The sequence below is a fragment of the Bubalus bubalis genome, chromosome 18, assembly GCF_019923935.1.
Source record: "Bubalus bubalis isolate 160015118507 breed Murrah chromosome 18, NDDB_SH_1, whole genome shotgun sequence".
In the NCBI taxonomy this organism is placed as follows: Eukaryota; Metazoa; Chordata; class Mammalia; order Artiodactyla; family Bovidae; genus Bubalus; species Bubalus bubalis.
Genome location: NC_059174.1, coordinates 60913940 through 61055347, shown reverse-complemented (window position 1 = coordinate 61055347; position 141408 = coordinate 60913940). Strand labels below are relative to the sequence as shown.

Below are 141408 nucleotides of genomic sequence, written 5' to 3'. Positions count from 1 at the left end.
ATGGAGGGATCCAATCAGGTCTCTTGCATTGCTGGCCGATTCTTTGCTGTTAGGTAGCTAGAATAGGAAAAAGAAGTCCAGAATGGCGCTGGCTAAAAGACCAAGGACGGAAAAGCCCACAAAAATAGAACAAAGTAAGGTCCAAGGACTGGAAGGAGAACCTCTGGTAAAACAAACAGCCCTCCTGGCTAGCCCAGTTTACAAAGGGCAGGCTCAGAGGAGAGGAGACAAATGTATAAAAAGAGGAGTCAAAATTGAGCCAGGGGCTTCTCTTCTCTTCATGTCTTTTGGGTCGGTCTGCCCTCATGCCCCGAAGATGTATTTCCCTTTGTTTTCTAAATAAAACTGAGCTGTAACAAGGAGCTATAACACTGGTCCGCCGAATAAATTATGTGGTGCTAAAACACTGGTCTGTCTGAGGAAATTTACACAGGGCTGTAACACTCGTCTGTCCGTTGCTTCAAATTTTTGTCACAACGAGACAGAACCGAGGAAATTAAAAACTCCCTTGACGTATATGGTGCCATGACTCAGGTTTAACCTGGCTGAAACAACCCCAGCTCGGGCCCTTGGAGCCGAGGCCAACACAGCAGAAGCCCAACTTGGCGAAAGCTCCTGCGTGAAAGCTGACCGGGAAGAAAACCCAGCACAGGGGAAATGAAAAGAAGCCAAGCATTGTGGAAACCAGGACAGCAAAAATAAACGCAGCAGAAAGCTCACGTGGCTCAGTCTCAGATTCCAGAAGACCTCCGGTTAAGGTAAGAGTTCCTTGGTCCTATGACTGGAAGGACATACGGCTAACAAAATCTTGATTCTTTTACAGTCACTTGTTTCTTGTTTCCTCAAACCCCCGATGAACAGGCAAGCGGCAGTGGGTGCAAATGAGGTACTCTGGCAGGGGCTCCTCCTCAGTGTGTCCCAAAGGCTCCACTATCTGCTGGGCCCCAGTAGCGGTTACCCAAGAGAGGGGGATTCTTCTGTCCTTAATCTTCTTTTTGCCAAGGATCAGGCCAATGAAAACTGAGTACAGGTCAGGTATTTAGCAGATTTTCAGGCAATTTATGAAATGGATTCCTCAGCACATTTTTTCCCACTGATTTTTCCTCCCTTCCTTCAGCTCCTCTCTCTGTTGATGCCACTGCTTATAAAGTATTGGGCAGGGCATCATCTTTCCATTTCTGAAAGTTGTGCTTGAAACCATTTACCTAAGATTGGGGCTCAAACCCACATAGCAGGGACTCTGTGCCATGCATGTCACTCAGTTGTATCTGACTGGGACTTGAGCCTCGCCAAAACCCATGGTGCCTGGCTTCAGGACCTAATGAAGCTCAGGCTCTTGATGTCTCATTGCAAAAAAATTCAGTGAGGGACACGGTGATAGGTAAGAGGTGGATTTGTCCGGATTCAGAGAGAAGCACACTCCACAGCGTGTGGGCCATCACAGAGGGTGAGGGCAGCCATGGAATGTGGTGTGGTTAGTTTTTGCCAGCGGGTTGATTTCATATGCTAATAAGTGGGAGTAACAGGCAAATTTGGTCTTGGAGCACAGAACGAAGCAGAGCAAAGGCTAATAGTGTTCTGCCAAGAAACCGTGCTGGTCATAGCAAACACCCTCTTCCAACAATACAAGAGAAGATTCTACACATGGCTATCACCAGATAGTCAACACCAAAATCAGATTGATTATATTCTTTGCAGCCAAAGATGGAGAAGCTCTATACAGTCAGCAAAAGCAAGACTGGGAGTTGACTGTGGCTCAGATCATGAACTCTTTATTGCCAAATTCAGACTTAAATTGAAGAAAGTAGGGAAAACCACTAGACCATTCAGGTATGACCTAAATTAAATCCCTTACAATTATACAGTGGCAGTGAGAAATAGATTCAAGGGATTAGATCTGATAGACAGACTGCCCAATGAACTATCGATGGAGGTTCATGACATTGTACAGGAGACAGGGATCGAGACCTTCCCCAAGAAAAGAAATGCAAAAAGGCAAAATGGCTGTCTGAGGAGGCCTTATGAATAGCTATGAAAAGAAGAGAAGTGAAAAGCAAAGGAGAAAAGGAAAGATATACCCATTTCAATGCAGAGTTCCAAAGGATAGCAAAGAGAGATAAGAAAACCTTCCTCAGTGATTAGTGCAAAGAAATAGAGGAAAAAAATAGAATGGGAAAGATAGAGATCTCTTCAAGAAAATTAGAGATACAAAGGGAATATTTCATGCAAAGATAGGCACAAGAAAGGACAGAAATGCTATGGACCTAACAAAAGCAGAAGAAATTAAGAATGGATGGTAAGAATACACAGGAGAACTGTACCAAAAAAGACCTTCATGACCGAGATAATCACGATGGTATGATCACTCACCTAGAGCCAGACATCCTGGAATGTGAAGCCAAGTGGGCCTTAGGAATCATCACTACAAACAAAGCTAGTGGAGGTGATGAAATTCCAGTTAAGCTATTTCAAAACCTAAAAGATGATGCTGTGAAAGTGCTGCACTCAATATGCCAGCAAATTTGGAAAACTCAGCAGTGGCCGCAGGACTGGAAAAGGTCAGATTTTATTCCAATCCCAAAGAAAGGCAATGCCATAGAATGTCAAACTGTCTCACAATTGCACTCATCTCACACGCTACTAAAGTAATGCTCAAAATTCCCCAAGCCAGGCTTCAAAAATATGTGAATTGTGAACTTCCAGATGTTACAGTTGGATATAGAAAAGGCAGAGGCACCGGAGATCAAATTGCCAAAATCCAATGGATCGTTGATAAAGGAGGAGAATTCCAGAAAATCATCTATTTCTGCTTTATTGATTATGCCAAAACCTTTGACTGTGTGGATCCCAACAAACTGTGGAAAATTCTTAAAGAGGTTGGAATACCAGAGCACCTGACCTGCCTCTTGAGAAATCTGTATGCAGGTCAGGAAGCAACAGTTCGAACTGGAGATGGAACAACAAACTGGTTCCAAATCGGGAAAGGAGTACGTCAAGGCTTTATATTGTCACCCTGCTTATTTTACTTATATGCAGAGTACATCACGAGAAATGCTGGGCTGGATGAAGCTGAAGCTGAAATCAAGATTGCTGGGAGAAATATCAATAACCTCAGATATGCAGATGACACTACCCTTATGGCAGAAAGCGAAGAACTAAAGAGCCTCTTGATGAAAATGAAAGAGAATAATTAAAAAGTTGGTTTAAAACTCAACATTCAGAAAACTAAATCATGGCATCTGGTCCCATCATTTCATGGCAAATAGATGGGAAAACAGTGGAAACAGTGGCAGACTATTTTTTTGGGCCTCCAAAATCACTGCAGATGGTGACTGCAGCCATGAAATTAAAAGATGCTTGATCCTTGGAAGAAAAGCATATTAAAAACAGAGACATTACTTTGACACCAAAGGTCCTTCTTGTCTAAGCTATGGTTTCTCCAGTGATCATGTATGAATGTTAGAGTTGGACTATAAAGAAAGCTGAGTGTTGAAGAATTGATGCTTTTGAACTGTGGTGTTGGAGAAGACTCTTGAGAGTCCTTGGACTTCAAGGAGATCCAACCAGTCCATCCTAAAGGAAATCAGTCCTGAATATTCGTTGGAAGGACTGATGTTGAAGCTGAAACTCCAATGCTTTGGCCACGTGATGGGAAGAGCTGACTCATTTGAATAAACCCTGATGCTTGGAAAGATTGAAGGAAGGAAAAGGGGATGACAGAGGATGAGATGGTTGGATGGCATCACCGACTCAATGGACATGAGTTTGAGTAAACTCCGGGAGTTGGTAATGAACAGGAAGGCCTGGAATGCTGCAGTCCATGGGGTCGCAAAGAGTCAGACATGACTAAGTGACTGAACTGAACTGAACTGGCCTATGTCATTCTTTCAAAGTTGTGCCCTGCCCCCTTCCCTCCTGTTTCTTGCTCTTTTCCTGAGCCCTGACTGGGTCCACAATATTAGCTCTACAACCTTCTGGAGGGACAACTAGAAAATAGCTGGCCCTTGGGAGGGAAATACTGTATAATATCCAATCCCTCTAGATGTTCAGGCCTTCATCTTCCATGTTTCCTACAACATATGCAACCAGAGCATCTTTCAGGGAAGCTGCTAGGGCAGGTGACAGGCACACAATGCCTGTTAGAAGTCCATCTGTTGGTGGCATCCCTTCAAGAGCAACTGGGCTTCCAGGGATAATGTTTGCCTCTTTGGGAGTTAGCGCTGCAGGCCCTTTTGGCCAAACCCTTGCCACCCTTCTCCTTACAAACATACCCCGGATCAAATCTCCACTCTGTTTTATGGAACATGTGGTCTATTGCCTCTTATCAATTTGTTCTTAAGCTACTTACTAACTCCTACAACCAGGACTCTACCCTCTAAAATACTCTTAATGCCCCTAACAAGACCAGATAACCCACTCCTTTGTCATTACTTCTGGTATTACCTAAAGCAGGTCTATGACAATGAAATGTTTACCACTGCAAACACTCTAATCTGCTCTTAGGGAGGACCCTAAGATCTGCCTAGGGATCTGGTCCCCGGGAGGTTGTCACACCTCAACCTGTTCAGAGACCTGCCAGTCCAGGGGTCTCAGGAGTCGACATTCCTCGACCTGCCTTGGGACCAAATTCTTTGGGGGCTGTCATGCCTCAGCCTGCCTGGATCTGCACCCTGACCTAGGGATGCCCGGCTCTCAGATTACAACAGTACTGGGTAGGATAAGCTTCAGAAAGACTCACCCCTAAGGAAGTCCACCTGTAAAAACAAAAGGAAGCCTTATAGATGTGGGATTGTGCCTGGTCTCAGCAATAACTCAGAAGTGCAATGAAAACCCCATTGCCTTTCTGGAAAGGCTAAAGGAGGCCCTCCAAAAGTTTACCAACCTGGACTTAGACTCTTATGAGCGACAGGTGATTTTAAAGGACAAATTCCTGTCCCAATGTGCATCAGGCATCAGGATAAAGTTACAACAGCTCCAGCAGCAGGACTCTGTTGCCTCTTTAGATGAGATGTCCAGACAGCTACCGATACCTTTTATAAAAGAGAACAGGAGAGGGAGGCCCAGGCCCAGGAAAGGGAGAAAAGAAAAGAGACAAGGCATGTCCAGATGCTAGCTGCCCTCTAGGGAAGCCCTATGGCAAAGCCTGAGTCCTTGAAGGACAAGGCATGAGGCAAATGCTTAATCTGTAGACAGTGGGGCTTTGGGCCAAAGAGTGTTCAAACTGTGACAAGTCTCCTAAAAGGGCTTGCTAAAAATCCCATCAATTGGGACATTGGGTGACACTCTACCCTGGGAACCCAAGAGCCTCAAGGTCAAACGCCAAGCCTTTACTCATGATGGCTCAACAGAACTGAAACAGTCTACTCCAGCCAGCCTGCCTGTCACAGATAACCACCATGGGGATGGAGCCAAGGGATGTGGCAGATAGGTCTGAGAATTTCTTGGTTGACACAGGGGCTGCCTACTCTGTCCTGACCTCCTTCCTATTCTGGAGCCTTCTCCTCCCAAACTTGTACTATTTTGGGTGCTCCAGGAAAAACAATTACAAAAAGATTCACCTGAGCACTTCTTTGTTGCTGGGATGGACACATATTTTCTCACCAGTTTCTGGTGGTCCCTGTGTGTCCTACTCCCTTATTGGGGAGAGACCTTTCCCTGCCTTTGAAATCTTAGCGCTATGGCAGTCCTGATAGAAGACACTTTGAAACTCTCTCTTGGGGGCAAACTAACTATTTTGAAACATGGTGGATGAAGCACAAGCTGGGTTCAAGATTGCTGGGAGAAATATCAATAACCTCAGATATGCAGATGACACCACCCTTATGGCAGAAAATGAAGAAGAACTAAAGGGCCTCTTGATGAAAGTGAAAGAGGAGAGTGAAAAAGTTGGCTTAAAACTCAACATTCAGAAAACTAAGATCATGACATCCAGTCCCATCACTTCATGGCAAATAGATGGGGAAACAGTGGCAGACTTTATTTTTTGGGTCTCCAAAATCACTGCAGATGGTGACTTCAGCCATGAAATTAAAAGATGCTTACTCCTTGGAAGGAAAGTTATGACCAACCTAGATAGCATATTCAAAATCAGAGACATTACTTTGCCAACAAAGGTCCGTCTAGTCAAGGCTATGGTTTTTCCAGTAGTCATGTATGGACGTGAGAGTTGGACTATAAAGAAAGCTGAGCGGTGAAGAATTGATGCTTTTATAACTGTAGTGTTGGAGAAGACTCTTGAGGGTCCCTTGGACAGCAAGGAGATCCAACCAGTCCATCCTAAAGGAAACCAGTCCTGAATATTCATTGGAAGGACTGATGTTGAAGCTGAAACTCCAATCCTTTGGCGACCTGATGTGAAGAGCTGACTCATTTGAAAAGACCCTGATGCTGGGAAAGATTGAAGGCGGGAGGAGAAGGGGAGGAAAGAAGATGAGATGGTTGCATGGCATCACCAACTCAATGGACATGAGTTTGAGTAAGCTTCAGGAGTTGGTGATGGAGAGGGAAGCCTGGCATGCTGCAGTCCATGGGGTCACATAGAATTGGACACGACTGAGCGACTGAACTTACTGACTAAGTGAAACAACTCCTGAATGGGAGAGGCCATTTATGGATGTCTGATCAAAGGATCCTCAGATATCAAGTAGTGCTGATGTTCTCCTGTCTACTCCCGTGGGCTCTCTCCCTTTTCACTCTTGCCTAGAAACCTTGGACCACTGGACAAAACCATGAGAGAGATTGTAAGAAGATCCTCTGATCAATCTTGAGGTAATCTGGTACACTGATGGAAGCAGCTTTGTCTTGGATGGAAAAAGAAGAGTGAGATATGCAGTAGTCTCCAATTCTGAGACCTTAGTGGCTAAACCTTTGCCACCAGGTACTTCAGCCCAATTAGCTGAGCTCATAGCCTGATTCGAGCTTTAGAGCTGGGAAAAGGAAAAAGAGCAGCCATTTACACTGACTCCAAGTATGTGTTTCTGGTGCTACATGCACAAGCTGTTATTTGGAAAGAAAGAGGCCACTTGACCACCTGAGGGTCCCCAGTCAAATATGGTGATCAAATCCTTAGGCTTTTTGAGGCAGCTCATCTGCCTGTTAATGTTTCAGTCTCCCCTGTAAAGGACACCAAAATAGGGAGCATGGAAGTGGTACGAGGGAACCAAGCAGCTTACCAGAAAGCTAAGAGAGCGGCATTACAGAACAATGACCTAATAGGGGTTGCCACCTTAGTTCCACAGACAAATTTTCCAGAAACTCCTTCATATACTGAAGGTGAGACTCTTAAAGCTAAGAGTGAGGGCTTTCAAGAAGATCGTATGGGGTGGTTCCACAAGGAAGGACTCCTTTTTCTGCCTGGGAACCTCCAATGGAAGTTGGTTAACTCCTTACATGCTACCACTTATTTAGGTGAAAAGGTCATCCAAAAATTAATAGAAAGGTCCTTCAGAGGAACAGGCCTCCAAATGACTATAAGGCAAGTGGTCTCCTTTTGTCCCACTTGCCAATTAAACAACTCCCAAGGAGCTCAAAGACCCCAGCTGGCTCAGCCCATCCAAAGACGTGGGACCTACCCAGGAGGGGACTGGCAGATGGACTTCACCCAGATGCCAGTTTCTCAAGGGTATAAATACCTATTAGTCATGATAGATACATTCACAGGATGGATTGAAGGCTTTCCCATCGGGACTGAGAAGGCTGAGGAGGTGGTAAAAGCACTGCTCCATGAAATCATTCTGAGATTTGGTCTGCCTAGTTCAGTCGCAGCACGCCAGGCCTCCCTGTCCATCACCAACTCCCGGAGTTCACTCAGACTCACGTCTATCGAGTCAGTGATGCCATCCAGCCATCTCATCCTCTGTCGTTCCCTTCTCCTCTTGTCTCCAATCCCTCCCAGCATCAGAGTCTTTTCCAATGAGTCAACTCTTCGCATGAGGTGACCAAAGTACTGGAGTTTCAGCCTTAGCATCATTCCTTCCAAAGAAATCCCAGGGCTGATCTCCTTCAGAATGGACTGGTTGGATCTCCTTGCAGTCCAAGGAACTCTCAAGAGTCTTCCCCAACACCACAGTTCAAAAGCATCAATTCTTGGCCGCTCAGCCTTCTTCACAGTCCAACTCTCACATCCATACATGACCACAGGAAAAACCATAGCCTTGACTAGATGGACCTTTGTTGGCAAAGTAATGTCTCTGCTTTTGAATATGCTATCTAGGTTGGACATAACTTTCCTTCCAAGGAGTAAGCGTCTTTTAATTTCATGGCTGCAGTGGTCTGATATTCCCATCTCTTTCAGAATTTTCCACAGTTTATTGTGATCCACACAGTCAAAGGCTTTGGCATAGTCAATAAAGCAGAAATAGATGTGTTTCTGGAACTCTCTTGGTTTTTTGATGATCCAGCGGATGTTGGCAATTTGATCTCTGGTTCCTCTGCCTTTTCTAAAACCAGCTTGAACATCAGGAAGTTCACGGCTCACGTATTGCTGAAGCCTGGCTTGGAGAACTTTAAGCATTACTTTACTAGTGTGTGAGATGAGTGCAATTGTGCGGTAGTTTGAGCATTCTTTGGCATTGCCTTTCTTTGGGATTGGAATGAAAACTGACCTTTTCCAGTCCTGTGACCACTGCTGAATTTTCCAAATTTGCTGGTATATTAAGTGCAGCACTTTCAGAGCATCAGCTTTCAGGATTTGAAGTAGCTCAGCTGGAATTCCATCACCTCCACTAGCTTTGTTCGTAGTGATGCTTTCTAAGGCCCACTTGACTTCACATTCCAGAATTCCTGGCTCTAGGTGAGTCATCACACCATCATGATTATCTGGGTCGTGAAGATCTTTTTTGTACAGTTCTTCTGTGTATTCTTGCCACCTCTTCTTAATATCTTCTGCTTCTGTTAGTTCCATACCATTTCTGTCCTTTATTGAGCCCATCTTTGCATGAAATGTTCCCTTAGTATCTCTAATTTTCGTGAAGAGATCTCTAGTCTTTCCCATTCTGTTGTTTTCCTCTATTTCTTTGCATGGATCGCTGAGGAAGGCTTTCTTATAGCTCCTTGCTATTCTTTGGAACTCTGCATTCAGATCCTTATATCTTTCCTTTTCTCCTTTGCTTTTCGCTTCTCTTCTTTTCACAGCTATTTGTATGGCCTCCCCAGACAGCAATTTTGCTTTTTTGCATTTCTTTTCCATAGGGATGGTCTTGATCTCTGTCTCTTATACACGAACCTCAGTCCATAGTTCATCAGGCACTCTATCAGATCTAGTTCCTTAAATCTATTTCTCACTTCCACTGTATAACCATAAGGGATTTGATTTAGGTCATACCTGAATGGTCTAGTGGTTTTCCCTACTTTCTTCAATTTAAGTCTGAATTTGGCAATAAGGAGCTAATGATCGGAGCCACAGTCAGCTCCCGGTCTTGTTTTTACTGACTGTATAGAGCTTCTCCATCCTTGGCTGCAAAGAATATAATCAATCTGATTTCAGTATTGACCATCTGGTGATGTCCATGTGTAGAGTCTTCTCTTGTGTTGTTGGAAGAGGGTGTTTGCTATGATCAGTGCGTTCTCTTGGCAAAACTCTATTAGCCTTTGCCCTGCTTCATTCTGTATTCCCAAGGCCAAATTTGCCTGCTACTCCAGGTGTTTCTTGACTTCCTACTTTTGCATTCCAGTCCCCTATAATGAAAAGGACATCTTTTTTTGGGTGTTATTTCTAAAAGGTCTTGTAGGTCTTCAGAGAACCATTCAACTTCAGCTTCTTCAGCATTACTGGTCAGGGCATAGACTTGGATTACTGTGATATTGAATGGTTTGCCTTGGAAATGAACAGAGATCATTCTGTCGTTTTCGAGACTGCATCCAAGTACTGCATTTTGGACTGTTTTGTTGACTGTGGTAGCTACTCCATTTCTTCTAAGGGATTCCTGCTCACAGTAGTATATATAATGGTCATCTGAGTTAAATTCACCCATTCCAGTCCATTTTAGTTTGCTGATTCCTAGAATGTCAATGTTCACTCTTGCCATCTCCTGTTTGACCACTTCCAATTTGCCTTGATTCATGGACCTGACATTCCAGGTTCCTATGCAATATTGCTCTTTACAGCATCGGACCTTGCGTCTATCACCAGTCACATCCACAGCTGGGTGTTGTTTTTGCTTTGGCTCCATCCCTTCATTCTTTCTGGAGTTATTTCTCCACTGATCTCCAGTAGCATATTGGGCACCTACTGACCTGGGGAGTTCCTCTTTCAGTATCCTATCATTTTGCCTTTTCATACTGTTCATGGGGTTCTCAAGGCAAGAATACTGAAGTGGTTTGCCATTCCCTTCTCCAGTGGACCACATTCTGTCAGACTTCTCCACCATGACCCATCTGAATTGGGTGGCCCCATAGGGCATGGGTTAGTTTCATTGAGTTAGACAAGGCTGTGGTCCTAGTGTGATTAGATTGACTAGTTTTCTGTGAGTATGGTTTCAGTGTGTCTGCCCTCTGATGCCCTCTTGCAACACCTACCATCTTACTTGGGTTTCTCTTGCCTTGGACGTGGGGTATCTCTTCACGGCTGCTCCAGCAAAACACAGCCACTGCTCCTTACCTTGGACGAGCGTATCTCCTCACCGCCGCCCCTCCTGACCTTGAACGTGGAGTAGCTCCTCTAGGCCGTCCTGTGCCCGCGCAGCCACCGCTCCTTGAACGTGAGGTTGCTCCTCTCAGCCACCACCCCTGACCTCGGGCATGGGGTAGCCCAGTTGATTACAAAGTGACAATGGGACGTCATTTACTTCTAAGGTCACCCAAGAGGTCTCTAAAGCATTCAGATCAGATTGGATCAGATCAGTCGCTCAGTCGTGTCCAACTCTGCAACATTACTTATTATCTCTTTTGTGCCTGGAGGCCTCAGTCTTCAGGAAAAGTAGAAAGAGCCAACCAATTCTTAAAATCAACGATAAAAAAGAAAAGCCAGGAGACCTCCCTGGGATGGAAAGAGGCTTTACAAAGAGCTCTCCTCTGCATCCGTATTGCCCCTAAGGAGCAGGTTGGTCTTAATCCTTATGAAATGCTATGTGGGAGACATTTTGTTTATGTCAATCACCTCTTCTTTGATCCAGAGGCTCAGACTCTCTGGTCTGATACCATGGCCACTAGGCAATTCCAACAGGATATACACTTGTGGGGTGTCAACCAGGACCCAAAAGATTCTAAAGAGTCACTACTATCTGCTCCAGGGACTCAAGTCCTAATTAGTCTGGAAAGATGGGTCCCCAAAGGCTCAACTCCAGCCCACATGGAAGGGCCCCCACCCTGTAATACTTTCTACCCCCACAGCAGTCAAGGTACCAGGACACGACTCCTGGATTCACTACTCACAAGTCAAGCTGTGGAAGAAAACAGAAGAGGATACTCAATACACCTGTGACCCTGTGGGAAATCTCAGATACCTATTCAGAACTACAAATGAGTGCCATTCCAATGAACGCCCCCAAAATTAAGTTTCTGGGGATAAGATTTCTCAGGATATCTCTAAAGAGCCAACACAGCTTGGCAGAGGTTGTACTCCAAAACAGACAAGAGATAGATTTCCTAATCCCTGAGCAAGGAGGGACTTGAGCCATCTTAAATGAGACGTGTTGTTTCTGGGTAAATACCTCCAGCTAAGTTAAAGACAGTTTCACAGTCCTCAGGAAAATCATTCAGATCTAACAGGATCTCAAAGAACAATCTGGAGAGTTCTCAGGGTGGCTACAACCTCTCTTTGGGGGATCCTCCTGGCGATGGGAAATTTGGAGTTGGCTAATGCTCCTACCAATCCCTGTTATCATATGTAAGCACCATATTGATGCTGCTTATGATTGCTCCATGTATTATCAATTGTCTAACCCATTTTGTCTCTGCCCAGGTCAACAAGCTGCAACAGGCAGTGCCAGTTCAAAAAGGATATATAAAACTAGAGCCAACCATGGAAAATATCACTCACCCATAGGTGGACACCACTATAAGGACTCTGAGGCTTGAGACTAGCAAGAGAGGGAGGCCCAATGCCCCCTTGCTGTCTCGGTTTAGCAGGAAGTATCCACAGAGATCTCGATGCCCCTATTCCCAAAGAATTGGGCATCCCATCTCTTGAGGAGGGGATGTTAGATAGTTAGAATAAGAAAAAGGAGTCCAGAATGATGCTGGCTAAAAGACAAGGAAGGGAAAAGCCCGCAAAAATAGAACAAAGGAAGGTCCGAGGACTGGAGTAAGAACCTCAAGTAGAACAAACAGCACTCCTGGCTAGGCCAATTTACATAGGGTAGGCCCAAGGGGAGGAGATAAATGTGTAAAAAGAGGAGCCAAAATTGAGCCAGGGGCTTCTCTTCTCTTCACGTCTTTTGGGTCAGTCTGCCCTCACGCCTTGAGGATGTATTTTCCTTTGCTTTCTAAATAAAACTGAGCTGTAACACGGAGCTGTAATACTGATCTGCAGGAAGAAATTACATGGTGCTGTAACACTGGTCTGTCAGTTGTTTCAAATTTTTGTCCACGACGAGACAGAACTGAGGAAATTACAAACTCCCCCGACATTACCATCTGAGCCATCAGGGAAGCCCATACTTCTTATACCAAGAGGATCTTAGATTAAATTATAAGACAATTAGATACACTGTATTTAGATCAACAATGAACCTTAACACATATTATAATACATATATCATATGTATATATTTTATGCATATTAATTATAAACTTACACATTTAAATATATATACATACATACACATGTACAAGCATATGTTATTTTATTGTGCTTCACAGATGTTGCACTTTTTTCCAGTTGAAGATTCATGGCAATCCTTGGTTATCAGATGATTCACATTTTTTAGCAATAAAGTTCTTTTAAATTAAAGTATATACATTTATTTACAACAGAATGCTATATAGCACACTGAATACATTGCAGTGTAGTGTGAACATTAGTTTTACATGCACTGGGAAACCAAAAAATTGCATGTCTCTCCTTAATGCCAATTCTCTTTACTGCGGTGGTCTGAAATCAAACTAGTAATGTCTCTGAGGCCTGCCTGTAGGGTCGTATCATTTAATTATTACAGAAAATGCACAATTTTTCTTTCCTGGAGAATGGCCCACATTCTGGGTTTGGCTGATTGTGTTTTCAGTTGAAATTGGAAGCTATCCCTTATGTCTGATATGATCTGGTATTTGATCTGGAGATTGATTATATTCTGATACAACTTTTCATCAAGACTATGGGTGGTGTTCTGTTTTGCCATTACAGCACAGTGGGAAGCACATTATATCTGGCTGTTCCACAATAAGGGAAGAAAAAGAGTCAGATGATGTCAACCTCTTCCATCAAAGTTTCACCTGACAGTTTCAGCCTCCATTGTTTCCTAAACTGATAATTTCAGTAGAACTTGCAAGATAGTGATTTTTTCCAGTTCTGTTAGTCCTCCTCCATAATAATTTTGCTATACATTTTCTTGACCACCATACCCCCTTCACTCAACTGCTGTTGTTCATTCTCACAAACCATACTTCATTATTACCAACATCTTCAGTGTCCATAATCTCCATTTAAATCATTCTGTTCTGCATCAATAACTTTTTTAAAAATTTATTTATTATAATTGGAGGCTAATTACTTTACAATATTGTAGTGGTTTTTGCCATACATTGACATGAATCAGCCATGGGTGTATATGTGTTCCCCATCCTGAATCCCCCTCCCACCTCCCTCCCCATCCCATCCCTCTGGATAATCCCAGTGCACCATCCCTGAGCACCCTGTGTCATGCAATAACTTTTAAATCTTGTCTCTGCAATTTAACTTTGTTTTAGTTCCACTCAACTGTAACCATTTATCAATCAACCATTACTTCCCATATTATTGCCCTTCCTCTAGCAATGCAGGAGAAGGCAATGGCAACCCACTCCAGTACTCTTGCCTTGCAAATCCCATGGACGGAGCAGCATGGTAGGCTGCAGCCCATGAGGTCGCTAGGAGTTGGACACGACTGAGTGACTTCACTTTCACTTTTCACTTTCATGCGTTGGAGAAGGAAATGGCAACCCACTCCAGTGTTCTTGCCTGGAGAATCCAGGGATGGGGGAGCCTGGTGGGCTGCGGTCTCTGGGGTCGCACAGAGTCAGATACAACTGAAGCAACTTAGCAGCAAGGGTCTTTGACAGAAAAGTAATCATTTATACCTTCTTACATGATATCTCAATAAAGTTGGAAAAAAGAATTAAAATGATCATTTCTCTTTACCATTATGAATGATCCACTTCATCTGTTATTATTTCTCTTTTTCTCAAAATCTACTTTGATATTACCATATCTCCCCTAGCTTTCTTCTGTTACTGTTTGCACAATTCATCTGTTTCCTTCCTTTTATGTCCAACATTGCTATGTCCTAATATTTAAAGTGCAACTCTCAACACAATATACAGTTATGTGTATTTTCTTCCAGAAGCGGCAAACTTCTGGCACAAGAACTTGTTTCTCATGTGCCAGGTTAATATTTTATTTCTTCCTCTGGTTGCTGGTAATATTTTTGTACTTTGTGAAAATTCATCTTGGTGCACACTTATGAAGCATGTGCTTTTCTGTATGTATATCATGCTTTGAAAAGTTTACTTAAGAATTTTACAACATAAAAGTCATTTTGTCTGCTGGCAATAAATTCAGGCTTTCAATGCCTATCACCTTTAAATTCCATAGAGACTCACAGTGTCCCTTGAACCAGCAGATCCTCCAGTGCCTGGAAGGATTTCACACAGCATTTACTTCCTCTGGTTAAGATGACTCAGTACCAGGGATGTTTTCATCAAGAGTCTGGAAAGTGGAGGCTGGTGGCTGTTGCCCATTGTTCTCCTCCAGGCTGTGTTGGATTCCATATCCAAAGTATATGGCAAAGCCTAGGGGGGAAATGAGACAGTGAGAAGGGAAAGTAGGCTCTCTCCTCACTTACAAATGCCCAATGGGTTTCCTGTTATGGCACCTGACACAATGTGGGGCGAGGGATATTAGGAAGAGGACTGGGTTCAGTCACTCAACAGTGCTCTTTAGGGCATTCCCTGGTGGTTCCATGGTTAAGAATATGCCCACCAATACAGAAGCTTCGAGTCCAATTCCTGGCCTGGGAACTAAGATCCCACCTGCCTTGGAGCAACTAAGCCTGCACTGAGACCACATGCCAAAACTCAGCAGTTACCTGTGACTACGGAGCCCACATGCTCTGGAGTTTGTGTGTCAGAACTAGAGAGAAGCCCATCGGCCACAACAAAGAGCCTTCGAGCTGCAACTGAGACCCAATGTGACCAAATAAATAAATATTAACAAAGAGCCCTCTTTTTAGTAGGAAACCACTCACCAATCACATTCCAGATGCCAAGTTGGACCCAGATCCCAGAGGTCATCTGCATCATTAAGTAAACATTCACAAAGATGCTCACCAGTGGGAGGACAGGCAGAAGAGGGACCTGTGGATCGAGTCAGTTCATCCCTGAGCACACCCCGGACGTCTGAAAGGGAAACCCTACTGGGGTGGGAAGACTCCAGTCCAATTGCAGCTGTGTGTTCAGTGTCTACTTAGGTTGGGTGTATAAAGGACTAAGTGTGGATCAGGGAAAGGTCCATTGGTTTTAGCAACTCCCTTTCTTCCCTGGTCCAGCAAAGGATATTTAGACCTAAAGCACACAGATCTCCTTCACTCAAGGTGGACACTTTGGGCACATAAGGTCACCTACCCTGAATGTAAGAGGAGAGGGGTTCTGGGGCTGCCTCCAGATGATGACCGTGATCCCAATGATGAGCAGCAGCAGCAGCACAGCCACTGTTGTGTACACGGGGTCTCCAGAGAACACATATCTTGACCCCTGAGCCAGTATTATAGTCAGGATCATCAGCAGGAGAACTGCAAGGGTCAAGGAGGAGGAGAACAGGCTGGACTCCAGAAGACCAAGATGTCAGGACCTTGGGCCACACCCCTCCCCAGGCTGCCCATATCAGGAAGGGCCATCATATCTCCAAGACACCTCAACAGCCAGAGACACAGGCTCTCACTCTATCTTGCCAATTTCAGAATACGATCAAAGAGAAATTCCACTGCTCACCAAGCAGTAAGGCACATCCATAGACAATTTGGCCAGATTTCCTGGTGGGGTTGGTGCTAATAGGGTCACACAGACTCTTTAGAATCCTTGAGATTCCTGCTTCAGGTACAGATTCCAAAGGACTTGCTTCACGTTCAGAAATCTCAATTTCATTTTCTGTTTTCTCCTTCTTGCTTAAATTCTGGTCTGGTTGGTACCTGAATTAGAGGTATTAAAGCTATATTATCAGATTGGAACAAAAGTAATTGTGGTTTTTACACTGTTGAAATTTACCATTTGATATTAGAATACATTCTAAATAAATGTGGCTATATTATACAACATTTTAACGTGCATTGTTTTTTTTTATTTGCTGTTTATTTTATATGTATTTTAGACTATGGCATTGATGTTAGACAAAAAGCAAATTTGAGTGATTTTTCTATTTGAGTTCAAAATAGGTCATAAAGCAGCAGAGACAACTTGCAACATTAACAATACATTTGGCCCAGGAACTGCTATTGAATGTACAGTGCAGTGGTGGTTCAAGAAATTTTGCAAAGGAGATGAGAGACCTGAAGAAGAGGAGCACAGTGGCCGGCCATTGGAAATTGACAACGACCAATTGAGAGCCCCTTGGACTGCAAGGAGATCCAGCCAGTCCATCCTAAAGGAAATCAGTCCTGGGTGTTCATTGGAAGGACTGATGTTGAAGCTGAAAGTCCAATACTTTGGCCACCTGATGCGAAGAGCTGACTCATTTGAAAAGACCCTGATGCTGGGAAAGATTGAGGGCAGGAGGAGAAGGGGATGACAGAGGATGAGATGGTTGGATGGCATCACCGACTCAATGGACATGGGTTTGGGTGAACTCTGGGAGTTGGTGATGGACAGGGAGGCCTGGCGTGCTGCAGTTCATGCAGTCGGTAAGAGTCGGTGACAACTGAGCCACTGAACTGAACTGAATTGAACTGAGAGCCATCATCAAAGCTGATCCTCTTCCAACTACATGAGAAGTTTCTGAAGAACTCAACACTGACTCTTCTATGGTCATTCAGCATTTGAAGAAAATTGGAAAGTTGAAAAAGCTTGATAAGTGGGTGCCTCATGAGCTGACTGAAAAGTTTTTTAAAATTGTCATTTTGAAGTTTCACCTTCTCTATCTATGCAACAACAACAATGAACCATTTCTTGATCGGATTGTGACATGTGATGAAAAGTGGATTTTATATGACAACTGGTGATGACCAGCTCAGTGGTTGGACAGAGAAGAAGTTCTAAAGCACTTGCATCAGAAGAAAGATCATGGTCACTGTTTGGTGGTCTGATGCTGGTCTGATCCACTACAGCTTTCTGAATCCTGGTGAAACCATTACATCTGAGAAGTGTGCTCAAATAATCAATGAGATGCACTGAAATCTACAATGCCTGCAGCCGGCATTGGTTAACAGAAAGGGCCCAATTCTTCTCCATGACAATTTTAAATTCCATTTAAAATTCATGGTCCAAAACTGTAATTACATTTGCACCAACCTAAAAACATCAGCCCATAGTCTCCCAACATAGATGTCCCCATCAACCTTTTTCCTGCCTTAAGCCTAGTGCAGCACTTAGAAAATGGCATGGATATAGAAGACGATCACCTCCCCCATCAATCCCTACCAGGTCAAGACCCCCAGTCAAGGTGTATCAAAGTCTCACCTGAGGACGAGAACAGAAATCACCACGAAGGAGTAAGCAAGCAGGGTCCCAATTGCCATGAGGTCCACAAGGTTACTGAACTCTAAGAATAATGCTGTGACCCCTAGGATGAGGGTACAAACAAGGTGTGAGGAGAGAATGAGAAACCACTGGAAACATACAAGTTAAGGACATTGATCAAAGAAGGAGCGAGTTTTGTTCACTCACCTGCAAGAGTTCCAGAAGCCAAGATGGCCATGATGGGAGTGCGTGTGCGGGGATGGATCTGGGCAAGTCCTTGGAAAAGGAGCCTGTCATCTGCCATTGCATACGTCACTCGAGACATGGAGAACATGGTACCTAGGAGGCTGGAAGAGAAGATGGAAGCATAGGTGAGAACATGGAGAAGTAGGACAGACTGAAGGTTCTCCTCCCTAGTCTACCTGAGCTGGAGTAAGATGTCTCTTCATCTTATCTCTCAAATAACAAGGGATGGGTTACCTGAACATCTGACGGTAAATGGAGAGAAAACTTTGACACTCACCTGGATGAAAGAGCACAGAAGGTGCCAACAATCACGACATATCTGGCAGGGCCCCACCCAATATGGAGAAAAGCTTGCGGCAAGGGGCTCTCAGGATGAATCTGGTAGTAGGGCACCATGAGGGTGAGTGCTGCTGAGACACCAAAATACGCCAAAAAGCAGATAAAGAGTGAGACCACGATGCTGAAGGGGATGGACCACTGGGGATCCTGGGCTTCTCCCCCTGCAAGATGGGAGGAAATACTGGGTCAGTAAACATGCCGGGGTGAAAGCACAAAATCAAATTCCCTCCTCCATGTTCAAAAGCAGGCTAACCTTCTCCCAATCCCTATGCCTGAGGATGGCCCAACCTGTGCCCAAACCCCTGATGGGAAGCACAATGACCATGTTACCTGTAGTGGCAATGGCATCAAACCCAACAAACCCGAAGAAGCACGTTGCCGCTCCCTGGAAAATCCCATCAAAACCAAAAGGTGCAAACCCTCCAGAACCTGGAGGGCCCAAGCTATGATGAGAGAAGGAATGAGGAAGAACATGGGTGAGGTGAGTTCATCCATCCCTACTGGACTCCTCCCTTCACACCACAAGTCCTGGCCCTAGGACCCCCATCACTTAGACCCATCAGCCCAGATCTCTTTAGTCCCCACCTTATTCTCAGCTCCAAACAATCTGACATGCATTACTGTGGACAAGGGTACCCTCCTAACCTAGAGGAGTCATTGGATCCAGCTGCAGCCAATGTGTAGTCCTGTTCCGTGAGCTTCCAGTTGTGCAGGTCTCCCTTAATTAAGCCAGAGAGGACGACGAAGCTGAGAACCAAAATGTTAATGCCCGTGAACCATTTGTTAACCAGTGCTGACTCACGGGCTCCCAGAACCAGTATTCCTGTGGGAGAGATGGAATACGAGACATTCAAGATAACCAAATCCATAGACACAGAAAGCAGACTAGTGGTTGCTGGGGGTTGAAGGTTGTGGAGGGTGGGAGTGGACAGATGGATAGTGAGTGATCAGTTTCCTTTAGGGGTGATGTACCTGTTTGGAACTAGATGGAGGTGATGGTTGTACAACATTATGAATGTACTAAGTGCCACTGAATTATACACTTTAAGATGGTTAATTTCTTATTGTGGCCAGTGTCACATGATACACACAATGATCAAATCACCATAGTGTCCACCTTAAACTCATACAATGTTGTCTGTCAGTTATGTCTCAATAAAGCTGGGAACAATTGGTTAATTTGAGGCTAGATGAATGTCCTCTCAATTAAAAAGAAAAAAGAAATTTGATCTTGGTACAGAGGAAGAAAGTTGCCATTTGAAATCAATGATTCTGAGCTGGGGAAATTTTATCTCCCAAGGGAATTTTGGGGATGTCTAGAGACATTCCAGTGGTCACGATTTTGGATATGAGCTTCACAATTGTCTCATAAATAAAGGACACTCAATCATCAGACAGTGATTAAAAAAAACAAACAAACAAACTACAAGGCACAAGACAGTCCCTCAGACTAAAGAATGTTCCTACTGAGACTATGGTCTATGTCTTGCTTTCCTGTCTGTCACATCACAAATCCTTTCCAGTACTAATTCCCTCACCATTCTGTGGACAAGGGTTCCCTCCTAACCTAGAGGAGTCATTGGATCCAGCTGCAGCCAATGTGTAGTCACCTCCATCTAGTTCCAAGCCTTTCCCACCCCAGATCCCCTCCCGCTCTCCTCTCTTCCCATCCTATCTTTGACCCCATCTCACCCATCATCACCAGCACCACACTCAGGGCAAGAAAGTCAGGATACTTGGCCAGGAAAGAGGGCATGTGCAGTGGGAAAATTCCTCTTAACGCCTGAGACATGTGGTTCCCAATCAGGCTGTCGAAGGTGGAGCTCCAGGCTCTGGCTACACTTGCAATGGCTGCAGGTGCAGAAGAAGAAAGATTCAGGAACAAGCTTTAATTGAACCCCTACCATGTGCCATGGGATGTATGTCATGGAGGTCAGCAGACAAAGTAATTGATCTCAAAGAGTTTCATTTCACGGGTTAGGGAGAGAAGATACAGCTGATTCACAAAACAGGTCATCCTCTCAGAGTGTAAGGAGGAGATCGGTGTTTTGCAAGAAAAGATAACAGGAAATTGGGACCAGGAGGGCTGGAAGGTAAGAATTGAAATTTTAAGCTGATGTGTAAAGAAAACTTCCATGAAGCCAACAGCTGAGCAAAGGCTTCAATATGATGAAGGGATGAGCCTGTGGGTCATGCGTCCCTCTCACCCACTCACTCCCTACAGTTCCTTTTACTCTGGGTTCCCAGTCCATCATTGAAGGAAAAATAGATCTAGGTACAATGCAATTGTGCCTTTTTCCTGCCACTATTACCCACTTTGCCCGCAAAGTGGATAATGAAGTTCTCGTGAATGAGTTGAAGACCCTAATCCACCCTCCTTGTTTCCTCATCTCAACTCCCACACCTTTCCCCTCCCCATCATCTCACTGATGGCGTAGGACAGTAAGAGGTTCCAGCCAGTGACGAAGGCGCACAGTTCTCCCATGGTGACGTAGCTGTAGAGATATGCAGAACCGGACCCAGGGGCCCGGGCCCCAAACTCTGCATAGCAGAGCCCGGATAGCACAGAAGACAGGGCAGCCACCAGGAAGGAGATGACGATCGCTGGTCCAGCTTTGTTCCTGGTCACTTCTCCAGGCAGGATGTACACGCCAGCTCCCAGGGTGATGCCCACACCCAAGGCCACCAGGTCGAGGGTGTTCAGACAACGGGACATGCGGCCCTCAGACCCCTCCCTGGGCTTGAGCGGCCGCCTGCGGACCAGCTTCTGACCACATTGACGGAGGTCCTGACATCGCATCCTAGATGGAGTTGTGGATCTGTGATCTGCTGAGAAAACAAGACACCAAACCATCAAGAATGTCCATCCAGCACTGGTCCTGGCACACAGTAACTGCTTAATTGTTATGACTTGGGTGGGTAAGAATCATGAGAGTTTTTTCCCTTTCTTTCTTTTTGTTTGCCAGGCTCATGGCTTGCAGGATTTTAGTTCCCTGACCAGGGATTGAACCTGGGTCATGGCAGTGAAAGCCTGGAATTCTAACCAAAAGGCCACCAGGGAACACCCTGGTAGGTTTTTTAAATTTTTATTTTAATTGAGGTATAGTTAACATACAATATTTTTAAATTTCAGATGCAACACATAGGGATTCATAACTTTAAAGGTCTTATGCCATTTATATTATTATAAAATATTGGGAAAGATTGAAGGCAAAAGGAGAAGGAGGTGGCAGAGGATGAGATGGTTAGATAACATCACCAACTCAATGAACATGAATTTAAGCAAATTCTGGGAGATAGTGGAGGACAGGGGAGCCTGGTGTGCTGCGGTCCTTGGAGCTGCAAAGAGTCAGAAATGAGTTATTGACTGAATAACAACAATATAAAACCATGGCTGTATGGCACCGAATGTTCATAGTCACAGAGTTTATAATACCCAAGGCATGGAAGCAACCTAAGTATCCATCAACAGACGAATGGATGAATAAAATGTGATAGGCATATATGAATATGTATGTATGTGGACACATCTATATATATATATATGTGAGGTGATTATACTAAGTGAAGTCAGACAGAGAAAGACTAATATTATATGATATCACTTCTATGTGGAATTTGAAAAATAATATGAATGAACTTGTTTGCCGAACAGAAACATAAGAAAAAAGCTTGTGGTTACCAAAGGGGAAAGGTAGGGGGGAGGAATAAATTAGGAGATTGGGGTTAACATATATACACTTATATATGTATAAAATATATAATCAACAAGGACCTGCTGTATAGCATAGGGAACTCTACTCAATATGATAACCTAGATGGGAAAAGAATCTGATGAGGAATGGATATATGTATAATTGAATCACTTTCTGTACACCTGAAACTAACACAACATTGTAAATCAACTAAATTCTGATATAAAAATAATAAGAGAAAGAGAAGTGTCCAGGAAACATGAAATATTTGAGAGCAATTGAATAAAAGCACATATTTATTCAGAGGGGAAAGAAGCAAAAATAAGTGACAGGACTCTGTATCCCCTCCTTTGGGGCATGGAATGTCTCCTCACTACCCGGCTCTGCAGGGCGAGGCTGACCCAGTGACCATGAGTTACTATCTGCAGGCTTCTCTCTGTGATATTCCAAAGTCCAAGTTTAGCATTTTGGATTAAGAGTGTAACTGAGCAGGACCCTGTGAGGTTTTCCCAAAGTAGACCCCTATTCATGTCCTCCACCTGCCTTTTATCTGTAGAAAAACCTCAAAGAATAAATTTAATCAGAGAAGTGAGAAAATGCGGAATGAAAACAGTCAGGCAAGACAAAATAATAATACTCTAGCTGTTAAAGTCAAAGTTCTTCCTCAGGGATTACAATAATACTCTGAGTCATGTCCTTTGAGGTGTTTTGCAGATACTAAAACCCTCACCAGGTGGAAGATGTTGGCTGTATGCTACCCACAAGCACAGAGACCCCAGACTGTTTGGAAGCAGAAGGTTGATGATGCTGACTTCCAATTTCCTCACCACCAACCAATCAGAAGAGTGTCCACGAGCTGATCACAGCCAGCTCCTTGAACACTCTGAGTCGTCACTACCTGGGCCAGGGCAAGACACACAGTACTGAGGGCACTAGACCACTGTGGCTCCCTTTGCCCAGCAAAGCAATAAACTCTTCTCTTTTCTACTTCACCCAGAACTCTGTCTCCAAGCATCTATTGGGCGTCAGTGAAGAGAGGCCGCGTTTTGGCTACAAGAACAAGCATTCAAACAGCCAGAAAACTCTGATGAGAATCTTGGCTTCACCATCATCTCTGTGTCTTTGGAGAAGTCATTTACTTCTCTGGACCTCTGTTTCCTCTTGTTCAAATATGATGAATATAAAACAATTTTAGTTTTATAAGATTAGAAGAGTCCTGATGGCTGATTGCATGATAATGTAAATATAGTTAACATTACTGAACTGTACACTTAGAAATGGTTAAGATGGCAAATTTTATAACATATGTAATTTACCACCATATTTAAAAATTACTGCCAATAATAAATAATAGAGCCAGCTTCACATTGGGTTAACAAACCCAATGGTGACTTAATTTAATATAAATCACCATACAGCCCTCCTCTCAGATACCAAAAATCCATGGATGCTCAAGTCCCTTACAGCCACCTGGGCATCCATAGAGGAGAAACCTGCAGATACAGTGATCAACACTACACAGGGGACTGACGTCAGTGGTCCACACACCATAAACCCTATACAAGGGGAATCTTTGATATTGTTTGAGCACCAGTCAGAAAAGTGAGTCTTAGTTCATTTAAACTGAGGTGGATGAAAGTAGAGCCTGTTATGCGGAGTGAAGTAAGTCAGGAAGAGAAAACAAATGTCACATATTAACACACATATATATGGAATCTAGAAAAATGGTACTAATGAATGTATTTGCAGGGCAGGAATAGAGGCACAGACATAGAGAACAGATTTGTGGACACAGCAGAGGAAGGAGAGAGTGGAACAGGTTGAGAGAGTAGTGTAGACATATATACACACCATATGTAAGACAGGTAGCCAGTGGGAACCTGCTATACAGCACAGGGGGCTCAACCTGGTGCTGTGATGACCTAGAGGGGTGGGAGGGAGGTTCAAGAGGGAGGGGATATATGTATACTCATGATTGATTCATGTTTTTAGATGGCAGAAACTGACACAACATAGTAAAGAAATTATCCTCTAGTTAAAAATAAATTAAAAAAAAAATAAGTCTTAGAATCTCTAGGAACTGATTAAATCCCAACCGATTCTCACACAAACACAACAGCTCCCAGCTTTCATCTAGAAAATGGGTCTCCCCACCCTCAGTCAGGAGCTGGCCTGACCCCCTGCAATCTGGGGTTGCAGAGGTCTCTTTAGGAAGATGGGAACTCAGAGCCCAGTCTCCTACAGGAGAGGGTGACCTGAGACTTACTGGATCCTTGGAGCAGAGTCTGGAGCACTGGGTCAGTCTGGGAGGCTGAGTTTAAGCCATGTGGGGCTGGAGCTGAGACATCTCCAAGAACTGAAGCGGGGAGTCCTGAGCACAGAAGACAGTCCTCACCCCTGGGATGTGGGGTGCGGATGGGGTTGAGTGGGTGGGGAAGAATGTTGCTATCAGCTCTTGACACTTATGTGGTTACCCTTAGGAGGTGGTTCTGAGAGGTTTTTTTTTTTTTAATTGTGGTTAAGTACCCATAAAGTATTATTTACCATTTTAATTATTTTAAGAGTACAGTTCAGTTACGTTAAGTACATTCACATTTTGTATAACCAAACTCCAGAGCTTTTTTCATCTGGCAAAACTGAAACTCCATTTCCATTAAACAATTCCCCCTTTCTCCTCTCCCAGTTCCTGGCAATTAGGGTTAGCCACACCATTCCTCTTTCTGCCTCTATGAATCTGACCACTATAGGTACTTCATTTAAGTGGAATCATTCAATATCTGTTTTTTTTCCTGTCAGGCTTATTTTATTTAGTACAATGTCTACTAGATTTCTGCATATTTATACCATTAAAAAAATAATTGATTTTTTTGGGGGGTTGTTAGGTCTTGCTCTGCATGTGGGCTTTCTCTAGTTGCCGTAAGTGGATCTACTCTCTAGTTGCAGTCATGGACTTTTTAATTCAGCAGCTTCTCTTGTTGTGGTGCATGGGTTTCAGTGGTTGCAGCTCATGGCCTGAGATTGCCCCACAGCATGAAGAATTTTCCTGGACCAGGGATCAGACCTGTGTCCCCTGCACTGGCAGGAGGATTCTTATCCATTGTGCCACTAGGGAAGTTCTTGTGTGTTTGTGTGTGTGTTAGTCACTCAGTCATGTCCATCTCTTTGAAACCCCATAGTCTGTCCATGGGATTCTCTGGGTAAGAATACTGGAGTGGGTTGCCATTCCCTTCTCCAGGGAGATCTTCCATACCCAGGGATCAAACCCAGGTCTCCTGCATTGGCAGGTGGATTCTTTACCATCTGAGCTAAATGCTGAATAACACTCCATTATGGGTACCTACCACATTGGCTCATCCATTTAATGGTCAATGGACACTTGGGTTACTTTCATGTTTTAGCTATCGTGAATAATGCTGTTATGAATATGAGTGTAAAAATATCTCTTCCAGAGTATGCTTTCAACTCTTCTGGGTATAGATTCAGAGGTGGAATTGCTGAATCATATGGTTTTAAGATGTTTTTCCACTTGTGATAGAGAAGATGTTCACATATTGAGGAATGGAGAAGTCATTTTGGCTTATCCATGGTTCAGCCTGACCTGTGTGTGAATTAAGACTGCCTTTCCAACCCTCACAGCTCAGCTGCTTTAACCATTGAGGTAAAGAGCGTCTGTTTTGAAGATAAGGATGAATAACTCCCTTCTCATGGCCTCCATGTTAACACTCCCTGTGAGATAAAGTTCCCTTACCAGACACCAGGGAACTGTTGTCTCACTGTCTCTGTACTAAGCCTGTCTCTTTTGAAACCTTGAAGGAATACACCCTGTCATGTTGATGTATGTGCTTTGTTTGGATGAGGTATAAGACTGTGCTGGAAACCATGCTTCAACAGAGCATGTGCCTGTTGGCCATCTGCATTTCCTCCCTGAAAAAAGGTCTAATCATTTCTTCTGGCCAGAAGAAATGTTGATTTGTAAGAGCGTTTTATGTACATGGGATTTCTTTTTGTTGATCTGGAAAAGGTCAGTTTTCATTCCAATCCCAAAGAAAGGCAATGCCAAACAATGCTCAAACTACTGCACAATTGCACTCATCTCACATGCTAGAAAAGTAATACTCAAAATTCTCCAAGCCAGGCTTCAGCAATATGTGAACCATGAACTTCCAGATGTTCAAGCTGGTTTTAGAAAAGGCAGAGGAACCAGAGATCAAATTGCCAACATCCACTGGATCATCAAAAAAGCAAGAGAGTTCCAGAAAAACATCTATTTCTGTTTTATTGACTATGTCAAAGCCTTTGACTGTGTGGATCACAATAAACTGTGGAAAATTCTGAAATAGATGGGAATACCAGAGCACCTGACCTGCCTCTTGAGAAAACTATATGCAGGTCCTGAGAAACCTATAAGCAACAGTTAGAACTGGATATGGAACAACAGACTGGTTCCAAATAGGAAAAGGAGTATGTCAAGGCTGTATATTGTCACCCTGCTTATTTAACTTATATGCAGAGTACATCATGAGAAACGCTGGGTTGGAAGAAGCACAAGCTGGAATCAAGATTGCTGGGAGAAATATCAATAACCTCAGATATGCAGATGACACCACCCTTATGGCAGAAAGTGAAGAGGAACTAAAAGGCCTCTTGATGAAAGTGAAAGTGGAGAGTGAAAAAGTTGGCTTAAAGCTCAACATTCAGAAAATTAAGATCATGGCATCTGGTCCCATCACTTTATGGGAAATAGATGGGGAAACAGTGGAAACAGTGTCAGACTTTGTTTTTGGGGGCTCCAAAATCACTGCGGATGGTAATTTCAGCCATGAAATTAAAAGACGCTTACTCCTTGGAAGGAAAGTTATGACCAACTTAGATAGCATATTCAAAAGCAGAGACATTACTTTGCCAACAAAGGTCCGTCTAGTCAAGGCTATGGTTTTTCCAGTGGTCATGTATGGATGTGAAAGTTGGACTGTGAGGAAAGCTGAGGGCCGAAGAACTGTTGCTTTTGAACTGTGGTGTTGGAGAAGACTCTTGAGAGTCCCTTGGACTGCAAGGAGATCCAATCAGTCCATTCTAAAGGTGATCAGCCCTGGGTGTTTTTTGGAAGGAATGATGCTACAGCTGAAACTCCAGTACTTTGGCCACCTGGCTGGAGTCCAACTCCAGCAACCAGGGATTCAACCTGAAGAGATGGACGGTGTCGGCCAATGAGACAGCCTCTCAGTTTTCTATGGACTGCCTCTTTATTCCAAGTTTAAGATTCTCTTTTATACTTTCACAAAAGCATTAGGCCAGAGGTTTGACATTTTCAGTTCCCCCTCTCCCAGATTTATTATCTCCATAAATCACTGTTGCTCTTCAAACAGAGTTCCTGCTTCAGTGATTCTCTCGGAATCATCCTTATCATCTATTATCTACCTCCTCTAATGTGTCCTATAGCTAACTTGTGATTACATTGTAACTCATGCTACATTCCTCAGTTTACTACTTATCTTCCTAAATCCTGTTTGCCCCTAACGTCCTGAGCTCGCTATCTCTTAAAAAGGCTTCTAGCTATAGTGTCTCTAAAAATTCCTAACTTCTATAAGCTATAGTAAAATATGCTAACTTTACAATATTCCTTAAATCTTTAACTTCTAACTATTTTAATTATTTCTAAGCCCTAAATTCAGTAAACTCCTTTGCCATAAACTTTCTCCTCACAAATAGGCTTCAGATATCAATCCCTCCCATGGCCTCAAGCTATGGCCTATGTGCTCATCCTGGAACACTCTTTTGTAAAAGTCCTTGATCAAATGTCAATGATTAACTTTATGAATTATTTTCTGAGCAATGCTGCAGAAGGCTTTGTGCCTTCTCATGCTCCTCTCAAGACCAATAAGCACCTTAATATTCCTTTTCAGTCAACTCAGCTGAGGAGAGGAAAAGACAAGTCAGAATTACAAGGCCTAACTCCTTCATCCTGGGATCCGTGCCTGCGGAATGAGGAGACGGGGCTGGGGACCGTGCCTCCATTTTGTCAGTAATGCCTAACATGGCTCCCAACACCACCTCATGCGAAGAGTTGACTCATTGGAAAAGACTCTGATGCTGAGAGGGATTGGGGGCAGGAGGATAAGGGGATGACAGGGGATGAAATAGCTGGATGGCATCACTGACTCGAGGGACGTGAGTTTGAGTGAACTCCAGGAGTTGGTGATGGACAGGGAGGCCTGGCGTGCTGCAATTCATGCGGTCGCAAAGAGTCAGACACGACTGAGTGACTGAACAGAACTGAACTGAACAGAGGAACTTTTTAATGTTGATCTGTAAGATCAACATTTTCTTTTGATCTGTTGATCTGTAAGAGCTTTTTATGTACATGGGATTCTTTCATTATGTGTTGTGTTACATGCATGCTCAGTTGTGTCTGACTCTTTGCGACCCTATGGACTGCAGCACGCCAGACTTCCCTGTCCTTCACCATCTCCTGGAGCTTGCTAAAACTCAAGCCCATCGAGTCAGTGATGCCATCCAACCATCTCATCCTCTGTCATCCCCTTCTCCTCCTGTCTTCAACCTTTCCCAGCATCAGGGTCTTTTCCAAGGATTCAGTTCTTTGCATCAAGTGGCCAGAGTATTGGAGTTTCAGCTTCAGCACCAGTCCTTCCAATGAGTATTCAGAACTGATTTCCTTTAGGATGAACTGGTTTGATCTCCTTGCAGTTCAAAGGACTCTCAAGAGTCTTCTCCAGCACCACAATTCGAAAGCATCAATTCTTTGGTGCTCAGCCTTCTTTAATGGTCCAACTCTCACATTCGTACATGATTTACTGGAAAGACCATAGCTCATAGATTAGACCTAGCTTTAAACTCTCATTTTCCTTTTCAATTAGTTTCACAAATATTTTTTTCCCAAACGAATATTATGCATTCCCCTTGATAACAACTTCTAAATAAAATTTTCTCTGTTGGGGGGCACATAAAATATATGTACATGTGATTCTTTTATCACATATTTCATCAAATATAGTTGAACACTTTCTGTATTCCAGACACTATTTTGGCTGCTGGGAAGAAAACAGTATCAAAAGTGTGATGGGCTGAATCCATATCCCTGCTCTCAAATTCATATGTTGAAGTCCTAATCTCCAGGAAGCACAGAATGTGACTGTATTAGTCATTGGGCCTGAAAGACGTCATTAAACTTAAACGAGGTCACTAGAGTGGATCCTAACTCAGTATGACTGATGTCTTCATAAGAAGAGGATTAGAATGCAGGGAGTATACACAGAAACCAAGAGGTGAGAGATTTAGCAAATATAAATACAAGATACCTACATGTAGTGAATTTCATAGAAATAGAGAACAATAAAAAATATATATTTAATACATATATCCTAGATGCTGCTAAGTCTCTTCAGTCGTGTTCGACTCTGTGCGACCCCATAGATGGCAGCCCATGAGGCTCCCGTCTCTGGGATTCTCCAGGCAAGAACACTGGAGTGGGTTGCCATTTCCTTCTCCAATGCATGAAAGTGAAAAGTGAAAGTGAAGTCACTCAGTCGTGCCGACTCTTAGCCACCCCATGGACTGCAGCCTACCAGGCTCATCTGCCCATGGGATTTTCCAGGCAAGAGTACTGGAGTGGGTTGCCAGTGCCTTCTCCATATCTTAGATAGATGCATATTTTATGCATGTTGATTTTACATATATACATATCTTACTATGTACAGATACAATCACAAGTACAGACATAACTTGTTTTTTTTTTTTTTTTTGGTGCTTTCCAGATAATGGTTCTTTTTTTTCTTTCTTTCTTTCTTTTTTTTTTTTTTTTTTTGACAAATTGAAGATTTGTGGCCACTGAAGTTAATGTTTACCACATTTAAAAAAATATTTTAAAATCAAGGTACGTACATTATTTTTTTACAGAATGCTCTTGCACACTGAGTAAAGTGTAGTATGACATAACTTTTACACGTACAGGGAAACTAAAAAATTTGTATATGACTCCGTTTATTGCCAGTTCTTTTTATTGGGTTGTCTGGACTCAACCAGAGATATTTCCAAAGTACGCCTGTGTGGGTAATAGTATTTGATTAATGAATGAATCTCCAGTTTGGGTCATATCACTTACTTTATTTTGTTTGTTGCACTGTGCAGCTTGTGGGATCTTAGTTCACCCATAAGGGACAGAACCCACAATCCCTGCAGTGGAAGCATGGAGCCCTAATAACCAGACCACCAGGGAATTCCCCATACCATTCAATAGTTATGAAAATGCACCATTTTATTTCCTGTAGAATTACCCACATTCTGGTTTCAGTTAATGGCACTTTCAGTTGAAATGTGAATCTATCTGTCCTGTCCACTACGAGCTGGTGGTTGATCTGGAGGCTTGACTACATTGTGATTCAACTTTTCATCGAGTCTTGCCTATCACAGCACATGGAGTAGCACAGGATATCCGGTTGTCCCGGAAGTAAGGGAAGGATGATAATCAGGTGAGGTCAACCTCTTGCATCAAAGTTTTACCAACAGTTTCAGTCTCCGTTACTTGGATCCTATGCCTTTAATTTCATCACGGCTCTCAATTTGGTGACTTTCCTACTTCTGTTCAACCTCCTCCATCTATTTTAAAACTATACTTACTATTTTTCTTATTTGGCTGCTCCAGGTCTCAGCTGTGGCACCTGGGGTCCTTCATTGTGGCGTGAAGACTCTCCCTGCGGCAGTCAGGCTTCTCTCTAGCTGGGGTGGGCAGACTCAGTCACCCCCTGACATATGGGGTCTTAGTTCCCTGACCAGGAATCAAACTCATGTCTTCTGTATTGGAGGGTGGATTCTTAACCACTGGACCACTGGGGAAGTCCCCTGTTCCATCTAGTTTTAATTCATCTAATAACTTGCTACTCAGTTTCTTTTTTAAAATTATTATTTTATTTATTTATTATTGGCTGTTCTGGGTCTTTGTTGCTGTGTGGGCTTTTCTGTAGTTGTGATGAGCAGGGGCTCCTCTCTAGTTGTGGTGCACAGGCTCCTCATTGCAGTGGTTTCTTCTGCTGCAGAACATGGGCTCCAGGGAATGCAGGCTTCAGGAGTTACGGCTCCCAGGTTCTAGAATGCAGGCTCTGTAGCTGTGGCACAGGCTTACTTGCCCCATGGCAAGTGGGATGTTCCTGGACCAGGGATCGAATCTGTGTCTCCTGCATTGACAGGTAGATTCTTAACTGCTGGACCACTGGCGAGGTCCCATCTTCCATCTAGTTTTATATCATCTCATGAGTTTTCTACTCCATTTCTTTTTTTAAAAAATAATTTTATTTATTTGTTTATTTATGACTGTTCTGGGCCTTTTCTGTAGCTGCAGTGCACAGGCTTCTCATTGTGGTGGTGTTTCTTGTTTCAGAGCTCAGGTTCTAGGGCATGCAGGCTTCAGTAGTTGCAACTCATGGGCAGTAGAGCACAAGCTCAGTAGTTGTGGCCCAGGGGCTTAGTTGCTCCATGGCATGTGGGATCTTGCCAGATTGGGGATCAAACCTGTGTCTCCTGCATTGGCAGGCAGATTCTTTACCACTGAGCTACCAGGGAAGCCTGCTACTCACTTTCCTGACTTTCATCCCTCCTTCTCTCTATTTCAGTTGCTCAATCCCACAACCAAACCTCTACTTCATTATAACCGCTGTCTTCATTGTTCATAATCTCCATTTCAAGCATTCTGTCCTGCAACAGCTTACACTTGTCTTTTCAGTTTCACTTCCTATTTTTCAGTTCCACCCAACATTTATCAACAAACCCCTGACCCACCTCTGTCAGTGCCGATTTTTTCCCCAGTTAAGAATTTTTCCTAATTAACTCTACTGTGCAGCTCTAAGAGTCTGAGACAGAAAAGTCAAGAAAAATGATTATTTTCACTATTGACACTCTATCTCAATAACGCCAGAGGAAAGGCATGAATGAGCATATCCCTTTGTCATTATGAAAGGATCCACTTTATCTGTTATTACTCTCTTTTCCTTAAGGTCAGCTCTGTCTGATATTGATGCAGCCCTGCTAGCTTTCTCATGTTACTGTTTGCACAATGTATCTGTTCTTTTCATTTTACTTCCAATATATTTGTGTCCTAATATTTCAAGTGCAATACTGGACACATATAGTGTTACCTGAATTTCCTTCCCATATGGGAGTCCCTGGTGTTTTTACCAGAAAGAGGCAGGAGGGGGAGCTTCTTGCGTTCAGGTGAGTATTTTATTTCTTCTTCTGGTTGCTGCTTACATTGTAGTTTTTTGTGAAAATTCATCTTGCTGCACTTGACAAAATTTTTAAAAATTTATTTAAAATTTATGCAATGTTACAGTTACTGTGTCCAAGAACAATAAAATACAGGACTCTAAGTGCATCTGCCTTCACAGTCCATAGAGGCTCATGGTGCCCCTTGAAACAGAAGATCCTCCAGTGCATGGAGGGCTTCCACACAGCATCTACTTCCTGTGGTTAAGATGGCTCAGCATCAGGGATGTTTTTGTCAAGAGTCTGGGAGGTGGAGGCTGGTGGCTGTTGATGATTGTTCCCTGCCAGGCTGTGTCGGATCCCATATCCAAAGTATATGAGAAATCCTAGTAGAGAAACGAGACAATGAGAAGGAAAATTAGGCCTTCTCCTCACTTACAAATGCAAGATGGGCTCCTGTTATGGTGTCTGACACAATATAGGGAAGAAATGGTAGGAACATGGGTGGGTTCAGCCACTCAAGAGGTCTCTTTATCCCAGAAAGTCACTTACCAACTGCATTCCAGACACCAAACTGGGTCCAAGTCCTATGGGTTATCAGCATCATCAGGTAAATGTTCACAAAGATGCTCACAAGTGTGAGGACAGGCAGAGCAGGGACCTGTAGGGAAAGTCAGCTCATGCTGAACACACCCAACACACCCCAGATTTGAAAGGGAGACCCTACTCCACATGGGTGAGATGATTCTAGTCCTTTTCAGGCTGTATGTTCAGTGCCTACTGAGATTGTATGTAAAGCACTGAGTGTGGATCAGGGAAGTGTCTGTTTGTTTTAGCAACTTCTCTTCTCTGGGCCAGCAGTGGATGTTTAGATCTCAAAGCATGCAGACTTTATTTATTCAATATGGATGCTTCTGGTATGTAAGGTCACCTACCTTGAAGTAAAGAGCAGTGGGGTCCTGGGGCTGCCTCCAGATGATGACCGTGACCCCAGTGATGAGCAGCAGCAGCAGCACAGCCACTGTTGTGAGCACGGGGTCTCCAGAGAACACCTGGCTGGGCCACTGGGCCATGATCAGGCCCAGGATGGTCAGCAGGAGAACTGCAAGGGTCACGGAGGAGGAGAACAGGCTGGACTCCAGAAGACAAAGATGTCAGGACCTCGGGTCACACCCCTCCCCAGGCTGCCCACATCAGGAAGGGCCAATATATCTCCAAGATGTCTCAATAGGCAAAGACACAGAATTCCCCTCTATCTTGCCAATTTCAGAATATGACCTAAGAGAAATCCCACAGCTCACCAAGCAGTAAGGTGCATCCATAGATAATCTGGCCAGACTCCTGGGTGGGGAAGGTGTTGATAGGATACCACACAGTCTTCAGGATGTTTGAGGTTCCTGCTTCAGGTACAGTTTCTAAAGGACTTGCTTCACATTCTGAAATATCAATTTCTTCCTTCCTGCTTAAATTCTGTTCTGGTTGGTACCTGAATTGGAGGTATTATGCTAAGAGTGGCCCATACTCATCCAACATCACACAGACTATTCCACATCTGTCCTACCTTAAGCACAGAAGGACATATAGAAAGCAGTATGAATGCACAAGATGGTTACTGCCCCATCAGTCCCCACAAGTCCAAGACCCCAGTCAAGGTGTAGTGGATTCTCACCTGAGAACAAGTACAGAGAAAGCCACCAGGGAATAAACAAGCAGATTCTCAATTGACATGAGGTTCAGAAGGTCACTGAACTTGAACAGCAATGCCAAGAGCCCTAGAATGAAGGCAAAACAAGTTTGTGGAGGGGGGAGATGGTGGAGGTGGTGAGAAACTGGAGGAAGTACTCAAGCTAAAGAAATTGATCAAAGAAGGAGTGGGTTTGATATTCACCTGCAAGATTTCCAGAAGACATGATGGCCATGATGGGGGTTCTTGTGCGAGCAAAGACACTGGCAAGTCCTTGGAAAAGGAGCCCATCATGTGCCATATCCTTGATCACCTCAGGTATGGGGAAGAAGATGTTCTGGAGTCTGGAAGGGAAAACAGGAACATGAGGACAGACCAGGGCATCTGCTCTCTGGTCTACAAGGTGTAAGGTGTCTTTATCTCTTGTCTCTCAATCCTAAGTGCTGGGAACCTGACCATCTGACAGTAGGCAGGAAGAAAAACATGATACTGACCTGGATGTAAGAGCACAGAGGGTGGTAACAGCCACAACATATCTGGCAACGTCCCAGCCAATGTAGAGAAAAGCCTGCGGCAAGGGGCTCTCAGGGTGAATCAGGTAGTAGGGCACCATGAGGGTGAGTGCGGCTGAGACTCCAGAGTACGCCAGAAAGCAGATGAAGATTGTGATCAAGATGCTCCAGGGGATGGAATGACGAGGGTTTAGGCCACAATAAGAAATTAACCACCTTAAAGTATACAATTCCGTGACACTTAGTACATTCACAACATTACACAACCATCACCTCCATGTAGTTCCAAATATGTTCATCACAACTAAGGAAACCCTGCACCCACTGAACAGTCCCTGCAACAGTGATGGAGGTACCATGTCAGGAAAGCATACTGGGATGAAAGCACAAAATCCCTCTCCTTCTTGTACCATAAAAATAAGCCTAAGCTTCTACCCACCCCTGTGCCCAAGGGGAAGCCCAATCTGTCCCAAACCCCTGATGGGACACACAATGACCATGTTACCTTTAGTGACAATGGCGTCAAAACCAACAAGTGCATAGAAACATATCGCTGCTCCCTGGAGAATTCCATCAAGGCCAAATGGCACAAATCCTCCGAAACCCAGAGGACCCAAGCTATGGTGAGAGAAGGAACGAGGAAGAACATGGGTGAGGTGTGTTCAGCCATTTCTACTGGAATCCTCAGTTAATACCACAAGTCCTGGGCTCCAGACTCCCAACATTTGGATCCATCAGCCCTGGTCTCTTAGTCCCAGCTCTGCACCCTCAGCCCATACATTACTAAGGTCAAGGGTACCACCCTAACCTAGAAATGCCACCCGATCCAGGTGTGATGGATGTGTAGTTCTGTTCTGTGAGCTTCCAGTTGTGCAGGTCTCCCTTAATGAAGCCAGAGAGCATGATGAAGATGAGAACCAAGACATTGATGCCTGTGAACACTTTGGTAATCAGGGCTGACTGGCGAGCTCCCAGAGCAAGGGCCCCTGTAAGAAAGATGGAACATGAGACATCCAAAATAACTAAATCTATAGAGACAGAACACAGACTGGTGGTTAACAGGGGCTGGGAGTTGTGGGACTGGGGCAGATAGATGGACAGTGACTGTTCAGTGGGTGCAGGGTTTCCTTTGTTGTGATGAACATATTTGGAACTACATGGAGGTGATGGTTGTGTAATGTTGTGAATGTACTAAGTGTCATGGAATTGTATACTTTAAGGTGGTTAATTTCTTATTGTGGCCGTCATCTCACAATATACACATTGAACACCTTAATCTTATATAATGTTGTATGTCAATTATATCTCAATAAAATTGAGGGAAAATAGTAAAATTGTTAGTTTTATGCTATGTGAGCTATCTCCCATCTAAAATTACATCTTTAGTTTTAAAACAGCAGAAGGAATTTGTCCAAGTAAATGATTCCAAGCTGGGGTTGATTTTGTGCCCCAAGGGACATTTACCAATGTCTGGAGACAAATATTGGATTGTCACAGTTTGGGACACAGACATAACTGGTGTCTAGTGAGGAAAGCCTGGAATGATACTTATCTGACAATGATAAAAATTAAGAAAATCCTACAGTTCAAAGAGCCAACTCTTTGAAAAAGACCCTGATGCTGGGAAAGATTGAAGGCAAAAGGAGAAGAGAGTGGCAGAGGATGAGATGGTTAGATAGCATCACTGACTCAATGGACATGAGTTTGAGCAAAACTCCAGGAGACAGTGGAGGACAGAAGAGCCTGGCTTGTTGCAGTCCATGGGGTTGCCAAGACTCGAACATTACTTAGGGACTGAACAACAATAACAATGGACAACACAGCCCCCAATACCAAAGGATATTCCAGCCTAGGCGGTCAGTACTGCCAAGGATGGGAAACAATAGTCTATGTCTTGCCTTCCTCTCTCTCATATCCAGACCTTTCTTGGAGGATGGGTTGTGCGTGTGTGCTCAGTTGCTGAGTTGTGTCCAACTCTTTGTGATCCCATGGACCATAGATGACCAGGTTTCTCTGTCCATGGGGTTTTCCAGGCAAGAATACTGGAGTGGGTTGCCATTTCCTCCTCCAGAGGATCTTCCCCACCTAGGGATCGAGCATGCAGCTCCTGTATAGACAGACAGTTTCTTTACCACTGAGTCACCAGGGAAGCCATACCCGAGACCCTTCTTCTCAGTCCTAATCCCCCACTATTCTGCCACCCCAAGCCTTTCCCACCCCAGTCCTCCCTCCACACCCCACTCTTCTCACCCTAACTCTGTCTCACCTGTGAACAGCAGCACCACAGCCAGGGCAACAAAGTCTGGGTACGTGGCTAGGTAGTCAGGCATGTACTGAAAAAAAGTTTTCTGTAATGCCTGAGAGATGTGGTTCCCAATCAGGCTGTCAAAGGTGGAGCTCCAGGCCTTGGCCACACTTGCACTGGCTGAAGGAGCAGAAGAAGGAACAGTCATTGGTCACATGAATTGAATCACTTCATGCACCATGGTATGTATTTTGGGGAGGAAAAATACAAAACACCAAATCTCAAAGTGTTTCTTTTCATGAGGTGGGGAGAGTAGACCCAGGTGATTCCAAAATAGGTCAACAATTTAATATTATAGTGAGACATCAATGTTATGCAAGAAAACAGGGAAGAGGGAACAAGAGGTCTGGGAGATAAAGGACTAAAAATTTAAATCTAGTGCTAACGGAAACTCCGTGAAGTCAACAGCTGAGCAGAGACTTCAATATGGTGAGGAGATGAGCCTATGGAACATGTCTCCTTCTCACCCACTCCCCACAGTTTCCTTTCCTCTGGAGGAGGGAAGGGAGAGAGAGAGAGCTGAGTAGAATGAAGTTGTGGAGTTTTCCTGACACTATTACTCTCCTTGCCTCACTAAGTGGATGATAGAGTGCTCATGAATGACTGAAGACCAAATCCCCACTCCAAATTTCTGGTCTCAACCCCCACATCCTGTCCAGCCATCATCTCACCAACGATATAGGACAGTATGAGGTTCCAGCCAGAGATGAAGGCCCACAGTTCTCCCACACTGATGTAGCTGTAGCGATACACAGAACCGGTCCACAATATCCGTGTCCCAATCTCAGCATAGCAGAGTCCAGACAACACAGAAGACAGGGCAGCCACCAAGAAGGAGATGATGATCGCTGGTCCAGCAACAAATAGGGCCACTACACCAACCACAAGGTACACGCCAACACCCAGGGTGCTGCCCACACCCAAGACCACCAGGTGGATGATGTTCAGATGACGGGTCACAGGAATCTCAGACCCCTGTCTGGGCTTCAGTGGCTGTCTGCGGACCAGCTTCTGACCACACTGGCAGGGATCCTGACACCGCATCCTAGGTGGAATTGAGGAGCTGTGATCTGCTGAGAAAGGAAGATGCCAAGCCATGAAGAATGTCCATTCACTCTTGGCCCCAGGAGTCCAATTCCATGGAGCAATGGAGTGATGGGGGGCAGGTGGTGGAAGGACACTTGGGGCAAGTTCTCCATCTCTGAGCATTGGTTTCTTCAGACATAAAGAAGCCTTTTAACAAGTTTCAAAGTTACTGGAAGGGACTTCCCTGGTGGCACAGTGTTTAAGAATCTACCTGCCAACTCAGGGGACACAGGTTCAATCCGTGGTCCAGGAAGATTCCACATGCTGAGGGGCAATTAAACCGGGGCACCACGACTACTGAGCCTGTGCTCTAGAGCCTGTGCTCCTCAACTAGAGGAGCCACTGGGATGAGAAGCCCATGCACCAGAACTAAAGAGTAGCCCCTGTTCGCCACAAGTGGAGAAAGCCTGCTCACAAAAATAAAGACCCAGTGCAGCCATTAATTAATTAATTTGTCTTTTTAAGTTACTGGAAAGGTTGTTTAAAGAGAAGTGAGGTAGAGTGGATTATGTCTCCCCCGCAATTGTGCGCCTTTGTAAGATGGGTAGTTTTGAGCTGAAGGCAATAAAGACCCAGCAAACTCAGAAGCTTCTTGCCCCTCCCTCCCAACCCTTAACTGCTCAAAATAATGTAGTTTAGGAGGAGAGTTATTACCAGAGATAAATTTTTATCTCAGAAAGACTTGTCTGCATTGCACAGCAAACTTTTGTTCACCAAGCATTTGCTCTTCCCATCTTTCCTGTAGGTTCTCTTCCCCTTGAAGCCCCAGATCCCTACTCCCTTCTCTTTAGCTCAGGGGAGTGTATAAGCCTTAACTGCCTGACTGTCACCATGGCTTAGAGTTTTTATTGGACTCCAATACATAGCAAATTAAACTTGTTCATCTGACTTTTGCTGACTTAATTATTAGACTGGGCAAAGAACCTGGAAAGAAAAGCTTCCTGCCCCACAGAAGCAAAAGTTTCCAACATAGAACCTGGCACAGCAACTGCTTAATTGGCATGAGTCGAATGGATGAAGAGGCTGATCTTTGGATTGAAATCAACCATCCCTGTTGGTTCAAATCCAGCTATACTACATACTAGCTTGTCTTATTTTGCACAAACTATGTACAATCTTTGTCTTCTTTTCCTGTATAAAACAGTGAATAATATTGTCATTGTTTACTCCCTTCCTTGATCTGAGTGAGGTGACTCTTTTAGGAACTTGCTGATCAGAGTGCTCAGACTCCATACATTTCTTCACCAAGGATTCTGAAACCTGGTAGATTTCTGTTCCATTACTTGCAGAGGGAAATGGAATAGGATCTCTGCTCTGAGGCAGAAGGAGATGGAATCTATAGGAGGCACAGACTCTAGCCCAGCTCAGTTAAAGCACCAAACCTGAGTGGTCTCCCAAGTGCCTGCAGGGAGTGGGGGACTAACCTTCATTCTGAATCAGAAATGACAGGACTCTGTTTCCTGCTCCTTTGGGGCATGAAATGTCTCTTTACTATATGGCTCTGCAGGACTTCCACCCCTGACACTCCGAAGTCCAAGTTTATCATTTTCGTTAAGAGCAAGCATTCAAAGAGCTAGGTAACTGATCAGAATTTTGGCTCCATGATCATACTTATGCCTTTGAACAAATCATATATTTCTCCAGACCTATGTTTCTTTCTGTTCAAATGCTCTCTACTGAAACCTTGTGCACTGTGAGTAGGAATGTAAAATGCTGCAGTTGCTGTAGATAAAATATGGTGGTTCCTCAGAAAATTAAAAGTGGAATTACCATATGATCCAGCTAATTTCACTTATGGGTATACACCTAAAGGAACTGAAAATAAGGTCTCAAAGAGAAATTTGTACACCCACATTCACAGCAACATTATTTACAAAAGCTGAAAGATGGAAGTAGCCCCAATGTCCATTCATGAAGAAATATATATATGCAATGTAGTCTGTACTACCAGTGGAATAGTATTCAGCCTTAAAAAATCAAGAAATTCTGACACAAGCTGCAACATGGAGAACCTTGAGGACGCTATGCTAAGTAACACAAGCCAGTAACAAGAAGACAAATATTATATGATTTCACTTCAATGAATTACATGGAGTTGTCAAATTCTAGAGATAAAAAGTTCTGAATCATGGTTCTCCAGGGGCTGGAATGAAGGGGGAAATGGGGTGTTAAATAGGGGCACAGTTTCAGTTTTACAGGATAAAAGAGCTATGGAAATTGGTTGCATAACAATGTAAATAAAAAATGGATGAGAATCCTACAGCCCTTCTCCCCCCTACCCCTTATTCCTCTACCTGCCTTTTGTCTGTAGAACAATTTTAGCCACAGAATAACAGAGAAGTGAGAAAATGCAGAAACCAAGGAAAGTAAACAAAGAGGACAAAATAATAATTGTTTAGTCACTAAGCAAAGTCAAGGACCTTTATTTCCTTCTCATGGTCAATAGATCATATTCTGAGCCATATTCTGTGAGCTATCTTATAGGTACTGAAACCCCAGGGTGGAGACGTTAACTACAGGATGACCAGACTGTAGCCATGACATAACCTGCCAAAATTCTGAGATCTGTTCTCAAAAAATGGGAACAAATCAACCCTGGAACTAAAGATTAACTGTACTCAAAACAATCAGGATGATGCTGGTCGGGCCACCCCATAACCAATTTCAGGATGTTGGTCAGAGTTGACTGTGTTGTTTCTGTACGTATCCCCCTTCCTCCATCTATACACCCTTCAGTTCAGTTCACTTCAGCTGCTCAGTCGTGTCCGACTCTTTGCGACCCCATGAATCGCAGCACGCCAGGCCTCCCTGTCCATCACCAACTCCCGGAATCCACCCAAATCCATGTCCATCGAGTCGGTGATACCATCCAGCCATCTCATCCTCTGTCGTCCCCTTCTCCTCCTGCCCTCAATCCTTCCTAGCATCAGGGTCTTTTCCAATGAGTCAACTCTTCACATGAGGTGGCCAAAGTACTGGAGTTTCAGCTTTAGCATCATTCCTTCCAAAGAAATCCCAGGGCTGATCTCCTTCAGAATGGACTGGTTGGATCTTCTTGCAGTCTAAGGGACTCTCAAGAGTCTTCTCCAACACCAGTTCAAAAGCATCAATTCTTTGGCGCTCAGCTTTCTTCACAGTTCAACTCTCACGTCCATACATGACCACTGGAAAAACCATAGCCTTGACTAAACGGACCTTTGTTGGCAAAGTAATGTCTCTGCTTTTGAATATGCTGTCTAGGCTGGTCATAACTTTCCTTCCAAGGAGTAACTGTCTTTTCATTTCATGGCTGCAGTCACCATCTGCAGTGATTTTGGAGCCCCCCCAAAATAAAGTCTGACACTGTTTCCACTGTTTCCCCATCTATTTCCCATGAAGTGATGGGACCAGATGCCATGATCTTCGTTTTCTGAATGTTGAGCTTTAAGCCAACTTTTTCACTCTCCTCCTTCACTTTCATCAAAAGGCTTTTTAGTTCCTTTTAGCTTTCTGCCATATACCCTTACTTGCCTTTAAAACCCTTACCCACTGATGGTCAGTTGGGGAGTCAGCCTTTGGACCTTCTTTCCTCCCTGTCCCCCTACTCCAGTTGCCAGCTGCCAGAATAAAGCAAACTCTCCTTTCTACCAACTTATCCTCTTGACTATTAACTATTGGCTTTTGAGTGGCAAGCAGTTTTGACAGCCAATAGACTTAATAGCATGGAACTGTACACTTAAAGAAGGTTGGAATAGCAAGTTTTATGTTATGTGTATTTTACCACCATTTTAAAAAATTGCTGCCCAATGATAAATAATAGAGCTGGCTTCATAGGCTTGCTGGGTGTAATAAACCCCAAGTGATTTAGTATAAATCACCATAGTCTTCCCAAGGAATCTGCAAATATTCAAGTCCCAGATGGAGAATCAGAAAACACAGAGATCCCACAGTATAGAGGAGACTGAATCCAGGGGTCCACATATCATAAACTCTACGTAAGTGCAATCTTTATTGTTTGAACACCACTCAACAAACACATCTAGAAACTCCAGACACTAATGCAGTCTCCCCCACACCACCTCTTCACACACACACACACACAAACACACACACACACACACACACACACAAACTGAGTTCTCATTTCCTTCTGCTTTCATCTATAAAATGGGTCTCTCTGCCCTCAGGCTGGAGCCGGACTGACCCTCTGCACTCTGGGGTTGCAGAGGTCTCTTTGGGAGGATGTGGACTCAGCACCCAGTCTGCCACAGAAGAGGGTGACCCAAGACTTACTGGATCCTTGGAGCAGAGCCTGGAGCACTGGGTCAGCCAGGGAGGCTGAGGTTAAGGCGTGCGGGCCTGGAGCGGAGACATCTCCAAGAACCGAAGCGAGGAGTCCTGAGCACACAAGACAGTCCTTACCCCTGGATTGTTGGGGTGGAGATGGGGCTGGGTGGGCGGGTAGCATCTGTGTGTTGTTATCAGCTCTTGACTCTTCTGTGGTTACCATCGGGGGAAGTTCTGAGAGGTTTTTTTTAAAAAATAATATTATTTTATGGTAAAATACGTATAACATAAACTTTACCATTTTAACTGTTTTTAAGTGTTCAGTTCAGTTGTGTTAAGTGCATTTCACATTTTGTGCAACCAAACGCTAAGACTGTTTTCATCTTGCGAGACTTCAACTCTGTACCCATTCAACAATTCCCCTTTCTCCTCCACCAGTTCATGTCAATCACCATTCTACTTTCTGTTTCTATCTGTTAATCTGACAACACTAAGTCCTTTATCTAAGTGGGATCATAAAATACTTGCCGTTTCCTGTCAGGCTTATTTCACGTAATAAAATGTCCACAAGTTTCCTTCATGTTGTAGCATGTGTTGGAATTTTCTTCCTTTTCGATGTTTAAGAATACTCTACTGTTTGTGTCTACCACATTGGCTTATCCATTTGTTGGTCAGTGGGCACCTGGGTTGCTTTCATGTTCTAGTTTTGTGAATAATGCTGCTATGAAAATGAGTGTACAAATACTTCTTCCAGAATGTGCTTTCAGTTCTTTTGGGTATAGCCTCAGAAGTAGAATAGCTGGATCATATGGTTCTAAGATTTTTATCTGTTCCTGATGGAGAAAACATTCACATACTGAGGAATGGGGAAGTCATTTTGGCTTATACATGGTTCAGCCTAAACTTTGTGTGAACTAAACCCTCACAGCTCATCTGCTTTAACCATTGAGGTAAAGAGTGTCTGTTTTGAAGATAAGGATGGGTAACTCCCTTCTCATGGCATCTATACTAACATCCCCTCCAAGATAAAATTCCCTTCCCAGGCACCAGAGAGCAGAGAGCTGCTGTCTAACTGTTTATGTACTAAGTCTGTTTCTCTTGAGACCTTGAAGGAGTACACCCTGCCGTGTTGATGTGTATTCTTTGTTTGGATGAGGTGTAAGATGATGCTGGAAACCATGCTTCAGCAGAGCATTTTCTCAGAGCTCTCTGAGAGGCTGCCTTTCCAACTATAGTCCTCAGTTTGGTTCAAATTAAACTTTTTTCTGTCCCTATTGATTGTTTCTGTGGGCACAAATTTATTTGATTATCAAGAACCCTGAAAAGTTGGGGCTATAAAACCAGGGACTGAACTCTCAATTTTCCTCACTCCCAGTTTTATTTACACTACTTGGCTTTCCACAGTCTGCATGTGACTTGAGATACTCAATTGTGGGGAACTCTTAAACCCAGCCTGGCACCAATCAGGAGTTTGTTGTTGTTGCATTCAGTTGCTAAGTGTGTCAGACTCTTTGCAACCCAATAGACTGCAGGGCATCAGGCTCCTCTGTCCTCCATTATCTCCCTGAGTTTGCTCAAATTCATGTTCATTGAGTCGGTGATGTTATCTAACCATCTCATCCTCTGTCGTCCCCTTCTCCTTTTGCCTTCAATCTGTTCCAGCATCAGGGTCTTTTCCAGTGAGTCAGTTCTTCTCATCAGGTGGCCAAAATATTGGAGCTTCAGCTTCAGCATAAGTCCTTCCAATAAGTATTCAGGGTTGATTTCCTTGAGGATGGACTGGTTTGATCTCATTGCAGTCCAAATGACTCTCAAGAGTCTTCTCCAGCACCACAATATGAAAGCATCAATTCTTTGGTGCTCAGCCTTCTTTATGGTCCAACTCTCACATTCGTACATGACTACTGGAAAAACCATAGCTCATAGATTAGACCTAGCTTTAAACTCTCCTTTTCCTTTTCAATTAGTTTCACGAATATTTTTTTTCCCCAAATGAATACTGTGCATTTCCCTCGATAACAACTGCTAAATAAAATTTTCTCTGTTTGGGAGCACATAAAATATTATATGTACACGTGACTCTTTTATCACATATCTCATCAAATATAGTTGAACGCTTTCTGTATTCCAGACACTATTTTGGCTGCTGGGAAGAAAACAGTATCAAAAGTGTGATGGGCTGAATGCATCTCCCTGCTCTCAAATTCATATGTTGAAGTCCTAATCCCCAGCAACCACCGAATGTGACTGTATTGGTCATTGGGCCTTAAAGAGGTAATTAAACTTAAATAAGGTCACTAGAGTGGGTCCTAACTCAGTGTGACTGATGTCTTCATAAGAAGAGGATTAGAATGCAAGGAGTATACACAGAAACCAAGAGGTGAGAGATTTAGCAAATACAAATACAAGATGCCTACATGTAGTGAATTTCATAGAAACAGAGAACATTTTAAAATGTACATTTAATACATATATCTTAGATAGATACATAGTTTATGCATGTTGATTATACATATCTTACTATGTACAGATACAATCACAAGTACAGCCATAACTTGGTTTTTTGTGCTTTCCAGATAATGGTTCTTTTCTTTCTTTCTTTCTTTCTTTTTTTTTTTTTTTACAAATTGAAGATTTGTGGCCACTGAAGTTAATATTTACCACATTTAAAAAAATATTTTAAAATCAAGGTACGTACATTATTTTTTTACAGAATGCTCTTGCACACTGAATAGAGTGTAGTATGACATAACTTTTACATGCACAGGGAAACTAAAAAAATTGTATATGACTCCGTTTAGTGCCAGTTCTTTTTATTGGGTTGTCTGGACTCAACCAGAAATATTTCTGAAGTATGCCTGTGTGGGTGATAGTATTTGATTAATGAGTGAAACTCCAGTTTGGGTCATATCACTTATTTTATTTTGTTGGTTGTGCTGTGCTGCTTGTGGGATCTTAGTTCACCCATAAGGGACAGAACCTGCAGTCCCTGCAGTGGAAGCACGGATCCCTAATGACCAGACCACCAGGGAATTCCCCATACCATTCAATAGTTATGAAAATGCACCATTTTATTTCCTGTAGAATTACCCACATTCTGGTTTCAGTTAATGGCACTTTCAGTTGAAATGTGAATCTATCTGTCCTGTCCACTATGAGTTAGTGGTTGATCTGGAGGCTTGACTACATTGTGATTCAATTTTTTTTCGAGTCTTGCCTATCACAGCACATGGAGTAGCACAGGATATCCGGTTGTCCCGGAAGTAAGGGAAGGATGATAATCAGGTGAGGTCAACCTCTTGCATCAAAGTTTTACCAACAGTTTCAGTCTCCGTTACTTGGATCCTACACCTTTAATTTCATCACGGCTCTCAATTTGGTGATTTTCCTACTTCTGTTCAACCTCCTCCATCTATTTTAAAACTATACTTACTATTTTTCTTATTTGGCTGCTCCAGGTCTCAGCTGTGGCGCCTGGGGTCCTTAATTGTGGAGTGAAGACTCTCCCTGTGGCAGTCAGGCTTCTCTCTAGCTGGGGTGGGCAGGCTCAGTCACCCCCTGGCATATGGGATCTTAGTTCCCTGACCAGAAATCAAACTCATGTCTTCTGTATTGGAGGGTGGATTCTTAACCACTGGACCACTGGGGAAGTCCCCTGTTCCATCTAGTTTTAATCCATCTAATAACTTGCTACTCAGTTTCTTTTTTTTAATTATTATTTTATTTATTTATTATTGGCTGTTCTGGGTCTTTGTGGCTGCGTGGGCTTTTCTGTAGTTGTGATGAGCAGGGGCTCCTCTCTAGTTGTGGTGCACAGGCTCCTCATTGCAGTGGTTTCTCTTGTTGCAGAGCATAGACTCCAGGGCATGCAGGCTTCAGGAGTTCGGGCTCCCAGGTTCTAGAGTGCAGGCTCAGTAGCTGTGGCCCATGGGCATAGTTGCCCCATGGCAAGTGGGATCTTGTGCCCCAAGGAGACACAACACAAGTGTCTCATGCATTGACGGGTGGATTCTTAACCACTGGACCACTGGCGAGGTCCAGTCTTCCATCTAGTTTTATATCATCTCATGAGTTTTCTACTCCATTTCTTTTTTAAAAAGTAATTTCATTTATTTGTTTATTTATGACTGTTCTGGGTCTAGGTTGATGAACAGGCTTTTCTGTAGCTGCAGTGCACAGGCTTCTCATTGTGGTGGTGTTTCTTGTTTCAGAGCTCAGGTTCTAGGGCATGCAGGCTTCAGTAGTTGCAACTCATGGGCAGTAGAGCACAGGCTCAGTAGTTGTGGCCCAGGGGCTTAGTTGCTCCATGGCATGTGGGATCTTGCCAGATCGGGGATCAAGCCTGTGTCTCCTGCATTGGCAGGCAGATTCTTTACCACTGTGCTGCCAGGGAAGCTTGCTATTCAGTTTCTTGACTTTCATCCCTCCTTCTCTCTATTTCAGTTGCTCAATCCCACAACCAATCCTCTACTTCATTATAACCGCTGTCTTCATTGTTCATAATCTCCATTTCAAGCATTCTGTCCTGCAACAGCTTAAACTTGTCTTTTCAGCTTCACTTCCTATTTTTCAGTTCCACTCAACATTTATCAACAAACCCTTGACCCACCTCTGTCAGTGCCGATTTTTTCCCCAGTTAAGAATTTTTCCTAATTAACTCTACTGTGCAGCTCTAAGAGTCTGAGACAGAAAAGTCAAGAAAAATGATTATTTTCACTATTGACACTATATCTCAATAACACCAGAGGAAAGGCATGAATGAGCATATCCCTTTGTCATTATGAAAGGATCCACTTTATCTGTTATCACTCTCTTCTCCTTAAGGTCAGCTTTGTACGATATTGATGCAGCCCTGCTAGCTTTCTCGTGTTACTGTTTGCACAATGTATCTGTTCTTTTCGTTTTACTTCCAATATATTTGTGTCCTAATATTTCAAGTGCAATACTGGACACATATAGTGTTACCTGAATTTCCTTCCCATATGGGAGTCCCTGGTGTTTTTACCGGAAAGAGGCAGGAGGGGGAGCTTCTTGCGTGCAGGTGAGTATTTTATTTCTTCTTCTGGTTGCTGCTTACATTGTAGTTTTTTGTGAAAATTCATCTTGCTGCACTTGACAAAATTTTTAAAAGTTTATTTAAAATTTATGCAAATTTACAGTCACTGTGTCCAAGAACAATAAAATACAGGGCTCTAAGTGCATCTGCCTTCACAGTCCATAGAGGCTCACGGTGCCCCTTGAAACAGAAGATCCTCCAGTGCATGGAGGGAGTCCATAGAGCATCTACTTCCTGTGGTTAAGATGGCTCAGCATCAGGGATGTTTTTGTCAAGTCTGGGAGGTGGAGGCTGGTGGCTGTTGATGATTTTTCCCTGCCAGGCTGTGTCGGATCCTGTATCCAAAGTATATGAGAAATCCTAGTAGAGAAATGAGACAATGAGAAGGGAATGTATGGCTTCTTCTCACTTACAAATGCAAAATGGGCTCCTATCATGGCATCTGACACAGTTTAGGGGAGAGGTGGTAGGAACAGGATTGGGTTCAGTCACCCAAGAGGCCTCTTTATCCCAGAAAGCCACTTACCAATGGCATTCCAGATGCCAAATTGGGTCCAAGTCCTCGGGGTCATCAGCATCATCAAGTAAACGTTCACAAAGATGCTCACCAGTGGGAGGACAGGCAGAGCAGGGACCTGTGGGCAGAGTCAGTTAATTTCTGAACACACCCCAGACGTCTGAAAGGGAGATCCTACCCTACATGGGTGGGAAGACTCCAGTCCTTTTCAGGCTGTGCATTCAGTGCCTAGGGAGATTGTGTATGTAAAGCACTGAGTGTGGATCAGGGAAGGGTCCCTTTGTTTTAGCAACTTACATTGTTTGGGCCAGCAAAGGATATTTAGACTTCAAAGCCTGCAGACTTCATTCATTCAAGGTGAAGAGTTTAGGCACATAAGGTCACCTACCTTGAAGTACTCAGGAGCTGGGTCCTTGGGCTGCCTCCAGATGATGACTGTGACCCCAGTGATGAGCAGCAGCAGCAGCACAGCCACTGTTGTGAGCCCGGGGTCTCCAGAGAACATCTGGCTGGGCCACTGGGCCAGGATCACACTCAGGATGGTCAGCAGGAGAACTGCAAGGGTCAAGGTGGAGGAGAACAGGCTGGACTCCAGAAGCCAAAGACGTCAGGACCTTGGGTCATCCCACCACCCCCAGGCTGCCCACCTCACAAAGGGCCATCGTATCTCCAAGACTCCTCAACTGACAAGATGCACAATCCCACCACCTCCTGTCAGTCTCAGAATATGACCAAAGAAAAATTCCACTGCTCACCAATCAGGGAGGTACATCCATAGACAATCTGACCAGATTTCAGAGTGGGGATGGTGCTGGTAGGGAACCACAGAGTCTTCAGAATCCTTGAGGGTCTTGCTTCAGGTACAGGTTCTGAAGGACTTGCTTCATGTTTTGAAATATCAATTTCCTCCTTCTTGCTTAAAGTCTGTTCTGGTTGGTACCTGAATTAGAGATATTAAGGCAGTGTTAATAGCAGCCCCTACTCATCCAACATTAGGCAGCCTGTTCCACCTCTCTCTTGCCTTAAGCATAGAAGGATATTTAGAAGGTGGCATGAAGACAGATCTAGAAGAAGACATTTAAAAGGTGTTTTCAATGTTGGAGGTCTGGGTTTGATTCCTGGGTTGGGAAGACCCCTGGAGAAGGGAAAAGCTCTCCAGTATTCTGGCCTGGAGAATTCCATGGGCTGTATAGTCCTCGGGGTCGCAAAAAGTCAGACACGACTGAGTGACTTTCATTCACTTTGATTTATGAAGGCAGAAGATGATGACCTCCCCATCAATCCCCATGAGTCCAAGACCCCAGTCAAGGTGCAGTGGAGTCTCACCTGAGGACAAGCACAGAGAAAGACACCAGGGAGTAAACAAGCAGATTCCCAATTGACATGAGGTCCACAAGGTCACTGAACTTGAAGAGCAATGCCAAGAGCCCTAGAATGAAGGCAAAACAAGATGGTGGAGGGAGGGAGAAACTGGAGGAAATACTCAAGCTAAGGAAGTTGATCAAAGAAGGAGTGGGTTTTGTTATCCACCTGCAATATTTCCAGAAGTCATGATGGCCATGATGGGGGTTCTCGTATGAGCAAAGACAATGGCAAGTCCCCGGAAAAGGAGTCCATCATGTGCCATATCCCTGATCACCTGGGGTATGGGGAAGAAGATGCTCTGGAGCCTGGAAGGGAAAATAGGAACATGAGGACAGACTGGGGCATCTGCTCCCTGGTCTACAAGGTGTAAGGTTTCTTTATCTCTTGTCTCTCAATCTCAAAATACTGGCAACCTGAGCATCTGACCGTAGACAGGGAGAAAACCATGATACTGACCTGGATGTAAGAGCACAGAGGGTGGTAACAGCCACAACATATCTGGCAACGTCCCAGCCAATGTAGAGAAAAGCCTGCGGCAAGGGGCTCTCAGGGTGAATCAGGTAGTAGGGCACCATGAGGGTGAGTGCGGCTGAGACTCCAGAGTACACCAGAAAGCAGATGAAGATCGTGATCAAGATGCTCCAGGGGATGGAACGACGAGGGTTTAGGGCTTCTTCCTCTGCAACAGTGATGGAGGTACCATGTCAGGAAAGCATACTGGGGTGAAAGCACAAAATCCCTCTCCTTCTTGTACCATGAAAATAAGCCTAACCTTCTACCCACCCCTGTGCCCAAGGGGAAGCCCAATCTGTCCCAAACCCCTGATGGGACACACAATGACCATGTTACCTTTAGTGACAATGGCATCAAAACCAACAAGTGCATAGAAACATATCGCTGCTCCCCGGAGAATTCCATCAAGGCCAAATGGCACAAATCCTCCAAAACCCAGAGGACCCAAGCTATGGTGAGAGAAGGAACGAGGAAGAACATGGGTGAGGTGTGTTCAGCCATTTCTACTGGAATCCTCAGTTAATACCACAAGTCCTGGGCTCCAGACTCCCAACATTTGGATCCATCAGCCCTGGTCTCTTAGTCCCAACTTTGCACCCTTCAGCCCATGCATTATTAAGGTCAAGGGTACCACCCTAACCTAGAAATGCCACCCGATCCAGGTGTGATGGATGTGTAGTTCTGTTCTGTGAGCTTCCAGTTGTGCAGGTCTCCCTTGAAGAAGCCAGAGAGGATGATGAAAATGAGAACCAAGACGTTGATGCCTGTGAACACTCTGGTAACCAGAAGTGACTCACGAGCTCCCAGAACAAGTGCCCCTGTGGGGAAAATGGAATATGAGATGTCCAAAATAACAAAATCCATAGAGACAGAAAACAGACCGGTGTTTACCAGGGGCTGGGGGTTGTGGGATTGGGACACATGGATGGACAGTGACTGCTCAGTGGGTGCAGGGTCTCCTTTGTTGTGATGGACACGTTTGGAACTACGTGGAGGTGATGGTTGTACAATGTTTTGAATGTGCTTAGTTCCACGGTATTGTATACTTTCAGAAGGTTAATTTTTTTTTTTATTGTGGCAACCATCTCATAATATATACACCTAACACCTTAAACTTATACAATGTTGCATGTCAATTACATCTCAATAAAACTGAAGAAAGATACTAAAATGGTTAATTTTGTGCTATGTGAATTATTTCCCAATTAAAAACACATCTTTGGTCTCAATACAGAGGAAGAAACACATCAAAGTGAATGATTCTCAATGGGGGTTGATTTTGTGCCCTAGGGATGTTTGCCAATGTCAGGAGACATTCTGATTGTCATTGTCACTACTTGGGAGGTAGGCATAGTGTCTAGATAGGCATGGTATCTAGTGAGGAAAGTTCAGGAATGCTATATATCTGGCAATGATAAAATTAAGAAAATACAACAATGTGAAGAGCCTACTCATTGGAAAAGACTCTGAAGCTGGGAAAGATTGAGGGCAAAAGGAGAAGAGGGCAACAGAGGATGAGATGGTTGGATGGCATCACTGACTCAATGGACATGAGTTTGAGTAAACTTTGGGAGATAGTGAAGGACAGGGAAGCCTGTAGTCCATGGAATCATAAAGAGTTGGACCTGACTTATAAATTGACAAAAACAACAATAATGGACAGGACAGCCCCCAATACTGAAGGCTGTTCCAGTCTAGAAGGTCAGTAGTGCCAAGAGTGGGAAACAACAGACTATGTCTTGCCTTCCTGTCTCTCATACCCCAGACCCTTCTTGGTGGATGGATTATGCATATGTGCTCAGTTGCTCAGTTGTGTTCAACCCTTTGCAACCCCATGGACTGCAGTCCAGCAGGCTTCTCTGTCCATGGATTTTACCAGCAAGAATACTGGAGTGGATTGCCATTTCCTCCTCCAGGGGATCCTCCTGACCAGGGGTTGAAACTACATCACCTATATTGGCAAGTAGGTTCTTTAGCACTGAGCCACCAAGGAAGCCATAACCCAGACCTTTATTCCAAGTCCTAATCTAGCATATTAAAAAGCAGAGACATTACTTTGCCAACAAAGGTCCGTCTAGTCAAGGCTATGGTTTTTCCAGTGGTCATGTATGGATGTGAGAATTGGACTGTGAATAAAGCTGAGCGCCGAAGAATTGATGCTTTTGAACTGTGGTGTTGGAGAAGACTCTTGAGAGTCCCTTGGACTGCAGAAGACATCCAACCAGTCCATTGTAAAGGAGATCAGTCCTGGGTGTTCATTGGAAGGACTGATGCTGAAGCTGAAACTCCAATACTTTGGTCACCTCATGTGAAGAGTTGACTCATTGGAAAAGACTCTGATGCTGGGAGGGATTGGGGGCAGGAGGAGAAGGGGACGACAGAGGATGAGATGGCTGGATGGCATCACCGACTCATTGGACATGGGTTTGGGTGGACTCCGGGAGTTGGTGATGGACAGGGAGGCCTGGTGTGCAGCGATTCATGGGGTCGCAAAGAGTCAGACACGACTGAGTGGCTGAACTGAACTGAATCCCCCACGATTCCGCCACTCCAAGCCTTTCAGCTCCTCCACCACACCCCTCTCTTCCCATCCTAATTCTGACCCCTGTCTCACCTGTGAGCAGCAGCACCACGGCCAGGGCAATAAAGTCTGGGTACCGGGCCAGGTAGTCAGGCATGTACTGAGAGAAGGCTCTCTGTAATGCCTGAGAGATGTGGTTCCCGATCAGGCCATCAAAGGTGTAGCTCCAGGCCTTGGACACACTTGCAGTAGCTGCAGCAGGAGGAGAAACATTCATTGACAAACATGAATTAAATCCTCTTTGCACCATGGGATGTATTTGGGGAGGAAAATTACAAAATGTCAAATGTCAAACAATTTCTTTTCATGAAGTGGGGAGGGTCGCCCAGATGATTCACAAAATAGGTCAATTATTAATTCTTTTAGTGGGAGATCAATGTTATGCAAGAAAACAGGGAAGAGGGAACAAGAGGTCTGGGAGATAAGGATTAAAATTTTAAATCCAGTACTAATGGAAACTCCATGAAGGCAAAAGCAGAGCAGAGATTTCAGTATGGTGAGGGGATGAGCCTGTGGGCCATGCCTCCCTCTCACCCACTCCCCATGGTTCCCTTTCCTCTGGGTTCTTGGTCCATCATTTAAGGAAGGCAGGGGAGAGCTGAGTAGAATGAAGCTGTGGAGTTTTCCTGACACTATTACTCTCCTTGCCTCACAAAGTGGATGACAAAATGCTCATGAATGACTGAAGACCAAATCCCACACCTAGTTTCCCGATCTTCAACCCCACACCCTCTTCATCCATCATCTCACCAAAGACATAGGACTGTATGAGGTTCCAGCCAGCGATGAAAGCCCACAGTTCTCCCAAGCTGATGTAGCTATAATGATATGCAGAACTGGTCCACTTTATCCGTGTCCCAAACTCAGCATAGCAGAGCCCAGACAACACAGAAGACAGGGCGGCCACCAAGAAGGAGACAATGATCGCTGGTCCAGCGACGAACAGGGCCACCTCTCCAACCACAATGTACACGCCAACCCCCAGGGTGCTGCCCACACCCAAGACCACCAGGTGGAAGATGTTCAGATGACGAGACAGAAAAATCACAGGCTCTTTCCTGGGCTTCAGTGGCTGCCTGCGGATCAGCTTCTGACCACACTGACGGGGATCCTGACACCGCATCCTAGATGGAGTTGAGGAGCTGTGATCTGCTGAGAAAGGAAGACACCAAGCCATGAAGAATGTCCATTGGCCCTTGGCCCCGGGAGTCCAATTCCATGGAGCAATGGAGTGATGGGGGGCAGATGGTGAAAGGACATTTGGGGTAAGTTCTCCGTTTCTGAGCGTTGGTTTCTTCAAACATAAAGAAGCCTTTTAACATGTTTCAAAGTTACTGGAAGGGACTTCCCTGGTGGCACAGTGTTTAAGAATCTACCTGCCAACGCAGGGGACATGGGTTCAATCCCTGGCCCAGGAAGATTCCACATGCGGAGGGGCAACTAAACCGGGACACCACGACTACTGAGCCTGTGCTCTGGACCCTGTGAGCCTCAACTACTGAGCCTCTGTGCCTTGAGCCCATCCTCTGCAACAGGAGAAGTCACCACAATGAGAAGCCTGCGCGCACCAAAACTAGAGAGCAGTTCTGCTCGCCACAATTAGAGAAAGCCTACACGCAGCAACAAGGGTGCCACACAGTCACTAATTTTTAATTACTTTTTAAAAGTTAGTGGAAAGGTGGAGTGGATTGCATCTACCCCAAATTGTGCCCCTTTGGAATATGGATAGTTTTGAGCTGAAGGCAATGAAGACCCAGCAGACCCAAACTCCTTGCCACTCCCCTTAACTGCTCAACATAACGTAGTTTAGAGGCCTATGCCTAGAGGAGAGCTATTACCAGAGATACATTTTTATCTCAGAAAGACTTGCCTGCATGGAATAGCAAACATTTGTTCACCAAGTGTTGGTTCTTCCCTTCTTTCCTGTGGGTTCTCTTCCTCTTGTTTGAAGCCCTGGGTTCCTGCCTATACTTCTTCCTTCACTCAGTGGAGTGTATAAGTCTCAACTGCCTGACTGTCTTTGTGCCTTAGAGTTTTTATTGGGTTCCAATACATAGCAAATTAAACTTGTTCATCTGACTTATGTCAACTTGATTATTACACTGGGCAAAGAGCCTGGAAAGAAAAGGTTTCTGCCCCACAGAAGCAAAAGCCACCAACACAGAACTTGGCTCAGTAGATGCTTACTTGGTATGATTTGAATGGAGGAAGATAGTGATTTTTGTATTGAATTCAACCAGCTCTCCTGGTTCAAATCCACCTATAGTACTACTTGCTAGCTTATGGGCTCCCCTGGTAGCTCAGCTGATAAAGAATCTGCCTGCAATGCAGGAGATCCCAGTTCAACTCCTGGGTCAGGAAGATCCCCTGGCAGAGGGATAGGCTACCCACTCCAGTATTCTTGGTCTTCTCTAGTGGCTCAGACAGTAAAGAATTTGCCTGCAGTGCGGGAGACCTGGGTTTAATCCCTGGGTTGGGAAGATCCCCTGGAGGATGAAATGGCAACCCACTCCAATATTCTGGCCTGAAGAATCCCCATGGACAGAGTAGCCTGGCAGGCTACAGTGCATGGGGTTGCAAAGAGCTGGAGACGACTGAGTGACTAAGCACACACACACACACATTAGCTCGTCTGATTTAATATAACTCACCACAGTCTTCCCAAGGAAACTGCGAATGTTCAAGTCCCTGATGAAGGACCAGAAAACACAGAGATCCCACAGTATAGAGGAGACTGAATCCAGGGGTCCACATATCATAAACTGTATGTGAGTGTAATGTTTATTGTTTGAACACCACTCAACAAACACATCTGGAGACTCCAGACACTAATACAATCTCCCCCACACCACCTCTTCACACACACACACACACACACACACACACACACAAACTGAGTTCTCATTTCCTTCTGCTTTCATCCAGAAAACTGGTCTCTCCACCCTCAGGCTGAAGCCAGGCTGACTCCCCTGCACTCTGGGATTGCAGGGGTCTCTTTGGGAGGATGTGAACTCAGCGCACAGTCTCCTACAGAAGAGGCTGACCCGAGACTTACTGGATCCTTGGAGCAGAGCCTGGAGCACTGGGTCAGTCAGGGAGGCTGAGGGTAAGTCATGCAGGGCTGGAGCTGAGACATTTCCAAGAACCGAATCGGGGAGTCCTGAGCACAGAAGACAGTCCTCACCTCTGGGTTGTTGGGGTGGGGGTGGGCCGGGCAGGCGGGGAGCAGTGTTGCTATCAGCTCTTGACACTTATGTGGTTACCCTCAGGAGGAGGTTCTGAGAGGTCTTTTTTTATTGTGGCAAAATACCTATAACATAAAATTGACCATTTTAACCATTTTTAAGTGTCTAGTCGTGTTAAATATATTTGCATTTTGTGTCGTGTTAAGTACATTCGCATTTGGTGCAACCAAACTCCAGGGCTCTTGCAAAAGTTCAACTCTATTCCCATTCAACAACAATTTCCCCTTTCTCCTTTCCCAATTCCTGGCAATTACCTTCCTCCTCTCTGTGTCTATGAACAGACACTCCAGATACTTCATTTAAGTTGAATCAGAATATTTGTCATTTCCTGTCAGGTTAATTTAGCTTAGTAAAATGTCCACCAAGTTTTTTCATGTTGTAGCATGTGTTGGAATTCCCTCCCTTTTTAATGATAAATAACACTCTATTATTTGTACCTACCACACTGTCTTATTCATATGTTGGTCAGTGGGCACTTAGGTCGCTTTCATGTTTTGGTTTTGTGAATAATGCTGCTATGAAAATGAGTGTTCAAATATCTCTTCTAGAGTGTGCTTTCAATTCTTTTGGTATAGCCTTGGAAGTAGAGTGAGCTTCCCTGGTGCTCAAACAGTAAAGAATCTGCCTGCAATGTGGGAATACCCAGGTTCGATCCCAGGGTCAGGAAGATCCCCCAGAGAAGGGAATGGCTACCTTCTCTAGTATTCTTGCCTGGAGAATTCCAGGGACAGAGGAGCCTGGTGGGCTATAGTCTATGGGGTTGCAAAGAGTCAGACACGAGTGAGTGACTAACACTTTCTCTTTCAGAAGAAGAATGGCTGGATCATATAGATTTTTGTCTGCTTGAATATGGAGAAATATTCACATACTGAAGTATGAAGTCCTTTTTTCTTATAGTTCATCTTGAACTGTGTGTGAGCTAAGACAGCCTGTCCAGCTCTCACAGCTCATCTGCTTTAACCATTGCGGTAAAAAGAGTCTGTTTGAAAGATAAGAATGAGTAACTCCCTTTTCATGGCATCCATGTTAACACTCCCTCCAAGATAAGGTTCCCTTCCCAGACACCAGGGTCCTGCTGTCTCGCTGTCTATGTACCAAGTTTGTCTCTCTTGAAATCTTGAAGGAATTCACCCTGTCATGCTGATGCTTGAGCTTTGTTTGGATGAGGTGTAAAAGGATGCTGGAAACCATGATTCAGCAGAGCAGTTCCTCAGAGCTCTCTGAGAGGCTGCCTTCCCAACTATAGCCCTCAGTTTGGTTCAAATTAAATTTTTTTTCTATCCCTATGGTAGGTTCTTTATTGATTGCTTCTGTGGACACAGATTCTTTTGATCATTAAGAACCCTGAAAAGGAGGGGCTGTAAAACCGGGGACCCAACTCTCAATCCTCCTCCCTCCCAGTTTTATTTACACGACTTCGCCTTGCACAATCTGCTTGTGACCTGAGACACTCAATTGTGGGGAATCCTTAAGCCCAGCTCAGCACCAATTAGGAGTTGTTGTTACATTCATTCATGAAGTCGTATCCAACTCTTTGCAACTCCATGGACTGCAGCATGCCAGGCATCCCTGTCCTTCACTGTCTCCTGGAGTTTGCTCAAAATCCTGTCCATTGAGTTGGTGATGCTGCCTAACCATTTCATCCTCTGCCACCCCTTCCTACTCCTGCCCCCAATCTTTCCCAGCATCAGGGTCTTTTCCAATGAGTCAGTTCTTCGCATCGGGTGGCCAAAGTATTGTAGCTTCAGCTTCAGCATCAGCCCTTCCAATGAATATTCCAATGAATGATTTTCTTTAGGATTGACTGGCTTGAATTTCTTGCTGTCCAAGGGTCTCTCAAGAGTCTTCTCCAGCAACACAGTTCAAAATCACCAAAGTTCAATTCTTTGGTGCTCAGCCTTCTTTATGGTCCAGGTCTCACATTCACACATGACTACCAGAAAAACCAAAACTCATAGATTAGACATAGCTTTAAACTCTTATTTTCCATTTCAATTAGCTTCACAAAATATTTTTTTTCAAGTGAATACTGTTCATTCCCCTTGATATCATCTGAAAAATAAAATTTCTCTGTTTTGGGGCACATAAAATATTACATGTACATGTGATTCTTTTATTAGATATCTCATCAAATATAATTGAACATTTTCTGCATTTCAGACACTGTTTCAGCTGCTGGGGAGAAAATGGTGGTCAAAAGTGTTGTGAGTTGAATGCATTTCCTTTTTCTCAAATTCCTCTGTTGAAACCCTAACCCCCAGGACCACAGAATGTGACTGTATTTGGTGAGAGGGCCTTAAAGAGGTAACTAAATTTAAATGAAGTCATTAGAGTTGGCCCTAACCCAATATGACTGATATCCTCATAAGAAGAGGTGATTAGAACACAGCATACAAAGAGACAAAGAGGCAGAGAGATTTAGCAAATAAAAATACAAGACACCTAAATGCAGTGAATTTCATAGAAACCGTGAACATTTAAAAATATATTTTAATACATATATCTTATATAGATACATATTTTATGCATTTAATTATACATATCTTACTATGTGCAGATATATTCACATGTATATACATGCTTCACTTTTTACAAATACTGCATGTTTTACAAATTGATTTGTGACCACTGTATTATCAGTTGATGTTTACCATATTTTAGAAAAAATATTTTTAAATCAAGGTATGTACTTTTTTTTTTTAACAAAATGCTATTGCACACTGAGTAGAGTATAGCATAACATAACTTTTTTAAACATGACTTTTACATGCATGGGGAAACTAAAAATTTGTGTATGACTTCTTTTATTGCCAATTTTTTTTATTGGGTCATCTGGACCCAACAAGCAATATTCCCAGTGTATACCTGTATGGGTAATCATATTTGATTAATGAATGAATCTCCAATTTGGGTCACATCACTTATTTCATTGGTTGCACTGTGCAGCTTGTGGGATCTTAGTTCCCCCATTTGGGACAGAACCCACACACCCTGCAGGGGAAAAATGGAGCCCTAATGACTAGACCACCAGGGAATTCCCCATACCATTTAATAGTTATGAAAATGCACCATTTTCCTTCCTGGAGAATTACCCACATTCTGGTTTTGGCTGATTGCATTTTCAGTTGAAATGTGAATCTACCCTTTATATCTGCTGTGAGCTGAGAGCTGCTCTAGAGGCTTGATTGTATTCTGATGCAGTTTGGCATCAAGGCTCTGTTCCCGGAAGTATTCTGTACTGCTTATCACAGCTCACCGACTAGCACAATACCCGGGTGTCCCACATCAGTGAGGGAAGACTGACAACCGGGTGATGTCAACCTCTTCCATCGAAGCTTCACCTGACAGTTTCAGTCCCCATTAATTTCTAATCCAGTAATTTCATTAGAACTCGCAAGATAGTGGTATCTCTAATTCTGTTAATCTCCATTTATTCTTTAATCCATCTGATAATTTTGCTGTTTAGTTTCTTGACTTCCATCCCCCTTTTACTCTACTTCAGTTGTTCATTCCCACAAACAACCCTCTATATCATTATCATTGACATCATTAAAGTCCATGACCTCAGTTTCAAGCATTCTGTTCTGCAGCAACCACTTCTCATCTTGTTTCTCTAGGTTCATTTTCTAGCTTTTAGTTTCACCCAACTGTAAGCATTCATCAACCAGTTATTCCTCCCCATCCCGTTCCCCTTCCTCTAGCAATGCAGGTGTCCTGGTTGTTTTTTCAATTAAGAACTTTTTCTCATAAACTCTGTGGTGCAACTCTAACATTCTACCGCAGAAGAGTAAAGAGAAATGATCATTTGGACGATGTTACACTACCTCTCAATAAGCTGGGGGAAGAGATTAAAACGAGCATTTCCCTTTATCATTACTCAATGATCCACTTCATCTGTTATTCTCTTTTTGCTAAACTCTACTTAGTTCTGTAATAAGATAGCTGCCCTAGCATTCTTGTGTTACTGTTTGTACAATGTGTTTGTTCCCTTCCTTTTACTTCCAACCTATTTATGTCCTGATGTTTAAAGTATAACCCTGGACAGAAAATACACTTACCTACATTTCCTTCCCAGGTCACAATCTCTGTGTTTTCAGTGGAAATAGACACAAGAAGGTGCTTCTTATACACCCATTAACATTTTAGTATTTTCTCTGGTTGATGGTTATTTTGTTGTACTTTCTTTGTGGAAATTCACCTTTGAGGCTCACTTATGAAGCATGTGCTTTTTTGAATATATATTTTGCTTTGAAAAGTTTACTTCAAAATTATTCAACAGTAAAGTCGTTTTATCTGCTGGCAATAAGCACATGGTTGTAAATGCATTTCAACTTTAGGCTCCATAGGGGCTCAAAATGCCACTTGAACTGGAAGATACTTCTGAGTCTGGAGGGATTCCACACAGCATCTATGTCCTGTGGTTAAGACGATTCATCACCAGGGATATTTCCATCAAGCATTTTGGGATTGGAGGCCGGCGGCTGTTGATCATTGCTCTCCCCCAGGTTGTGTCGGATCCCATATCCAAAGTATACAACAGATCCTAGTAGGGAGATGAGACAGTGAGAAGGGAAAGTAGGTGCTTTCCTCACTTACGAAAGCCCAGCAGGTGTCCTACGCCTTCTGTCGCGTCTGACAGTTTAGGGGAGAGGTAGTAGGAAGACACTTGGGTTCAGTCACTCAAGGGGCCTCAGTTTCCAAGAAACTCACTCACCAATCCCCATCCAGAAGCCAAACTGGACCCAGGTCCTAGTGTTCATCTGCATCATCAAATAAACGTTGACAAAGATGCTCACCAGTGGGAGGATGGGCCAACAAAGGACCTGTGGACAAAGTTAATTCATCCCTGAACACATCCCAGACATCTGAAAGGGAGACCCTGCTCCATGTGGGCAGGAAGAGTCCAGTTCAACTGTTCAGTGCCTACTGAGATTGTGTGTGTAAAGCACTGAGTGTGGATCAGGAAAGGGTCCATTGGTTTTAGCAACTTCCCTTCTGGGAGCAACTCCTGATCCAGCCTACAGCATTTAGATGTCAGAGCAGGCAGCCTTCATTCCTCACCATGGAGAGCTTGGACACATAAGGTCACTCACCTTATAGTGAAGAGGAGAGGGGTTCTGGGGCTGCCTGCAGATGACGGCCGTGACCCCAATGATGAGCAGCAGCAGCACAGCCACTGTCGTGTACACTGAGAGTCCAGAGAATACACGGCTGGTCAACAGGGCCAGGATCAGGCTCAGGACCATCAGCAGGAGAACTGCAAGGGTCAAGGTGGAGGAGAACAGGCTGGACCCAGAAGACAAAGACATCAGGACCTTGGGTCACACCCATTTCAAAACTATCCACCTCAGGAAGGGCCATTATCTTTCCAAGATTCTTCCTCAACTGCCCAAAACACACTGCCCTCCCCATACTGTCAAATTTAGAATACAGCCAAAGAGAAATCCCACTGCTCACCAAGCAGGAAGGCACATCCATAGACAATCTGCCCAGATTTCCGAGTGGGGATGGTGCTGGAAGGGAACCATAGAGTCTTCAGAATCCTTGAATTTTCTGCTTCAGGTACAGATTGTAAAGGTCTTGCTTCCAACTGAGAAATATCTATTTCCTCTTCTGCTGTCTCATTCTGGCTTAAATTCTGTTCTGGTTGATACCTGAATTAGAAATATTAAGGCAGTATTAATAGTATCCCCTACTCATCCAACATCACCCAGATGATTCCATCTCTTTCCCAAATTAACGATCGTTGGTCATTTTGAAGGCAGTGTGAAGGCAGAAGAGGATCATCTTCACATCAATCCCCACCAGTCAAAGACCCCCAGTCAGCGTGTTGTGGGGTCTCACCTGAGGACAAGCACAGAAAAGGCCACCAAGGAGTAAGCGAGCAGGGTCCCAATTGACATGAGGTCCACAAGATCAGTGAGCTCAAAGAGTAGTGCCATGACCGCTAAAATCAGGGCACAAACAAGGTGGGGTGAGAGAGTGAGATAGTGGAAATATGCAAGTTAAGAAAACTGGTCAAAGAAGTTTTGTTTATTCACCTGCAAGACTTCCAGAAGCCAAGATAGTCCAGATGGCAGTTCGTGTGCGGGCATGGATTTGGGCAAGTCTCCTGAAAAGGAGTCCATCCTCTGCCATTGTGTAGATCACACGAAGCATAGGGAACATGGTGCCCAGGAGGCTGGGAGAGAAAGTGGGCACGTGGGAAGAAGGGGAGAAGCATGAGAGACTGGGGTTTCTGCTCCCTAGTCTACATGGGGTAAGCTGTCTTTCCCTTTTGTTTCTCAATCTGAAGCTATGATGTCTGATAATCTGACAGAGGGTGGAGAAAAAGCTTTGACACTGACCTGGATGAAAGAGCACAGATGGTGATAGCAGCCAGGACACATCTTAGAGGGCCCCACCCAACACTGAGGAAAGCCTGTGGCAGGAGGCTCTCAGGATGAATCTGGTAGTAGGGCATCATGAGGGTGAGTGCTGCTGAGCCACCAACATACACCAAAAAGCAGATCAAGATCGTGATCACGATGCTAATGGGGATGGAATGCTGAGGATTTCTGGCTTCTACTCCTGCGAGATGGGTGGAGTATTAGGTCAGTAAACACATGGGAATGAAAACACAAAATCCAGTTACCTTGCACCTCCAAACACAGTCTAAACTTCTTCCAACCCCTATGCCCAAGGGCAGCCCAACCTGCCCAGACCCTTGATAAGAAACACAGTGACTACAGTTACCTGTAGTAGCAATGACATCAAAGCCATCAAAGGCATAGACACATGTTGCTATTCCATGGAGAATCCCTTCAATGCCAAAAGGTGTAAACCCTCCAGCACCCAGAGGACCCAAGCTGTGATGAGAGAATGAATGAGGAAGAACATGGGTGAGGTGAGTTCAGCCATCCCTACTTGTATCCTCAGTTAATATCACAACTCCTGGACTCCATGACTCCACCATTGGATTCATCAGCCCCAATATCTTTGGTCCCCACCACGTTCCCAGCTGTGCACATCACACACATAGATATTATTCAGCCAAGAGTACTCTCCTAACCTAGAGGTGTCAGTGGATTCAGATGTGTTCAACGTGTAGTCCTGTTCTGTGAGCTTCCAGTTGTGCAGGTCTCCCTTAATGAAGCCAGAGATGATGATGAAGATGAGAATAGAAAGGTTCAAGCCTGCGAACACTTTGTTAAGCATGACTGATTCATGAAGTCCCAGAACCAGTAGTCCTGTGGAAAGATGGAATATGAAGCATCCAAAATAACTAAATCCGTAGACATACAAAGAAAACTAGTGGTTGTCATAGGCTGGGGTTTATGGGTGGGTGAGAGGTAGACAGTGACTGCTCAGTGGGTACAGGGTTTCCTTCTGTAGTGATGAAGATGTTTGGAGCTGCATGGAGGAGATGGTTGCACAACACTGTGAATGTACTAAGTGCCACTGAATGGTACACTTTCACATGGCTAATTTCTTACTGTGGCAATCATCTCACAATAAACACATTGACCAACATCACTTTATACATCTTAAAATTATGTAATATTGTATCTCAATTAAGACAAGCTATGACAAACCTAGACAGCACCTTAAAAAGCAGAGACATCACTTTGCCACCAAAGGTCTGTATAGTCAAAGTTTTGGTTTTTCCAGTAGTTATGTATAAAAGTGAGAGTTGAACCATAAAGAAGCCTAAGCACCAAAGAATTGATGCTTTCAAACTGTGCTGCTGGAGAAGACTCTTGAGAGCTCCCTGGACAGCAATGAGATCAAGCCAGTCAGTCCTAAAGGAAATCAACCCTGAATATTCATTGGAAGGACAGATGTTGAAGCTAAAGCTCCAATAGTTTGGCCACCTGATATGAAGAACCAACTCATTGGAAAAGATGCTAATGCTGGGAAAGACTGAAGGCAGGAGGAGAAGGGGATGACAGAGAATAAGATGGTTGGATGGCATCATCAACTCAATGGACATGAGTTTCAGCAAACTCGGGGAGATAGTAAAGGACAGGGAAGCCTGGTGTACTGCAGTTCATGGGGTCGCAAAGAGTTGGATTCGACAGCGACAGAACAACAATAACAATCTCAATTATATCGCAAAAAATCTGGGGGGATATGGTAAAATGGTTAATTTTATTTTATGTGAATTTCCACTCAAATAAACAAATATCTTCAGTCTCAGTACAGGGAAGAAACTTGTAGGCCTAAAGTAAATGATTATCAGGTGGGGATGATTTTGTCTCTGAAGAGACTCCTGGCAATATCTTGAGGCATTCTGATTGTAATAATTTGGCTGGTGGGCATTGCTGTTATCTAGTAAGTAAAGATTGAGGGTGCTAATTAACAGCTGACAATGATTGAAAAAAAATTCACAATGAATAAGACAGCTCCCTGACATCGAAGAATGATTCCACCCAGAATGTCAGTAGTGCCAAGGGTGAAAAACAATGGTTTGTATCTTGGCTTCTTGTCTCTCTTATCTCAGACGGTTCATTCCAGTCCTACCTGATGTGAAGAGCTAACTTATTTGAAAAGACCGTGATGATGGGAAAGATTGAGGGCAGGAGGAGAAGGGGACGACAGAGGATGAGATGGTTGGATGGCATCACCGACTCAATGGACATGAGTTTGGGTGCACTCCAGGAGTTGGTGATGGACAGGGAGGCCTGGTGTGCTGTGCTTCATGGGGTCGCAAAGAGTCAGACATGACTGAGTGACTGAACTGAATTATTCCACCAGTCTGGAAGCGTTCTTTACTCCAACTCCCCCTCCACACCCCACTCTTCCCGTTCTATCTCTGAGCCCTGTCTCACCTGTGAGCAGCAGCACCAGGACCAGGGCAAAAAAGTCTGGATGCCTGGCCAGGAAGTAGGGCATATATGGAGAGAGAGTTCCCTGGAACACCTGAGAGATGTGGTTCCCAATGAGACTGTCAAAGGCGATGCTCCAGGCCCTGGCCTCACTGGCGGTGCCTGCAGCAGCAAGAGAACACTCACTGACAAAGAGAAGTTAAATCTCCATCATGTACCACAGGATGTTCTGAGGGGAAAAAGCAGACAAAATACCTAGTCTTACAAAGTTCCCTTTTATGGAGTGGAGAGGGTACACCCTTTGCAAGCAGCACTAATGGTGAAGAACTTGCCTGCCAATGCAGGAGACATAAGAGATGCAGGTTCAGTCCCTGGGTTGGGGAGATCCTCAGTGGTAGGAAATGGCAACCCACTCCAGTGTTCTTGCCTGGAGAATCCCATGGACAGAGGAGCTTGGTGGGCTACAGTCCATGGGATCGCAAAGAGTTGGATGTTCCTCAAGCAACTTTGCACTCAGAGTAGACCCAGATGATTCACAAAACAGGTCAACTATTTAATATGTTAGGAGGAGATTAATATGAGGCCAGAAACTATAACAGGGAAGTGGGACCTAGAGGACCAGGAGATGAGGGTGACAATTTAAGTCGAATTGTAAACAAAAATCCCACAAAGGAAACAGCAGAGCAGAGACTTCAATATGGTGAGGGGAAGGGTCTGGGGGACATGCCTCCTTATCACCCACTCCTTTCAGTTCCTTTTCCTGCTCAGTTCTTGGTTCAGTCATTTAAGGAGGGCAGAGCTGCCCTAACTAGAATACAGTTATAAGGGTTTCCTGCCACAGTTACCCACATCCCCCCACAAGGTGCATTAACGAAGTTCTCATTAATCAGTGACGACTCCAATACGCTCTGAATTTCCTGATCTTAAGCCCCACACCTTCCCCCAACCCACCGTCTCACCAATGACAAAGGACAGGATGAGGTTCCATCCAATGATGAATGCGCACAGTTCTCCCACGGTGACATAGCTGTAGAGATACGCAGAACCAGAGCGTGGTACCCGGGCCACCAACTCTGCATAGCAGAGCCCGGACAAAAGAGCCGACAGGCCGGCCAGCAAGAAGCAGATGATGATCGCTGGTCCTGCTTCGTACACAGCCACTTCTCCAACCACGATGTACACGCCAGCTCCTAGGGTACTGCTCACACCCAGGGCTGTCAGGTCTCTGGTGTTCAGACAGTGGGCCCTGCCCTTCTCAGACTCCTCCCTGGGCTCCAGCTGCCGCCTACGGACCAGCTTTTGACCAAACTGGTGAACATCCTGACACAACATCCTAGAGAATCAAGGAGGCTCAGATCTGCTGAGAAAACAACACAGCAAGCTGTCAAGAATGTCCACCTACCCTTGGCCCTGGGAGTCCAGTTCCATGGAGTGACAGAGTGATGGGATCAGGTGGTAAGAGGAGATATTGAGCAAGTTCTCTATCTCTGAGATGTGGTTCCTTAAACCTAAGTGAATCTTTCAAGATGTTTCAAAATTACGGAAAGAGTTGCTTGAAGAAAAGCGAGGCGGAGCACTTCTCTTAATGAAGTGTGATTTTATTCCTCCTATCTTCTTTACTGAAAATACACATCCATCCTACTTTCCTGTTATACGCTAAAATGCTTCCGTTATTATTTCTAGTAGATTTACCTATATATTTCAAATAGAATCCTCAACTCTTAAAACCTAGAAAAGCTAAAACATAATTATTTCTAAAGTGTTCATTCAAAAACTTTTATCCTATGCCAAGCCAATTTTCTCACTAACAAATGTTGTAACATAAATTTAGTGACTTTCAGGCAACCCAGTTACAGTAAAAGTATTATGCTTAATATTGATGACTCTGAAGATATTTTATTCTAAGTTTGTTTTTGTATTAACAAACTTAAACTGACTTTAAGGTCAGATATCAGTTTAACACTGAATATTTCCAGGAGTGTGTGAACCTGCATTTAGCTTCATTCTTGTATTTAGAATTATTTGCTTTCTTTTCTTTAAGCCAATTTAATAGCGGTCCTTTACAAATCAGCAACGCTATCCAAAAGCAAAGACACATACTGAGACATATGTAAATCCAGACAGAGACCTCACGGTTTCATTTTCTAAACTTAGCCATGAATCAGCTATTACAATAGGAAACTCACTAGTTTGTAAATAACTGTAACAGTAAAATACAGTTACTCTTTAAAATAAATATATTTATGTAAAATTTTTATAAAGTTTTTAAATAAGTAATAAGTAAAAATTTTAAATGATTCTTCCATGTTTTATCCTTAGTCTCAGAAATTAGACATGGCTTGGGTAAGTGTTCCTAAGAGCCCTGGTGTCAAGGCATAGGCAGAGAAAATCATGTTCTCCTAGCAAGAGTTGTTCTTTAAGGGTCAGAATTCTGAAAAATAAAAAGTATTTTAAAAGTCAATTTTCTCTAATTACACATGCAAAAAGAACCAGTATTTTTTCTTCAACAGAGTTTTTAATCTTAAATTTTCTCCAGAGTCCAGAGAATATTGTGGCCACACAATGTTAAAATAACATATCTTCTTTCTTTTCTGTAGTCATAGTTTCATAGGTTAATTTTAGACCAGAGAGTTCTCAAATTGGCCCTGGTAACAGGGGGAAAGTGGCTGATAAAATGTTGTACCAGCAAAGACTATTTCTCTGGAAAGAAGGGGGTCATCTTTTAATCCAAAGAATCTGAAGCAGTAAGGGAACTTGCAGGAGTTGGGGAAGCTTGGTTTCCCTCAGAGAGCTGGGAAAAATTAGAAGGGGATCATTTAGAATGAATAGGACATGTAATCTCAGTTTATTTTCCCATCTATGGCAATAAAGATTTAATTGTAAGGTACTATAATATTATAATATAGTATAATATTATAATCCAGAGACCCAATTTTTTTAGGTCATTTTCCATCCCTCAACTTAAATAAAGACCAGCGATCATTAAAGCAAATCTAAGTTTTCTCTTTCTTGGCCCATCTGGCTTAAAAAGGACAATGTCCCAGGTTGAACAACCTGCAACCAAGAACAGCACTCCTAGAAATGAAGTCCAGCCTCCCAGAAACATGACTCGGTGGCCCCTGAGGGAGACCCAGGCTGCCCTCTGAATTTCCTTTGAATCCTGTGCGTGATGGAATTTTGAGAGTCCTCTTCTCTCCCATCGCTCACTGACCAGAAGTCTGTAGTTGACCCAGTCCCTCCCATGAGGGCTTCCCAGGTGCGGGGGTGCAGTGGGGGGTTGGTGGTTGAGGGAACACTTGAACCAGTGCCAGCGTCACCGGGGTGCCCCTCGAGGAGCGTCCGCCATAGCGGTGAGGTCTGCGTGGACGTGGCCGGCCCAGTAGGCTGTGCCCCTTGCAGTGCATGGCTGTCAGCCTGGAGGGGCAGAGAACTGCTGGAGGAACTGGAGTTGGCTACAAGGGAGAAGGCCACGGGGGTCAGGACCTGAGAGCCAAGTGGTGAGAATAGTCTCACAGCGGATTTGTGGACATGGAGATAAAACAGCGGAAATAGCCCCAGGTCTATCACCCCGTTTGTTTGGTGTCTAAGGTAAAACTGAAGGGGACATAAGGCTTAGGTGAAAAAGAAACCTTGCTTCTCAAGTAAATTAGTAAATTCTAATTAGTAAAATCAAGTCAATTCTTTACTTCTCAAGTAAAGAAAATCACAGGACAAGAAGAATTTGCCTGCTGGTGGGTTGCTTGGGGAGAAGCACATGGAAGACTGATTGTGGGGCCTGCGGGTTGTAATTTTTCTACTCCTGGGAAGTAAAAGTGCAGTGTGTAGCAGGGAGCAATTTGTTGGAGGCAGTGGTAGGCGCCAAGCTATGACCCCCGCTGCGTTGCTCTCAGTGTTGAAGAGGATGGGCACAGGGCATGCTGGGAGTTGTAGTTCCTGCAGAGCCAGCGAAAGACAGAGAAAGGAGCAAGAAGAACAGGACTTGGGCTCCTTCACTGAGCTGACCTGTAGCCCTGCGGATCTTGGAAGTAGAACAAAGCAGAGAGTGAGAGCAAGCAAGTTCTCATGGGAGAGAGAGAGAGAGAGACTCAGAGGTCTCCAGCCAGCAGCCTGGGGAGACCTGCAGTTTACCTTGAAATCCTGGGTCTCAGCATCAGACGTTCTCGGATAGAGTCAGGCGTGAGCGGTGGCTTAGTTCTCTGCCCAGGAATTGGACCCAGGTGGCCTGGGAGAAAACCAGGAATCCTAGCTGCTTGTCCACCAGGGGCCAGAGGCTAGAGATAAGATTCCCCTGGCTCTCGTCCCCATTGATATATTCATTTCTCAAGAAGTCAAAAGCTGTAAAAACAAAACAAAACAAAAACAAAGAAAAAGAGTACGAAGTAGATTAAAGACAGCCCAACAAGCCAGAGGGCACAGAGAAACTGCTTATTCAGTTCAGACCAAAGTGAGGAAGAATTACACACCTGGAGAGAAGAGATGTGGGCCTTCCCCTGAGGAGGAGGAGCCCCATAAGATGGCAGTTAAGTCATTCACACAGGACACTTCATCCAGATTTCTTCACCTTTGGCCAATTGTTTGGTTTCTTTTTCCACACCTGCCCTGCCCTAGGATCCTCCCCAAAACACATGTGCAACTTCTTTCCAGGACGGATTCTAGTCCAGAGCCCTGTGAGGGGGTCCTTGGCATCACCTATTATGGGATGGTGCCCCCTTCTTTTTGACCTCCAAGGAGCCTTTCTGGGGATGTTCAGAGTCTGCCAGTCCCAAGGGTAAGAAATATGTGACCTCTTGATCTTTTAATCAAATAGAGTTTAGCCCTGCCCTGATTGTTATCTTAGGTGTCCACAGGAGACAAAGTCCAGCTACTTACTCTGTTCTTGTAATTTCCATCTTGAAGTTGCCAGGAGGCTGGTTGTAAATGTCTAGCCAAGTGCCCACCTGCCTCCTTCCTCAGGAAATGTAAACAGGAGTCTAATTGTGAATGCCCAGCCTGGAGCTTACCTAGATCCTGCCTCAGGGCAGTATGGGGCTCCTGGGCGTTATTTCTGTCCCCTGTTTCTTGTAGGCAGACTCCAGTCTCCACGACCTTCCCTGAGTTCCAAAGTGCAGTTTCAAGCAGTTGCTAATCACGGAGCTTCCGAGAAACCACCTGAGACAAAATTAAAGGGGCCAAAGCAATTTCCTTATCTAACAATGTTCTACCTACAAGAAGAGACCTTTAAAAAGTACCGTTGCAGTTACTAGCTGCCAGCAGACATTGTTCTGTGAATGGATGTGGCATCCTAGTCTGATGCAACTCAGAAAACTCGTTTTTGGCAATGGAAGGACTTGTCTGAGATCACACCCAGCATCACCTAGCTATTTCCTCAGATGTCTGCACTGCAGCTACTTCATTTTGACTTTTAACTGTAGTTTTCTCCCCAATAGCCAAAGCAGGTACCACCGTTAGTGATGTCAATGTTTGTCTATGTATGCGAAGATGGAAGAATCAGGGCTCATAAGATCTTCTCCTGACTTGTGGACACAGTGGAGGAAGGAGAGTGTGGGACAAATCGATAGAGTAGCACTGAAATATATGCGCTGTGTGTGCTAAGTCACTTCAGTCATGTCCAACTCTTTGTGACCCTGTGGACCGTAGCCCTCCAGGCTCCTCTGTCCTTGGGATGCTCCAGGCAAGAATACTGGAGTGGGTTGTCATTCTCTTCTCCAGGGGATCTTCCCGACCCAGAGATGGAACCTGGGTCTCCTGCATTGCAGGCGGATCCTTTACCATCTGAGCCACCAGGGAAGCCCCCAATCATATACATTACCACATGCAAAATAGACAGTTAATGGGAAGTTGCTGCGTAACACAGGGAGCTCAACCTGGCACTCTGTGACAACCTAGAGGGGTGGGTGAGAGGGAGGTTCAAGAGGGAGGGGACACATGTATACCTATGGCTGATTCACGTTGTTGTACGGCAGAAACCAACAGAACATTGTAAAGAAACAATCTTCCGATTGAAAATACATTTTAAAAAGTCTTCTGAAAGTGTCTAACTCCCTGACGGCCTGTTCTGCCAGTTTTCCCAGTGCACAGACTGCTTCATTCCTTATCTCCGCCCTAAACTCCTCTCAGGGGGTGTTGAAAGTCAGCAGCTGCAGCAGCTCCTGATTTAATCCTTGTAGAGGTAGATGGCAAGTGCCAGTTTCCAGTCGGCAGGGCCCCTGTATGGTCATAAATTCAACCACGGTTTGGGAGGCAATTCATGACCATTATGGTCCAGGAAAATAAGTCCAGGAAAATACTCTCTCTTGCTGCTTCTCCCAACATTTAGAGTTACATGGTTACCAGCACTGATCTCATATGAAACTACATGTCATCATTTTATCAGAGGCCAGTAGTGGAAGAAACAACAATTTTGCGAAACAGGAGAAACACAAATAACAAAGCTGGCAGAATTCGTAAGATCATAAGTGAGAATTAAGCCGAGAACTTCCATTAGATGTGGCCCAGTAGATTTCAGGTCGTCTGACTCAATCCATTCTGTATCAGCCCTTATCTCTCAGAGAAATTATTTATTGGCACCGTCCATAAGGGACCAGCCCTCTCATTGTTCTCCGAGCTGTGTGGGATCCCGTATTGAAAATGTGGAGTGTTCTGATGAGCCATGGGACTGTCAGACTTCTCTATGGGCTCCAGCGGCCGCCTGAGACCAGCTTCTGAACAAACTGGTGAACATATGGACGCAGCATCCTAGACACAGCTGAGGAGGGTACGATCTGATGAGAAAGCGAGACACAAAGTCATCAGGAATGTCATCCTAAACAACACAGCCCTACCGTGGAGACCAGGAAACTCTACTCAGTACCCTGCGATAAACCATAGGAAAAGAATATGAAAAAGAGGGACTTCCCTGGTGGGCCATAAGCTAAGACTCCATGCTCTAAATCAAGGGGCCCAGGTCCCATCCCGGGTCAGAGAACTAGATTCCATACACCACAACTAAGCGTTGGCTCAGACAAATAAATATTTTTTAAAATATGAAAACTGTATACATAACTGAATCACTTTGCTGTACAGCTGAAATTAACACAACATTAGACATCAACTTTACTTCAATAAAAGAAAAAAAAAAGACTATCCATCCACCCTTGGCCTTGGGAGTCCAATTCCATGAAGCAATGGAATGAGAGGAAGCAGGTGATATAAAGACACATTGGGCGAGTTGTCCGTCTCTGAGCTTTGGTTTCTTCACACATAAACAACACTTTTAACATATTTCAAAGTTACTGGGAGACTTACTTGAAGAGACATGAGGAGGAGAACACATCTCCCCAAAATGTCCTACTTTGGTTATGGGTTGTTTTGAGCTGAAGGTGATTAAGACCCAGCAGACTCAGGAGAAGTTCTTTGTCTCTCCTTTAACTGCTCAAAATAATTATATTAGGGGACCTACGCCAGGAAAAGAGCTATTACCAGAGAACAGCTTTTAATCTCAAAAGGACTAGCCTGCCTGGAGGAGCAAGCAGCTGTTCAGTGACCTCCTGTAAGTTGTCTTCCTCCCCGTTGAGGCCTCAGATCCCTACCTCCTTCTCCTTAGCTCAGGGGAGCATCTGAGCCTCAATTGCCAGACTGTCTCTGAGCCTAGGGGCTTCCCTGGTGGCAGTCAGTAAAGAACCCGCCTGCAATGCAGGAGACCCGGGTTTGATACCTGGGTGGGGAAGATCCCCTCAGTATTCTTGTCTGGAGAATCCCATGGACAGAGGAACCTGGAGAGTTAGAGTCCACAGGGTTGCAAAGAGTCGGACACTATTGCAGCGAGTTAGCACACAGGCCCTGATCCTAGTTGCAGCGTGCAGACTGTTTGTGGCAGGCTTCCTGCGGGCTTCCCTTCAGTGGTGCCCTGCAGGCTCCAGGCACTGTGGGCTCAGGAGCTGCGGGCATGTAGGACCTTAGTTCCCAGACCAAGGATCTTGAACCTGCCTCCCCTGCATTGGCAGGCAGGCTTTTTAGCACTGAGCCACCCGGGAAGCCCTCTGTGTATTTTACCACCATTAAAAAAAAACTACTGCCCATGATAAATAATAAAACTTGGGCATAGCAAACCCAAAAGTGACTGGATGTAAGTCATCATGCGTTTATTCTTTACACATACCTAAATCTGTGGGTGCTCAAGTCCCTTACAGTTACCCCAATATCTGCAGAAGAGGAAGAACCCATAGATTCGAAGGGCCCAGAGTAAAAAGAGATTGAAATCATAAAACCTACAGTAGGGCATGATCACCAACCCTACATCATAAACCTTATATAAGGGTGATCTCTAATATTATATGAACAACAGTAAAAATTGTCTTAGAGCCTCAAGGCACTGATCCAATCTCCCCCCACCCTTCCTTACACATACACACACACAGCGCAGACACCAGCTCCTGCTTTCATCTGTAAAATGGGTCTCTCCACCCTCAGGCTGGAGCTAGGATGACCCCCTACACTTTGCAGTTGCAGAGGTCTCTTTGGGACAATGTGAACTCAGCGCCCAGTCTCCCACAGAAGAGGGTGACCCGAGACTTACTGGATCCTTGGAGCAGAACCTGGAGCACTGGGTCAGTCAGGGAGGCTGAGGTTAAGCTGTGTGGGGCTGGAGCTGGGACATCTCCAAGAACCCAAGCCGGGAGTCCTGAGCGCAGAAGACGGTCCTCACCCCGGGTTGTTGGGGTGGGGGTGGGCTGGGAAACACCTGCAGTGTTGTTATCAGCCCTGACTCTTCTGCGGTTACCCCCAGGGGGTGGTTCTGAGATGGTGTTTATTATAGTAAACTACACATAATGTATAATTTAGCATTTTAACCATTTTAAGTGTCCAATTCAGAAGTGTTAAGAATATTCACATTTTGGGCAACCAAACTCCAGAACTTTTTTTCATCTTGCAAAACCGAAACTGTACACATTCAACAAAAATTCCCCCTTTCTCCTCCACAGTTGTTGGCAATCACCACTCTACTTCCTGTCTCTATCGCTCTGACCACTGTAGGTACTTCAGGGGAGTCATTCAATATTTTTCATTTTCCATCAGGCTTGTTTCACTTAGTAAAATGTCCACAGGTTCATCCATGTTGTAGCTTATTGGAAACAGGTTATATTCTTTTTGTGATGGCGTGTTTCTTTAATGTTTCATGCTTTTTTTGTAGTTTTCCATTGGCGCTCTCCCATTTGAAGTAGCAGACATCTTCAATCTTTGCTAGTTACCTTCAGCTAGGGTATTCTTTTAACGATGGCGGTGTATTATCTGGATCTTTCTCTTTCTATCCCTACACCTAGTCCACTTTTCTTGCTCCATCTTGTGGGAGAACTCTTAGCTTTTCTGTCTGTTCTGACAACCCACCAGGCTGCCTCCTGGAAAGCTGTGTCTGGATTTCCAGAAGGTGGCGCTAGGGCTCCGGTTTGCGGGCGCCCTCTCCCAGAGCCGGTTTTCTAAGCCCGCTCCTTGTCTGCCCGGGCTCCCCTGGGCGCTGCAGGGCGAGAGTCCCACAAGGAGCCCCTGGAGAGCGGGGGGAAGTGTGGGTCAAGCACTCGGGGCACTGAGGGTGCCTGTGGACGCAGGAGGTAGATTCCCGGCTGTGGTGCTCAAGGAGGCCTGTGGTTGAGAACTATCCCTTTCACGCCCTTTGAAATGTTGATCAGCCTCTTTGCCAGTTCCCTTCCTCTCCCTCCTCATGGAGGTCCCGTCTCAGCACTGGAGGCTGCTGTAGAGACACAGATGTCGCTAAGAGTGTCCTGCAGAACTAGGCTAACTGGACACTCACTGGGCTCTTTCCTTTTCTGTGATGGGAGATCAGCCCTGTGAGATGTTTCCTTGTGTGTGTGTGTGTGTTTGAGGGGTTGCGGGGTGGGGGGGTAGGGGGGGTGGGGGGGTGGTTTCTGCTACTTTTACTTTCATCCTTTTTTGGAGTGCCAGACTCTTCCCTAGTGAAGGCTGACCTGCGAATTTTCTCTTGTGCATGTGAATCTGCCCAGGTTACTGTTCTCCAGGTTACGCCTCCGCTCCCAGAGGGGTCCGGGCAGGTTCCCTGGCTCTGCAGGTTCTGCAGCCCATAGCGAGGTCTGCTAGCCTGTGATCCAGATGCACAGACAGACAAGACTCCCCCAGGGCTCTTTGGGCACATGGAGCTAAGTCCCACCACACTCACAGAGGTACTTTTCCAACCCAATCCAGAAAATGGGCAGAAGACCTAAACAGACATTTCTCCAAAGAAGACACACAGATGGCCAACAGACACATGAGAAAAAAGATGCTTAACATCGCTCATTATCAGAGAAGTGGAAATCAAACTACAATGAGGTATCACCTCACACCAATCAGAATGGCCATCATCCTAAGTTTGCAAACAATAAATGCTGGAGAGGATGTGGAGAAAAGGGAACCCTCTTGCGCTGTTGGTGGGAATGTGAACTGATACAGCCACGACGGAGAACACCACGGACGTTCCGTAAAAAACAGAACTACCACATGATCCAGCAATCCCACTACTGAGTGCATAACACGAGAAAAACAATTCAGAAAGACACAAGTACCCCAATGTTTATTGCAGCACTGTTTGCGGTCGCCAGCACATGGAAGCAACCTAACTGTGATGGGTAGAGAAGATGTGGTACATAGGTACAATGGACTATCACTCAGCCACAAAAAGAAACGAGATTGGGTTATTTGTAGTGATACGGATGGACCTAGAGTCTGTCATACAGAGTGAAGTAAGTGAGGAAGAGAAAGACAAATATCATATGTTAATGTATATGGATGGAATCAAGAAAAACAGTACAGATGAGCCTGTATGCAGGGCAGGAACAGAGACGCAGGGCGAGAGAACAGACATGTGAACCAGGTGGGGGAAGGGGAGGGTGAGATGAACTGAGAGAGTAGCATTGACATATGTACACTAGTGTGTGTAAGGCTGATGGCTAGTGGGAAGCAGCTGTCTAGCTCAGGGAGCTTGGCTCATCAGTGCTCTGTGATGACTGGAGGGTGGGATGGGGGGCAGGGGGGAGTTCAAGGCGGAGGGGACATATGTATACATGTAGCTGGTTCACTTCTTTGTATGGCAGAAAAATTACCCCAACTTTTTCAAAAGGTGCTTTCCTTCCTGAATGGATGTCTATTTGTTCTTTGGTTATTGAAATATAGTTGGTTTATATTAGTTTCAGGTGTATAGCATAGTGATTCGATATTCTTACAGTTACTGTATGATATCATTTGCATGTGGAACATAAAAAAATAATACAAGTAAATTTATCAAAGGTGAAACAGACTCACAGATCCAGAAAACAAACTAGTGGTTACCAGTGGTGCGAGGGAAGGTTGTTTTTGCTCAGTCACTAAGTCTCGTCTGACTCTTTGCAACCCCATGGACTACAGCACACCAGGCTCCTCTGACCTCCACTATTTCCTGGAGTTTGCTCAAATTCATGTCCTTTGAGTTGGTGATGCTGTCTAACCATCTCATCCTCTGTCATCCCCTTCTCCTTTTGCCCTCAATCTCTCCCAGCATAAGGGTCTTTTCCAATGAGTCAGCTCTTCACATCAGGTGGCCAAAGAGAGGGAAGGAGGTAGGATCAAATTAGGGATATGGGATTCAGAGATACAAACTATTATACCATGTATACAATAGATAAGCAGCAAGGATAGATCGTAGAGTACACGGAATTGTCACCCTTATCGTGTAATAACTTTTGACAGAGTGTAATTGGTGAAACTACGCACCTGAAAGTATTATTAATATAATACTGTAAAACAAGTCTACTTCAATTAAAAAGAAATACTGATATAACCAACAGTTCACAATTACTTATTTAGTTTTCACTAGTAATTAGAATTGCTATGGGGTTTTACAAATGGTTCACTGCGTAAGGAGTCTGCCTGCAATGCAGGAGACACAGGAGATGGGGGTTTGATCTCTGAGTTGAGAATGATCCCCTGGGTAAGGAAATGGCAACCCACTCCAGTATTCTTGCCTGGGAAATCCCATGGGCAGAGGAGCCTGGCGGGCTACCGTCCATGGGGTTGCAAAGAGTCAAACACGACTGAGCAACTAAGCACAAATGTTAAGAAGTCTGATTAATATGTGTCATTAAAACTACTGAAATTAATAAATAAAATATATTTGTGTTCAAGGAAATTTTTTTAAAGTTATAAGGATGAATGTGTATTTTGTTAAAGGAAAAGGAAGTAATTTTGTCCTAAAGTGACATTAAAATGGGGGAGGGGGAGAAGCAGAACACTGAAAATCTGAGTGTAATAAAGGAAGTTATAGAAAACTTGTGGAGGATTTCCCTAGTGGTCCAGGGGTTCACAGCAGGGGGGCTTGGGTTATATATCCCTGGTCTGGGAACTAAGATTCTGCAAGTTGCAGAAAAGGTTAAAAAAAAAAAAAAAAAAAAAAAAAAAAGAAGTTGTGCTATCTTTGAAAATCTTCCCAAATCAAATTCCTTTACCACACACACACACACACATAAATTATTTGGCCATGGTAAATCTCAGTTGCATTATGATGTGGGATCTAATTTCCTGACCAGGGATCAAACTTGAACCCCATGCTTTGGGAGCACTGGACCACCAGGGAAGTCACTCCCAAATAATACTATAAGTGAAATATTTTTTTGACCTCTAGCTAATTTGGGGATTTTTCAGTGAGCCCCTACAACATCTCAGAGAAATATATTGAACCCATTATAATTAGGAAAATTGGCAAATATCATTACGTAGCTATCACAGTCAAGTAAGTGATGATGAACCTTCTAAGGAGATATTGGAAGGATAAATGTTATCAATCTTTTTTTTTCTAAAAAACTATATGAAATTGTAAAAAGCCTAATATGTCTCAGCATATTGTTATCAGTCATAATTCTAGTTATTATCTTGAAATATTAAATGTCATGGGAATAGCCAAAACTCTCCTTTTTCTTACCTCAATTGCCATTTAATTTTCCATCAACAGAGCCAAACACCTCACCTCTGGAATTCCCATCTTACATAGGTTATGTAAGGACTCATCCTGTGTTTTATCTCTCTACTTCTTTGCCAAGCATAGCTTTGACTAGATGGACCTTTGTTGGCAAAGTAATGTCTCTGTTTTTTAATACACTGTCTAGCTTTGTCGTAGCCTTTCTTCCAAGGAGCAAGCGTCTTTTAATTTCGTGGCTGCGGTCACAGTCCACAGTGATTTGATATATCCTAGCTGGAGAAGGCAGTGGCACCCCACTCCAGTACTCTTGCCTGGAAAACCCCATGGACGGAGGAGCCTGGTGGGCTACAGTCCATGGGATCACTAAGAGTCGGACATGACTGAGCAACTTCACTTTTCACTTTCATGAATTGGAGAAGGAAATGGCAACCCACTCCAGTGTTCTTGCCTGGAGAATCCCAGGGACAGGGGAGCCTGGTGGGCTGCCGTCTATGAGGTCGCAGAGTCGGACACGACTGAAGCGACTTAGCAGCAGCAGCAGCAGTAAATTGTTATCAGTCATAAGTTATCTTAAAATTTAATATATTATCTTAAAATTCTGTGTTATGGAAATAACCAAAATTCTCTTTTCTTTTTTCTTACCATGGTTGTTATTTAATTTTCCATCAACAGAGACAAACACTTCAGCTCTGAAATTTCAATCTTACATAGGTTATGTAAGGAGTCATCCTGTGTCTTATTTCTCCACTTCTTTGCTAAGCCTTTAGAGGGTTAGAGGGAAGGTTAGGTGACTTTTCCAGGCTCATGTGGGCAGTAAAGTGAGGAGGCATGGGGTGTGGGAGATGAATATGTGAAGCCTGGAGGGTGTCCACGTTGTACCCCTGTCCCTGGAAAGACAGCAGACCCTCAGTTATCTCCCAAACCCCTTCCTCATCTTGTTGCCCTGCTCACAACCACTCACTGACTCCCTGCCCTGTGGGAACCACCCATTTTATGAATCAGCTCAGTTCACTTCAGTTCAGTCGCTCAGTCGTGTCCAACTCTTTGCGACCCCATGAATCGCAGCACACCAGGCCTCCCTGTCCATCACCAACTCCCGGAGTTCACTCAGAGTCATGTCCATCGAGTCGATGATGCCATCCAGCCATCTCATCCTCTGTCGTCCCCTTCTCCTCCTGCCCCCAATCCCTCCCAGCATCAGGGTCTTTTCCAATGAGTCACCTCTTTGCCTGAGGTGGCTAAAGTATTGGAGTTTCAGCTTCAGCATCAGTCCTTCTAATGAACACCCAGGACTGATCTCCTTTAGAATGGACTGGTTGGACCTCCTTGCAGTACAAGGAACTCTCAAGAGTCTTCTTGAACACCACAGTTCAAAAGCATAAATTCACCCAGAGCAATCTATAGATTCAATGCAATCCCTATCAAGCTACCAATGGTATTTTTTACAGAGCGAGAACAAATTCACAATTTGTATGGAAATACAAAAAACCTCGAATAACCAAAGCAATCTTGAGAAAGAAGAATGGAACTGGAGGAATCAACCTGCCTGACTTCAGGCTCTACTACAAAGCCACAGTCATCAAGACAGTATGGTACTGGCACAAAGACAGAAATATAGATCAATGGAACAAAATAGAAAGCCCAGAGATAAACCCACACACCTATGGACACCTTATCTTTGACAAAGGAGGCAAGAATATACAATGGATTAAAGACAATCTCTTTAACAAGTGGTGCTGGGAAAACTGGTCAACCACTTGTAAAAGAATGAAACTAGAACACTTTCTAACACCATACACAAAAATAAACTCAAAATGGATTACAGATCTAAACATAAGACCAGAAACTATAAAACTCTTAGAGGAGAACATAGGCAAAACACTCTCCGACATACATCATAGCAGGATCCTCTATGACCCACCTCCCAGAATATTGGAAATAAAAGCAAAAATAAACAAATGGGACCTAATTAAAATTAAAAGCTTCTGCACAACAAAAGAGACTATAAGCAAGGTGAAAAGACAGCCTTCAGAATGGGAGAAAAGAATAGCAAATGAAGCAACTGACAAACAACTAATCTCAAAAATATACAAGCAACTCCTACATCTCAATTCCAGAAAAATAAACGACCCAATCAAAAAATGGGCCAAAGAACTAAATAGACATTTCTCCAAAGAAGACATACAGATGGCTAACAAACACATGAAAAGATGCTCAACCTCACTCATTATCAGAGAAATGCAAATCAAAACCACAATGAGGTACCATTTCACGCCAGTCAGAATGGCTGCGAACCAAAAGCCTACAAGCAAGAAATGCTGGAGAGGATGTGGAGAAAAGGGAACCCTCTTACACTGTTGGTGGAAATGCAAACCAGTACAGCCACTATGGAGAACAGTGTGGAGATTCCTTAAAACACTGGAAATAGAACTGCCATACGACCCAGCAATCCCACTGCTGGGCATACACACCGAGGAAACCAGAATTGAAAGAGACACATGTAGCCCAATGTTCATCGCAGCACTGTTTACAATAGCCAGGACATGAAAGAGCCTAGATATCCAGCAGCAGATGAATGGATGAGAAAGCTGTGGTACATATACACAATGGAGTATTACTCAGCCATTAAAAAGAATACATTTGAATCAGTTCTAATGAGGTGGATGAAACTGGAGCCTATTATACAGAGTGAAGTAAGCCAGAAAGAAAAACACCAATACAGTATACTAATGCATATATATGGAATTTAGAAAGATGGTAACGACAACCCTGTATAGGAGACAGCAAAAGAGATGTATAGAACAGTCTTTTGGACTCTGTGGGGGGGGGGGGGAATGATTTGGGAAAATGGCATTAAAACATGTGTAATATCATATAAGAAACAAATCACCAGTCCAGGTTCGATGCAGGATACAGGAAGCTTGGGGCTTGTGCACTGGGATAACACAGAAGGATGGTATGGGGAGGGAGGAGGGAGGGGGGTTCAGGATGGGGAACACGTGTACACCCATGGCAGATGCATGTTAATGTATGGCAAAACCAATACAATATTGTAAAGTAAATAATAATAATAATAATAAAATAATAAAGTAACAACAACAACAACAAAAAACCCAAAAGCATCAATTCTTTGGCACTCAGCTTTCTTCACAGTCCAACCCTCACATCCATACATGACCACTGGAAAAACCATAGCCTTGACTAGACGGACCTTTGTTGGCAAAGTAATGTCTCTGCTTTTGAATATGCTATCTATGTCAGTCAAAACTTTCCTTCCAAGGAGTAAGTGTCTTTTAATTTCATGGCTGCAATCACCATCTGCAGTGATTTTGGAGCCCCCCAAAATAAAGTCTGACACTGTTTCCACTGTTTCCCTATCTACTTCCCATGAAGTGATGGGGCCAGATGCCATGATCTTAGTTTTCTGAATGTTGACCTTTAAGCCAACCTTTTCACTCTCCTCTTTCACTTTCATCAAGAGGCTGTTTAGTTCCTCTTCACTTTCTGCCATAAGGGTGGTGTCATCTGCATATCTGAGGTTATTGATATTTCTCCCAGAAATCTTCATTCCAGCTTGTGCTTCTCCCAGCCCAGCATTTCTCATGATGTAATCTGCATATAAGTTAAATAAGCAGGGTAACAATATACAGCCTTGACGTACTCCTTTTCCTATTTGGAACCAGTCTGTTGTTCCATGTCCAGCTCAAACTGTTGCTTCCTGGCCTGCATACAGGTTTCTCAAGAGGCAGGTCAGGTGCTCTGGTATTCCCATCTCTTTCAGAATTTTCCACAGTTTATTGTGATCCACACAGTCAAAGGCTTTGGCATAGTCAATAAAGCAGAAATAGATGTTTTTCTGGAACTCTCTTGCTTTTTCTATGTTCCAGCGGATGTTGGCAATTTGATCTCTGGTTCCTCTGCCTTTTCTAAAATCAGCTTGAACATCTGGAAGTTCATGGTTCACGTATTGCTAAAGCCTGGCTTGGAGAATTTTGAGCATTACTTTACTAGCATGTTAGATGAGTGCAATTGTGCAGCAGTTTGAGCATTCTTTGGCATTGCCTTCCTTTGGGATTGGAATGAAAACTGACCTTTTCCAGTCCTGTGGCCAGTGCTGAGTTTTCCAAATTTGCTGGCATATTGAGTGCAACACTTTCAGAGCATCATCTTCCAGGATTTGAAGTAGCTCAGCTGGAATTCCATCACCTCCACTAGCTTTGTTCGTAGTGATGCTTTCTAAGGCCCACTTGACTTCACATTCCAGGATGTCTGACTCTAGATGAGTGATCACACCATCATGATTATCTGGGTCATGAAGATCTTTTTGGTACAGTTCTTCTATGTATTCTTGCCACCTCTTCTTAATATCTTCTGCTTCTGTTAGGTCCATACCATTTCTGTCCTTTATTGAGCCCATCTTTGCATGAAATGTTCCCTTGGTATCTCTAATTTTCTTGAATATTAGAGGAATAACCTGTTAATGATTTGCTGTGTCTCCTGACCTGCTTCAGCCAACTGTTTTATCCTCCTAGTTGATCTACACCAAGAATAATCATTTTAAAAATCCTTCACGGCTTTCCATGAGATGCCCACCTACATCCATCACTTCATGATTTTCATTTGAAAGTGAGATCCAATGAAGGGAACCCCTTCTCATCTCACAGAACCCCTTCACCACCTCCCTGCCTTCTCTCTCCTCTCCCCAATTTCTCTCTGTATTTACCTTCTCCTGCAACATAACATGCACCACTCATAGATTAGACATGGCTTTAAAGTCCAATTTTCCATTTTAATTAGTTGGGCAAAAATTTTTTTCCATATGAATACTGTACATTCACTGTGATAACGTCTGCTAAATAAAATTTTCTCCCTCTTGGGGCACATAAAACATTACATATACATGAGATTCTTTGATTATGTGTCTCTTCTCCTGTAACTGAACACATGGTATTTCAGACACTTCACTCTACTTTAGTTGGTCATTCCCACAACTCTAGACACAAAGTATGGTTACCTGCATTTCTTTCCGGGTCACAATCTCTGTGTTTTGACTGGAAATAGGCATAAGAAGCTGCCTCCTATATGCCCATTGATATTTATTACTTCCTTTAGTTAATAGTTAGGACTTCCCTGGTGGCTCAGATGGTAAAGCATCTGCTTACAATATGGGTTTGAGCCCTGGGTCAGGAAGATCTCCTGGAGAAGGAAATGGCAACCCACTCCAGTATTCTTGCCTGGAAGATCACAGAGTCGGACAGGACTGATCGACTTCACTTTCACTTTTAGTTAATAGTTAATAGTTGTACTTTCTTTGTGAAAATTGATCTTGCTGTCCACTTACGAAGCATGTGCTTTTCTGTATACATATTATGTTTCGAAAAGTTTACTTAAAAATTATTCAACAGTAAAGTCATTCTATATGGTGGCACACGGCTGTCACTGCATTTCACCTTCAGACTCCATAGAGGCTCAAAGTCACCCTTGAACGGGAAGATACCTCCAGCGTGTGAAGGGATTCCACACAGTATCAGTTTCTTATGGTTAACCTGATTCATCATTGGGCATGTTTTGGTCCAGCATTTGGGAGGTGGAGTCTGGTGGCTGTTGATCATTGTTCTCCTCCAAGCTGTGTCGGATCCCATATCCAAAGTATATGGCAAATCCTAGTAGGGAAATGAGATGATGAGAAAGAAAAGTAGGTGCTCTCCTCACTTAAAAATCCCATTAGCCCTCCTATTTCAGTGTCTGACACAGTTTCTGGGAGAGGTAGTAGGAAGACACTTGGGTTCAGTCACTCATTTTCCAAGGAAGGCACTTACCAATCGCCATCCAAATGCCAAATAGGACCCAGGTCCCAGTGTTCATCTGCATCAACAAGTAGATGTTCACAAAGATGCTCATCAGTGGGAGGACAGGCAGAGCAGGCACCTGTGGGCAGAGTCAGTTCATCCCTGGACACATCCCAGATGTCTGAGAAGGAGACTGCACCCCATATGTGTCAGAAGACTCCCATTTTACTCAGGCTGTGTGTTCAGTGCCTACTGAGATTGTGTATGTAAAGCACTGAGTGTGGATCAGGGAAGAGTCCTGTGGTTTTAGCAATTCCTGTCATTCCTGGTCCAGCGAAGGACGCTTAGACCGCAAAGGATGCAGACCTCCTTCACTCAAGGTGGACACTGTGGGCACATGAGGTCACCTACCTTGAAGTGAAGAGGAGTGGGGTCCTGGGGCTGCCTCCAGATGATGGCTGTGACCCCAGTGATGAGCAGCAGCAGCAGCACAGCCACTGTTGTGAGCATGGGGTCTCCAGAGAACACCTGGCTGGGCCACTGGGCCAGGACCAGGCTCAGGATTATCAGCAGGAGAACTGCAAGGGTCAAGGTAGAGAACAGGCTGGACCCAGAAGACAAAGATGTCAGGACCTTGCACCACACCCCTCCCCAGGCTGCCCACATCAGGAAGGGCCATCGTATCTCCAAGACACCTCAATTGCTCAAAACACGCTGCCTTCTCCATGCTGTCAATTGTGGAATACAGCCAAAGAGAAGTCCCACTGCTCACCAAGCAGGGAGGCACATCCATAGACAATCTGGCCAGATTTCACAGTGGAGGTGGTGCTGGTAGGGAACCACAGAGTCTTTAGTGTCCTTGAAGTTCCTGTTTCTGATACAGGTTCCGAAGGACTTGCTTCCCACTGTGAAATATCAATTTCATCATCTTTTTTCTCATTCTTGCTGAAATTCTGTTCTGGTTGATACCTGAATTAGAAATATCAAGGCAGTATTAATGGTAGCTCCTACTCATCCAACATTACCCAGACTAATCTGTCATTTCCTAACTTAATGATAGCAGGACATTTAGAAGATAGCAGGAAGGAAGAAGAGAATTATCTCTGCATCAATCCCCATGAGTCAAAGACCCCCAGGCAAGGTGTAGAGAAGCCTTACCTGAGGACAAGGACTGAAAAGGCCACCAGGGAGTAAGCAAGCAGGGTCCCAATTGACACAAGGTACACAAGATTGATCAGCTCCAAGAGTAGAGCCAGGACCGCTAAAATCAGGGCACAAACGAGGTGGGAGAAGAGAGTGAGACTGTGGGTACATACAAGTCAAGAAAATTGATCAAAGAAGGAGTGGATTTTGTTTATACACCTGCAAGCATTCCAGAAACCAAGATGGCCCAGATGGGGGTTCCTCTGTGGCCATGGAGTCGGGCAAGTCCCCGGAAAAGGAGCCCATCCTCTGCCATTACGTAGATAAACCGAGGCATGGTGAACATGGTACCCAGGAGGCTGGGACAGGAAATGGAAACATGTGAGGACGTGGAGAAGCAGGAGAGACCAGGGCTTCTGTTCCCTGTCTTCCTGGGGTCACATGTCTTTTCCTGTTGTCTCTCAACCCAAGGACTACGATCCCTGATAATCCCACAGTGGGTGGATTAAAAACCCATGACACTGACCTGGATGTAAGAGCACAGAGAGTGCCAACAGCCACGACATATCGGGCAGAGTTCCACCCAACATGGAGGAAAGCCTGCAGCAAGGGGCTCTGGGGTTGAATCTGGTAGTAGGGCACCATGAGGGTGAGTGCCGCTGAGACACCAAAATACGCCAAAAAGCTGATAAAGATAGTGATCATGATGCCCAGGGGGATGGAGCGACAAGGATCTTGGGCCTCTTTCCCTGCAAGATGGGTGGAGTACAGGGTCAGTAAACACACTGGAATGTAAGCACAAAATCCAATTTCCCCTTGCACCTCCAAACGCAGTCTAACCTTCTCCCAACCCCTGGGCCCAAGGGCAGCCTGACCTGCCCAGACTCTCAATAAGACACCCAGCGACCGTGTTACCTGTAGTAGCAATGACATCAAAGCCAACAAAGGCATAGACGCATGTTGCTGCTCCCTGGAGAATCCCTTCAAAGCCAAAAGGCAGAAACCCTCCAGAGCCCAGAGGGCCCAAGCTGTGTTGAGAGAAGGAGCAAGAAAGAACGTGGGTGAGGTGTGTTCACCCATCTCCACTGGACTCCTCAGTTAACCTCACAAGCCCTGGGCCCCAGGATTCGTATCATCTAGATCCATCAGCCCCGAAGTCGTTGAAAGAAAAGTGAAAGTGAAGTCGCTCAGTCGTGTCCAACTCTTAGCGACTCCATGGGCTGTAGCCTACCAGGCTCCTCCGTCCATGGGATTTTCCAGGCAAGAGTTCTGGAGTGGGTTGTCATTGCCTTCTCCAGGAGATCTTCCCAACCCAGGGATTGAACCTGGGTATCCTGCATTGTAGGCAGACGCTTTACCATCTGAGCCACCAGGGAAGTACCTCCTCAGCTTATTCCCAGCTCTGCATCAAGCACACAGGCATTACTGTGACCAAGAGCACCGTGCTGACCTGTAGGTGTCACTGGATCCAGATGAGGCTAATCTGTAGTCCTGTTCCGTGAGCTTCCAGTTGTGCGGGTCTCCCTTAATGAAGCCAGAGAGCATGGTGAAGCTGAGAACCAAAAGGTTCAAGCCAGTGAACACTTTGTTAACCAGGGTCGACTCACGAGCTCCCAGAAACAGTAATCCTGTAGGGGAACATGGAAGAAGAGACATCCAAAATAACTAAATCCACAGAGACAGAGAACAGACGAGTGGTTGTCAGAGGCTGGTGTTTGCGGGTGAGTGGAAGGTGGACAGTGATCGCTCAGTGTGTACAGGTGTCCCTTTTCTTGCAATGAAAAAATTTGGAACTAGAAGCAAGTAATGGTCATACAACAATGTGAAGGTACTGAAAGTGAAAGTCACTCAGTCGTGTCTGACTCTTTGTGACCTCATGGACTTAGTCCATGGAATTCTCCAGGATAGAATACTGGAGTAGGTAGCCTTTTCCTTCTCCAGGGGATTTTCCCATCCCAGGGATCAAACCTAGGTCTCCCACATTGCAGGCAGATTCTTTACCAGCTGAGCCACAAGGGAAGCCCAAGAATACTGAAGCAGGTAGCCTATCCCTTCTCCAGGAAGTAAACTGGGGTCTTGAAAGTACTCAGTGCCACTGAATTGTCCACTTTGAAGATGGTTAATTTCTTACTGTGGCAACCATCCCACAATAAACCAATCGATCAAATCACACTTTGCACATCTTAAAATTATATAATATTGCAATCTCAATTATATCCCAATAAATCTGGGGTGATATAGTAAAAAGAAAAAAAAAAGGTTAATTTTGTGTGAATTTCCTCTCAAACATCTTCAGTCAGTACACGGAAGAAACTTATAAGTCTAAGTAAATGATTATCAGGTGGGGGTGATTTTTATCTCTCAAGAGACTCTTGGTAAAGTCTGGAGACATTCTGATTGCTGTAATTCAGGAGGTGGGCTTCACTATTTTCTAGTGAGTAAAAACCAGGGTGGTGGTGGTTTAGTCACAAATCGTGTCCAACTCTTTTGACCCTGTGGACTGTAGCCCACCAGGCTCCTCTATCCATGGGATTCTCCAGGCAAGAATACTGGAGGGGGTTGCCATTTCCTTCTCCAGGGGATCTTCCTCACCCTGGGATCAAACCTGGGTCTCCTGCACTACAGGCAGATTCTTTATCGACTGAGCTACTGACTGTTTTACCCCTGGAAAAACCAGGGGTGCTACTCAATATTTTACAATGATTGAAAACAAAACCTACAACGAATAGGGCAGTACTCCACACACACACCAAAGAATGATTTTACACAGAATGTCAATAGTGCCAAGGGTGGAAAACCATGGTCTATGTCTGTCTTGCCTTCCTGTCTCTCTTGTCCCAGACACTTCATTCCAGGCTTAATCCACCCACCATCCTGGAGCCCCTAGCCTTCTGCACCCCAGCTCCCCTCTTCATACTCTGCCCATTCCATTACTGAACCTTCTCTCACCTGTAAGAAGCAACACCAGGCCCAGTGCAAAAAAGTCTGCATATGTGGCCAGGAAGTAAGGCACGTTCAGAGAGAAAGTTCCCTGGAACGCCTGAGAGATGTGGTTCCCAATCAGGCTGTCAAAGGCGGCGCTCCAGGCCCTGGACACACAGGCGGTGCCTGCAGCAGCAGAGGAAGAAACGTTCATCGACAGACATGAACTGAACTCCTGCCATGCCATGGGAAGCATGGGGGAAAGAAGCCAACAAATCACTTAAGCTCAAAAAGTTTCTATGTATAGAGTGAAGAGAGTAGACCCAGATGACTCACAAAATAGCTCAACTATTTAATATATTGCTGTGTGCTGTGTTTAGTCGCTCAGTCGTGTCCCACTCTTTGCCACCCCTTGGACTGTAGCCAACCAGGCTCATCTGTCCATTTAATACATTAGCAGGAGATTAACGTGAGGCCAGAAAAAATATAACTGGAAGGTGGGATCAAGAAGGTTGGAAGAATGTAGGGCAAAAATCACTACAATATTGTAAATAATTAGCCTCCAATTAAAATTAATTAATTAAAAAAATGAAGGTTGGAAGATGAGGGTGAAGGTTTATTTACTTTTCTTTATTTTTTAAAGATTTTGTTTATCGATTCATTCATTCTTGGCCACACTGGGTCTTCACTGCCACACGTGGGCTTTTCTCTAGATGCAGAGAGTGGGGGCTGCTCCCTAGTTGGAGGGCATGGGCTTCTCACTGTCGTGGCTTCTCTTCTTGTGAAGCATGGGCTCTAGGGCGTGTGGGCTCAGTAGTTGTGGCACACAAGCTTAGTGACCCCATGGCATGCGGAATCTTCTCGCATCAGGGATTGAACCCATGTCACCTGCATTGGCAGGCAGATTCTTAATCACTGGACCACGAGGAAAGTCTCTCTGTTTTTTTAAAAATTATTTATTTAGCTATACCAGGTCTTAGTTGCTGCATGCAAACTCTGTGGCATGTGGAATATAGTTCCCTGACCAGAGATCGAACCTGGGCCCTCTGCTTTGTGAGCTCGGAGCCTTAGCCATTGGACCACCAGGGAAGTACCGAGGGTAAAATTTTGAATTGAGTTGCAGGATTTCTCTGGTGGTGCAGTGGTTAAGATTCTGCCTGCTAATGCAGGGGACATGCAGGGTTTGATCCCTGGTCCAGAAAGATTCCGCATGTCCCAGGGCAACTAAGCCCATGTGCTACAACAAGAGGAGCCACGGCGATGAGCAGCCCTCACACCAAAACTAGAAGAGCAGTCTGTGCCAGCAACAAAGACTCAGCGCAACCCAATAAATTAAAAAATTAAAAAAAAAATTGGGTGGTAGAGGAACTCACTCAAAGGCAGCAGCTGAGCAGAGACTTCAAAGAGGTGAAGGGATGAGCCTGTGGGCCACACCCCCTTCTTACCCACTCCCTACAGTTCCCTTTCCTTTACAGTTCCTGGTCCATCATTTAAAGGAAGCAGGGTTGATCTAAGTAGAAAGAACTTGTGGGGTTTTCCTGCCACAATAACCCACTTCAGCCCACAAGGTTGACAACAAAGTTTTCCCAAATTAATAAAACTCCAGTACCTCCTCTGAGTTTCTGATCTGAAGCCCCACACCTCCCCCCACCCCATCATCTCACCCATGACATAGGACAGGATGAGGTTCCAGCCAGTGATGAAGGCGCACAGCTGACCCATGGTGACGTAGCTGTAGAGATACGCAGAACCGGAGCATGGTACCCGGGCAGCCAACTCTGCATAGCAGAGCCCGGACAAAAGAGTAGACAGACCGGCCAGCAAGTAGCAGATGATGATCGCTGGTCCAGCCTCATACACAGAAACTTCTCCAACCAAGATGTACATGCCATTCCCTAGGGTGCAACCCAAACCCAAGGCAATCAGATCGAGGGTGTTCAGACGACGAGCCGTGCGCTTCTCAGATCCCTCCCTGGGCCCCAGCCGCTGTCTGCGGACCAGCTTCTGACCAAATTGGTGAACATACTGACGCAGCATCCTAGGCACAGTTGAAGAGGCTCAGATCTGCTGAGAAAACAACACAACAAGCCGTCAAGAATGTCCACCCGCCCTGGGTCCTAGGAGTCCAATTCCACAGAGCGTAGGAGTGATGGGAGCAGGTGGGGAAGGACACACTGGGCAAGTTCTCCAGCTCTGAGATTTGGTATCTGAGGCATGAAACCTTGAATATGCTTCAGCGTTACTGGAAGGGTGGCTGAAGAGAAGTGAGGAGAAAGAGAATGCGTCACTCTAAAACGTGCCACTTTGGCTTATGGACTGTTTTCAGCTGAAGGCAATTAAGACGTTGCAGCCTGAAGGAAAGCCTTTGCCTCTCTCTTCATGGCTCAAAATAATTTAGATTACAGTGCCTATGCCAGGAAGAGAGCTATTACCAGAGAGAACTTTTGGTCTTTGAAAGACTTGTCTGTGGAGAGGGGCAAACGTTTGTTAACCAATCATTTGCTCTTCCCATTTTCTGAAACCAAGCGGGGTTGATCTCAGAGAGAGCCAGCGAGCAAGGGACAGCCTCAAGCGGTGGCTTGAAAGGAGGTCTTAGTTCTCTGCTCAGGAACTGGACCTGGGAGGCCTGGATGAAAACCAGGAATCCCAGCCTCTCATCTACCAGGGGCTAGAGGCTAGAGACAAGGTTCCCCTGGCTCTTGTCCCCACTGAAAAATGCATTTCTCAAGGAGGAAAAAACTGTAAAAAAAAACAACAACAAAAAAAACACATGTATGAAGTGTATTAGAGACACAGCACAAGCGGGAGAGCACACAGAGGAGCCGCCTGTTCAGTTAAGACAGAAGCGAAGCAGAGTCACACACCTGGAGAGAAAGAGTGTGGGCGTCTCCCCTCATGAGAAGGAGCCCTGTAAAGAGGTGGGAAAACCCTTCATACTGGGCAGTTCCTCCACGTCTTTGCTCACCTTTGGCCAATTATCTGGTTTCTTTTTTCACACCTGACCTGCCCTACAATCCTCCCCAACACATATGTACAGCTCTCTTCCAAGAGGGATTCCAGCCCAGAGGCCTGAGGGGGCCTTGGCATCACCTATTATGGGATGGCACTCCCTCCTTTTGGGGCCCACAGAAGCCTTCCTGTGTACGTGGAACATCTCCCTCGCCCTAAGGATGGGAAATATGTGACCTCTTGATCCTTTACTCAGACAAGGTTTTGTCATTGTTGTGTAGTTGCTAAGTCATAACCGACTGTTTTGCGACCCCATGGACTGTAGCCTGCCAGGCTCCTCTATCCATGGGACTTCCCAGGCAAGAATACTGGAGCAGGTTGCCATTTACTTTGAGGGATCTTCCATAACCAGGGATTGAACCTGCATCTCCTGCGTTGGCAGGCAGCTTCTTTACCACTGAGCCACCAGGCTAGCCCCAGACGTAATTGTTTTCTCTGTATCAGGAAAGGAGGACAGACAGCTCTCGCAAAGTCAGACAAGTTAATATGTAGTCAACCCAGATTTGAATCAGCACATCTAGTTGATCTTAGGTCCATTGACCTATAACCACATAGGTTCCTCCATAGCGAAAGTGAAAGAGTTAGTTGTTCAGTCATGTCCAATTCTGTGATCCCATGGACTGTGGCCTGCCAGGCTCCTCTGTCCACGGGATTCTCCAGGTAAGAAGACTGGACTGGGTGGCCATTCCCTTCTCCAGGGGATTTTCCTAACCCAGGGATTAAACCCAGGTCTCTGGCATTGCGGGCGGATTCTTTACCATATGAGGCACCAGGGAACAGTGACCCTGGTGTAATCCTTCAGAAGCAATCTCTGACTAAAATTTCCAAATAAGACCAAGAAAGCCATGTCAAAGGCCCCTCATCAGATTTTGCCTAGGTGGATTTCTGTCCCACAGAGGTCTGCCAAAAACTTGAGTTTCCTGCATGTGTCTTTTTAACCCAATGAGACTGTTCAGAGCCCAAAGATTCTCATTTTCTGGAGGGACCAGGCAGACAGAAAACAAAAATGTTTTAATTTTATCTGCAGATGTCAGTTACCAAATTGTTGTAAATCATCAGCAGCTTGAGAATAGCTTTTTAATACCTGAAAACCAGATTAGAAGCCAATAATATGTCAGAAAAAACTCATAAACGTTATAATCATACTTAGCAGTTTGGAGCTTCCCAAGTGGTGCTAGTAGTCAAGAATCTACCTGCCAATGCAGGTAGATATAAGAGACACAGGTTTGATGCCTGGGTCAGGAAGATCCCCTGGAGGAGGGCATGGCAACCCACTCCAGTATTCTTGCCTGGAGAATCCCACGAACAGAGGATCCTGGGGGGCTGCATGCAGTCCATGGTGTCGCAAGGAGTCAGACAGGACTGAAGCGACTCAGCATACCACACACGTGTCGTTAGTGATCATTTAATCTCCCGTAATTAATGTTTGTTCTTTTTGAGTCCAATTTTTTTCCATTATCTCTGTTGATCTTGCCTAATGATTGAGGATTAGTGAGTGATAGTTTCAAGAAGTTTAAGGGAAGGTTTGTATGATCTGTACGGTGAAGGGGGTACTTTGATCACTAGAGACTGTGGAAGGTATACCCCACATGGAACATATGTTTTAACCATTTTCTTTCCATCATGAGGCAACAAAGCCAGGTAGTCAGGAAAGGTTTTAACCCATGAAATAACAATGAGGTTTGCCAAGGAGCTGGGAAAAGCTAAATGGTCATCTTGGATTTCCCATCAATGTGACTTTAATTCACAGCTATTGTTCACCCACTTTAACTTCCTAACTTAAGAGTAGACCATTGCCATGGCACAAAGACCTCAGGATGGGCAAAAGTCTTAAAACAAGGCGTTGAGTTTTATAGAAGCAGAATGAACTGTAACTACATGTCCCGTAATCTTCAGAGATCATCGTGAAATAATGCTTATTCACTCAACCAAAGTAACAGAAAGATTTCCAAAGTAAATATAAATGACTGAAAGGCAAGGAAGTTCACATGGTCTGCTGTCAAAAGCAGTGTTCCAAGAAAACCGTGTTCTCTTCACACAGAGAGAAAACCAGACTTCTGTCTGGCACTGGCTCACTGTTACTAACAAAATTTATTTACTTAATTCATTTTAATTTAATCTTAGAAAGTCCACTCTACAAATCTGGAAGAGGGAGCACTTTTGCAAAGCCATCAGAGTGTAAATACACATGTATATCCAGACAGCAATCTCATAATTTCATTTTCTATACTTAGTCATGAAGCAGGCATTACAATATAAAACTCACTGGTTTATAAATAACAGTTGGGATGAGTAAAATTTTAAAAGGCTTTGTCCTCATTTTTTTCCTCCGTTCTCAGGAATTAGAGATTATTAAGTGCTATAAGTGTTCCTGGGAGCCCTGGTGTCAAGGTACAGGGAGAGAAAACCACATTCTCTTAGTAGGACTTGTTCTCTCAGGGTCAGAATTCTGAAAGAAAAAAGTATTTTAAAAGCTGGCTTTCTCTAACTGTACATGCAAAAAAAAAAAAAAAAAAAAAAAAAGGTTGTTTTCCCCCCCAATTTGATTTTTATCTTAATTTTCTCTGAAGTGCAGAGAATATTGTGGCCACACCATGTCATAATGAAATATCATCTTTCTTTTCTGTAGTCATAGTTTCGTAGCTAAAATTTAGACCAGTGCTCAAATTGGCCCTAATAATAGAAGCAGATAAATGAATGATAAAATGTTGCCCCAGCAGGGATTGCCCCTCTGGAGAGGTGGGATCTTAGTTTGATCAGAAGAATCTGAAGAAGTAGAGGAAATTGCAGGAGTTGGGGAAGCTTGTTACACTACCCTGAGAGTTGGGAGAAGTTGACGGGGATCGTTTAGAAGTTCAGGAGAGTTGATCTCCGTTTATTTTCCAATCCTGTGGTGATAAAGATCTAATTGTAAGATAGTATTACAATCTAGAGACCCCAATCTCTAGGTCACTTTCCATCAGATCAGATCAGATCAGATCAGTCGCTCAGTCGTGTCCAACTCTTTGCAACCCCATGAATCGCAGCACGCCAGGCCTCCCTGTCCATCACCAACTCTCGGAGTTCACTCAGACTCACATCCATCCAGTCGGTGATGCCATCCAGCCATCATCCTCTGTCATCCCCTTATCCTCCTGCCCCCAGTCCCTCCCAGCATCAGAGTCCTTTCCAATGAGTCAACTCTTCTCATGAGGTGCCCAAAGTACTGGAGTTTCAGCTTTAGCATCATTCCTTCCAAAGAAATCCCAGGGCTGATCTCCTTCAGAATGGACTGACTGGATCTCCTTGCAGTCCAAGGGACTCTCAAGAGTCTTCTCCAACACCACAGTTCAAAAACATCAATTCTTCGGCACTCAGCCTTCTTCACAGTCCAACTCTCACATCCATACATGACCACTGGAAAAACCATAGCCTTGACTAGATGGACTTTTGTTCGCCAAGTAATGTCTCTGCTTTTGAATATGCAGTCTAGGTTGGTCATAACTTTCCTTCCAATGAGTAAGCGTCTTTTAATTTCATGGCTGCAGTCACCATCTGCAGTGATTTTGGAGCCCCCATAAATAAAGTCTGACACTGTTTCCACTGTTTCCCCATCTATTTCCCATGAAGTGATGGGAACGAATGCCATGATCTTCGTTTTCTGAATGTTGAGCTTTAAGACAACTTTTTCACTCTCCACTTTCACTTTCATCAAGAGGCTTTTTAGTTCCTCTTCACTTTTCTGCCATAAAGGTGGTGTCATCTGCATATCTGAGGTTATTGATATTTCTCCCGGCAATCTTGATTCCAGCTTGTGTTTCTTCCAGTCCAGTGTTTCTCATGATGTACTCTGCATATAAGTTAAATAGACAGGGTGACAATATACAGCCTTGATGTACTCCTTTTCCTATTTGGAACCAGTCTGTTGTTCCATGTCCAGTTCTAACTACTGCTTCCTGACCTGCATACAAATTTCTCAAGAGGCAGATCAGGTGGTCTGATATTCCCATCTCTTTCAGAATCTTCCACAGTTTATTGTGACCCACACAGTCAAAGGCTTTGGCATAGTCAATAAAGCAGAAATAGATGTTTTTCTGGAACTCTCTTGCTTTTTCCGTGATCCAGTGGATGTTGGCAATTTGATCTCTGGTTCCTCTGCCTTTTCTAAAACCAGCTTGAACATCAGGAAGTTCACGGTTCACATATTGCTGAAGCCTGGCTTGGAGAATTTTGAGCATTACTTTACTAGCGTGTGAGATGAGTGCAATTGTGTGGTAGTTTGAGCATTGTTTGGCATTGCCTTCCTTTGGGATTGGAATGAAAACTGACCTTTTCCAGTCCTGTGGCCACTGCTGAGTTTTCCAAATTTGTTGGCATATTGAGTGCAGCACTTTCAGAGCATCATCTTTCAGGATTTGGAATAGCTCAACTGGAATTCTATCACCTCCACTAGCTTTGTTCATAGTGATGCTTTCTAAGGCCCACTTGACTTTACATTCCAGGATGTCTGGCTCTAGGCCAGTGATCACACCATCGTGATTATCTGGGTCATGAAGATCTTTTTTGTACAGTTCTTCTGTATATTCTTGCCATCTCTTTTTAATATCTTCTGCTTCTGTTAGGTCCATACCATTTCTGTCCTTTATCGAGCCCATCTTTGCATGAAATGTTCCTTTGGTATCTCTGATTTTCTTGAAGAGATCTCTAGTCTTTCCCATTCTGTTGTCTTCCTCTATTTCTTTGCATTCATCGCTGAAGAAGGCTTTCTTATCTCTTCTTGCTATTCTTTGGAACTCTGCATTCAGATGTTTATATCTTTCCTTTTCTCCTTTGCTTTTCATTTCTCTTCTTTTCACAGCTATTTGTAAAGCCCTTTCCATCCCCCAACCTAAATAAAGTTCAGGTCACGTTACAGCAAAATCTAAGTTTTCCCTTTCTCGATCCATCTGGCTTAGAAAGAGGATCCTCCCGTGCTGAACAACCTGCAATCAAGAACAGCACTCCTAGAAATGAAGCCCAGCCTCCCAGAAACATTACTCGGGGCCCCTGAGGGAGACCCAGAGTGTCCTTTGAATTTCCTTCGAATCCTGGGCTTCATGGAATTTCGAGCATCCTCCACCAGACATCTCTGGTCAACCCCGTCCTTGTGCCAGGGGTCCAGGGGCGTGTGGATATTTGAACTAGTACCAGTCCATCACCAGGGCTCTCTTTGAGTGACATCTGTTGCTGCTTTGCGGTATGGTTCAAAATAGCCAGCCCAGTAGTCTGTCCATGGCAGCATGTGGACTGCAGAGCCTGGCATTGGTGGGGCAGGGGTGGACTGCTGGAGTCATTGGAGTTGACTGCAATGCAAAATGCCATGGGGGTCAGGACCTGAGGCTGAGAGGTGGGAGTATTCCCTAGGGGATTTCTGACATGGAAAAAGGTGGGACATTAAACAGCAGAAGTACCCTAGGTCTATTGCCTTGTTTGTTTGGCATCTAAGATAAACATGAAGGAGCTATAAGGCTTAGGTGCGGGGGGGAGGAGGGGGTGGCAGACCAACCACCTTACTTCATGAATAATGCAGGAAAGGAAATCATGGGGAAAAAAAAAGAGGAATGTGGTGTTTGCGGTAGCAGAGCACTCAGAGAGAAACATTAGAAGACAGTGGCACCCAGGGGCTAAAGTGTGGGTGTAGCAGGGAGTGATTTGTTGGAGGTGCTGAGCTACAGCTCCCAGCGTGCTGCTTGCAAAGTCAATGAGGAAACACTTCTTGGATGGAAGACCTCCTGGGGGTTGTAGCTCAGGGAGAAAGAGGGAGAGAGGAGGGAGAAAGAGGGAGAGAGGAGAGAGAAAGATATAGCGAGGGCTCCTTCATTGAGTGGACCCAGATTCAGCCCTGTGGATCCAGGAAAGAGACCAAGGCAGAGAATGAGAGCAAGCAAGTTCTCACGGGAGAGACTGAAAGTCAGAAGTCTCCTGCCAGCAGTTCAGGGAGAACAGCAGTTTACCTTGAAATCCCGGGTTTCAGCTTCGGTGATCTCAGAGAGTCAGCCGTGAGTGGTGGCTTAGTTCTCGGCCTGGGAACTGGACCTGCAGTTGACCTTGAAATCCCATTCTTGGAGACAGATGGCCATGAGGGGTGGCCTGAAGCAAGGTGTCTTAGTTTTCTACCCAGGGATCGGACATGAGTGGCCTGGAGGAAAACCAGGAGTCTAGCTGCTCATCCACCAGGGGCTAGAGGCTAGAGACAAGGTTTTCCTGGCTCTTGCCCCCACTGAAAAATGCAGTTCTCAAGAAGGCAAAAATTGTAAACAAAACAAAACAACAGGTACAAAGTGCACTATCAGAGATACAGCACAGCAAATGAGAGCGCACACAGAGAAACTGTTCAGTTAAGACAGAAGCGAGGCAGAGACACACACCTGGAGAGAGAGAGTGTGGGCGTCCTCCCAGGAGGAGGAGCCCCATAAAAGGCAGTAAAACCAATGGTAAGGACAGTTCTTCCAGGCTTGTTTACCTTTCGCCAATTATCTCGTTTCTTTTTCCACACCTGACCTGCCCTAAGGATCCTCACCAACATGCATATGAAACTTTTTTCCAAGATGGATTCTAGTCCAGAGCCCTGTGAGGGGGTCCTTGGCATCACCTATTATGGGATGGCATCCCCTTATTTTTGACCTCCAAAGAGGCTTTCTGGACATGTGCAGCGTCTCCCCAGTTCCAAGGGTGAGAAATATGTGACCTCTTGATCTTTTAATCAAATAGAGTTTAGCCCTGCTGTGATTGTTACCTTAATTGTCCACAGGAACAAAGTCCAGCTACTTATGATGTTCTTGTCATTTCCATCTCGAAGTGCCAACAGGAGGCTGGCTGTAAATATCTAGCCTAGAGCCCACCTGTCTCCTTCCTCAGGAAATGTAAACAGGAGTCTAATTCTAAATGTTCAGCCTAGAGCTTACCTAGATCCTACCTCAGGACCACATGGGGCTCCTGGGCACAGAGGCATATTTCTGTCCCTGTGTTTCTTGTAGGCATGACTCCAGCCTCCATGACCTTCTCTGAGTTCCAAAGTGCAGCTTCAAGCAGTTGCTAATCATGGAAGAAATGATTGGCAACTGCTTGAATGGGTGTTCCCATTCCATGGATGGGAATGAATACCAGAGAAACCTGTATGCAGGTAAAGAAGCAACAGTTAGAACCGGACATGGAACAACGGACTGGTTCCTAATTGGGAAAGAAGTACATCAAGGCTGTGTATTGTCACCCTGCTTATTTAACTTATATGCAGAGTACATCATGTGAAATGCCAGGCTGGATGAAGCACAGCTAGAATCAAGATCGCTGGGAGAAATACCAATAATCTCATATTTGCAGATGACACCACCCTAATAGCAGAAAGTGGAGAAAAACTAAAGAGCTTCTTGATGAAGGTGAAAAAGGAGAGTGAAAAAGTTGGGTTAAAACTCAACATTCAAAAAATGAAGATCATGATATTCAGTCCCATCACTTCGTGGCAAATAGATGGGGGAAACAATGGAAACAGTGATAGACTTTATTTTCTTGGGCTCCAAAATCACTGCAGATGGTGACTTCAGCCATGAAATTAAAAGCTCTTTGGAAGAAAAGCTATGACCAACTTAGACAGCATATCAAAAAGCAGAGACATTACTTTGCCAACAAAGGTTAGTATAGTCAAAGCTATGGTTTGTCCAGTAGTCATGTATGGATGTGAAAGTTGGACCATAAAGAGGACTGAGCGACGAAGGATTGATGCCTTTGAAAAGTGGTGTTGGAGAAGACTCTTGAGAGTACCTTGAACTGCAAGGAGATCCAACAAGTCCCTCCTAAAGGACATCAGTCCTGAAGATTCATTGGAAGGACTGATGCTGAAGCTGAAGCTCCAATACTCTGGCCACCTGATGTGAAGAACTGACTCATTGGAAAAGACCTGGATGCTAGGAAAGATTGAAGGCAAGAGGAGAAGGGGACGACAGAGGATGAGATGGTTGGATGATATCACCAACTCGATGGACATAAGTTTGAGCAAGCTCCGGGAGTTGGTGAAGGACAGAGAAGCCTGGCGTGCTATAGTCCATGGGGTCACAAAGTGTCCAACATGAGTGAGCGACTGAATAACAACAATCATGGAAGCAGCAGCTGAGAAACCATTTAAGGCAAGATTAAAGGGACCAGACAGTCATAAGATTAGGGGCCGACCACATGAGACCCTGCACACACCCTAATCTTGTCAGCAGCCTCTTCCTGGAACCTTTGCCATAAAACTCACTGAACTCGCCTGGGTAGGGACTTAGTTTCAATGGCAGGAGCAAGCTCTGTCTTCCTGGACTGGCAAAGCAATAAAGCTGTTCTTTTCTCCTCCACACAAAACTCTGCCTCTGAGGTAGACTCCACACTGGTGTTCAGAGAGGCTGAGCTTTCAGCATCACTTCCTGTTAATGCAGGTGTAACACCCAGATAGAAGGAGTTGAAGGGGTGACAACGTGATAATAGACAAGGGAGACCTCATTTCTTTTCAGGAGAAGAAGGCTGAAACTCAGTCTGGACCTAGTGCTTTGCAGGGACTTGTAGCCAGGTAGCTGACTGTCTAGTTTTATCTAAGTAGGTTTTAACTTTTAATATGGTATTAACACATAGATACCACATTTCCTGGTGGCTCAGATGGTATAAAAAAAAAAAAAATCTGCCTGCAAGGCAGGAGACCTGGGTTCGATCCCTGGGTTGAGAAGATGGGTCAGCGATCCCCTGGAGAAGGGAATGGTGACCCACTCCAGTATTCTTGCCTGGAGAACTCCATGGACAGAGGAGACTGGTGGGCTACAGTCCATGGGGCTGCAAAGAGTCAGACAAGACTGAGTGACTAACACTTTCACTTTTAACACAGACAACGGGTGCTATTGGTTACCACACATGTCTCTTCTTTTTGTTGATGTGTGATCCAAAGCAATTTCATTGTCTAAAAATGTTCTGGTGACAAGAGAAGACCTTTAAAAAGTAAGTTTGCAGTTGCCAGCTTCCAGCAGATATTGTTTAGGTCTGATCCAGCTCAGAAAACTCAAATTTTCAGCAACACAAGGACTTGTCTGGAATCACATTGTCTGAACTACAGCTACTCCATTTTGACTTTTAATTGTAGTTTTCTCCTTAATGGCCACAGCAGATGTCACCATTAGTGATGTCGGTGTTTTACTAGGTATGAGAAGAGGCAAGAATTGGGGCTCATAAAAACCTTCTCCTGAAAGTACACCTGCTCCACTCTTCATACTCCCTCTTGTGGGAGAATTCTTCATCTTTTCTGTCTTCTCTGGTCTTAAACTTTGGCCACTGTATGCAAAGAGCCAATTCATGGGAAAAGACGGGGGACAAAAGAAGGGAACGGCAGAGAATAAGGTGATTGGATGGCATCACTGACTCAATCAATGGATGTGAATTTGAACAAACTCCAGGTGATAGTGAAGGACAAGGAAGCCTGGCAGACTGCAGTCCATGGAGTTGCCAAAGGTTGAACACGAGTTAGAAAAACAATAGACAACCGCTCTGACAACTCAGCAGGCTGCCTCCTGGAAACCTGTCTCTGGATTCCCAGAAGGTGGCGCTAGGGCTCCAGTTTGTGGGCGCCCTCGCCCAGAGCGGGGGGGTCGGGGGGGTGGGGGTGGGGGTGTGTGTGTGGTGGTGGTGGTGGGGGGGGCGGTTTTCTGAGCCCGCTTCTTGTCTATAGAATTGTTTTGGACGCTGCAGGGGGAGGGCCCCACAGGGAACCCCCGGAGAGCAGGGGCAGGTGTGGGTCCAGGACCTGGGGCACTGAGGGCAGGTTGAAGCTAGTGGTAAGGAACCCGCCTGCCAACGCAGGAGACATAAAAGACACAGGTTGGATCCCTGGGTTGGGAAGATCCATGGAGGAGGGCATGGCAACCCACTTCAGTAGAGGAGCCTGGTGGGCTACAGTCCGTGGGGTCGCAAAGAGTCGGACGACTGAGGTGACTTAGCGCGCAGCACGTGCCCGCAGTAGGGAGATTCCTGGGTGTGGTTTGCCCATAGGCTCCTGTGTTGAGGGCAGTCACTCTTTGAAATGTTTATCTTTCAAAGGTAAGAAGTTTACCGTACCTCTTTACCAAAACCCTTCCTCTCCCTCGTCATGGGGGTCCCCCCTCAGGTCTCCGGTGCTGCTGTAGAGAAACAGGTGTCCCCAGGGATGTCTGCAGAACTAGGGCAGCTTTTTCTGTGGTGGGAGATCAACCCCGTGGGATGTTTCCTTGTGAGGGGGAGGGAAAAGCGTCTGCTACGCCTTGATCAGACTTCCTTTTTTTTCTCGCCAGAATCCTACTCCCCACCTCCCCGCAAGTGAAGGCCCCATGCATAGTCTCTTCAGTCCCGTCCGACTCTTTGCAACCCCATGGACTGTAGCCCACCAGGCTCCTCTGTCCATGGGGATTCTCCAGGCAAGAATCCTGGAGTGGGTTGCCATGTCCTCCTCCAGGGGATCTTCCCAACCCAGGGATCGAACCCGTGACTCCTGTGTCTCCTGCATTAACTAGCGGGTTCTCTACCGCTGAGCCAGGGGGTGAAGCCCCTAGTGAAGGTCGGCCTTCTCCAAATCCCCTCCCTTGCATGGAGTCTCTAGATCAGTATCTCTGGGTTCCCACCACCACCGTCACCACGACCACCGCCACCACTGGCAGCATCTCCGTCAGAGGGGTCCGGGCAGGTTCCCTGGCTCCGCAAGTTCTGCAGCCATAGCGAGGTCTGTCAGCCTGTGACCAGACGCACAGACGGACAAGACTCCTCCAGGGCCCCTTGGGCAGATGGAGATGTGTCCCCCACACCCACGGAGATGCTTTTCCTCCTGAGTGGATGTCTAACTCATTGTTTATTTATTGAGAGAGACTTGGTTTTTAATATTAGTTTTAGGTACACTCCATAGTGATTTGGTATTTTTAAAGATGCTGTAATATTATATGTGGCCTCTCAAAAAATAATACAAATGAAAGTATATAGCAAAATAGAAACAGCCTCACCTAACTAACTTCACCTAACTAACTAGTGGCGATTTGTGAAGAGAGAGAAGGGGGAAGGGGCAAAGTGGAGGTATGGGATTAAGAGATACAAATTACTATATATAAAGTACATAATCAGGAAGGATATGTTGTGGAGCACAAGGAATTATAGCCATTTTTCTGTAATAACTTCCACTGGAGTATCATTTGTAAAATACCAAATCACTGTGCTGTATATTTGAAACTAGGGTTATAGCAACACTACTTCAATTTATTTAAGTTGATAGCCATTTCTACAAATTTATTTATTTTTAATTGAATATAATTCAATCTTTAAAAATACTGGTATAAAATAGTTCACACTTGTTTACTTTTTGTTTTTAATTGTGTGGATCACAATAAACTGTGGAAAATTCTGACAGAGATGGGAATATCAGACCAACTGACCTGCCTCTTGAAAAAGCTATATGCAGGTCAGGAAGCAACAGTTAGAACTGGACATGGAACAACAGACTGCTTCCAAATAGGAAAAGGAGTACGTCAAGGCTGTATATTGTCACCCTGCTTATTTAACTTATATGCAGAGTACATCATGAGAAACGCTGGGCTGCAAGAAGCACAAGCTGGAATCAAGACTGCCAGGAGAAATATCAATAACCTCAGATATGCAGATGACACCACCCTTATGGCAGAAAGTGAAGAGGAACTAAAAAGCCTCTTGATGAAGGTGAAAGAGGAGAGTGAAAAAGTTGGCTTAAAGCTCAACATTCAGAAAACGAAGATCATGGCATCTGGTCCCATCACTTCATGGGAAATAGATGGGGAAACAGTGGAAACAGTGTCAAACTTTATTTTCTTGGGCTCCAAATCACTGCAGATGGTGATTGCAGCCATGAAATTAAGAGACGCTTGCTCCTTGGAAGGAAGGTTATGACCAACCTATATAGCATATTCAAAAGCAGAGACATTACTTGGCCAACAAATGTCCATCTAGTCAAGGCTATGGTTTTTCCTGTGGTCATGTATGGATGTGAGAGTTGGACTGTGAAGAAAGCTGAATGCCGAAGAATTGATGCTTTTGAACTGTGGTGTTGGAGAAGACTCTTGAGAGTCCCTTGGACTGCAAGGAGATCCAACCAGTCCATTCTAAAGGAGATCAGTCCTGGGTGTTCATTGGAAGGACTGATGCTGAAGCTAAAACTCCAATACTTTGGCCATCTCATGCGAAGAGCTGACTCATTGGAAAAGACTGATGCTGGGAGGGATTGGGGGCAGGAGGAGAAGGGGACGACAGAGGATGAGATGGCTGGATGGCATCACTGACTCAATGGACGTGAGTCTGAGTGAACTCCAGGAGTTGGTGATGGACAGGGAGGCCTGGCATGCTGCAATTCATGACATGACTGAGCGAATGAACTGAACTGAACTGTAAGTTTCTAAGGGCTAAGAATTCTGATTAATACATGTAATTAAAATGACTATAATTAAAAAAGGTAACCACCTTTGTGTGCAAGGAAATGTTTCAAAAGTTATAAGGAAACCACTTCATCTTACTCCATCTGTATTTTAATTCATCTAATAACTTGTTTCTCAGTTTCTTGACGTCCATCCCTCCTTCACTCTACTGCAGTTGTTCATTCCCACAAACAAGCCTCTACTTCATTATTAACAATATCCTGAAGGTCCATAATCTCAATTTCAAGCACCTTGTTCTGCAATAACTCTTTATCATGTCTATCCAGTTTTGCCTCCTATCTTTCAGTTGCACTCAATTGTATCAATTTGTCAATCAACCATTACTTACCACTTCTTTCCCACACCTCTGACAATGCAGGTTTTTTTCTTTTTAAATTAAGAACTTTCCTTCATCAACTCTAGTATGTAACTCTAAGAGTTTGTAACAGAAAACTGAAGAAAAACAAACATTCCCCCAAAGTTACATTATGTCCCAATAAATCTGGGAGGAAAAGGAAAATTGATCATTTCTTTCTATCTTGATGAGATGAGCCACTTCATCTGTTGTTTTTCTCCTCTTCCTAAAGTCTGCTTCATTTGATAGTAATATAGCTGCCCGGGTTCCTTGTACCACTGTTTGCAAAGGGTATCTGTTCCCTTCCCTTTACTTCCGATTTGTTTGTGTCCTAGTTTTTCAAGTGCGGCACTGGACACAATATGTAGTTAGCTGCCTTTCCTCCCCCTGTGGCGATATTTGTGTGTTTGCCGGAGAGAGCCCCAAGGAAGAGCCTCTTTAACATTTGTTTATGGTTGGTTATGCCGGGTCTTTGCCGCTGCCCCTGGGCGCTGCTCTGGCTGCGGGCACGGGCTGCTCAGTGCGGCAGCTTCTCTTGTTGCGGAGCCTGGGCTGTGGGCTTCGTGGGCTCAGGAGCTGCGGTGCGTAGGCCCAGCTGCCCTCGCGCGGCATGTGGAATTCTCCCGAACCACAGATCGAACCAGTATCCTCTGTGCTGGCAGGCCGATTCCCAACCCCTGAGCCCCCAGGGAAATCCCGAGGAAGAGCTTCGTGGATGCAGGTGGATATTTTATTTCTTCCTCCAGTTGCTGACTACTTTGTTGTACATTCTGTGTGAAATGTTATCTTGCTGCACACTTTACGAGGCAGGCGCTATTTTCTATGTATGTTACCCTTTGAAGAGTACTTAAAAAATTAGACAACTTTAAGGTCGTTTGTCCTGGCAAACGACCTTAAATAAATATAGGTCCCTAAATGCATTTCACCTTCACACCTCACAGAAGCTCAAAGTGCCCTGTGAACCTGCAGATCCTCCAGTGCATGGAGGGACTCCACACAGCAGCTGTTTCCTGTGGTTAACACCATTCATCACTAGGGGTGTTTTTGTCAAGAGTCTGGGAGGCAGAGGCTGGTGGCTATGGCTCATTGTTCTCCTCCAAGCTGTGTCAGATACCATATCCAAAGTATATGGTAAGTCCTAGTAGGGAGATGAGACAGTGAGGAGGAAAAGCAGGCACTCTCCTCACTCACAAGTGCCCAACAGGCCTCCATTACAGCATCTGACACAGTGATGGGGAGAGGTGGTAGGCAGAGGGTTGGATTCAGTCACTCAAGAGGTCTCTTTATCCCAGAAAGTTACTTACCAATGGCATTCCAGATGCCAAACAGGGCCCAGGTCCCAGAGGTTGTCTGCATCATCAGGTAAACATTCACAAAGATGCTGACCAGTGCAAGGACAGGCAGAGCAGGGACCTGTGGGCAGAGTCAGTTCATCCCTTGACACAGCCCAGACGTCTGAAAGGGAGACCCTGCCCCACATGTGGGCAGAGAGACTCCAGTCCTATTCCAGCTGGGCGTTCGGTGCCTACTCAGCCAGTGTATGCAAAGCACTGAGTGTAGATTGGGGAAGGGTCCACTGGTTTCAGCAATTCCCCCTATTTCCTGGTCCAGCGAAGGATGTTTAGACCTCAAAGCACACGACTTCATTCACTCAAGGTGGACACTCTGGGCACGTAAGTTCACCTATCTTGAAGTGAAGAGGACTGGGGCTCTGGGCTGCCTCCAGATGATGACTGTCACCCCAGTGATGAGCAGCAGCAGCAGCACAGCCACTGTTGTGAGCCCGGGGTCTCCAGAGAACATCTGGCTGGGCCACTGGGCCAGGATCACACTCAGGATGGTCAGCAGGGGAACTGCAAGGGTCAAGGTGGAGGAGAACAGGCTGGACTCCAGAAGCCAAAGATGTCAGGACCTCAGGTCACACCCCTCCCCAGGCTGCCCACATCAGGAAGGGACATCGTATCTCCAAGACTCCTCAACTGACAAAATACACACTCCTACCCTATCCTGTCAGTTTTAGAATACAACTAAAGGAAATCCCACTGCTCACCAAGCAGGAAGGCACATCCATAGACAATCTGGCCAGATGTCTGGGTGGGGGTGGTGCTGGGAGGGAACCACAGACTCTTCACAATGTTTGAGGTTCCTGCTTTAGGTTCAGTTTCCAAAGGATTTTCTTTGATTTCAGGCTCCATCTCAGTTTCTTCCTTTGTTTTCTCCTCACTGAAATCCTGATCTGGCTGGTACCTGCACTAGAGATGTCCAGGCAATGTGTACAGCAGGCCATCCTCATTTAACATCACACAGCCTAATCCATAACTGTCCTGACTTCAGCCTAACAGGACATTTAAAAAACACAGCTTGAGGGCAGAAGACCTCCCCATCAATTCTCATGAGTCTGAGACCCCCCCAACCAAGGTGTCGTGAAGGAATCTCACCTGAGAACGAGAACAGAAAACGTCCCGAGGGTATAAGCAAGCAGGACCCCAATTAACATAGGTTCCACAATATCAAGGAGGTTGAAGAGTAGTGCCAAGACCCCTAGAATGAGGACACAAACAAGGTGGAGAAGGGAGTGAGAGGCTGGAGGAAATAGCCAAGCTAAGGAACTTGATCAAAGAAGGAGTGAGTTTTTGTTTATTTACCTGCCAGAGTTCCAAAAACCACGATGGTAATGACAGGGGTCTTTGTGCGGGCGTGGATCCAGGTAAGTCCCCAGAAAAGCAGTCCGTCTTCTGCCATTTCATAGATCAACTGAGACATGACAAACATGGCACCCAGAAGGCTGGAAGAGAATATGGAGACATCGTGTGGACCCAGAGAGGCAGGACAGACCTGGGCTTCTGCCCCCTAGTCTACGCTGGGTGTTGCGTCTTGCCCTCTTGTCTCTCAGTGCCAATGAAAAGACTGTCTGAGAATCTCACAGTAGACTGGGAGAAGCTTTGACACTGACCTGTATAAAAGAGCACACAGGAAGACAACAGCCATGATATATCTGGCCGGGTCCTGTGATAAGGGGTTGTCAGGCTGAATCTGGTAGTAGGGCACCATGAGGGTGAGCGCCGCTGAGACACCGAAATACACCAAAAAGCGGATGAAAATGGAGATCACCATGCTCAAGGGGGTGGAACGTTGAGGATTTAGGGCTTCTTTGCCTGCAGGAGAGAAGGAAGTACTGGGTCAGGAAAACACACAGACTGAAATCAGAAAAAATCCTTTCCTTTTGCACCTCCAAAACCTCGTTCATCTTCTAGCAACTCCTGTGCCCAAAGGCAGCCCAAACTGTGCCCACACCCCCAACGGGACACGCCATGACCATGTTACCTGTAGTGACAATGGCTTCAACACCAAAATACTCCTAGAAACATAGAGCTGCTCCTTGAAGAATCCCATCAACGCCAAAGGGCACAAACCCTCCAGAACCCAGAGGCCCACGCTATGGTGAGAGAAGGAGCAAGAAAGGTGAGTGAGGTGAGGTCTGCCATCTCTACTGGACTCCCCCCTTAATACCACAGGTCCTGGGCTCTAGGATTCTCACCATTGGATCCATCATTCCAGATCTCTTTAGTCTCGACCATATTTCCAGCTCTGCACCTCCTCCCCCTCCATGCATTACTATGACCAGGAGTACCCTCCTCCTAACATATAGATGTCACTGGATTCAGATGTGTCCAATTTGTAGTCCTGTTCTGTGAGCTGCCAGTTGTCCAGGTCTCCCTTAATGAAGCCAGACAGGATGATGATGATGGGAACTGAAAGGTTCATGGCTGTGAATGCTTTGATAACCAGGGCTGACACTTGAGCTCTCAGAACCAGTACTCCTGTGGGAGAGATGGAATATGAAGCATCCAGAATGATCAAGTCCATAGCCACAGAAAGCAGACTAGTGGTTGCCGAGGGCTGGGTGGCAGGGGGCATTGGCAGATGGACTTCTCAATGGGTTATGGGGTTTCTTTTATGAGTGATGAGCATGTTTGCAATCAGATAGAGGTTATGGTTGCCCAATATTGTGACTGTACTAGGTGCCACTGAATTATACACTTTCAGATGGTTAATTTCTTATTGTGGTGATCGTCTTGCAATAAGTCCATCAAATCTTTGCATTGTACACCTTGACTTATACAACATTGTACATCAGTTATATCTCAGTAAAGCTGGGAAAGAATAATAGAATATTTAATTTTATGCTATCATAATATCCTCTCAATTAAAAAACAATGTTTGATCTCAGTACAGAGGAAGAAACTTGTTGGTCTAAGTAAATGTTTATGAGCAAGGGTGATTTTGTCCCTCAAGCAGTTGGCACTGTCTGGAGACATTCTGATTGTCCTAATCTGGGGGGAGGGTGGGCATCCCTGGTGTCTAGTGATTAAAGGCCAGGGATGCCACTCACCCTACAATGGTTTTCTTAAAACCCTACCATGCACAGACAGCCCCCCACACCAAGAATGATCCAGCCCGAATTGTCAACGGTGCCAAGGATATAAAACAGCAGTGTGTGTCCTCCCCTCCTGCCACCTTTCCTTTCAGTCCTAACCCCCCCACATTTTTCCACCCAAGCCTTTCCCTCCCCAGCTCCTGCTCCACACCCCACTCTTCTCATCCTGTCTCTGTCCCTTCTCACCGATCACCAGCACCACAGACAGAGTGACAAAGTCTGGGAATGTAGCCAGGAAAGAGGGCATATATGGAGAGAAAGTTCCCTGTAATGCCTAAGAGATGTGGTTGCCAATCAGACTGTCAAAGGCCATGCTCCAGGCATTGGACACACAGGCAGCAGCTGCAGAAGCAGAAAGAATATTCATTAACAAAACTACTTGATCCCCTACCATGTGGCATGGGCTTCCCAGGGGAAACTAGTGGTAAAAAACTCACCTGCCAATGCAGGAGACATAAGAGAAGTAAGTTCAATTCCTGGGTTGGGAAGAACCCCTGGAGAGGGGCATGACAACCCACTCCAGTATTCTTGCCTGGAGAATTCCATGGACAAGGGAACCTAGTGGGCTACAGTTCATGGAGTCTCAAAGAGTTGGACACGACTGAAGCACCTTAGCACGCATGCACCCACCATGTGACATAGGATGTGTTTTTTAAAAATAAAGTACTTAACCACAGAGAGTTATCTCTTCTTGGGGTGGGAAGAGCAGACCTAGGTAACTCACAAAATAGGTCAACTATTCAATATGCTAGGTGAAAATAAATATTATGCAAGAAAAGAACACAGGGAAATAGGAACTGGGGTACTGGGAGATGAGGATTGAAAAGGTAGTCTTAAAGGAAAATCCTGCAAAGACAACAGCTGAGCAAAGACTTGAAAATGGTGAGGATGAGCTGTGGGCCAAGCCTCCCTCTCACCCACACCCTAGGTTCCCTTTCCTTCTGGGTTTGTGGTCCATCATTAAAGGAAAACAGGATAGAGCTGAGTAGAATGAAGCTGTGGGGTTTTCCTGCTGCTATTATCCCCTTCCCCCTGCAAGTCCAATAACAAAGTACCTATGAATGAATGAAGACCCCCCTCAATCTCGCCTCCTGATCTTAAGCCCCACACCTCCCCCCACCCCTCATCCTCTCACCAACAACTTAGGACAGGATGAGGTTCCAGCTAGTGATGAAGGCACAGAGCTGACCCATGGTGTCGTAATTGTAGAGATACACAGAACCGGAATGTGGTACCCGGGCCACCAGCTCCACATAGCAGAGCCCAGACAACAGAGATGACAGAGTGGCCATCAAGAAGCAGATGATGATCGCCGGACCAGCTGTGTATGTGGCCATGGCACCAGCCACGATGTACACGCCAGCTCCCAGGCTGCTGCCCACACCCAAGGCCACTAGGTCCAGAGTGTTCAGACATTGGGCCACACGCCTCTCAGACCCCTCCCTGGGCTCCAGCCGCCACAGGTGAACCAGCTTCTGACCAAACTGATGAACATCCTGACACTGCATCCTAGACACAGTTGAGGCTCCGATCTGCTGAGAAAACAACGCAGCAAGCCATCAACGGTGTCCACCTGCCCTTGGCCCTAGGAGGGCAATTCCAAGGAGTGATGGAGTGATGGGGAGGAGGTGGTAAGAGGACGCATTGAATAAGTTCTCCATCTCCGAGAGTTACTGGAAGGGTTGTTTAAAGAGAAGCAAGGCAGAGAAGACTATGTCACTCTAAAATGCGCCACTTTGGTGGGTAGACTGTCTTGTACATGTGTGCATGCTAAGTCACTAAGTTGTGTCCAACTCTTTGTGACCCTATGGACTGTAGCCCATCAGGCTCCTCTGTCCATGAGCTGAAGGTGATTCAGACCCTATGGGCTGCAGCCTCAAGAAAAATTCCTTGCCTCTCTCTCAACTGATCAAAATAATTCAGCTTACGGTGCCTATGTCAGGAAGAAAGCTACTACCAGGGAGAACTTCTTGTCTTAGAAAGAGGTCAGCAAGGAGAGGTGAACATTTGTCAATCAATCATTTGCTCATCTCATCTTCTGTAATCGAGTGGGGTTGGTCTCAGAGAGAGACAGCCCTGAGCAAGTGGTGGCTTGAAGGGAGATCTACATTCTCTGCTCAGGAATTGGACCTGGGAAGCCTGGATGAAAACCAGCAATCCCAGCCACTCATCCACCAGGCGCTAGAGGCTAGAAACAAGATTCCCCTGATTTCTGCCCCCACTGAAAAATGTGTTTTCACACAGGCAAACACCATTTAAAAAAATTAAAATGACAAAAGCAGTTTATTATTAGAGACACAACAAGCAGGAGAACACACAGAGAAACAGTTTATTTAAGACAGAAGCGAGGCAGAGTTACACACCTGGAGAGAAAGGGTGTGGGCGTCCCCCTCGTGAGGAGGAGCCCCATAAAAAGCAGGTAAATCATTCATACAGGGCAGCTCCTCCAGGTTTGTTTGACTTTGTTCAATTTTCTGGTTTCTTTTTCCACACCTGACCTGCCCTAGGACCCTCCCTAAAACTCCTGTGCAACATTTCTTCCAAGATGGATTCTAGTCCAGAGCCATATGAAGGAGGTCCTTGGCATCCATCTCCTATTAGGGGGTGACACTCCCTCTTTTTAACTCCCAAGGAATCTTTCTGTGCATGTGCAGTGTCTCCTTTGCCCCAAGGGTGGAAAATATGTGACCTCGTGACCTTTTAATCAGTGTTAAGCCATGCCATAATTGTAGTCTTAAAGTGTTCCCAGGAGGCAATGTCCAGCTATTTACTCTCTTCCTGTTATTTCTGTCTTGAAGTGTGAACAGGAGGCTGATTGTAAATATCCAGCATAGAGCCCACCCTCCTCCTTCCCCAGGAAAGGAAGACAGGAGGCTGTTGAGAAATGCCAAGCCTTGACCCATGTATCTCCTATCTCACTTGGGAGGCCACTCTGGTTCAACGCTTTGACCGAGCTGTGCTAGAGTCTGTCCCTCCATACAAATTCCATCTCATTTTGACCCAAACCAGATTTTCATTTCGTTCAGCAAGCAGTGAAACAGGAAGCTCTCAGGTTCAGGACCCTTGGCGTAAACCTGTGATCCGAGTTCTCTAACCACCAAGTCTCTTAAATAATCACACCTGTCAAGGAGGGGAGGGAATAATGATAACTATTTTCCTGTATCATTCAGGAAAGGAAGACAAAGGTGTGCATTTTGTGCAAAATTGGACAAGCTGGTATGTAGTGGAGCTGGATTTGAACCCATAGACATGGCTGATTTCAGGTTCATTGAACACGTAGGTTCCTTCACACCATCTCTGGTATAACTCCTCAAGAGTCTTTAAATTCCCAAAAGACTTCTCATGGCCAAGAAAGCCAAGTCAAAGATCTGCCATCAGATTTCACTAAGTGGATTTCTTTCTACTAGAGATCCCCAAAATATTTTGAAATTCCTGCACATGTCTGCAGATGGTCAATTTCATTTACCCATTAAATCTGTTCATAATCTGATTTCTGAAGCGACCAGCCTGAGACAAAAGAAAAATGTTTTAATTTTACCCATAGGTGTAAATTACCGAAGTGTTGTAAATCATACATAGCTTCAGGAGAACAGCTGCTTTATGTCTGAAAAAATAGTAATTAGAAGCCAATCATAATATGTCAGACAAAAGTCATAAAATTATAATCATATTTAGCATTTCATTTGTAGGTATTAGTCACTCTGCTGCTGCTGCTGCTAAGTCGCTTCAGTCGTGTCCGACTCTATGTGACCCCATAGATGGCAGCCCACCAGGCTCCCCCATCCCTGGGATTTTCCAGGCAAGAACACTGGAGTGGGTTGTCATTTCCTTCTCCAATGCATGAAAGTGAAAAGTGAAAGTGAAGTCACTCAGTTGTGTCCGACTCTTCGTGACCCCATGGACTGCAGCGTACCAGGCTCCTCCGTCCATGGGATTTTCTAGGCAAGAGTACTGGAGTGGGGTGCCATTTCCTCCTCCAGGGGATCTTCCAGACCCAGGGATCAAGCTCAAGTCTCCTGCATTGAAGACAGGTTCTTACCATCTGAGCCACCAGGGAAGCCCAGCAGTTCATTTAATGCTGTGTAATTCATTTCTGTTACATTTGAGTCCAGTTTTTCTATTAGTTCTGTTGACCTGGACTGATGATTAAGGATGACAGTGAGAGTGATAGTTTCAAGAAGTTTGTGAGGTTTTTGTTAAGGCTGGTATGATTTGTCCAGTGAGGTGAGTACCTTGATTACTGGATACTGTGGAAAGCATACTCCAAGTGGAAAACATTGATTTTTTTTTTTTTTTTTTTTTTTTTTTTTTTTTACAATTTCCTTTAATTGTGAAGGCATCAATCCTGCAGCCAGGAAAGGCTTAAACCCATCATATAAAATGAGATTTTCCAGGGAGCCAGGAAAAGCCGGGCAGTTGTCTCCAGTGTCCCAGAGCCCTGAATGTTTAATCAACAGCCATTGTTTATCCATTTTAAATCCCCTCAGTTAGAAGTAGACTGTTGCCATGCTCTTAACTGGTAGCTCAGACGGTAAAAACCTGCCTGCACTGCAGGAGACTCATGTTCGATCCCTGGGTTTGGAAGATCCCCAAGAGAAGGAAATGGCAGCCCACTCCAGTATTCTTGCCTGGAGAATCCCGTGGACAGAGGAACCTAGCGGGCTACAGTCTATGGGGTCGCAAAGTCAGACAAGACTAAGACTAACACTTTCACTTTCAGTTGCTATGCTACAAGGATATCAAGGTAGCAAAATTCTGACAATAAAAGTTAAGTTTTGTAGAAGTAGAATGAACTTTATCCACATGTGCCATAATCTTCAGAGATCACTGTGAAATACTCCTTATTTTGTCAACCAAAGTAACGAAAGATCTCAAAAGCAAATACAAATCACTTAGACCCAAAGAGTTCACACAGTCTGTTATCAAAAGCAGTGCTCCAAGAAAACATTGTTGTCTTAACAGACAGAGAAAACCATACTCCAGTGTGGCAACAGCTTACTGTTAATAACAACATCTATTTACCTAATTAATTTTAATTCAATTTTAGAAAGCCCTTTCTATAGATCTTGAAGAGGTAACACTTTTGGAAAGGAATCAGAGTGAATTCACAACTAGATATTAAAAGAGACTTCTCAAGTCATATTTAAAGTCTGACTATAAACTTTCCTGCTGAGTCCAGGGGTAAAGAATCCACCTGAAAATGCAGTTGGATCCCTGAACCTGCAGAGAGACATGACAACAAGGGAAGCTTGGAAGCTGCAACTGGAGAGCCACCCCCGCTCAGACAAATAGAGAAAGCCAGCCCACAGCGACAAAGACCAGACACAGCCAGATATTAAATCAATTAATTAAATAGTCTCTAGGGGTTTTCACATTAAAAATGTGATTGCAATGCAATTGACAAAGTAGCTGGGTTACTGCTGTGATTTAAAACACTCTCACAAAGTAACCAGAATTATGCCTGATAACATTGCACTTGTTTGTGTGGCATCCAAGATAAAGTTGAAGGAGACTTAAAGCTTAGTTGAAAAAGAAACCTTGAAAGTGAAAATGTTAATCTCTCAGTTCTGTCCAACTCTTTGCTATGCCATGGACTATATAGCCTGCTAGGATTCTCTATTCGTGGAATTTTCCAGGCAAGAACACTAGAGTGAGTTTCCATTCTCTTCTCCAGGGATCCTCCAACCCAGGATCGAACCTGGGTCTTCTCAAGTAAAGTAGGAAAGAAAATCACAGGATAAAAAGAGAGAAAGGCACAGTGTGTGTGCTGGTGGGCTGCTTGAGAAGAAATATACTGGAGGGCCCGGGGGATGTAATTTTCCTACCACCCCTAAGAAATAAAGTGTGATGTGTAGCAGGGAGAAATTTGCTGATGGTGCCAATGACAAGTCCCTGCACACGGCTCGCAATGTTGATGAGGAAGCACTGCTGGGCTGAGGACACGTTGGGGGTTGTGGTTCAAGGAGAACAAGAGACAGAGGGAGAGGGGACAGATGAAAACAGAACTTGCGCTCCTTTACTGAGCGGATCTAGATGGAAACCTGTGCGTCTTGGAAGCAGAGAGTGAGAGCAAGCAAGTTCTCATGGGAGAGAGAGTCTCAGAGGTCTCCAGCCAGCAGTCTGGGGAGACCTGCAGTTTACCTTGAAATCCTGGGTTTCAGCATCAGATGTTCTTGGAGAGAGTCAGTTGTGAGCGGTGGCTTAGCTCTGTGCGCAGGTATTGAACCCGGGTGGCCTGGGGGAAAACCAGGACTCCTAGCTGCTCGTCCACCAGGGGCCAGAGGCTAGAGACAAGGTTCCCCTGACTCTTGCCTCCATTAAAAAATGCATTTCTCAAGGAGGAAAAAATTTTTTTAAATATAGAACAGGTACAAAGTGTATTATTAGAGACACAGCACAACGCTGAGAGAGCACTCAGAGGAAGTTTGTTCAGTTAAGACAGAAGCAAGGCAGAGATACACACCTGGAGAGAAAGAGTGTGGGCGTCCTCCCAGGAGGGGAGCCCCGTAACCCTACAAAGTCAGTAAACTCACTCATAAGGGCAGTTCTTCTGGGTTTGTTTATCTTTAGCCAATTATCCACTTTCTTTTAACACAACTGACCCGCCCTAGGACCCTCACCCACTTGCTTGTGCAAGTTTTTTCCAAGACAGATTCCAGCCTGGAGGCCATGGGACGGGGTGGGTCCTGACATCTCCTGTCATGGGGGGATGCCCTCCTCCTCTCTGACCCTCAACATGTGCCGTGTCTCCCTGGCTACAAGGCTGGGAAATCTGTCACTCTTGACCTCTAAATCAAAGAGGGTTTGGCCCTGCCACAATTGTTGCCTGAAAGCGTCCACAGGAGACAAAGTCCAGCTACTCACTCTGTTCTTGTCATTTCCATCTTGAAGAGCCAACAGGAGGCTGCTTATAACTATCTAGCCTAGAGCCCACCTGCCTCCTTCCTCAGGAAATGTGAACAGAAGTCTAATTGTAAATGCCCAGCCTGGAGCCCACTAGCTCCTACCTCAGGACCATATGGGGCTCCTGGGCGTGGAGGCTTTTTTCCGTCTCTCGTTCCTTTTTTAAAAGTATTTTTTAATACCCAAAACATTTTGTATTGAGGTGTAGCCAAGTAATGATGTTGCGGTAGTTTCAGGTCAACAGCGAAGGGATTCAGTCACACATGTACATGTGTCCATTCTCCCCCAGTGTCCCGTCCCATCCAGGCTGCACCCAACACTGAGCAGAGCTCCTTGTGTCTACAGTAGGTCCTTGTTGCTTTTCCATTTTAAATACAGCAGTGTGTACATGACCTCCCAAAGTCCCTATCGCTTCCCCTGGCATCCATAAATTCATTTCCTAAGTCTGTGAATCTCCTTCTGATCTGTAAGTAAGTTCATTTCTGTCCCTTGTTTCTTGTATCCAGACTCCAGCTTCCATGACCTGCTCTGAGTTCCAAAGGGCAGCTTCAAGCAGTTGCTGCTCACAGATTCTGAAACTCCAATACTTTGGCCACCTGATGTGAAGAGCTGACTCATTTGAAGAGACCCTGATGCTGGGAAAGATTGAAGGCAGGAGGAGAAGGGGATGACAGAAGATGAGATGGTCGGATGGCATCGCTGACTCAATGGACATGAGTTTGGGTGGACTCCGGGAGTTGGTGATGGACAGGGAGGCCTGGCGTGCTGCAGTCCATGGGGTCGCAAAGAGATGGACACGACTGAGTGACTACACTGAACTGAACGGAATCATGGAAGGAGCTGCTGAGAAACAACCTGAGGTAAAATTAAAGGGACCAGAGACCCTTTAAGTTTTAATCTTTGTCAAGATGAGGACATCGAATGCCTGAGACCTTGCACACACCCTGATCTGTCAGCAACTGCTCCCTTGAACAGTTGCCATAAAACTCCTCCCTGAACTCACCTGGGTTGGGACTCAGTTTCAATGGCAGGAGCCTGCTCTGTCCCCTGGGCCTGGCAAAGCAATAAAGCTGTTCTTTCCTCCTCCACCCAAAACTCTGCCTCTGAGGTTGGACTCCACACTGGTGTTCAGAGAGGCTGAGCTTTCAGCATCACTTCCTGTTAATGCAGGTGTGACCGACCCAGATAGAAGGAGTTGGATGGGTGACAACTTGATCATTAATAGAAAAAGGAGACCTTATTTCTATCATGTCCCTTATTTATTTATTATTTAGGCTGTGCTGGGCTTTCTCTGCTGCGTGTGAGTTCTCTCTATTTGCAGGGAGTGGAGGCTACTCTCCGGTTGGGGCACAGGGGCTGCTGACTGCGGTGGCTTCGGGCTCTCGAGTAGCAGGCTCAGTAGTTGTGAACACAGGCTCAGCTGCTCCGAGCATGTGGAATCTTCCTGAACCAGGGACTGAACCTGTGTCTTCTGCATTGGCAGGTGGATTCTTATCCCTGGACCACCGGGGAAGTCCCCTAGATGTCATTTCTTCTCAGGAGAGTTTGCCTGACAGCCCATCAGGACCTGGTGCTTGAGGGAGATGTGTAGTCAGGCTCCAGTTGTCTCCTTTAACTAAGTAGGTCTTAACTTTTTTGTAGTGAAACAAGTAAAGTGTACACTTAATCCATGTATCTTATACAGGTATGTATTTTATGCAGATTGATTATACATGTACACACATACTTCACTTTTTGCAATGCTGCCTTTTTTACAAATTGAGGATTTGTGGCCACTGTGTTGTCAGTTAATGTTCACCATATCTTAGAAAACATTACTTTTAAATCAAGGTATGTACAGTATTTTTTTTTTTTTTACAGATTGTTATTTCTCACACCAAAATCAGATTGACTGTATTTTTTTTGCAGCCAAAGATGGAGACGCTCTATACAGTCAGCAAAAACAAGACCGGGAGCTGTCTGTGGCTCAAATCATGAACTCCTTATTTCCAAATTCAGACTTAAATTGAAGAAAGTGGGGAAAACCGCTAGGCCATTCAGGTATGACCTAAATCAAATCCCTTATGATTATACAGTGGAAGTGAGAACTAGATTTAAGGGACTAGATCGGATAGACAGAGTGCCTAATGAACTATGGACGGAGGTTCATGACATTGTACAGGAGACAGGAATGAAGACCATCACCAAGAAAAATAAATGCAAAAAGGCAGAACGGCTGTCTGGGAAGGCCTTACAAATAGCTATGAAAAGAAGAGAAGCGAAAAGCAAAGGAGAAAAAGAAATATATACCCATTTGAATGCAGAGTTGCAAAGAATGGCAAGGAGAGATAAGAAAGCCTTCCTCAATGATCAATGAAAAGAAATAGAGGAAAACAATAAAATGGGAAAGAGTTTTTTGAAGAAAGATCTCTTCAAGAAAATTAGAGCTACCAAGGGAACATTTCATGCAAAGATGGGAACATTTCATGCAAAGAGTCTTAGCCACTGGACCATCTGGGAAGCCCCTAAAGTATAACTTTTGACATAATACATAGTTACCTGAGTTTCTTTCCCATGGGGCAATCTCTAGTTCTTATTGGAAATAAGTACAAAAAGGTGCTTCTTATGTGTAGGCTAATATTTTATTTCTTCCTCTAGTTGTCAGTAACATCATAGTACTTTCTTTGTGAAGATTAATCTTAACTACACACCTATGAATCATGCAATTTTCTGTATGCATATTAAGCTTAAAACGTTTACTTAAAAATTATACAATAGCAAAGTCATTGCATCCACTGGCAATAAATATAGGGCACTAAATGCTTTCCATTTTCACGGTCCATAGAGGCTCAAAGTGCACCTTGAACCAGCAGATACCTCCAGTGTATGGAGGGGTTCCACACAGCATCTATTTCCTGTGGCTAAGATGCTTCATCATTAGGGGTGTTTTAGTCTGGAGTCTGGGAGATGGAGGTCGGTGGCTGTGGCTGTGGCTGTGTTCTTCTTCAACTGTGTCGGATCCCATATCCAAAGTATATGGCAAATCCTAGTAGGGAAATGAGACAGAAGAAAAACAGGGGCTCTCCTCACTTATGAATGCCTAGTAAGCCTCCTATTATGGCATCTGACACAGTTTAGGGGGAAGGTGGTTAGAAGAGAATTGGGTTCAGTCACTAAAGAAGCCTCTTCACCCCAGAAAGTCACTCACCAATCACATTCCAGACCCCAAAGAGGGCCCAGGTCCAAGAGGTCATCTGCATCATCAGGTAAACGTTCAGAAAGATGCTCACCAGTGGGAGGACAGGCAGAGCAGGGACCTGTGGGCAGAGTCAGTTCATCCCTGAACACAGCCCAGACGTCTGAAAGGGAGACCCTATGCAACGTGGGCAGGACAAGTTCAGTCCAATTCAGGCTGTGTGCTCAGTGCCTATTGAGCCCGGTTTGTAAAGCACTGAGTGTGGATCAGGGAAGAGTCCATAGGTTTCAGCAACTCCTCTTCTTCTCTGGTCCAGCAAAGAATGTTTAGACCTCAAAGCATGCAGACCTGCTTCACGCAAGGTGGACAGTTTGAACACATAGGTCACATACCCTGAACGTAAGAGGACTGGGGCTCTGGGGCTGCCTCCAGATGATGACCGTGACCCCAGTGATGAGCAGCAGCAGCACAGCCACTGTTGTGAGCACGGGGTCTCCAGAGAACACCTGGCTGGGCCACTGGGCCAGGATCTGGCTCAGGATGGTCAGCAGGAGAACTGCAAGGGTCAAGGAGGAGGAGAACAGGCTGGACCAGGAAAACAGACGTCAGGACCTCAGGTCACACCCCTTCCTGAAACCACCAACATCAGGAAGGGCCTTGATATCCCCCAGACTCCTCAACTGACAAAATACACACTCTCACTCCATCCTGTCAATTTCAGAACATGAATAAAGGGAAACCCCACTGCTCACCAAGCAGGAAGGCACATCCAGAGACAATCTGGCCAGATTTCCATGTGGGGATGGTGCTGGTAGGGAACCACAGACTCTTTAGAATGTTTGAGATTCCTGCTTCAGGTTCAGATTCCGAAAGACTTCCTTCAGCTACAGGCTCCATCTCAGTTTCTTCTTCCATTTTCTCATTCTTACTTAAATTCTGGTCTGGCTGGTACCTGAATTAGAGGATTAAAGGAAATATTAACATCAGCCACTATTCACACAACATAAGATTGTCTATTCCACTTATTTCTTCTCTTGAACAATTAGAAGGTAGTATGACACAGGCCACGATGACCTCCTCATCATCCCCTTGACCCCAGGCTCTCCGATCAAGGCGTAGTAAAGTCTCACCTGAGAACAAGGACCGAGAAAGATACCATGGAGTAAGCGAGCAGGGACGCAACTGCCATGAGGTTTGCAATGTCGCTGAACTCAAAGAGTAATGCCATGATCCCTAGAATGGGGGAGCAAAAATGGCAGGGTTGGGATTAAGAAACCCCTGGGACTGCACTTAAGGGAAATGGATCAAAGAAGAACTGAGTTTTGTTTATTCACCTGCAAGGCTTCCAGAAGACATGATGGCCATGACAGGGATTTCTTTGTGACCACAGACCTTGGCAAGTCCCCGGAAAAGGAGCCCATCCTCTGCCATTGCACAGATTAACCGAGACATGGGGAACATGTCACCCAGGAGGCTGGGAGAGAAAGTGGAGACACGTGTGAGGATGTGGAGAAGCAGGGGAAACCAGGGCATGTGCTCCCTAGTCTGGAGCAAGATGTCTTTCCCTCTTGTCTCTCAGTCCCAGGGGCTGGGGTGCATGAGCATCTGACAGTAGACGGGGAGAAACCTGTGACACTGACCTGGATGTAAGAGCACAGAGGACACCAACAGCCACGACATATCTGGCAGGGCCCCAGCCAACGTGGAGAAAAGCCTCAGGCAAGGGGCTGTAGTGATGAATCTGGTAGTAGGGCACCATGAGGGTGAGTGCCGCTGAGACAGTGAAATACACCAAAAGGCACATGAGGAGTGAGATCAGGGAGATGGAGCGCTGAGGCTTTAGGTCTCCTCTTTCTGCAAAAGGGGTAGAAGCAGCAGGTCAGGAAAACACCGTGGGGTGAAAGCACAGAATTGCCTTCCCTCTTGGACCTCCAAAAGCAGGCTAACCTTCTCCCAGCCTCTGTGCCCAAGGGCAGCTCAAACTCTGTCCAAACCCCAATGGGACACACGGTTACCACCTTACCTGTAGTGGTAATGGCAGCAAAACCAACAAATGCATAGAAACACGTAGCTGCTCCTTGGACAACCCCCTCAAAGTCAAAAGGCACAAATCCTCCAGCACCTGGAGGGCCCAAGCTGTGGTGGGAGAAGGAGCAAGAAAGAATATGGGTAAGGTGGGTTAAGCCATCACTTCTGGACTCTTCCCTCAATACCACAAGCTCTGCACTCCAGGAAACTCACCATCCGGATCCACCAGCCTTGGTCTCTTTAATTCTCAGCTCTGACTCCCTTACACACACACACATTAATATGACCAAGGGTATGCTCCTAACCTATACGTGAAAACAGCTGTGGTCAATGTGTAGTCCTGATTGGTGAGCTTCCAGTTGTGCAGGTCTCCCTTAATGAAGCCAGAGATGATGGTGAAGCTGAGAACCAAAATGTTGATGCCCGTGAACACTCTGTAAACCTGGGCTGACTCAGGAACTCCTAGAGCGAGTAGTACTGTAGGAGAGATGGAATATTAAACATGCACAGTAACTAAGTCCATAGAGACAGAGAGCAGCCTCAGGGGCTGGCGGTTGTGGGGGTGGGGTGGATGGACCGTGACTGCTCAGTGGATACAGGGTGTCTTTCAAGGGAGATGAACATGTTTGAAACTCGATGCAGATGATGGCTGGACAACATTGTGAATGTACTAGCGCCCCAAATTGTCCCTTTTAAGATAGTTAATTTCTTTTCTTATGATTTTTTAAAGTATTCATTTTATTTATATTTGGCTGTGCTGAGTCTTTGCTGTGGCATAACAGAATCTTTAGTCGTGGCTTGTGAACCCTCAGTTGTGTCAAGTGGGATCTTAGTTCCCTGACCAGAGGTGGAACCTTGGTCCCCTGCACTGGGAGCAAGGAGTCTTGGCCACTGGACCACCATGGAGGTTCTAATAGCCCATTTCTTATTGTGTCGATCATCTCACATAGGCAGGTCTATCAGGTCATCACTGTGGGATTTCCCTGGTGGTCCAGTTATTGGGAGTCTGCCAGCCAATGTAGGGGACACAGGTTCCATCCCTGGCCCAGTGAAATTCCACATGCCACAAAACAACTAAGCCCATGTGTTATAACTACTGATCCAGAGCTCTAGAGCCCACGCTCTGCAACATGAGAAGCTGCCAAAATGAGAAGCCTGTGTATCGCAACAAAGAGTAACCCACGCTCTCTGCAACTAGAGAAAACCTGTGAGCAACAACAAACACCTAGTACAGCCAAAAACACATTGTACACTTGAAACTTATTGTGCTGTATGTCATTTATATCTCAGTAAAGCTGGGGGGAAATAACAAAATGATAAATATATGCTATGTGAATTTCCTCTGAAATAAAAAAAAAAAATCTTTGGTCTCAGTATCAAGAAGGAAATATGGGGGCTGTCCTAAGATGGTGGAGGAATAGGATGGGGCAACCACTTTCTCGCCCTCAAATTCATCAAAAGAACATTTAAATGCTGAGTAAAATCCACAAAACAACTTCTGAATGCTGGCAGAGGACATCAGGCACCCCAAAAACCAGCCCATTGTCTTTGAAAGGAGGTAGGAAAAATATAAAAGACAAAAAAAGAGACAAAAGAGGTAGGGACGGAACTCCGTCCCAGGAAGGGAGTCTTAAAAAGAGAGAAGTTTCCAAGCACCAGGAAACCCTCTCACTGCCGAGTCTGTGCCAAGCCTTGGAAGCACAGAGGGCAACATAATAGGGAGGAAAAATAAGTAAATAATTAAAACCCACAGATTACGAGCCCAATAGTAACTCCCCCAGCGGAGAAGCAGTGCAGATGCCTGCGCCCGCCACTAGCAAGTGGGGGCTGGGCAGGGAGGTGTGGGCTGCATTGCTTAGAGTAAGGATTGGGCCTGAATGCCCCCAAGAGTAATCAGAGCGAACTAATTTGGGCTAGCAAACCAGACTGTGGGATAGCTACCATGTGAAAAGCCCTAAGACACTGCCAGGCCCGTGCACAGAACAAAGGAAGGAACAGAACTAGCCGGCTGCAGACCATCCCCCTCTGGTGACAGGCAGCCAGAGCTGGAACGGGGCAATCTCAGCCCCAGAGAGACATTATGTACCAAACTGCAAGCAGGCTTCTTTGCTTACTAGACCTCTTGGGGTACTGGACAGTCATCCGCCTGAGAAGGTGGGCTGGTTGTACACCCAGAAAACCAGGCGGCAGGGATGGGAGAGGCGATAAGTCACAGTGATTGCGCTTGCCAAACACCTCATCACCCGAGCTGCTCAGAGCTGGGAAGGGCACAAAACACAGGCCCAACGGAGTCTGCGCCTCTGAGGACTACCCGAGTGCCTGAACCTGAGTGGCTTAGACCTGGGAGGTGCATGCAGCCCAGGGCCGGCCTCGGGCGGTTCCTGGCCAAGCAACCTAGAGCCTGAGCTGTGTGGGCAGGGAGGGTGCACCTGCCGTGAATGGAGGCAGGCCCAGTGTGGCTGAGACACTACGAGCACATGCCAGTGTTATTTGTTTGCAGTGTCCCTCCCTCCCACAGCACGACTGAACAAGTGAGCCTAAAAAGTGTTCACCACCGCCCCCTTGTATCAGGGCGGAAATCAGACACTGAAGAGACCAGCAAACAGAAGCTAAAACCGAGGGAACTACCTTGGAAGTGACAGGTGGAATAGATTAAAACCCTGTAGTTAGTACTGACTACATAGGAAGGAGCCTATAGATCTTGAGAAATATAAGCCGGACCAAGAAACTATCCGAAAATGAACTGACCCCACACTGCCCACAACAACACCAGACAAAGTTCTAGATATATTTTTACGATCATTCTTTTCTTTTTCTTTTCTTCTTTTCTTTTTTTTAACTTTTTTAAAAATTTTAAGTCCTCTATTACTCCTTTAATTTTCATTTTTACAACATACTATTACTTTAAAAAGACTATTTTTTAAAGCAAACTTCATATATATATATATTTTAATAACTTTTGTGACTTTGTTTTTTCTTCTTTTTTTTCTTCTTCTTTTCTTTAATATTGTATTTTTGAAAATCCAACCTCTACTCTAGAAATTTAATCTTTGCTTTTTGGTATTTGTTATCAATTTTGTACCTTTAAGAACCTAATCTTCAGTACCTATTTTTACTTGGGAGCGAGATTACTGGCTTGACTGCTCTCTCCCCCTTTGGACTCTCCTTTCTCTCCACTAGGTCACCTCTGTCTCCTCCCTCCCCCTTTTCTTCCCTACCCAACTCTCTGAATCTCTGTGTATTCCAGACAGTGGAGGACACTTAGGGAACTGATTACTGGCTGGATCTGTCTCTCTCTCGTTTTCATTCCCCCCTTTTATCCTCCTGGCCACCTCTGTCTCCTTTCTCCCTCTTCTCTTCTCTGTATAACTCCATGAACATCTCTGAGCAGTCCAGACTGTGGAGCGCACATAAGGAAGTGATTACTGGCTAGCTTGCTTTCTCCTCTTTTGATTCTACCTCATCTCATTTGGGTCACCTCTAACTCCCTCCTCCCTCTTATCTTCTCCATGTAACTCTGTGAACCTCTCTGGGTGTCCCTCACTGTGGAGAAACTTTTCATCTTTAACCTAGATGTTTTATCAATGGTGCTGTATAGAAGGAGAAGTCTTGAGACTACTGTAAAAATAAGACTGAAAACCAGAGGCAGGAGGCTTAAGTCCAAATCCTGAGAAGATCATAGAACACCTGACTCCACGGAACATTAAGCGATAGGAGCTCATCAAACGCCTCTATACCTACACTGAAACCAAGCACTACCCAAGGGCCAACAAGTTCCAGAGCAAGACATACCACACAAATTCTCCAGCAGCACAGGAACACAGCCCTGAGCTTCAATATACAGGCTGCCCAAAGTTACTCCAAATCCATTGACATCTCATAACTCGTTACTAGAAACTTCATTGCACTCCAGAGAGAAGAAATCCAGCTCCACCCACCAGAACACCAACACAAGCTTCCCTAACCAAGAAACCTTGACAAGCCACCTATACAACCCTACCCACAGCAAGGAAACTCCATAATAAAGAGAACTCCACAAGCTGCCAGAATACAGAAAGGCTACCCCAAACTCAGCAATATAAACAAGATGAAGAGACAGAGGAATACCCAGCAGGTAAAGGAACAGGATGAATGCTCACCAAACCAAACAAAAGAGGAAGAGATAGAGAATCTACCTGATAAAGAATTCCCAATAATGATAGTGAAAATGATCCAAAATCTTGAAATAAAAATGGAATCACAGATAAATAGCCTGGAGGCAAGGATTGAGAAAATGCAAGAAAGTTTTAACAAGGACCTAGAAGAGATAAAAAAGAGTCAATATATAATGAATAATGCAATAAATGAGATCAAAAACACTCTGGAGGCAACAAATAGTAGAATAATGGAGGCAGAAGATAGGATTAGTGAAATAGAAGATAGAATGGTAGAAATAAATGAATCAGAGAGGAAAAAAGAAAAATGAATTAAAAGAAATGAGGACAATCTCAGAGACCTCAAGGACAATATTAAACGCTACAACCTTCGAATCATAGGAGTCCCAGAAGAAGAAGACGAAAAGAAAGACCATGAGAAAATACTTAAGGAGATAATAGTTGAAAACTTCCCTAAAATGGGGAAGGAAATAATCACCCAAGTCCAAGAAACCCAAAGAGTCCCAAACAGGATAAGCCCAAGGCAAAACACCCCAAGACACATATTAATCAAATTAAAAAAGATCAAACACAAAGAACAAATATTAAAAGCAGCAAGGAAAAAACAACAAATAACACACAAGGGGATTCCCATAAGGATAACAGCTGATCTTTCCATAGAAACTCTTCAAGCCAGGAAGGAATGACAAGGCATACTTAAAGTGATGAAAGAAAATAACCTACAGCCCAGATTACTGTACCCAGCAAGGATCTCATTCAAATATGAAGGAGAAATCAAAAGCTTTACAGACCAGCAAAAGCTGAGAGAATTCAGCACCGCCAAACCAGCTCTCCAACAAATGCTAAAGGATATTCTCTAGACAGGAGACACAAAAATGGTGTACAAACTCGAACCCAAAACAATAAAGTAAGTGGCAACTGGATCATACTTATCAATAGTTACTTAAACGTAAATGGGTTGAATGCCTCAACCAAAAGACAAAGACTGACTGAATGGATACAAAAACAAGACCCCTATATATGGTGTCTACAAGAGACCCACCTCAAAACAGGGGACACATACAGACTGAAAGCGAAGGGCTGGAAAAAGATATTCCATGCAAATAGAGATCAAAAGAAAGCAGGAGTAGCAATACTCATATCAGATAAAATAGACTTAAAAAAAAGGCTGTGAAAAGAGACAAAGAAGGACACTACATAATGATCAAAGGACTAATCCAAGAAGAAGATATAACAATTATAAATATATATGCACCCAACATAGGAGCACCGCAATGTGTAAGACAAATGCTAACAAGTATGAAATGGGAAATTAACAATAACACAATAATAGTGGGAGACTTTAATAACCCATTCACACCTATGGATAGATCAACTAAACAGAAAATTAACAAAGAAACACAAACTTTAAATGATATAGTAGACCAGTTAGACCCAATGGATATCTTTGGACTTTTCACACCAAAACAATGAATTTCACCTTTTTCTCAAGTGCACATGGAGCCTTCTCCAGGATAGATCACATCCTGGGCCATAAATCTAGCCTTGGTAAATTCAAAAAAATTTAAGTCATTCCAAGCATCTTTTCTGACCACAATGCAGTAAGATTACATCTCAATTACAGGAGAAAAACTATTAAAAATTCAAACATATGGAGGCTGAAAACATGCTGCTGAATAACCAACAAATCACAGAAGAAATCAAAAAAGAAATCAAAATTTGCATAGAAATGAATGAAAATGAAAACATGACAACCCAAAACCTATGGGACACTGTAAAAGCAGTGCTAAGGGGAAAGTTCATAGCAATACAGGCATACCTCAAGAAACAAGAAAAAAGTCCTAACTCTACACCTAAAGCAAGTAGAAAAAGAAGAAATTAAGAACCCCAGGGTTAGTAGAAGGAAAGAAATCTTAAAAATTAGGGCAGAAATAAATGCAAAAGAAACAAAAGAGACCATAGCAAAAATCAACAAAGCCAAAAGCTGGTTCTTTGAAAGGATAAATAAAATTGACAAACCATTAGCCAGACTCATCAAGAAACAAAGGGAGAAAAATCAAATCAATAAAATTAGAAATGAAAATGGAGAGATCACAACAGACAACACAGAAATAAAAAGGATCATAAGAGACTACTATCAACAATTATATGCCAATAAAATGGACAACGTGGAAGAAATGGACAAATTCTTAGAAAGTACAACTTTCCAAAACTGAACCAGGAAGAAATAGAAAATCTTAACAGACCCATCACAAGCACGGAAATTGAAACTGTAATCAGAAATCTTGCAGAAAACAAAAGCCCAGGTCCAGACGGCTTCTCTACCAAAAATTTAGAGAAGAGCTGACACCTATCCTACTCAAACTCTTCCAGAAAATTGCAGAGGAAGGTAAACTTCCAAACTCATTCTATGAGGCCACCATCACCCTAATACCAAAACCTGACAAAGATGCCACTAAAAAAGAAAACTACAGGCCAATATCACTGATGAACATAGATGCAAAAATCCTTAATAAAATTCTAGCAATCAGAATCCAGCAACACACTAAAGATATCATACACCAAGACCAAGTGGGCTTTATCCCAGGGATGAAAGGATTCTTCAATATCTGCAAATCAATCAATGTAATACACCACATTAACAAATTGAAAAATAAAAGCCATATGATTATCTCAATAGATACAGAGAAAGCCTTTGATAAAATTCAATATCCATGTATGATAAAAACTCTCCAGAAAGCAGGAATAGAAGGAACATACCTCAACATAATAAAAGCTATATATGACAAACCCACAGCAAACATTATCCTCAATGGGGAAAAATTGTAAGCATTTCCCCTAAAGTCAGGAACAAGACAAGGGTGCCCACTTTCACCACTACTACTCAACATAGTTTTGGGAGTTTTGGCCACAGCAATCAGAGCAGAAAAAGAAATAAAAGGAATCCAAATTGGAAAAGAAGAAGTAAAACTCTCACTGTTTGCAGATGACGTGATCCTCTACATAGAAAACCCTAAAGACTCCGCCAGAAAATTACTAGAGCTAATCAATGAATATAGTAAAGTTGCAGGATATAAAATGAACACACAGAAATCCCTTGCATTCCTATACACTAATAATGAGAACATAGAAAGAGAAATTAAGGAAACAATCCCATTCACAATTGCAACAAAAAGAATAAAATACTTAGGAATAAGTCTACCTAAAGAAACTAAAGACCTATATATAGAAAACTATAAAACACTGATGAAAGAAATCAAAGAGGACACAAATAGATGGAGAAATATACCATGTTCATGGATTGGAAGAATCAATATAGTGAAAAGGAGTATACTACCCAAAGCAATTTATAGATTCAATGCAATCCCTATCAAGCTACCAATGGTATTTTTCACAGAGCTAGAACAAATAATTTCACAATTTGTATGGAAATACAAAAAACCTCGAATAGCCAAAGCAATCTTGAGAAAGAAGAATGGAACTGGAGGAATCAACCTGCCTGACTTCAGGCTCTACTACAAAGCCACAGTCATCAAGACAGTATGGTACTGGCACAAAGACAGAAATATAAATCAATGGAACAAAATAGAAAGTCCAGAGATAAACCCACGCACTTATGGACACCATCCGTATATTTGACAAAAGAGGCAAGAATATACAATGGATTAAAGACAATCTCTTTAACAAGTGGTGCTGGGAAAACTTGTCAACCACTTGTAAAAGAATGAAACTAGAACCCTTTCTAACACCATACACAAAAATAAACTCAAAATTGATTAAAGATCTAAATGTAAGACCAGAAACTATAAAACTTTTAGAAGAGAACATAGGGAAAACACTCTCTGACGTACATCACAGCAGGATCCTCTATGACCCACCTCCCAGAATATTGGAAATAAAAGCAAAAATAAACAAATGGGATCTAATTAAACTTAAAAGCTTCTGGACAACAAAGGAAACTATAAGCAAGGTGAAAAGACAGCCTTCAGAATGGGAGAAGATAATAGCAAATGAAGCAACTGACAAACAACTAATCTCAAAAATATACAAGCAACTCCTTCAGCTCAATTCCAGAAAAATAAACGACCCAATCAAAAAATGGGCCAAACAACTAAATAGACATTTCTCCAAAGAAGACATACAGATGGCTAACAAACACATGAAAAGATGCTCAATATCACTCGTTATCAGAAAAATGCAAATCAAAACCACAATGAGGTACCATTTCACGCCAGTCAGAATGGCTGCGAACCAAAAGTCTACAAGCAAGAAATGCTGGAGAGGATGTGGAGAAAAGGGAACCCTCTTACACTGTTGGTGGGAATGCAAACTAGTATAGCCACTATGGAGAACAGTGTGGAGATTCCTTAAAACACTGGAAATAGAACTGCCATACGACCTAGCAATCCCACTGCTGGGCATACACACTGAGGAAATCAGAATTGAAAAGAACATGTGTACCCCAATGGTCATCGCAGCACTGTTTATAATAGCCAGGACATGGATGCAACCTAGATGTCCATCAGCAGATGAATGGCTAAGAAAGCTGTGGTACATATACGCAATGGAGTATTACTGAGCCATTAAAAAGAATACACTTGAATCAGTTCTAATGAGGTGGATGAAACTGGAGCCTATTATACAGAGTGAAGTAAGCCAGAAAGAAAAACACCAGTACAGTATACTAACGCATATATATGGAATTTAGAAGGATGGTAATGACAACCCTGTATGTGAGACAGCAAAAGAGACACAGATGTATAGAACAGTCTTTTGGACTCTGTCAGGGGGGATGATTTGGGAGAAGGGCATTAAAACATGTATAACATCATATAAGAAATGAATCACCAGTCTAGGTTTGATGCAGGATACAGGAAGCTTGGGGCTGGTGCACTGGGATGACCCAGAGGGATGGTATGGGGAGGGAGGTGGGAGGGGGGTTCGGGATGGGGAGCACGTGTACACCCATGGCAGATGCATGTTGATGTATGGCAAAACCAATACACTATTGTAAAGTAAAAATAAATAAATAAATAAATTAAAAAAAGGAAATATGTCCCCCCAAGAAAAAGAACTGCAAAAAAGCAAAATGGCTGTCTGAAGAGGCCTTACAAAGAGCTGTGAAAAAAAGAGAAGCAAAAAGCAAAGGAGAAAAGGAAAGATATACCCATTTGAATGCAGAGTTCCAAAGAACAGCAAGGAGAGATAAGAAAGTCTTCCTCAGTGATCAATGCAAAGAAATAGAGAAAAAACGATAGAATGGGAAAGACTAGAGATCTCTCCAAGAAAATTAGAGATAAGATGGGCTCAATAAAGGACAGAAATGATATAGACCTGACAGAAGCAGAAAATATTAAGAAGATGTGCCAAGAATACACAGAAGAACTATACAAAAAAGACCTTCATGACCCAGATAATCATGATGGTACAATGACTCACCTAGAGCCAGACATCCTGGAATGTGAAGTCAAGTGGGCCTTAGAAAGCATCACTAAAAACAAAGCTAGTGGAGGTGATGGAATTCCAGTTGAGCTATTTCAAATCCTGAAAGATGATGCTGTGAAAGTCTGCACTCAATATGCTGGCAAATTTGAAAAACTCAGCAATTTTCCACAGGGCTGGAAAAGGTCAGTTTTCACTCCAATCCCAAAGAAAGGCAATGCCAAAGAATGTTCAAACTACCACACAATTGCACTCATCTCACATGCTAGTAAAGTAGTGCTCAAAAGTCTCCAAGCCAGGCTTCAACAATACGTGAACCATGAACTTCCAGATGTTCAAGCTGTATTGTGAAAAGGCAGAGGAACAAGAGATCAAATTGCCAACATCCACTGGATCATGGAAAAAGCAAGAGAGTTCCAGAAAAATATCTATTTCTGCTTTATCGACTATGCCAAACCCTTTGTGTGGATCACAATAAACTGTGGAAAATTCTGAAAGAGATGGGAATACCAGACCACTTGACCTGCCTCTTGAGAAACCTGTATGCAGGTCAGGAAGCAACAGCTAGAACTGGACATGGAAAAAGAGATTGGTTCCAAACAGGAAAAGGAGTACATCAAGGCTGTATACTGTCACCCTGCTTATTTAACTTATATGCAGAGTACATCATGAGAAACACTGGGCTGGAGGAAGCACAAGCTGGAATCAAGATTGCCGGGAGAAATATCAATAACCTCAGATATGCAGATGACACCACATTTATGGCAGAAAGTGAAGAAGAACTAAAGAGCTTCTTGATGAAAGTGAAAGAGGAGAGTGAAAAAGTTGGCTTAAAGCTCAACATTCAGAAAACTAAGATCATGGCATCCAGTCCCATCACTTCATGGCAAATAGATGGGGAAACAGTGGAAAGAGTGGCTGACTTTATGCTTTTGGGCTCCAAAATTACTGCAGATGGTGACTGCAGCCATGAAATTAAAAGACGTTTACTCAGTAGAAGGAAAGTTATGGCCAACCTAGACAGCATATTAAAAAGCACAGACATTACTTTGCCAACAAAGGTCCATCTAGACAAAGCTATGGTTTTTCCAGTGGTCATGTATGGATGTGAGAGTTGGACTATAAAGAAAGCTGAGGACCGAAGAGTTGATGTTTTTGAACTGTGGTGTTGGAGAAGACTCTTGAGAGTCCCTTGGACTGCAAGGAGATCCAATCAGTCCATCCTAAAGGAAATCAGTCCTAAATATTCATTGGAAGGACTGATGCTGAAGCTGAAACTCCAATACTTAGGCCACCTGATGCGAAAAGCTGACTCATTTGAAAAGACCATGATGCTGGGAAAGATTGAAAGCAGGAGGAGAAAGGGACAACAGAGGATGAGATGGTTGGATGGCATCACCGACTCAAAAGACATGATTTTGAGTAAGCTCTGGGAGTTGGTGATGGACAGGGAGGCCTGGCGTGCTGCAGTCCCTGGGGTTGCAAAGAGTTGGACACATCTGAGCAACTGAACTTAACGGAACTGAAGAAAATGATTCTCACCTGGGAATAAATTTTATTCCCCCAATATTTGGCATGGTCTGGAGACATTCAGTTGTCAGAATTTGGGGAGTGGGTTTCACTGGGATCTAGTGAGCAAAGGCCAGGGACCACTAAGCATCCAACAATGATTTTTTAAAGCATCCTGAAATGCACAGACCAGCCCCTCCTACCAAGGAATGAACCGGCTCAAATTGTCAAGAGGGCCAAGAGTGGGAGACGACCGACCAGGTCTTGCCTTCATGTCTCTCATATCACAGACAGTCCTTTCCAGTCCTAGTCCCCACCCCCAAGTCTTTCCTAACCTCACCTCCCCCTCCATACCCTACTCAGTCCATCTTTTTTTAAAAAGTATTTTATTTAGTTAGTAATTTGGCTGAGTTGGGTGTTAGCTGTGGGATCTTTTGTTGCGAGACAAACATCGAAGTTTGGGAATCAGTGGATAAAGAATCCGCCTGCAATGCAGGAAACACAGGAGACGTGGGTTCACTTCCTGGGTCAGGAAGATCCCCTGGAGAAGGAAATCTCAACCCACTCCAGTGTTCTTGCCTGGATAATCCCAAGGACAAAGGAGTCTATTGGACTATAGTCCAAAGGGTCAGATGTGACTGAGCAACCACACACACACACAGACACACACACACACAGACACACACACAGATTCTGTAGTTGTAGTGTTTGGGCTAAGGAGTTGGGCATAGTTGTTCTGTGGCACATGGGGTCTTAGCTCCCTGACCAGGGATCAAACCTGTGTCCCCACATTGCAAGGCGGATTCTTAACCACTGGACCACCAGGGGAGTCCTCTCATCCCATCTTATTTCTGACCCCTGACTCACCCGCAAGCAGCAGCACCAGGCCCAGTGCGAAAAAGTCTGCATACGTGGCCAGCAAGTAGGGCACATGCAGAGGGAAAGTTCCCGCCAATGCCTGAGAGATGAGGTCCCCAATGAGGCTGTCAAAGGCGTACCTCCAGGCCCTGGCTGTACACGCAGTGGCTGTAGCAGCAGAAGAACGAACATTCACAGACAAAATTGAACACCTAGTAAGTGCCGATGGATGTATTTTGGAGGAAAAAATAGGCAAAACATAATCTCAAAGATTTTTTCCATGGGGTGGCGAGAGCAGACTGTGATGATTCACAAAATAGGTCCACTATTTAATACATTAGGAGGAGATCAGTGTTTCACAAGGGAAGAAAACAGGGAAGTTGGATAAGGAGGGCTAAAAGATGAGGTATAAAATATCAAGGGGCAACCCTCCCCCCCCAAAAAAAAATCACTCACAGGCAACAGCTGAGCAAAGACTCCAATAAAATGAGGTGATGAGCCTGTGGGACACGCCTCCCTCCCACCCATGCCCAGTTTCCTTGCTTTCTTATTCTTAGTCCAATTATTTAAGGAAAGCAGGAGAGAGCTGAAGAGAATGAAGTGGGGTTTTTCAGCCACTGTTACCCACTTCCCCTAACAAGTCAGGTAACAAAGAGCCCATGAATAAGACTGCAATCCCATCTCCCAGTTTCCTGACCTTAGACCCCACACCTTTTCCCCACACCTGTTGCCTGGTACCATCACCTCACCAGTTAAAAATAACAGTATGATGTTCCAGCCAACGACGAAGGCCCAGAGCTGCCCCATCGTGACGTAGCTGCAGACATACGCAGAAGAGGAGCGTGGTACCCGGGCGTCAAATTCCACATAGCAGAGCCTCGACAGCAGAGAAGACAGGCCGGCCACCAAGAAGCAGACGACAATCGCTGGTCCAGCTACGTACTTGGCCACTGCACCAACCACGATGTACAGGCCGGCTCCCAGGTTTCTGCCCACACCCAAGAACACCAGTTCTATGGCACTCAGATGAATCTTGAGACCATCAGACTCCTTTATGGTGTCTGCCCCTCGCCTGTGGGCCAGCTTCTGACCAAACTGAAGAACACACTGATGCACCATCCTAGACATAGTTGAGGAGGCTACAATCTGCTGAGAAAACAAGACACAGAGTCATCCAGATTGCTTATCCATCCTAGACCCTAGGAGTTAAAGTCCGTGAAGTACTGGAGTGATGAGGGGCAGGTGGTAAAAGGACACACTGGGCATGTTCTCCATCTCTGAGCCTTGGTTTCTTCAAACATAAAGAAGCCTCTTAATGTGCAAGAGTGTTTAAAGAGAAGTGATGGGGAGCAGAATCAGTTCAGTCACTCAGTCGTGTCCAACTCTTTGCAACCCCAGGGACTGCAGCATGCCAGGCCTCCCTGTCTATCACCAACTCTCAGAGCTTACTCAAACTCATGTCCATTGAGTCAGTGATGCCATCCAACCATCTCATCCTCTGTTGTCCCTTTCTCCTCCTGCCTTCAATCTTTCCCAGCATCAGGGTCTTTTCTATTGGGAGCAGAATACATCTTCTCAAATATGCCCCTTTGACAGGTTGACTGTTTTGAGCTGAAGGCAGTGAAGACCCAGCAGACTCAGGAGAAGCTCCTTGCCTCTCCCTTAACTGCTCAAAATAATGTAGATTAAGGGACCTACACCAGGAAGAGAGCTATCACCAAAGACTACTTTTTATTTCTAAAAGGATTATTTGTCTGGAGTGGCAAACATTTGTTTACCAAGCATTTGTTTTTTTTTTTTTGTTGTTGTTGTTGTTGTTGTCATTCAGTCACTCAGTTGTGTCCGACTCTTTGTGACCCCATGAACTGCAGCACATGAGGCTCTTCTGTCCTTCACTATCTCCCACAGTTTGCTCAAACTCACTTTCATTGAGTCGAAGTTGTCATCTAACCATCTCATCCTCTATCTCACCCCTCTCCTTCTGCCCTCAATCTTTTCCAGAAGCAGGGTGTTTTCCAACAAGTTAGCTCTTCGCATCAGGTGGCCAAAGTATTGGAGCTTCAGCTGCAGCATCTGTCCTTCCAATTAATATTCAGGGTGGATTTCCTTTAGGATGGACTGGTTGGATCTCCTTACCATCCAATGGACTCTCAAGAATCTTCCAAGTATTTTCTCTTTCCATCTTCCTGTGGGTTCTCTTCCTCCCATTTGAAGCCCCAGATCCCTACAACTCCCTTCTCCTTAGGTCAGGGGAGGATATGAGCCTCAATTGTTTGAATGTCTTTGAGTCTCAGAACTTTTATGGGGCTCCCCTATGCAGCAAATTGAATCTCGTAATCTGTCTTTTTTCTTTTTTTGGCTGCACTGGGTCTTAGTTGCAGCACGTGAGATCTTTTGTTGAGGCAGGTGAACTCAGTTGTGGCATACGGGGTCCAGTTCCTCAATCAGGGATCGAACCCAGGCCCCCTGCAATGGGAGCATGGAGTCTTGGCCACTGAACCACCAGGGAAGTGCCTGTTTGCCTGTCTTATGTCAATTTAATTATTAGACAAGTCAAAGAGTGTAGAAAAGGAAATTTCTGCCTCTACAGAAGCAAAACCTTTCAGCATAGTGCCTGGTTCACAGTATCTGCTTAACGGGTATTATCTGACTGGATAAGAACACTGATTTCTTGGTTTTAAGCAAAATCAACCAGTTCTGCCATTTCAAATCCAGCTCTGCTATTTATTAGCTTGTTGCTATTGCATGTGCTATATACCATCTTTGACCTGCTTTTCTCTATACCACTGGGAAAACTGTCGTTAGGATTGTTTCCTTCCATCCTAGATAGGGATGAAGTGACTAAGGGGCTTGGTGATCAAAATCACAGACTCCGCATGTTTCCATGATGAAGATTCTAAAACCTGGTAGCTTCCTGTTTCGTTGCCTGCAGAGTGACATGGAATAGGGACTCTGCTTTGGGGCAGAAGGAGATGGAATTTGTAGGGAGGGACAGACTCAAGCCCAGCTCAGTCAAAGCATCACAGCAGACTGGCCTCCCAACTAACTGCCTGGAGGGATGAGGGACTAACCTTTACTCTGAATCAGGAATGACAGGACTCTGTTTCCTGCTGCTTTGGGGTGTGAAATGTCCCCTCACTACACTGCTCTGCAGGGCTAGGCTGACCCAGTGACCACAAGTCACCATCAGGGGGCTTCCACCCCTGATACTCTGAAGTCCTAGTTTAGTATTTTGGTTCAGAGCAAGCATTCAGAGAGCCAGGACACTGATTAGAATCTTGGTTCCTCGAACACTACTGTGCCTTTGAACAGGTCATATACTTCTCTGGACCTGTGTTTCCTTCTTGCTCAAATGCTGCTGATGAACCCTTGAGCACTGTGAGTAGGAATGTAAGGGTCTCTAAAAAAACTAAAAATGGAATTACCGCATGATCCAGCAATTTCACTGCTGTGTGTACACCCAAAAGAACTATAAATAGGATCTCAAAGAGATATTTGCACACCTGTATTCATATCAGCATTATTCACAATAGCTGAAAGTGGGAAGCAACCCAGATGTCCAACCTCAAAGAAATAGATAAACGTGAAGAGGTCTATACATGCATTGAAAAGTACAGCTTCATTTTCTAAATTTAGTTATGAGTCAGGTATTATAAAACTCACTGGTTTATAATCAACAGTTATAATAAGTAAAAGTTTAGAAGACTTCCTTTCCATTTGCCCCTTCAGTCTCAGGAATTAGAGATTATTAGATTAAATAAGAGTAACGTACTTGAGAGCACTGGTCTTAGACACAGGGAAACTCTTGTTCTTCTAGCAGGACATGTTCTCTCAGTGTCACAATTCTGAAAAAAAAAATAGTATTTTAAAAGCTAGCTTTGTCTAATTGCAGACGTAAAAAGAACAGGGTTTTGTCTGTTTGTTTTTGTTCAGAGAGGTTGTTTTTGTTGTTTGTTTCCCCCAATTGCAAAAAGTTTTATCTTAGCCAGTTTTCTCTGGAGTCCAGAGAATTTTGTGGCCACACCATAATAAAATGTCATCTTTCTTTTCTCTAGTTAAAGTTTTATAGCTAAAACTTAGACCAGATAGTGCTCAAATTGGCCCAGATAAGAATGGCAGACTGGCTGATAAAATGCTGTCCCACAGGGATCGTCCCTCTGGGAAGACGGGGTCTTAGTTTGGTTAGATGAGGGGGAATGAGATGGCAGAGGAGTAGGTGGGTGTGGAGTTCATCTCTCTCCAGAGATACATCAGGAAGACACCTTCAGACACAGGAGATCTTGCAGAACGGCAGCTGAGAGCAGGCAAGAGCACCTGGCCACTGGAGAAGACTATATAGAACCACACAAAACTCGGTAGGGTGAAGGAAGTGGGGGGAAAGAGGAGAGTCAGTAGGACTGGACCTGCCCACGGAGGGTGGGGGACTGAAGCAGGGGTCCGGTCCCAACGTGGGTGCCCTTGGAGGCTGAGGAAACTGTTCAGGGGACAGAGGAGAAGCACTTGAGGCTGAGAGTTAAGCAGCTGATCTGTGAGAGTCTGAATGGAATGAGAATCACAGAGACAATCCTTGCTGCAGCCATATGTTCCCCGGGGAGAGGGATGCAGGGACGCAAAGTCCCCTGGAAGGCGCAGGGCTGGGAGCTGGAGCGTAGGGATTGTGGAGCGATTAGGGGCGAGCTCAGCTATTGACTGCAGGGAGAAGCCCGAGGGGACGTGAGGGAGGAGGTGGCAGTGGGAAATGCCTGTGCAGGAAACCCGGGCAGCCGTGCAGGCAGGGCGACCCTGCAGAGTCACTCACAGGCGGTGGAGCCATCGCTGTGGCCTCTCTGTCCCCACAAGTCAGCCCTGGACAGTGGAAGGCCCCAGAGAGAGGCTGGCCTGTTACCGCCTTCACGGGGGAGGGAGCCGGGAGCAGTAGAGAAGGACCGGCCACAGAGGCGCTCTGACTGCAGCTGCCAGAGACGAGGAAGACACCCTGAGAGGGCCAGAGCTTCCTCGGCTGAGACAGCTGGGGTCCCTGCACACTCGGAGCTCCCAGAGTTCTCACGATCCGAGCAGCTGTTCCACCTCCATGCTGGATCCTCATTGGGGCAGAGCTGCCAGAGGCTAGAAAAAGCCCTAATAGCACCGTATCTCCTGTGACAACAGCCCCTTTGTACCCAGAATTGCCAGGGTCCCCGTGATCCGAGCAGCTGTGCCACCTCCATGCTGTATCCCCACTGGGGCAGAGCTGCCAGAGGCTAGAAAAGCCCCTTTCCTGTGGCCCTAGCTGCCAGTTCTGCTGAGCACCTGATGCTCCAGGCCCTGCCACCCCAGCAGCTGTACCCCCCTCACCCCATCCTCCCCGGGGCAGACCCATGCCCTCCAGGGCAGCCTCAGGAGCAAAGCCCTGTGGACGACTCACAGGCAGAAGCGGAGACAAAGCTATAGCTGATACCCAGGAGCAGTGCGGCTAAGGAGGAGAACTCAGAACCTTCCCACCTGCTGCACAAGTTGCAGATTGAATCCACTCGATCAAGGAGAGAGACTCTGTGTCTCTGAATATATGAAAGGACACCGAGCACTCCCACAGAAGAAATCACACCAGCTCTGGCAGCTGTGGACCTTGGAGGCAAGAACAGGCAGGAGCAGGACCAGATTAGAATCTGAGCTGCCCACGCAGCAGGGCCAGAGACCAGCGCAGTGTTGGAGGGCTTGCGGGGAGGCGAGGTGCATGGAGACTCCCAGGGAGGGAAAGGACGCTGACAGCTGAGATCCAAGGAAAACATTTATTATTCTTATATTTTGACTTGTTCTCTAGTTGCTTCTGGATTTTTTTCCCCCCACTCTGTTGCTGTAGTAGTTGATTTTATTAGTACTGTTGAGTCTAGTTAAGTTTTTGAGAATTTTTTACCCCCCAGGGAGAATTTTTTTATCACACTTTTTATTTCCTGTTTATACGTCTGCCTCTCTGTTGGTGTTCTGTGGTTCTTTGGGGTTTTCCTTTTAAATTCTTAAAGTTTTAAATTTTATTATTATTATTTTTCTACATTTATTCTTTGGCTTTTCTTACTGCTATTTTCCTTTTGTCCCTATTCCTTAATATACATAAATCTTTGTCTACCTCTACTTAACTTTGCTTCTTCCTTCTTCCTCTTCTTTCTTTTTCTCACCATATTTGTTTTGTTTCCGTTGCTTTATTCCCCAGTTGGCACCTTGATTTGGTTTTATTTTCCAGTCTGTGCTGTATTCATTTTGTTTTTCACTGGAGGCTATCATTTTTGGTTCCCTTTGCTTGCCGGGTCCATCTCTTGTACTTTATTTAGTTTTTGACTGTTTGGGTTTTGTTTATGGGTGTATATGTCTCTGTGTGTGTATTCCATTGTTTTCATTTGGCTGATCAGAACAATCTGAAGGAGTAGGGAACTTGCAGGAGTGGGGAAAGCTTGATTTCCCCCCTGAGATTTGGAGGAAGATTGAAGGGGATCGTTTAGAATGTAGGGGGGTTAACCTCCATCCATGTTCCCATACTTTGGCAATGTAGATCTAATTGTAGGATAGTATTATAAGCAAGAGACCAAATCTTTTCATGCCCCAACTTAAGTAAAGGCCTGGCAATATTACAGCAAAGCCTAGTTTTCCTTTTCTCAGCCTCTCAGGCTTAGAAAGGGGATTCTCCATGTTGAGCAACCTGCAACCAAGAACTGCACTCTTAGAAATAAAGTCCTGTGTTCCAGAAACATTCCTTGTATTAGTAGGAGTGTTAGTGTTAGTTGTGCAGTCGTGTCTGACCCTCTGCAACCCCATGGACTGTAGCCCACCAGGCTGCTCTCTCCAGGGGATCTTCCCGATCCAGGGATAGAACTTGAGTCTTTGCCTTGCAGGGAAATTCTTTGCTGTTTGAGCTACCAGGGAAGCCAGAAACATTCCTAAGGGGCACCTGATGGCGGCTCAGAGTGTTTTCTGGATTTCCCTCAAACCCTGTGCTTGGTGGGATTTTCAGTGTCCTCTGCTCTACCTTTGATCCCTGACCAGACATCGCTGGTGGACCAGTCTCTCCCATGAGGCATTGCCAAGACTTTCCTTGAGAGACATCTTTTGCACCAATGAGGTCTGCTGGAACGTGGCCCACCCAGCAGGCTGTCCCTTGCACGGAGAAAGGGGGGACTTGCTGGAAGACCTGAGGGCCTGGAGGCAGGAGGGTTTCCAGAGGGGATTTGTGGGCACCGAGCATAGTTGGAGATTAAACAGCAGGAGCACCCCAAGTCTATCACCCTGTATGTCTGGCATCTGGGGTAAAACTGAAGGGGACATAAAGTTTAGGTGAGAAAGAAATCTTGCTTCTCAAGTAAAGTAGGAAAGGAAATCACAGGAAAAAAAAATTAGAGAAAGGCAGTGTTTGTGCTGGCTGCTCGGGGAGAAATACGTTAGAAGACAGTGGGGCCTAGGGGATAAAGTGTGGGTGTAGCAGGGGACTATTTGTTGGAGGTGGTGGGAGGTGACCTACGGCTCCCAGCACCTTGCTCGCGAGCCTGATGAAGGCGAAGGACATGCTGGGGCTGTAGTTTAGCCGAGCGAGAGAGAGGGAGAGAGGAGAGAGAAAAACCAGAACTTGGGCTCCTTCACCAAGCGGATCTAGACTGAAACCTGTGGGTCTTGGAAAGAGAACAAAGCAGAGAGAGAGCAAGTTCTCATGGAGAGAGAGAGAGAGAGACTCAGAAGTCTCCAGCCAACAGTTTGGGATGACCTCCGGTTTACCTTGAAATCCTGGGTTTCAGCACCAATGATCTCGGAGAGAGTGTCAGCCGTGAGCAGTGGTTTGAAGCCAGAGCCTCGTTCTCTGCCCAGGAATTGGACCCGGAAGGGCCTGGATGAATGGCAGGAAATCTAGCCGCAGCCGCTCGTCCTCCAGGGGCTAGAGGCTCAAAACAAGGTTCCCCCAGCCTTTGCCCTCATTTAAAAATGCATTTCTCAAGAAGACAAAAGCTGTAAAAACAACAGGTAAAATGTGTACTATAGACACTCAGCCCAACAAGCAGGCGGGCACGCAGTTTGTTCAGTTAAGACGGAAGCAAGGCAGTCACACACCCAGAAGTAAAGGGTGTGGGGGTGCCCCGCCCGATGAGGAGGAGCTCCATGGACACACAGGTAAACCGTCACACGGGGAAGTCCTCCCGGGTCTCTGTAGCCTGTGGCCAGTTTCCTGGTCTCTGTTTCCACACTGGACTGCCCTCGGTTACCAAAGACTGAGACTCTCTGTACACCGATGCCGAAACAACCCCCAAGACAATCGTGGGGGGAGTAGAAGAGGACAGCTTTCTTATTTACCAGGCAAAGGGCGACACACCAGACTTCTGCCTCGAAAGAGTGATGTGTTCAACCCCAGGGAATTTAATCAGAGTTTTTACAACTGTGGGTCCAAGGTGGGGTCCCTGACAAGACTGCGGGGTGAGCAGGGCTTGCACTCCCTTAATCTCATCTCGGGGGACCCAGGGTCTTTGGTGGTCGGCTCTCCCAGTCTTGATGACCTTCTCTGGTCCCTTTAATCTCAGCTGGTTCTGGGGCTGCTCCTCACTTGATCAGTAACTGCACAAATCTGCCCTTTGGAATGCATGGAAGGTCATCACGGCCGGAGTCTTGCCTACAAGAAACGGGGGACAGAAAGGCCTCTGTGCCTGGGAGCCCTACGGGGCAGATGCTGAGAACAGACTCGTGGGGAAGGAGAGGGTGGGGCGAATTGAGAGTCACACTGACATACATATACCTCCGTGTGTACAGGACAGAGCTAACGGGAAGTTGCTTTATAACACAGGGGGCTCAGCCCCGTGCTCTGTGATGACCTAAAGGGGTGGGTTGGGGGAACGGAGGGAAGCTCAAGGTGGAGGGATGTATAATTATGACTAAATAAGTTGTTGTATGGCAGAAACCAGCACAATATTGTAAAGCAACTATCCTCCAATTTAAAAATAAATTAAGCAGAAAGAGTTCTATGGGACTCTCACACATACAAATCAAATTTGTTAATTTGTCTCATGTCAAATTAATTATTAGATCAGCGAAAGAACCTAGAAAGCAAAGTTTTCTGCTTCTTCAGAAGCAAAAGATTCCAGCACAGTCCCGGGCACATGCAGTAGCTGCTTAATCGGTAAAAGCTGAGTGGATAAAAATGATGATTTTTTTAATTGAAATCAACCTGCTCTGCTGGTTCACATCCAAGCTGCTGCACCTCTCCGCTGGTCTGATTTTGCACAAAGTGCCTACCATCTCTGTCTTGCTGTCCTGTGTAATTCAGGGGAGGTTATTATCGTCATTATTCCCTGCCTTCTTGGATCGGAACGAAGTGTCTTTTAAGGGGCTTGCTGATCAGAGAACTCAGACTCCACACATTTCTTCACCAAGGATCCTGAAACCTGGAAGCTTTCTGTTGCTTTGTTTGCAGACTGACATCAAATTGGAACTGCTTTGGGGCAGAATGAAATGGAATTTGTAAGGAGGGACAGACTCTAACCCAGCTTAGTCAAATTAGCAAACCAGAGTGGCCTCTTCTTTTCTTTTCTCTTTTAAAAAAACTTTTTATTTTGTATTGGGGTATAGCCGATTAAGAATGTTGTGACAGTCTCAGGTGAAAAGCCAAGGGACTCAGCCATACATATTCACGTATCCATTCTCCCCCAATGCCCCCCCACACACACCAGAGCAGCCTGTCTCTGATTTACTTCACTCTGTGTGACAGGACCTAGTGGATATTAATGCAAGTATATGGAATCTTAAAAAAAAGAACCGTATTGATGAATCTATTTACAGGTTAGGAATGGAAGAGATGCAGAAAATGGACTTGTGGACGCAGGGCGGGGAGGGGTGGGGAACAAATTGAAATCGTAGCATTGAAATATACACGACCGAGTGTAACATAGACAGCTAGTGGGAAGCTGCTGTATAGCATAGGGAGCTCAGCTAGGGGCTCTGTGATGACCCAGAAGGTGGGATGCAGGTGGGAGAGAGGGGGTGGTTAAAGAGGGATGGGATAAATTAAACATATGGCTAATTCACGTTGTTGTACAGCAGAAACCAACACAACATTGTAAAGCAATTATATTCCCAAAAAAAC

General features: G+C 44.8%; 7 protein-coding genes and 1 non-coding gene across 14 annotated transcripts; all 8 read right to left on the bottom strand.

The window, feature by feature from the left end:
• Nucleotides 1–16057: 16057 nt before the first annotated feature.
• Nucleotides 16058–21184, bottom strand: LOC102413946 (cationic amino acid transporter 3-like). The gene is made up of 8 exons (XM_006068530.4): nt 20812–21184; nt 20077–20235; nt 19030–19207; nt 18715–18827; nt 18323–18545; nt 18007–18146; nt 17800–17902; nt 16058–16316 (listed from the first exon to the last, which is right to left on the bottom strand). Exons 1-8 carry the CDS (start codon nt 21182–21184, stop codon nt 16085–16087), a joined length of 1521 nt encoding a protein of 506 aa, XP_006068592.4. The 3' UTR covers nt 16058–16084.
• Nucleotides 21185–32555: 11371 nt separating this feature from the next.
• LOC102414501 (cationic amino acid transporter 3-like) lies at nt 32556–37836 on the bottom strand. The gene is made up of 11 exons (XM_044931678.2): nt 37464–37836; nt 36754–36912; nt 35296–35473; nt 34987–35105; nt 34470–34686; nt 34180–34319; nt 33961–34063; nt 33593–33777; nt 33227–33393; nt 32844–32952; nt 32556–32677 (listed from the first exon to the last, which is right to left on the bottom strand). Exons 1-11 carry the CDS (start codon nt 37834–37836, stop codon nt 32556–32558), a joined length of 1872 nt encoding a protein of 623 aa, XP_044787613.2.
• An 8224-nt stretch (nt 37837–46060) lies between these two features.
• On the bottom strand, nt 46061–54508 carry LOC102410997 (cationic amino acid transporter 3-like). The gene is made up of 11 exons (XM_025269598.3): nt 52927–54508; nt 52210–52368; nt 50236–50413; nt 49932–50044; nt 49539–49761; nt 49248–49387; nt 49044–49146; nt 48473–48657; nt 48106–48272; nt 47727–47835; nt 46061–47560 (listed from the first exon to the last, which is right to left on the bottom strand). Exons 1-11 carry the CDS (start codon nt 53351–53353, stop codon nt 47472–47474), a joined length of 1893 nt encoding a protein of 630 aa, XP_025125383.3. The 5' UTR covers nt 53354–54508; the 3' UTR covers nt 46061–47471.
• A 3446-nt stretch (nt 54509–57954) lies between these two features.
• Nucleotides 57955–69785, bottom strand: LOC102411556 (cationic amino acid transporter 3-like). 5 transcript variants are annotated; one of them, XM_045163536.1, is made up of 11 exons: nt 65188–69202; nt 64232–64390; nt 62473–62650; nt 62157–62269; nt 61769–61991; nt 61463–61602; nt 61266–61368; nt 60879–61075; nt 60515–60678; nt 60136–60244; nt 57955–59964 (listed from the first exon to the last, which is right to left on the bottom strand). In XM_045163536.1, exons 1-11 carry the CDS (start codon nt 65558–65560, stop codon nt 59843–59845), a joined length of 1881 nt encoding a protein of 626 aa, XP_045019471.1. In that variant the 5' UTR covers nt 65561–69202; the 3' UTR covers nt 57955–59842. The 5 variants fall into 5 exon arrangements, with proteins under 5 accessions (XP_045019471.1, XP_045019469.1, XP_045019468.1 ...); XM_045163534.1 differs by lacking the exons at nt 57955–59964; nt 60136–60244 and adding an exon at nt 69229–69785 and having other exon boundaries at nt 60255–60678; nt 65188–68563; XM_045163533.1 differs by lacking the exons at nt 57955–59964; nt 60136–60244 and having other exon boundaries at nt 60255–60678; nt 65188–65588; nt 68357–69203.
• Nucleotides 69786–81933: 12148 nt separating this feature from the next.
• On the bottom strand, nt 81934–96443 carry LOC102412987 (cationic amino acid transporter 3-like). 3 transcript variants are annotated; one of them, XM_045163531.1, is made up of 12 exons: nt 96001–96436; nt 88684–89086; nt 87047–87205; nt 85548–85725; nt 85013–85125; nt 84624–84846; nt 84317–84456; nt 84113–84215; nt 83727–83923; nt 83366–83532; nt 82985–83093; nt 81934–82828 (listed from the first exon to the last, which is right to left on the bottom strand). In XM_045163531.1, the coding sequence occupies exons 2-12, from the start codon at nt 89054–89056 to the stop codon at nt 82707–82709; spliced, it is 1884 nt and encodes a 627-aa protein (XP_045019466.1). In that variant the 5' UTR covers nt 89057–89086; nt 96001–96436; the 3' UTR covers nt 81934–82706. The 3 variants fall into 3 exon arrangements, with proteins under 3 accessions (XP_045019466.1, XP_045019465.1, XP_025125380.3); XM_045163530.1 differs by having other exon boundaries at nt 88684–89083; XM_025269595.3 differs by lacking the exons at nt 84113–84215; nt 84317–84456 and having other exon boundaries at nt 88684–89083; nt 96001–96443.
• Nucleotides 85402–85473, bottom strand: TRNAC-ACA. The gene has a single exon. It is a non-coding gene; the product is annotated as a tRNA-Cys (tRNA).
• An 11951-nt stretch (nt 96444–108394) lies between the features above and the next one.
• Nucleotides 108395–108874, bottom strand: LOC102413313 (cationic amino acid transporter 3-like). Its single transcript, XM_044931096.2, has one exon. It carries the CDS (start codon nt 108758–108760, stop codon nt 108395–108397), a length of 366 nt encoding a protein of 121 aa, XP_044787031.2. The 5' UTR covers nt 108761–108874.
• Nucleotides 108875–116576: 7702 nt separating this feature from the next.
• Nucleotides 116577–139913, bottom strand: LOC102410112 (cationic amino acid transporter 3-like). The gene is given in 14 exon segments (XM_044931677.2): nt 116577–117145; nt 117148–117180; nt 117343–117451; nt 117723–117886; nt 118083–118282; nt 118461–118563; nt 118665–118804; nt 118971–119184; nt 119354–119466; nt 119664–119835; nt 131331–131489; nt 132071–132470; nt 135094–135166; nt 139059–139913. Coding segments are annotated over 12 exon segments (1860 nt in total). The 5' UTR covers nt 132450–132470; nt 135094–135166; nt 139059–139913; the 3' UTR covers nt 116577–117071.
• Nucleotides 139914–141408: the final 1495 nt, after the last annotated feature.

What these genes read in the sequence shown, in the direction of transcription:
- LOC102413946 (XM_006068530.4), bottom strand. Translation starts at nt 21,184, where the DNA reads ATGCGATGTCAGGACCTCCGTCAATGTGGTCAGAAGCTGGTCCGCAGG. An exon ending in GGATCCAATGACTCCTCTAG is followed by an intron (nt 18,828 to 19,029) that starts GTTAGGAGGGTA and finishes CTCTCATCATAG; the next exon opens with CTTGGGCCCTCCAGGTTCTG. An exon ending in ATTTCTGTTCTCGTCCTCAG is followed by an intron (nt 16,317 to 17,799) that starts GTGAGACTTTGA and finishes CCTCTAATTCAG; the next exon opens with GTACCAACCAGACCAGAATT.
- LOC102414501 (XM_044931678.2), bottom strand. Translation starts at nt 37,836, where the DNA reads ATGCGGTGTCAGGATCCCTGCCAGTGTGGTCAGAAGCTGGTCCGCAGA. An exon ending in GGATCGGGTGGCATTTCTAG is followed by an intron (nt 35,106 to 35,295) that starts GTTAGGGTGGTA and finishes CTCTCACCATAG; the next exon opens with CTTGGGTCCTCTGGGTTTCG. An exon ending in CCACTGCTCTTTACTTCAAG is followed by an intron (nt 32,953 to 33,226) that starts GTAGGTGACCTT and finishes CTTTCCCTACAG; the next exon opens with GTCCCTGCTCTGCCTGTCCT.
- LOC102410997 (XM_025269598.3), bottom strand. Translation starts at nt 53,353, where the DNA reads ATGGCTTGGTGTCTTCCTTTCTCAGCAGATCACAGCTCCTCAACTCCA. An exon ending in TTCTCTGTGCTTGTCCTCAG is followed by an intron (nt 48,658 to 49,043) that starts GTGAGACTCCAC and finishes TCTCTAATTCAG; the next exon opens with GTACCAACCAGAACAGACTT. An exon ending in TGGATGTACCTCCCTGATTG is followed by an intron (nt 48,273 to 48,472) that starts GTGAGCAGTGGA and finishes TGACCCTTGCAG; the next exon opens with TTCTCCTGCTGACCATCCTG.
- LOC102411556 (XM_045163536.1), bottom strand. Translation starts at nt 65,560, where the DNA reads ATGTTGTGTCAGGATGTTCACCAGTTTGGTCAAAAGCTGGTCCGTAGG. An exon ending in CATCCTGTCCTTTGTCATTG is followed by an intron (nt 64,391 to 65,187) that starts GTGAGACGGTGG and finishes TTGCTGCTGCAG; the next exon opens with GCACCGCCAGTGAGGCCAGG. An exon ending in CCTCTCCTCTTCACTATAAG is followed by an intron (nt 60,245 to 60,514) that starts GTGAGTGACCTT and finishes CTTTGTCCACAG; the next exon opens with GTCCTTTGTTGGCCCATCCT.
- LOC102412987 (XM_045163531.1), bottom strand. Translation starts at nt 89,056, where the DNA reads ATGCTGCGTCAGTATGTTCACCAATTTGGTCAGAAGCTGGTCCGCAGA. An exon ending in CCTGGTGTTGCTTCTTACAG is followed by an intron (nt 85,726 to 87,046) that starts GTGAGAGAAGGT and finishes GTTCCCCTACAG; the next exon opens with GATTACTGTTTCTGGGAGCT. An exon ending in GGATCCAGTGACACCTACAG is followed by an intron (nt 85,126 to 85,547) that starts GTCAGCACGGTG and finishes CTCTCAACACAG; the next exon opens with CTTGGGCCCTCTGGGCTCTG.
- LOC102413313 (XM_044931096.2), bottom strand. Translation starts at nt 108,760, where the DNA reads ATGCAGTGTCAGGATGTTCATCAGTTTGGTCAGAAGCTGGTTCACCTG.